The sequence below is a fragment of the Balaenoptera musculus genome, chromosome 8, assembly GCF_009873245.2.
Source record: "Balaenoptera musculus isolate JJ_BM4_2016_0621 chromosome 8, mBalMus1.pri.v3, whole genome shotgun sequence".
NCBI lineage: Eukaryota > Metazoa > Chordata > Mammalia > Artiodactyla > Balaenopteridae > Balaenoptera > Balaenoptera musculus.
In genome coordinates, this window is record NC_045792.1 from 110,022,574 (window position 1) to 110,158,043 (window position 135,470).

Consider the following 135,470-nt stretch of genomic DNA (forward strand, 5'->3'; position numbering starts at 1 on the left):
AGGTCAGCAGAGACACAGCCACACTCTGGGCCAAGGCGGGCGTGGGGCCTCCCAGCTTCGGGCCCGTGGAGTCCCCCCGGTAGAGGCATCTCGTCGTGAGAGGAGTGTGGGAGGTCCAGGGTGACCACTCGGGCAGCACAGCCCACGCCTGCCTTGATGCTCCCAGCGCCATCTTGGCCAGACCCCTCTTCTCTCCGGGGTCAGGGCTCTGAAGAGCATCTCTTGGTCCAGAGTGAGCTTGATCTGTTGGCTATTCACGTGCGCCCCGAACCTGTCACGGCAGAACCTGCTCTCCTGCCCACCCACAAGGTCTCCCCGGCCGGCAGGGTCTTTGCCCCATACCCAGTTACCCAGATTGGAACAGGTTGTTCAGAAAGCAGTGAGGCGTTGGGAGACCCGATACTAGGGCTCCCATTAGGGCTGGATATTAGGAGATTACAGTAAATGCTTCAGGTGTAGCAACAGGGTCAAGGTCACGCATAAGAAAAGAATCCCTGTGTCGTCGTGTCCCGTCCCCCCCCACCCCCAAGATCCCGCTCGGCTTTGGGATCTTAGTTCCCCAACCAGGGATCAAACCCTGGTGCTCGGCAGTGAAAGTGCCGAGTCCTAACCACTGGACCGCCAGGGAGTTCCCAAGAATCCCTCTTTTTAATTAATTAATTTATTTATTTTTGGCTGTGTTGGGTCTTCGTTTCTGTGCGAGGGCTTTCTCTAGTTGCGGCGAGCGGGGGCCACTCTTCATCGCGGTGCGCGGGCCTCTCACTATCGCGGCCTCTCTTGTTGCGGAGCACAGGCTCCAGACGCCCAGGCTCAGTAGTTGTGGCTCACGGGCCTAGTTGCTCCGCGGCATGTGAGATCTTCCCAGACCAGGGCTCGAACCCGTGTCCCCTGCATTGGCAGGCAGATTCTCAACCACTGCGCCACCAGGGAAGCCCAAGAATCCCTGTTTTTAAAATGCATACTGAGAACCTAGGGACGGGGTGAGGCCAGACATCTTGGGTTCTCTGTAAAACACCTGTGCTGGTCAAGTGTGTGGTGAACGCAGGACACAGGACAGGACAGTGTCGCTAGTGTTGGACCTGGGTGATGGAATTTGGGGGTTCGTCACACTTTTAAAAAATAAATGATGGAAATTGTCTAAAAGAGCAGAAATATATAACTAAAAAACATCAAGATGGGGCGTCATTTCGACCCCGCCGACCCGCATTCGTTCCATCTGGGCTCGGGTCCAGCCTGGTCTCTGCTGCCTGGAGCCCCTCCCCTCCCGCGGGGCCCTCTGGGGCCTGTTGAGCCAGTCCAGACCGGTCCCCACTCTCCCCTCGTGCCCCCCGCCCCCGTGCCCCACACCGCCGCCCTCGCTCCTCACGTGCCCACTCGCGCCCCCTCGAGGCTCAGCCGGCACCGCCAGGCCGGGGGTCGGGCACCCGCCATCCCAGCTTCAGACCCAGGTCCACGGCCTCCCCCCGCGGGGCCCCGGGGACCCACTTGATGCCGTAGCGCTCCCGGAACATGATGTGGTTTCGGAAGGCGCGGTTCCCATCCAGGTCGGATCTGCCTTATGTCCTGGGAGTACAGACGGGCCTGCTGCTTCGGGCTCTGTGGGCGGGGCCAAGGGGCGGGGCGGGCGTCAGGCGGAACCTGGACCCACGGCCACCACCGCCGGACAGAGCGGGCGCTGCGAGGCCAGCGGGAACTGAGCTGTTTCTGCAGAAGCCTCATTGTGCGCGTTTCTGAAGCCAGGGCGGGTCACGAGTGACCCCTGTCAGGATGAAGGTGACCTGACGATTGCCTGTGCTCCTAGCCTGGCAGTCTGCTCCAACAGAAGATAATATCGTCAGTGTGTCATCCAATCATCAAGTTCTTTATAATTTCTTAAATATAAAATGTGCAACACTCAATCAAAAGTAACCAGGCATTATCAGGAAATAAGATGTGATGAAAAAGAACAGGCAATAGAAACAGACCCAACAGAGGTGCAGATAATGGAGCTATTAGACAAGGGCTTTAAACGAAATACACTTGGACTTCCCTGGTGGTGCAGTGGTTAAGAATCCTCCTGACAATGCAGGGGACACGGGTTCGAGCCCTGGTCTGGGAAGATTCCACATGCCGCGGAGCAACTAAGCCCATGCGCCAAAACTACTGAGCCTGCGAGCCACAACTACTGAGGCTGCATGCCACAACTACTGAAGCTTGTGTGCCTAGAGCCTGTGCTTTGCAACAAGAGAAGCCACCTCAATGAAGAGTAGCCCTCGCTCGCCGCAACTAGAGAAAAGCCCGCACACAGCAACAAAGACCCAACGCAGCCAAAAATAAATAAATAAATTTATTAAAAAAAAAAAAAAGAAATACACTTAATGTACTCATGGAGCGAAAGGCAAGATTAACAGATGTGGGGAGGGGGAGACCTGGAAACAAAAACAAACAAATGAAAATTCTAAAAGAAATAAATAGAATAACTAAATTTAAGGACTGAATGGATAGTTTTGACACCAGATCTAAAGATAAAGAGAGAATCGGTGAACCAGAAGGCAGGTCAAAAGAAATTATGTAGACCGAAACAGAGTCAAAGGATATAAAATCTAATAAAAAGAATAAGAGACATGTGGGTACAGTGGAAAGATCAAGCATATTTATTTATTTATTTTCAGCTGCGTTGGGTCTTCGTTGCTGCGCGTGGGCTTTCTGTAGTTGCGGTGAGTGGGGGCTACTCTTTGTTGCGGTGTGCGGGCTTCTCATTGCGGTGGCTTCTCTTGTTGCGGAGCACGGGCTCTAGGTGCACGGGCTTCAGTAGTTGTGACATATGGGCTCAGTAGTTGTGGCTTGCGGGCTCTAGAGCGCAGGCTCAGTAGTTGTGGCGCACGGGCTTAGTTGCTCCACTGCTTGTGGGATCTTCCCGGACCAGGGCTTGAACCCGTGTCCTCTGCATTGGCAGGTGGATTCTTAACCACTGTGCCACCGGGGAAATCCCAAGCATATTTTTTTAAAATAAATAAATTTATGTATTTATTTATTTATTTATTTATTTATTTATTTTTGGCTGCACTGGGTCCTCGTTGCTGTAGGCGGGCTTTCTCTAGTTGCGGTGAGCGGAGACTACTCTTCATTGCGGTGCGTGGGCTTCTCATCGTGGTGGCTTCTCTTGTTGTGGAGCACAGGCTCTAGGCGCATGGGCTTCAGTAGTTGTGACATATGGGCTCAGTAGTTGTGGCTCGCGGGCTCTAGAGTGCAGGCTCAGTAGTTGTGGCACACGGGCTTAGTTGCTCCGCAGCATGTGGGATCGTCCCGGACCAGGGCTTGAACCCGTGTCCCCTGCATTGGCAGGCGGATTCTTAACCACTGTGCCACCAGGGAAACCCTCAAGCATATTTTTAATTGATTCTAGATGAAGAGCAGAGAGTGAGGCATCCAAAATATCTGAAGAAATAAGAGCTGAGACGTTCCCGAAACTGATGAAAGATATCAAGCTACAGATTCTAGAAGCACAGTGAGCAACAAAAAGGATAAATACAGGGAAAAACACATCCAGGCACAGTATAGTAAACCTGCTGACTGAGAATAAAGAGGAAAGCTTCAAAGTACCCAGGAAGACATGTCATCTTCAAAGGAGTGACAATAAGAGTGACAGAAAGTATGGAAATCAGAAGACAATGGAATAACATCCCCAGAATGCTAACAGAAATAAATGCCAACCTACACATCTATACCCAGTGAAAATGTCCCTGAAAAATGAAGAATGCACAGAAAAATTTTCAGAGAAACAAAACCTGGCAGAATCCAGTTTCCTGGTTTCACCAGGAAACCCACATCAAATGAAATACTAGAAGGTGTTCTCCATGGAGAAAAAAAAAAAAAGTGACCCCAGATAGAAGTTTGAAAATGCTAGGATTGAAGAGGGCCCGAGTTTGATCCCTGGTTGGAGAACTAAGATCCCGCAGCCATGCAGGAAAGAAAGAAAGGAACGAAGGAACGAAGGAAGGAAGGAAGGAAGAAAAGGACTCAACCAGGTGAATCAGGTAAGTTCAAAAATAACAAGAATGACATAACTTCCAGTGAATCCCAAAGGGCCCCCCACTGTGGCCAGCACATGTATGGTGGTAACCTGCATCCTCAACTTTGTGGAGTGTCTCAAAATTGACAAGTACGGGTGAGAAAATGAGGGGAAAGGCACTTCCAGACCTTCCTTCCCCTCCTCAGGAGTTTTACTCAGCTTTCAATTTTATGTCCTTCGGCTGGGCACCACTTGTTTCATTCAGTCTGTGGACACCTGGCCACACCCCTCACCAGCTCCAGTCCCCGCAGGTAACCCTCTCAGGCCTGGCCTTCCCCTCCCGAGTTTCCCTCCATCAGGGACTTCTGTTTGTTCTACTCAATGTTGAATCCTCACCACCTAGAACACAGCCAGGCACACAGGAGTTAATAAATATTTACGAAGAAATGCATTTAGGTGAGGCACGAATTGTTAACATTCATTGACAATATTAGATGAATGAAACATCACCCATAGATTACAAACGTTGCCTTAATTAACAAAGTTGCCACTTTGTTCCGAAACCAACTGTCTATCTGTGTCTGACTCTCCAGCTCTAGTTGTCGGTGCTCGCAGAATCCCGACACCCAGACTTTGCTCCAAGTCAGAGAACCGACCCGCTGCCCGCCACGTTAATGTCACGGCCCGGGTCCTGCGAGGCCTCATCCTCACCGGGTCCGACTTTCGAAGCCAACCTACGGCACGCGCGGGTCCGCCCATCAGTTCCAGCCGGGCTGGAAGCGGTGAGGGGGCCTTGGGTACCACCGCCGGCTCCGCCCCACCCGCAGGCCCCGCCCCCTCCGCCAGCAGGCCCACCCTAAACCCCGCCCCTGTCCGCCCGCCCACAGGCCCCACCCCTAGAGGCCCCGCCCACCGCCTGTTGCCGCGCCGCAGCGAGGCCCCGCCCCACCGCTGGTCCTGACACCGCCCCCCGGTCGGAAGTAGGCCGTCTCCCTCCCGGTCAACAGGCCAGGGACAGTTCGTTGTCGTGTCTAGGTCAGTCACTCCCTAGGTCCGTCAGTGGGTGGGCCAAACAGACGGCCGACCGGTCCAGCGTCAGTCCTTACCGGCGCCGGTCTTGGTCGGGCCGCGCGTGGACGCACGCCGGACGCCACTGAGGCCACGCAGCCCGGGGATACGCGCGCTCGCCAGCGTGGGGCGAGGGGTCCTCTGGGCCGGGGTCACCCCCGCTCCGCGGACCTGGGGGGCGGGTCCTGTCGGGGGCGGGTTCGGTGAGGCGGGGCCGCGCGGGCCGAGGCCGCGGCACCGCCCAGGGAACGTCGGCGCGCTCCGATGACGTCAGGTCGCCCGAGTTCGCCTCTGCGCGTGCGCGCCGCCGCCGGTCGTCCTCCCGGGGCACGCTGGGACCTCCGGCGCGGGGCGCTGGGTCTGCGCCTGCGTGATCTGCGTCTTGGTGGTCCGCCCTTTGGCTCCCAGTAATCTACACCAGCAAGGGCTGGCTCGGCCAGACTTTCCTTCCCAAATTGAGTAACCCCCGACCTTATTCCCCCAAAGAACCGATCCCCAGGAAGGACAGACAGCCCTGGCAGAGAGCACTCGCCCGGGTGGCGCCCTCAGGGTGTTGGGCCTTGGGATGGCCATGTGTCCGCCCTGCAGTTCTGTCCCGTTAGGTCACCCGAGTGCCCCGGGGGAGCTGGGTGGGCAGCTCCTGTGGGAAAGAGAAAGACATAAGTGGGACAGCACCTCGGGGGCCGCGAGGTTGGGTTGTCACAAGGTCTGGCTGAGACAGTCTAAATGTCAGCTTGTGGAGGTTGGTTGAGTAGATTGAATACACTCGAACAGAGACACACAGTGTGCCCACTAAAAGTTAGCTTCCATACGTATCTATTCACGTACGTGTATATTCGTCTATACATTGTATACATATCTATTCTTAGGTGAGAAATATAGCAGCTCCCTAATGCATTAGTTTCTTACTGCTACTGTAGTGAGTTGCTACAGACTAGATATTTTACAATTCTGGAGGTCAGAAGTCACAAATGGGCCTTAGGGGGTTAAAAATCAAGGTATCCACAGAATGGTTCCTTCCAGAGGCTCCAGGGGAGAATCTAGTTCTTGGCCTTTTCTAGCTTCTAGAGGCTGCCTGTCTCCATCTTCAAAGCGCAGCCACTCCAACCTCTGCTTCCATTGTCACTTTTCCTCTCTGATTTTGACCCTTTTGCCTCTCTTTTAAGGACCCTCAGGATTACATTGGGCCTATCCAATTAATCAAGGACAGTACCCCCATCTCAAGATTCTTGACTTTGTCATATCTGCAGAGACCCCTTTGCCATCTATGGTAACTATTGACAGGTTTGGGGATTAGGATGTGATCATCTTCGGGGGCCATTATTCTGCCTACTATTGCTTATATCTCATTTTTATTTTTAAAACTGTATTGTGTGTACAGGAGGAGTAGGAGCAGATACACAGATGTCAGATCATTTGTCTCTGGAAGATGGGCATTCTTGGGCCTTTCATTTTTTTTAATCTCTTCTGGTTTTTCTACAAAAAGCACATACTGCTCCTGTGATAAAAATCATGTTAAAGTTGGTTGGCGTGCCAGTGCACCCAGAGGCCTCTTTCTGCCCCCTCCCCTCTCCCTGCTCCATCCTCACCCACCCCAGCCTGCAGGAGCTTCTGCCAGAAACCCAGCACCACGCTCATTTTCCTGCATCAGGGTGAGAGAGAGCTGCTCACTGTCTTCACTTGACAACTTGTCAACTTGCACTTGCTGTGGGGGAGCTCATGGCGTGGGGCGGGGGTGGGTGTCTGTGCCTTGGGGGCCCAAACCTGCGAAGCCACTAGGCTCTCCAGGACCCCTGGCCCCACATTGGTGGCCCTGACCCCCTTACAAACTACACAAGCAAGGACTGGCCCCCACCGGATATTCTCCCCAAGTTGAGTAACCCTTCCTTTATTCCCACAACAAACCAACCCCCAGGCAACTGGTCAGCTCCCTGAGGCTCCTTTGTTAAATTTAGAGATCTTGGTTGGTTTCAATAACTGACCATCTGGGCCACATGTGCTTTTCTCTTCTCCTACTGTAAATTCCCGCTCTGATGTTTTAAATTTACCAATAGTGAGCCTGTGAAACCCTAGGCCGCCAACCTTGACCCCAGTAAAAGCAGAACCCTAGCCGCCTGCCCCCAACCCCCCACCCCATCCCCACCTCGCTCTGTGGCCCCAGGTATGCCATGTGCATTCCAACACATGTGAGTAATAGACCTTTTTTTTTCCCCCCAAAGTTTCCTAATGGTCTTTGTTGAAGGCCGCCTTGCAATCACAAGGGCAAGTCCAGCCACGACACTGGTTATGGCTAGGCCAAGAGGGGTGCAAAACAGGTGTGTTATGAAGCCTTTAACCATCTTCCTACTGGTAGACATTTAGATTGTTTCCAGGTTTGGACAGTTGCAAAATGCTGCAAAAAGATATTTTGAACATGTCTCCTAAGCTCATGCATGAATATTCCTCTTGATCGATACACAGAAATGCAGGGGTGTGTAGTGTTTTTACATAAGCCAAATGCCACGCTTGTTACCCGAAAAACGTTTTGCCTTGTGGTGCGTGTTGAGTCAAAAGACACAGCCAAGCCAAAGATCCGGAGAAGGAAGGATTTATTACCTGCTGCAAGTAAGGGGAACACTGGGGATCTTCTCCAAAGCAGTGTCTCCCCGCAGAGTCCAGGGTTTATTTGATTGTAGTCAGGAGGGTCAGAAAAGGTCATCTTCACCCCTTAGATTCCGGTAGGTCTGGTGGTTGCGGCTTCAGGCTAATCGTCACCATTGAAACAGAACCGGGAGTCTTTACAACTGGTACATTATTTTTGCTGTTGTTACTTCTCTTGTCTGATTACAGTCGTTTGTTTCTGCGTTCTTTTGTTCCCTTAAGACCATCAATTACTGAGACCTGTTCAAGGGCAAGCATTGTGGCCCACCTTAGATCACAAAACGGCTTAGGCCAAAAAATGGCTTCTCTTCTGTTAAGAAAACCATGCCTGGTTCTCTCTCCCAGGAAACCTACCGTATCTGCTTACACACTGACGCATTTCATCACAGCCAGGACAGATAATTTCCATCTTTTCCTGTGTGGCAGCAAAAAGAAGTGTCTCAGATATTCGATTTCTGTGCTTTGGCAAACTCCCACGTTCTGCCTGCTGGTGGGAGAGCGCAGAGGAAGTCCCGACGGCCTCTGTCTCCTTGGGGGTGGTCGGGGCTCCCTGCGCCTGCGCCGCATCTCCGCCTGGCGCCCCCTCCTCGCGAGGTGGCCTGCCCCCGTTCTGGGTGACAAAGTGGAAAATCAGACAGGGACGTCAAGTTTTACCCCAGAGTTCAGCGGAAAGCGGCAAAGGTTTAACTGGGGGCGCAGGCTCGGCGCGCGTCTCAGAAAAAGACCCGGGGCCAAGCCGGGGAGGGATGGCGGGCGGGCCCGTCCCGGGGTCTAATGTCCTCCCGCCGGGGTTCGGTGGGCGAGGGCGAGCTGGCGCGGGACCCTGGGCCCGCCCGGCCCCCACTCTCCAAGGCCCCGCCCCAGGACGTGACCCCACCCCCTGCCCGGGCGGAAGACGCAGCTCGGTCCTCTGGTCAGCGGTGGAGGCCCCGGAGGTGAGGTCCGGGGTCCGGGGCAGAGCGGGAGCGGGAGCGGGCCGGGGAGGGGGGCGCGGCGACCCCGCGGCGTTTTTGGGGTCCCCCAGCCGGTGACCGCGTGGCGGACGGTTCCTGGGCCCGAGAAAGCACGGGGGCCGGGGGCGCGGGGAGCCCTCTCCGCGCGGCATCTGAGCGGCCCGTCTCTCCCTGGAGAGGCCCCGGCCCGACCCCGCGCTGACCTCCGACCCCCGACCCCCGGACACATGCGGATCCTCGGGCGGGCGTGGGGGGCGGCGGCGGCCCCGCGCGGACTCCGGCGCGCCCCTGCTCCCTTCCGCCTCCGCGCCTCGCAGAGGTAACCAAGCTGCGCCGGGGGCGGGGGGCGGGCCGCGGGCGCCGCTCCAGGGAAGGCCCGGGCCGGACCCTGAGGCGGAGAAGACGCACCTCCTGTCTTCCGGCACGGTCTTGCGCAGCGGCCTGTCCCCGCACTTGGAAGCATTAATTAGGGGCGGTTGTTGAGATCCTGGACCCGCGACTTGGGGCCTGGGGAGCAGCCCAGCTGGTGGGGGTCCTGATTGCCAGGGAGGCCGTGGGCCGGACACGTGCTTGTTCCTGTCCAGATCAGGCACCCTGACTGGGGGCTTGTGAGGAAGGCTGTACACGCGGCGTCTTTGCGGGATGTTAACACTTTTTCATGGGTTCTCAAAGGGATCCGTGTTCTCTGGAGGCTAAGACGCCCACAGGCCAACCAAAGGGATACTCTGGGTCTAGTCAAGTCTGGGGGCTTGGGGGGCGCAGCTGCTGGGTATCAGTTTCCTACTCTGGAGAGGCGAGTCCCCTAATGTCACACTGGATTCAGGGAGGGAGCAGCCGGGGGAGCAGTGTTGGGGCTAGAGCTCCTCAGTGGCCCCTCCCATCCTGAACCCCGAGCCCCTCCTCCTCATCCCTCTCCCGCGATGACTGAGGATTCTGAGTCAGGGTTTGGGTGGCCACACCCTGGGCTGGGGGTGGGTGGCAGGTCTGGTTTTGCTCACGGGCTCTGGCCAGTGGGCTGGGCGGCCTCTTCCTGGTATGGTCCCTCCCTGTGATGGTACGTGAAGTGGCCAGTTACCCATGCCCTCGCCTCAGTTTCTTAGCAGGCCCCCCTGCTGGGACGTGCACACGTGAATCTGAATCTTACCTGATCATTGGCACCAGGGGCCTCCCAGGAAGAATGTAACTAGAGCCTTTGCCTGGGCTGGCCCTCTTCCCTGCTGTGGGCTCGAACCAGCCGGGGCCGGCAGGGGGCATGCCCTCTTCAGCAAGGCCGGGGCTGTGCCAGGCACGGACACAACACGAGTGAAGCATTGTTCTCAGGAATCTGGGGGTTTCGGGGAACCGGGAACCTCACGTGGGTCTGAGTCATCCTGCCTCGAGACCTGGAAAGGCATGGCTTCCAGGTGCGGGTGTTTACTGAACTTCCTGTGGCTCTTGACTGAAAGCCCGCTCCCTGCCCTCCTCCCGGGCACCCCCCAGCTCATGGCTGCCGCTGGGTTCCTCTCCTGCTGGCTCCCCCTTCAGGGCCACAGTCGGCACCCGCCCCGGGCTCTGGTTCCTCATTTGTTCAGGCTCTGTGTGTGGCCCTGGTGAGGTTTCAGGGCCTGTGACCTCCCATCCCAGACCTGCTGGCCAGAGGCCTCCCTCTTTTCTCAGCCTGCTTGGTGAGCTGGCTTCTTTGTGGGCTGGTCCCTGGGCTGAGCCAGGGTCGGGCAGAGGACGTGCCCTCTCCAGAGTCCCAGCTTCCAGAAGGGGCTCATGGAAGCAGGCACCCCGGGTGGCCACCCATGAATGCACCATCCAGAGCGTAGGTCACTGGACCTGGGGTCCCCACCCCACCTGCTCTGTCCTGGCCAGGGCACTTGTGGCTGGCGCCCCTCAGGAACCGTCAGCTGACCACCTGACGGCTGCTTCAGGGCAGTGAGGCCTCAGGTGCTGGCATCCTGGGCGGGTCTGGCTTTGTGGATGCCGGCCAGGTGGGGCTGTGCGCTGCCTTCCTGTTCTCGGAGGGGAGAAGGAGGCTGAGTCGGCAGGGGCAGTTACCGCAGCACGTCACAGATTGGGGCCCCTGCGCTCCCCTGGCTGGGGTCTGCACACCGTCCGGGCCCACAGGCCACCTCCTCCCCACCTGTCCTTGCTGGCAAGGCAGAGGCAGGGCTTTGGGCGGTGAGCGCTGCTCTCCCCTTCCTCGGCCGGGAGGTGCCTGGGGGGCTGGGGGACGAGAGCAGCCTCTGTCCCCGCGGCCACGTCCCCCAGCTCTGCGGTCCGTGGCGGTCTTTGCCCGGGAGCCCTCTCCCATTTCTGCTCCTGGAGGCTGAGGTGGATAAAGGTGTTGAAGAAGGGAAACGAAGCAGGCGGGGAGGCTGTGGCTTCTCCTGGAATGTCCCCTGGGGTCCTGTTTGGACGTCTTCCGTCCACTGGATCTCTGGCCTGTCAGACCTTGAGAGTTTGGCTGAAATCCTCTCCTTCTCCCCTGCCTGTGTCTAGGCAACACCTCGCCTCCCACCATGAAGCTCGACATCCAGTGTGAGCAGCTGAGTGATGCCCGGTGGACGGAGCTCCTGCCTCTGATCCAGCAGTACGAGGTGATCAGGTAGGACCGGCCGTGCCTGCGTGCCCGGGGCCACCACCCTGCAGGGGGTGAGGGGTGCTCCCAGCTCGCTTCACTTACAGAAGCGTGATGTAAATTTTGTATGATTTTCACGTGGCATAAAATGTGACTCTTTGTATTTTTTTCCAACCATTCGAATGTAAACCCATTCTGGCCTAGGCCTGGTGGGCAGAGCAACCTGGCCCAGGGTCTCGTCTGCTCGTCCCCTTCCCCTGGGCATGCAGTCGCCGCAGCCGGCTCGTGTGGGCACTGCCTGTCCTGTGCCCCTGCCGGGCTGCGGGCTGGGAATCCAAGTCCAGGCTGACTCCTGCTGTCGAGGCCCTCAAACCCGCAGGTTCCTCAGGGCTCACGAGCAAGAGATGAGTGCCTGCCTGCTTATCTTTTTTTTTTTTTGTATTTAAAAATATTTTATTTTATTTTTTTTAATTTTTATTTTTTATAAATTTATTTATTTTATTTATTTATTTTTGGCTGCGTTGGGTCTTTGTTGTGGCACGCGGGCTTTTCGTTGCGGTGTCTTCTCTTGTTGCAGAGTACGTGCTCTAGGCACGCGGGCTTCAGTAGTTGTGGCTCGTGGGCTATAGAGCGCAAGCTCAGTGGTTGTGGCGCACGGGCTTAGTTGCTCCGCGGCATGTGGGATCTTCCCGGACTAGGGCTCAAACCTGTGTCCCCTGCATTGGCAGTCGGATTCTTAACCACTGCACCACCAGGGAAGTCCCAAAAATATTTTATTTTTGAATAGGTAAGACATATGGCACAAAATTCAAAAAGACACAAAAGGGAATACAGTGAAAAGCCTCTCAGTCCTGTGCCCGTCCACTCTGTTGCCCTCCGCACCAACTACCCTTGTTTCTAAGAATTTAGCCCACAGGTGTAATTCCGTAGATATAATGTGAAATAACATATGCACAAGAATGTTCATTACAGCATTATTTTTAATAGCAAAAGATAGGAAACAGTGAAAATGTCCATTAATAGGGGACTGATTAAATAAGTTATGATTTATCCGTTCAATGGAGAAGTATACAGTTATAAAATAGAATGAGACAGCCCTTTATGTGCAAGTATGTATTAAGTAAAAAAAGTGCAGAACAGCATGCACAGGATGCCATTTGTGTTTCTAATACAAGGAAGTATGTGTATATGCATGAGGTATCTTGGGCAGGGCGAACAGGAAGGTGAGGGGTGGGAGGAGGGGCAGTGGGAACGGCATTTAAGAAAGTGCGGTGCCCGAAGGGTGTACTGAGGAGTGGTGAGTCCTTTGAAACATGGCGTGTGAGTTGGAGTGGCAAGGATGAGGTTAGCAGATATCCAATTCTTTTCCCCCCGTTTTAGACAAATAGCAATAGCAGCGTAGGCTTCACTTAGTTGTATAACCTTCCTTTTTCCCTTAATCTATTTCGGAAATCTTACCCAGGCATTTAGAGCCACTTTTTTTTTCTTATTAGGGCTCCATAGCAATTAATTGCTTCTAACCTTTTGCTGTTACAAACAATGCTATAATAAATAACCTCTTACATGTGTCATTTTACTTTTTTTTTTTAACATCTTCATTGGAGTATAATTGCTTTACAATGGTGTGTTAGTTTCTGCTTTATAACAAAGTGAATCAGTTATACATATATGTATGTCCCCATATCTCTTCCCTCTTGCGTCTCCCTCACTCCCACCCTCCTTATCCCACCCCTCTAGGTGGTCACAAAGCACCGAGCTGATCTCCCTGTGCTATGCAGCTGCTTCCCACTAGCTATCTATTTTACGTTTGGTAGTGTATATATGTCCATGCCACTCTCTTACTTTGTCCCAGCTTACCCTTCCCCGTATCCTCAAGTCCCTGCTTATCTTTCTTCTTTTGAACTTATTTGAAATAGTTTTATGGAAGGTTTACGGAAGAGTCACAAAGACGGTGCAGGGTCCCCTGTGCCCTGTCGCCTGGGGCGCTGGTCAAAGCGAAGAGCCCGACACGGCCACCTTGACTCACGTCACTGGCTTTTCCGTGCGTGTCCTCTCCTGTTCCCGGGTCGTGCAGGACCCCTCACGGCATCATCGCCACGTCTCCACGGCCCCTCCTGTCTGTGATGGTCCCTCTGTCCCTCCTTGTCCTTGGCCGCCTGACTCTGGCGTCTGCTCACTCGGGCTCAGGTGAAAGTGCCTCTGACGTCTTCTCAGGGTTGAGTCACATGTTTTGGCCAGACAACACAGAAATGACATTGTGTCCTGCCTGGCGTATCGTATCGTGGGAGGTGTTGTCACAGCGGTGCCACGTAGTCACCCCTAATGGTCGCTGTGACCACCTGATGCAGGGTGCCTGCCACCTCTCGGGGTGACACCCCTTCAGACTCTGCTCATGTCCTGTTTCTGCTCGGACTTTTGCCTGTTGATCTTCGCAGCTGTTGGTGGGTTTTGCCTGAAGTGTTCCTGGGACTCTGCCTCACTGGGGTTTTTAATTTTTCATTCCTTCCACACTTATCACTTGTCATTCTCTGAGGAAGAGCTGGCTTTCCTTCCACCTGTATTGACTCAATGGTTCACTTAATCGGTGGACGTGATCCTGGGTCAGGGTCTGGCACGTTCCACGCTGGCCTCTCCAAGCCTCTTCAGCCGGGCTCTGCCCTCGAGCTGCCACCTCCAGGTTTGGTTTCTCTCCTGGGGGTGGACGGGCACTTGTGCCCGCTGACCGTGTCCCGGGAAAGATGCGGAGATACGCGTCCGTATAGGTGCCAGTATCTTAACAGTTTTCACAAGACGATCCACGCGTTTTCTTTCATTTTAAGATGCGTTGGTTGTGACCCACCTCGTCGAGTTCTTGGCCCAAGAACGGGTCACAACCTGCTGTGTGAAGTGACTGAGTGTCCGTCTGCAGGCTGGACGACTGTGGCCTCACGGAGGTGCGGTGCAAGGACATCGGGTCCGCGCTCCGGGCCAACCCCTCCCTGACAGAGCTTAGCCTCCGCACCAATGAGCTGGGCGACGGCGGCGTGCACCTGGTGCTCCAGGGCCTGCAGAGCCCCACCTGCAAGATCCAGAAGCTCAGGTGAGCCCTGCCGGTCACTCCTGGGCTCTGGGCCCTGAGGCACACCTGAGCCCTCTCGCGGCCCCCGCCCCACGTCCCCTCCTGCAAGGCCGGCTGCCTGGCCTCCCCGTGGGTGCGTGTGTGGTGGCGGCGGTTCTGTGTCCGCCTTGCTTGGGCTTCGGCAGACGGAGGGGTGGCTCGTCTTGCACGGGAGCCGCACTTGGCTCGTGGGGCCCGCTGACGGCCACGTGTCTCCAGCCTCCAGAACTGCTGCCTGACAGAGGCCGGCTGTGGGGTCCTGCCCGGCGTGCTGCACTCCCTGCCCACCCTGCGGGAGCTGCACCTCAGCGACAACCCGCTGGGCGACGCCGGCCTGCAGCTGCTCTGCGAGGGGCTCCTGGACCCGCAGTGCCGCCTGGAGAAGCTGCAGTGAGTGTGCACCCCACGCGGGGCCCCGAGGTGCCCGCGCCCACCCGTCCCCTGGGTTTCGGCTGTCTGCCCTGGGCAAGCCCCCTCCCCAGCTCATCAGCTACAGGGAGCTTCGAGGAGGGGCTCGTCCCTGAGGCTGGGGCTGTGGCCTCTGAAAGCAGCTGGCAGCTGGCCTGTGACCCCGAGTGAGCACACAGATGGCGTCAGCCGCAGAGGGAGGAAGCCGAGCCCGAAAGCCCCAGCTCGGGCCAGGTGTCTTTCTCCTGGGTCTCTGGGCACCCGCCACCCAGGGAGATGGCCCCTCGGCCACTGCCGTGCTCTCACCGCCTGGCAGCCCTCCGGTCTCTGCAGGCCTCACGGCCGGGGTGGGAAAGGAGACCCAGACGGGTGCCCCCTGGGCCAGGCCACGTTCCTGCGGCCGAGGGGCTGACTGCCCGCCCGCCCCCAGGCTGGAGTACTGCAACCTGACGGCCGCGGCCTGCGAGCCCCTGGCCGCGGTGCTCAGGGCCACACAGTACCTGAAGGAGCTCATGGTGAGCAACAACGACATGGGTGAGGCCGGCATCCGGGCGCTGTGCCGGGGCCTGGCAGATTCCGCCTGCCAGCTGGAGACACTCAAGTAAGCTCCGGGCTGGGGCTGGGGGGCGGGGCAGGGCGGGGGCTAGGGGGGGCGCCCCAGCTCGCAGCGCCTCTCGTGCCCCCAGGCTGGAGAACTGCGGCCTCACGCCGGCCAACTGTAAGGACCTGTGTGGGATCGTGGCCTCCCAGGCCTCGCTGCACGAGCTGGACCTGGGCAGCAACCCGCTGGGCGACGCAGGCATCGCAGAGTTGTGCCCTGGGCTGCTGAGCCCCGGCTCCCAGCTCAAGACCCTGTGGTGAGTCGGCCTCCGGCCGGGCAGACAAAAACCTGGGGGCGGCAGGACGCGTTGGGAGCCTCTCTGTGCTGACGGGGGGCTCACCTCCGCAGGCTCTGGGAGTGTGACATCACCGCCCGTGGCTGCAGAGACCTCTGCCGCGTCCTCCAGGCCAAGGAGACCCTGAAGGAGCTGAGTCTGGCGGGCAACAATCTGGGTGACGAGAGCGCCCGGCTGCTGTGCGAGAGCCTGCAGCAGCCGGGCTGCCAGCTGGAGTCGCTGTGGTGAGGGGGCCGCGCAGAGGACCCCGGGTGGCCCGGCGGGGGGGACGGCGCCGGGGGCTGGCGAGGTGCGGGTGCCCTCGGGGGGTGGGGGTGGGGGTGCCGAGGTGGAGCCACCGAAGATGGGCAGAGACTCGGCGGGGGCTGGCGCTCAGATCCCCAGGGGCCTCCCGGGGCACCCCAGAGGCGTGGGCCGCGGTGGCCCCAGCTCCCGTCTGCCGCCCGCAGGGTGAAGTCCTGCAGCCTCACGGCCGCCTGCTGCCACCACTTCGGCTCGATGCTCACCCAGAACAAGCATCTCCTGGAGCTGCAGCTGAGCAGCAACCAGCTGGGCAACTCGGGCGTCCAGGCACTGTGCCAGGCCCTGGGCCAGCCCGGCACCACGCTGAGCGTGCTCTGGTGAGCCTGCTGGGGGGCGCCCCGTCCGCCGGGGCCGAGGGCGGGGACAGCTGAGACTCGGACCCGCCCCCTCGCGCTCCGCGATCTGGCGGCGGCCTGGGCCCTGGTTGCACAGCCACCTGGGGGCGCAGCCTCCGCCTGACCTCGGCCCTGCCCCCCGCCCAGGCTGGGGGACTGTGACGTCACGGACGGCGCCTGCGGAGGCCTGGCCTCGCTCCTGCTGACCAATCGCAGCCTGCGCGAGCTGGACCTCAGCAACAACGGCCTGGGTGACCCCGGCATCCTGCAGCTGCTGGGCAGCCTGGAGCAGTCCGGCTGCGCCCTGGAACAGCTGGTGTGAGTGGCCCTGGGGTGCGGGGGGCAGGCGAGGCACACGGGGTGGGGCTGGGGGGCGTGGCCGCTATCTCACCCCCTTCCTCCCTGCAGCCTGTACGACATCTACTGGACGGAGGCGGTGGAGGAGCGCCTGCGGGCCCTGGAGGGGAGCAAGCCCGGCCTGCGGATCGTCTCCTGACGCCCCTCCCCGGACGGCCCTCCTCCCCCGAGGAGTCCTGGCTTTAACCGAGAGAAGAGCTTAAATCAGCTCATTTTTGGGAGAGCATTTTAGGCACTTTATTAAAACGCTTTTCTGGCAGGAGGGTCTTTGTCTGTCCTCGTGGTCCTCACGAGGCTCTGGTGTCGGGGGGGGATGTTTTCATGAGCACCCGGCTGCCCAGCGAGCACCACGGACGTAGCCGCTTTGGGCAAGTCAGGGGTCCGGGCCTGGTGGCGGGTGTGCCCAGCGGGGCCCTCCGTGGGGGTCCGGTCTGAGCGCCCCAGGTGCTGGCGGGGTCCTGCTCCGTGCGGCCTCGGAAGCCACCCATCCTACAGGCCTTCACTGCCTCAGGTCTGCGAGGACGGCGTCTCGCCTGCACTACGGGGCACCAGAACGTGGCCGCTGCCCTCGGGGCCTGGCTCACCTTGGCCAGCAGCGTCGGTCATTGGTTGGCAGCGCGCTCGGACCTCCTGCGTGTGGGCCGGAAACCCCGGCTGGGAGCTGCTCCCAGGGCCGGGCCGGGCCGAGCCTGCCGACGGCTGGCTCCCGAGTGCTCTCCTGGTGGAGGCCGGAGCCCTGTGGACATAAGGGCAGGGTCCACCCCGTCTAGCTGGCCTCGTCTGGCCGTGGGTGGACAGCGTAGGGGTGACCTGCCCTGAGCAGCACAGTCAAGGTGTAGACACTGGGCAGCTTTCAAAGGGTCTGGCGCCTGGGCAGTAACTTCCTGCCATCACTACAAAGCCCTTCAAGGTACCCAGGACCCTGGCTTTGTAACACCTTCCCCGGGAAGGGAGCAGGATCTGTGGAGAAGTGGGTGGACCCACCCAGGTCTGGGTGGGAGACGCTCCAGGGGAACCTGCACCCACCTTGGGCCAGAAACCGCTCCCGGGGGCCACGCCTGGGACTGGTGAGCAACACGGGCCTCCAGCCCTGCAGGGAGAGCACAGGCCACAGGAGGGAGGTAGTCTGGGAGCAGAGCGACTGTGAACCCCGCGACGCCGAGAACCCCGGGTGGAGGTGGGCGGACAGGACGCTTGGTGCCTCCGCACTGGTGGGACGGGCGTCGGCCCTAAACCCAGATCAAAGGTGACACTGGGACGGCAGCAGGTGGGGTGGGGCACACTGAGGAAGCCCATGGAAACCAGAGGCTGAGAAACTCAGCTCAACAGCACAACGCAAGAGCAGCGGGTGGGGCGGGGGGCACAGGCGCGCCGCCGTCTGTCCTCACAACCGCCCTAGGTTTGAAATTCTCCCCAGAAATAGTTACGGGAAAATAAACTAAGGAAACGAGTCCACCGAGGCCCTGGCGCTCTGAGGAGCCCTGCCCTTGGGGAGGTCGGGAGTGTCACCCTCGCCCGGAAGTCAGGGCGCTTCCCTTCACCCGTGCGTGTGAAGCCTGAGGACGGCGCGCCGTCCCCCGTCCCCCGCCCAGAACTAGCTCCCTCAGGCCAGCCCGAGGGGCAGAGGCAGCAGGAGGCGCCCGGGAGGCCGGCGACCCTCGCGCCCGCTGGTCGTCCGCCGGGACAGGCGTCCAGCCCGAGTGGCTCCCAGCTGCCCTCTGGGCAGCACCCGAGGTGGCACAGGGTAGGGCGGGGGTGAGGGGCAGCGAGGAGCCGCGGAGCCGCAGGCCTTCACCGTGGCTTTTATTTGTTCTGTTTGCTCGTGGGGGTGACCTCAACCCTGGGCCACAGAGACCCTCCCTCACGACCCGCCCTCCTGACGGCGGGCACCAGGCCTTGGAGTCTCCGACTCGATGTGCGGGCAGCCCCGTCCACGCACCCTCCAGGTTGGAGGGTCAGATGGAGGCTCCCGAGGAAGCGGATCTGCCCTTTCCAGCCACGTCAGGGCGTCCCCGGACGCCTGTCCTTCACACGTGCCGCCAGAAGGTCGTGGGGGACCGGTGGGGCCCAGGGAGCGGACGGGCACCGAGACGCTGCTGCCTGGGCCGGGCCGTGCGGGCACCAAGGCTCGGGGTGGCCAAGGCGGCGGGCTGACCGCGCAGAGGGGGCACCAGCCGGCCCAGGGCGAGCCCCAGAGCCTCAGGAGCACACGCGCACACACACACAGGCACCCACACGTGTGCACACGCCACACACACACGCGCCCCACCCCACTGTGCACGCGGGAGAAGAGGGAGATAGAACCTTGAGGGCTGAGGCCCGCTGGAAGGCTCCTGGCCGGAATCCCAGAGGGTGGAGGGCGCCAGGCCTGGGCTCTGCAGGCCCAGCCGCAGCGTCAGTGCGGTGCTGGCACCCCCTCCCTCTCGGCCTCCTCGGGCCCCGAGGGGTCGTCGGGCCCTGGTGGGCGCCCGTCCACGCTGCCGTCCGCCCTGCCCTGGTCGTCCCTGCCCTGCTGCTTCTGCCGCCGCGTCTCCTTGTACCTCAGGGTGATGTCCCTGGGGACAGCGGGGGCTGCGTCACCACCGGCCGGCCCACGGAGGTCCCTGGACGCTGCCCCGCAGGGGAGCTCAGAGCCCGGGGTGGGCAGGCAGGACCGCCGGGGCCACGGCGCTCACCGCAGGAAGAAGCGCCAGACGGTCCAGGTGAGGGCGAGCACGGAGCCGAGCGTCCAGCACTGGGCGATGTAGAAGGGCAGGGACAGCGTGAGCGTGTGCGGGTCGTACTTCACCACGATGAGCAGCTCCGTGACGGTGATGGCCGCCACCAGCCAGGCCTGCTGGCCCAGCTTCTTGTGGAGCTTCCTGCAGAGGGAGGCGGGTGCAGGGGTGAGGCCCGAGAGCGCCCGCGCCCGCCCCTCCGCGGCCCAGGCCCCGCCCCGGCCCTCACGGGTCGTCCATGAAGTCGTAGATCTCCCGCATGGCCACGCCGCCCACGTTGACGAAGAAGACCAGCCGCAGGAGGACCAGGTAGTGCTCGGGGGGCAGCCACAGCACGAACTTCAGGTAGAAGGTGTTCAGCTCTGCCAACAGAAACTGGGGCAGAGGAGGGAGGGTGGAGGGCGCCGGGGGCGGGGGCGGGGGGCGGGGCGGGGCGGGGCGGCGGGGGGCGGGGCGGCAGGCGGGCCGGGGGCGGGGCGGCAGGCGGCCGCGGGCCTTACCACCAGGATGATGCCGCACACGGCCAGCCAGCGGCGCAGGCTGGAGGCCGGCTTCCACTCGAAGCGGACCCAGCTGTAGGGCGTGAACTGGAAGACGATCCTCTGCATCTTGCCCCTGGAACCGCGGCCGTCAGCCCAGGGCAACGCCCGCGGGGCACACCCCGCGCCGCCCCCCCCCCCCCCCCCGGCCCCCCAGGTCTCTTCCGGGACCGTTTCTCTACTTCTCCACAGAGGGAGGCGGCTGGGAAGGGATGACCCCGAGAAGGGCCAGCAGGGAGGAAGAGGAGCCGGCTGGATGGGGACGGGCTGACGTCCCGGCCGCCACGAGGGCAGCACCCAGGGTCACATCCTGGGTGGGGTTTACAGAGGCGAGATCCTCGCCTGTAGCACCTCACGAAAGGACCTCGGGGGGCGGCGGGGGCCCTGCAGGCCCCACACTGGGGTCAAGGCCTGCGCGGAGCAGGGCGGCTCTCCAGACGTACTTGTAGGTCGGAATGTTCCAGAGGCCCTGCCACTTGTAGGTCTTCAGGGACAGCCACTCGAGGGTCTTCATGCCGCAGTAGATGCCCAGCCCGTTGCAGACGAGCACGTCCATGATCCACTGGGGGTGGGAGCCAGGCGGGAGGGAGGTGGGTGCCACGGATCCCCAGGTCGAACGGCCCTGGCTGAGGGGACCCCGTGCCGCCCGCTGCCCCCACGTGGTGGCCGGCCGGGACGCAGAGGGCGGCACTTACGTGGTCCCACCAGCACTCGCTGAAGTTGGGCAGCTGATGCTCCAGGCTGTATTCCAGGAACTCAAACATCACACTCACGATTGTGCACATCCACCAGTCACGGATCATCAGGGTCTGCGGGCCGCCAGGGCGTCAGCCCCCTGCGCGGGATCCCCCAAGGACAGCCCGTCCCCTACCCCCGCCCCACTGCCCTCCGGTGAGGCGCGGCGGCAGGGCAGCTGTGGCTCGGGCTGCCCCAAGTTAAGACTTTGAGGGTTTCCCTGGTGGCGCAGTGGTTAAGAATCTGCCTGCCAACGCAGGGGACACGGGTTTGAGCCCTGGTCCTGGAAGATCCCACATGCCGCGGAGCAACTAAGCCCATGCGCCACAGCTACTGAGCCTGCGCTCTAGAGCCCGCTCGCCACAACTACTGAGCCCGCTCGCCACAACTACTGAAGCCTGCGTGCCTAGAACCCGTGCTCTGCAACAAGAGAAGCCACCGCAACAAGAAGCCCGCGCACGCAACGAAGAGTAGCCCCCGCTCGCCACAACTAGAGAAAGCCCGCGTGCAGCAACGAAGACCCAACGCAGCCAAAAATAAATAAATAAAATAAATAAATTTATTAAAAAAAAAACGACTTTGAGGCAACTTGCAGGTATGTCGACGACGCGTGTGCCCAGGCCTGAGGGTGCCCAGGGCTGGGTGGGGTGGGGGCCGGGGGCCCCCCGTGGGTCTCTCCCTTTTGCTCTCCGGCGGCCACCGCAACGCCCAGGACACGCAAGGTCGGGTCAGGCCCCCCAGCTCGGCAGCCTGCCTGTCCCACACCGCGGCCGCAACCCACCGCACGGCTGGAAAACGGCCCAGAGTTCAGGGCGGCTCCGAAACCAGGTGCCCCGCCCAAGGAGGAGGTGCCTACCTTCAGGTACCAGCCGATGAAGTGTGCGGGCACGAAGCCGTCCAGCTTGTCCTGTGGGGCACAGAGGCAGGCCTCGCGCTCGGTCTACGTCGTGAGCTGGGAAGGGGCCCCGCCGCGGCCAGAGGCATCCCCGCGTGTGGGTGGCACGGCCCCTGGTACCCTCACCCCCTCCAGTCCAGAGTGACTCGGGTCCCAGAAACATCCACGCCTGGGGCTGCGCCGAGCTTCACGCGTGGGAGGTGGCGCGGCCCCGCCGGGAGGGGCCCCCACGTCATGAGGCCAGCCGTCCCCCTCCGGGCGCCTACCCAGACGTTGTGGAAGGGGTCGGTCTTGTTGTCTGCATCATAGATGAGGCAGTTTCCCCCGTAGTCCCTCTCCGGCAGCGGGACCCCCAACCTGGGGTCGACGTACTTCAGAAACTGGCGGCCGTCCTGGACGGTCTGCAAGGGCGGCGGCATGTCAGTGGGGCGGGGTTTGGGGTGCGCAGACAGCACCCACCAACCGCGAGGGGAAGCACTGTCTGAGCATCGCCCCCACTTCGGGCCGGGCAGAGCGGGGCTGTCCCAAGTCTGAGGACGTCCTCACGCCCCCATGGGACCCTAGGACCACACCACGTGGCGTCGCAGGGGCACTTCCCGTGGGAGGGCGCTCCGATCACCAGTCTCCCCACCTCTCCTCCCTACGTCCAGTTCGGGGTCCAGACCCCACACCGAGGAACAGCGCTGTGGGACACGCTTCTTCACGCGGCGCCCGGACAGCCTCTCCCAGACGCCAACGTTGGCCAAACAGGCCTCCAGCTTTGGCACAAAGTAGGCTTTTGGGGGCGCACTCTGGCAGAAGAGGGCCCCCTCATTCCTCCCTCCAGGCCCCCGCTGGCCGCCAGCTGGGGCCTGTGGTCCACAGGAGGCACCCTGGGATACCCGTCATGAGGACCCTGTCCCCTCGCTCCTGCCCCGAGTACCAGCGAAAGGGCACAGCGGGGAAGAGGCTCCAGGCTGGGGCGACGAGACGCGGTCCGTGGTGTGTGTGGACAGATGACACTCAGACCTGCATCTTGTCACATGACTGAGGTGACACCATGAACAACTGAAACCCCCCCCCCACCATGTGTGCCCTGGTAACACAGGATCTGAGGGCCAGACAGCAGGACAGCACCCGACACCGCTGTGTTCCTGAGTCAGGGTGGCCCCACGGGCTCTGCTCCGGAGCCAGGTCATTAGGGGCTCAGATCCCTGGACACTCAACCCTCAGAGAAGTGAAACACAGCACTGTGTCTTCGTCTCAGGGCATCTGAGGGCTGACGGGACCCAAGGAAGTCAGCTCCGGTCCCAGCTGAGAGCTTGTCACCCAAGCCCAGAGGGCCAGACCATGAACCTCCACTCCAGCAAAGGCCAGGGAGGCCGACTGACCCCTCGTGACACGGCTCTGGGGGAGGACAGCAGCCTGGGCAGGAGGGCCTCCCAGAACCAGCCACTTATAAATCTGCAGACTCACTAGTCAGGACCCACAGGGCTCCGCGCTGCTGGCCGAGAGAGCCCAGATCTTGGTTCCTAAGAGCATTCGTTCTCCAATAAAGGAACCAGGCTCCCTGGAGAAATGACAGATTCCAGGGCTGGGCAGGGAACCCCCAAGATGGGCCTGGAATGTCTTCTAGCACCAGAAAGGAGGGAGGTGCTCAGAAACCCAAAACAAAACACCAAGAACCCACCACGTACGTGGGGTATGGGAAAGCTCCCAGCAGCCAACTGGAACAATTTGAGCAACGAATCAAGTATTGAATTGTAACCCAAAGTATAACGTAGATACCTACCCACGAGTCTGCACTGATTTAAGAAATGACCGGACACATTAGTGAGTCAGGGAGAAGAGACAAACCTCCCACACAGAAGGTTTCCCATCGGATTATGGAGCTGCTCTCCGCCCGCTGCGCAGGGGGGCCTCCCTCCTGAGGGCGAGGCGTGGAGGGGACCCGACAGACACACCTCTGCCAGGGGGTCGGGGTCAGCACCGACGGTCAGAATCATGTGTCAAATCACGACAGAAACACCAGACAAACCCCCAGCAACCCTGATACCAAAATCAGAAAAAGACATTCCAGGCAAACCACAGAGAATGTCTCTTATGAATATGGATGCAACAATCCTCAACAGAATACGAGCAAAGTGAATCCAGCAGTATATACAAAAGGTCATACACCACGACCAAGTGGGCTTTATCCCAGGAACGCTAAGCTGGTTCAAAATGAGAAAATGAATCAACACAAAACATCATGTTAATAAAGGGAAAAAACCACATGATCATCTCATTTGATGCAGAAAAAGCATCCAACCAACAAAATCTAATACCCTCTCATGAAAAAAACACTCAACAAATTAGGAAGAGTGGAACTTCCTCCATTGACAAGGGGCATCTGGTGAGGGCTGAGGGCTCCCTGCTAAGAAGTGGGGGACAGTGTGAGGCCAGAGACGGACGGACAGACAGACACTCAGGTTGGAAAGGAAGAAGTGAACTCCCCCTATTCCTGCACAGAGACCCCCTCAGGAACCCCCCGAACAGCAGCAGAGCTGTGGGAACCAATGAGCAGGTACAGAGGGCCCAGACCGACAGAGCAAGCGGGCTGCACTTCCAGACGCCAGGGACCAGCAGACCAACACGACATCAAGACAGTCCCACTCAGGAAAGCACCGGAAAGAGTGAGATACTTAGGAATACATTTAACAAAGGAAGTGCAAAACATATACTCCGAAAACCACAAAATGTTGCTGAGAGAAATGAAAGACCCACGTAAGGGGAGGGTCCTGTGCTGCAGAGGAGGGGAAAATCTGAAAGAAAGTGTGGGTTTTAGTTAATAATGATTAATTGTAACAAACGCGTCATATTAGTGTAAGATGTTCATAACAGGAAAAACTGGGTGAAGAAACTCTCTGCACTAACTTCACAATCCTGTAAATCTGTCTTAAAATAAAAAGTTTATTTTAAATAAATAAAACAAAACATGAACCATTAAAAAAAATCAATCAGAACAAAAGCTGGTCTCCCAAAAAGACATACAAACAAGCACATGAAACGATGTTCAGCATCACTAGCAATCAGGGAAATGCAAATCAAAACCACATGAGAGGACCTCCCTGGTGGTGCAGCGGTTAAGAATCCGCCTGCCAACGCAGGGGACACGGGTTTGAGCCCTGGTCCGGCAAGATACCACATGCCGCGGAACAACTAAGCCCGTGTGCCACAACTACTGAGCCTGTGCTCTAGAGCCCGCGAGCCACAACTACTGAGCCCGTGTGTCACAACTACTGAGCCTGCGTGCCTACAGCCCGTGCTCCGCAGCAAGAGAAGCCGCCGCGATGAGAAGCCTGCGCACCGCCAACGAAGAGTAGCCCCCGCTCGCAACAACAAAGACCCAACGCAGCCAAAAATAAATAAATAAATTTATTTAAAAAAAAAAGAAAAAAAAGAAAAACCACGAGATATTTTACCACTTCACCACCCCGCCCCCCCCAAAAAAAGGAAAATAACAAGTGTTGGTGAGAATACGGAGCAACTGGAAGCCTGTGCGCTGTTGGAGGGACTGTAAAATGAGCACAGCCGCTGTGGAGTCTGGCAGCTCCTCTAAAGGTTAAACAGAATTACTCAGCAATCCCACTTGTAGGCGTGTCCTCAAAGGAATGGAAAGCAGCGACTGGAACAGGTACTCGCACGCCCACGTTCACAGTCACCAAAGGGTGGAGGCAACCCGAGTGTCCGTCCATTTGAGTGGATACACAAAATGTGGTTTAAACACACAACGGAACACTACTCAGCCTTAAAAAGGAAGGAAACTGTGACACAGGCTACACAGGGTGAACCTTGAGGACGTTACACTCAGTGAAATAATCCAGTCACAGGAGGACAAATGCTGTCTGATTCCACTCCCAGGAGGTCCCTGGAGGAGTCAGATCCATAGAGACAGGAAGTAGACGGTGGGGCCCGGGCTGGGGGAGGGGAGGGGAGTGAGTGTTCATGGGGACAGAGCGTCCGTTTGGGAAGACGGAATGTTCCGGGGATGATGGTGGGGAAGGTAACACGACCATGTGCATGTGCTTCGTGCCCCGCCTTGTGCACCTAGAAGTGGCTGAGACGGTAAATTTTATGTTACGTGTTTTTTACTGTAGTTAAAAAATACTTTTAATTAAATACACTGCAATAAAACCAAAACAATTGCACAGAATTCTACATACACACGTGTGTGTGCACACATGCGTGTAAAACTGAACTGTGACAAACTCTGTGGAGTGCATTGATATCAATTTCCTGGTTTGATCCTGTCTTATATATACATATATATATATATTTTAAAATTAAAGTATAGTTGACTTACAATATTGTGTTAGTTTCAGGTACACATACTGTCCTACATTTGTGCAAAATATTGAGGACCTGGGTGAAGGAACACAGGACCTACCTGTACAATTTGTTCACAATTTCCTGTGAATCTACAATCATTCCAAAACAAAATGTAAAAAGAAATTCAACATGAATAAGCAATCTCAGTGTAAAATATAAAACCAGGTAGGTTTTAAAAGAAAGTACAGGAGAAAATCTTAACAAATTGGTGTTGGACAAAGAAGTCTTAGACATGACATCAAAAACACAAAAAGAAAAGACACAAGGACCGCCACTGTTAAAGAACGAAGGCCCAGCACATCCAGCAAAGGACCCTGTAACCAGGACTACATAAAAAGCTGTCATAACTCAACACTACAAAAACAAACCACCCGATTTTTAAAAAGGGCAAAAAATAAACACTTCACCGAGGAGGATGTGTGTTTCACGGCTCATGAAGGCAGGAGAAGTTGGTCGAACATCATCAGCCACTCTAGCAATGCAGTGAAATCCATAAGACACTGGCTAAAATAAAAGATCCTGGTGATGGCCAGTACTGCCAAGGTGAGAGAGGGTGCTGGCGGGACACAGCTGCCCTGGGACTAAGACACCTATAACCTGTGACGCAGGAGTCCCTCCCGAGTGTTCACCCTCAAGAAATGAAAGCTCAGGTCCACACAAGAGCCTGTACCTGAGGCTCAGAGCAGCTCCACGCACGTCTGCCCCAAACCAGACACAACCCCAGTGACTGGACAGATGGCGGTCCCTCCACCAGGAGCCCCATCCACGATAAAGAGGACCGGCTGTAGGTGCGCACGGCTTGGGTGAGTTTCAGAGGCAGTGAAGGCCACGCTCTGCACAACTCCACTCACACGAGACTTTCCAAGAGACAAATGGCGGGGATGCAGGGACAGATGGTGCCTGCGAGGCCACTGCGAGGCCAGGGTCACAGAGGTGGCACCCGAGGGGGCCTGGGGCTCTGTGCCTAACTGTGGTGTCCACACAAACACAAACAGGTGTTACAGCTCCCAGCCCTGCACACCTACCCGAAATGCAAACCTTCCCACGTGATGATTAATTACTCAGCTATCGCTGACTGCTTTGAGATTGTGAATACTGGAGACCACCCTCAAAGGCGAGCTCGATAAGTCCAGCAGAACAGGAGTATTAGTCAGACAGACGTTAGCGGCAACAAATCCTGATCCAAGATTTACTGAGGAGCTAAGTTTCCAACCTCCAACCCAACCCCCTTGCAGAACGTGTGCCAGAAGGGAGAAGAGCACACAAAGCCACAGCTGGTCACCCGCAAAACCAGAAACGAGGCCCATGGCGACTGGCCCTGGGCCCACTGCCCACACTCAGAGCGCCTGTGCGGCGGGGTCAGGTGTGCCCCCTGCGAGGGCTCAGCCCTGCTCAGATCTGGAGCGCCCGCCAGGCGTCCACATCTGAACCCATCGTCCCCCGGCCACGCGGCAGCTGCGCCCAGAGGTCCAGGCCCGCTGAGAACGGAGACTCTGCCGCAGGCGATGGCTGGCGCCTTCCCACCCCTACGGCCCCTGCCCCCTTCGGGTGGGGTCCAGCCTCCTACCAGAGCCCTGGGGGCCAATGTGCAGAGCGTTCTGTGCCACCTCCACTTTCACAGCTCACCCAACCAAGAGACCCGCTTACCTGGAAGAGTATAAAGATGAGAACCAGCTCGTAGACCACACTGACGCAGAGCCAAAACCTCCAGTAGGCTGTACAGACACGGAGAACACAGAGGCATCAGGGGGCGCCGCCCTGCGGCCCGCGGCCCCGCCCCACACAGCTCCCGCACGCGCGGCCTCTGCTCGGGGCCCTCAGGTCCCTGGTAGAGACTTCAGAAGCAAGATCTAACTCAGGGCTGGGCACGGTTTCCCTCTGACTGTTCTTCCTCCTCCTCTTCCGTTCCCGTCCCTAATCTTTCCCGCAGCACAGAAGGCCCGCAAACCACCAGATACGAGCAGTGACAGCAAACATCCTTGTCTTGTGTTCCCTAGGGATGCTTCTAACCTTCGTCATTAAGTAAGTTTGCAGGGTTTTGGTGGATACCTTTCGTCACAGTAAGAGAACCTTTTAATTCCAGTATGCTGTGTTTCTATCATGAATGAGTACAAAACTTTATTCTTCTGCATTTACGAGGATCAATTTTTTTCTTTAGTGTTAATGTGATGAATGAAATTAACACATTTCCCAACATTAAACCATCTCTGAATTCCTGGGACGACGATTTGTTTCAGGAAACTGTCTTAAGTTTCAGTCAGCACTTTTGCCCCTCCGGTGACTACATGTGGCGGTTCTATATTATATACTTTAAAGTTGCTGAGCGAGTTGATCTTAAATGTTCTCGCCATAAAAAAAAAAAAGTTGAGATTACATGAGATGACAGAGAGGTTAACTAACCATACTGGAGTACGCAATACACATGTATCAAATCATCACACAGTACACCTTAAGCTTATGTTACGTGTCAATCCTATCTCAATAAAGCTGGAAAAAAGAACGAACGTGTCCCTCAGAACCCCTTTCACTGGCCGGGACTCCTCTCTCCCACCATCTGCTATCCATACTCTCAAGTCCCTGGGGGATGAGATGACAGGAAGGGGAAGGTCTAGAACTGTCCTAAAAGCCAACGGTAATGTCTATCTTCCAAGAATCTTCAGAATCCTGTTTAATAAATGCCTAAGGGGACTTCCCTGGTGGCGCAGTGGTAAAGAATCTGCCTGTCAATGCAGGGGACATGGGTTCAATCCCTGGTCCGGAAAGATCCCACATGCCGCGGAGCAACTAAGCCCGTGCGCCACAACTACTGAGCCTGCGCTCTAGAGCCCGCGAGCCACAACTACCGAAGCCTGTCCGCCCCAGAGCCCACGCACCGCAAATACTGAGCCCACGTGCCGCAACTACTGAAGCCCGCGGACCACAACTACTAAAGCCCGCGTGCCTAGAGCCCGTGCTCTGCAACGAGAAGCCCGCGCGCCGCAATGAAGAGTAGGCCCCGCTCGCCGCAACTAGAGAAAGCCCGTGCGCAGCAACGAAGACCCAACGCAGCTAAAAAACAAATAAATAATAAATAAAATAATAAAATAAACAAATAATAAGATATCTGCTTCCCCTATGCTTATGTCTGTAAAGAAAAAAAAACCCACCAGCCTACTTTTAAAAGCTAATTCACCTTGAATTAAAAAAATAAGCCGTGCTCACAAACTGGAGACACAAGGTTTGGCCACGGCTATTCCACAGCTATTCCAGGTCATCTGTGACAGCGCCACGCGCCCTCCCGCCCCCGCTTCGGTGGGGACCCAGGGTACAGGCAGCCGGGCAGGTGAGAGGGAGGGGTGCGGGGCCTGTTGTGCCGGAAGAGCGTGAGAAGTGTGCAGACGTCCGGCTCTGGGGCCGCCTGGCACCCTCAGGGCTGGGGCCTAGCCCACTCGCCCGGGGAAAACCGCCCCGGAGACTGACGAGAATCCAACCTCGCACGGGCAGGAAATACAAACGTGGTGAATTCTTGGGCAGGTGGGCTAACGTGTTCTGAGACAACGGACGTAAACAGCTGAGGTGACAGACTTATTCTTCGTGCCCTTGAAGATAGGAGAAACCTGGAAAACTCTCCCTGGTTCGAGGCTGCAGCAGCAGGTCGAGGGCTGTGGAGCAGGGACTTGGGGCGGCTGAGTGTAGCTGCCCGGCTGCCGGGACGGCCGCCTCCTCCCATGAAGGCTGCACTGTCCCTCCCCCGGCCGCCCCCACTCGGCTCAGACAGGCAGCCAGCTCAGACTCCCCACCACGAGCACCCCGTAGCGCTCACCAGGACCCAGGCCTGCCCCCCGCCAGTGGCCAGCGGGCCCTCGTCCCTCCCCACGGCCCGGGTCCCCACACCCCAGCCCGGCTCCGGCTCTCCGCGAGCCACCCCAGAGGCTCCTGATTACAGGCTGCCCCGCTCCCAGACCCACGCTCGGAGCTCCTTCCTGAGCGTCAGCTCCGGGCAGCTCAGCAGCACCTGCAACGTCCTCGTCTACTCCAGCGTTCTGCAGGGAGCCACGCACGAAGGCAAGGGGGCCTCTTTAGTGGCAGCCCCAGTCGGAGCTGCAGCCAACTCGTTTCCAAATAAAGCAACGCCCCACACAGGTCGGCTGTCTGCTCCCCGAGTGGCTGCCTGAGCCAGGCCCAGAGGAGGGCGGGAGGCACGCGGAGACCCCAGGGCGCCTCCTCTGTGGAGTCCGTTCCTGCCAGCGTGCACACGTAACCTGATTTGAGAGGCTGAGGACTTGCTGCCAACTACCAGGTGAACAAGCCGTCTGGACGGTGCTCCTGGGCAGGTCTCCACGTGAACTAAGCCAAGACTGGCAGGGAAACAGGGTGTGCGCACAGCAGGTAAACTAAGGAGAAAGGCAGAGCCGCGCTCAGCACATCAACTCAGAAACCAGGGCACCGCCCTCTGCAGCGGGGGAGCCGGCCTAACGCTCACACCGCGCAGAGCCGCAGAGGGAGCTTTCCTGAAGCTGAAGCCCCGGGATGACGCGGGCAGGGCCCCGTCCAGTGCCGGGTGCGCACGAGAACTTGGCTGCGCCCTCACCCACCGACAGCCTCTGGGGAGTTTCTGGCAGCTCCTGTTCTCCCTTCCAAGTCTGCCTGACGAGCACTGAACACACCTGGTTTCTCACTGTGATTCCGACACTTCAGCTCACTTTTCCGTTGCTCTGGTTAAGAGTCCACACCCTTCTGAGGCAAGACTGGACGGGCCCACACCAGTGGAGACGGTGGAGAAGGTCCTGCAACCCCTCCCCAACCCCCAGTGGGGGCCGTGCCCTGCGGCTCAGGAAGCTCACGCTGCCCTGGGGGCGGGGACCACACGGGCTTCACCCAGCACCAACGTCCCCACCAGGCATTGAGGGGGCAGAGCCCCCGGGGGCCTCGCTCACAACCCCCGGGTCGCTGGCCCCTGGGCAGATACGCCCCTTCTAGGGGGCAACTGAGTAGCACCCATCAGGAGCCCCAAATGCTCATGCCCTGCTACCTCCCCTGGACCTTTGGTCCCATGGATAATCAGACAGGTACACAAAGGTGTACAAGTGGAAATTCACTACAGCCTGGTTATTGCCACGAAATTGGAAACCCCCAAGTATACAATCATATAGGACTGGTTGAGTAAACTGTAGTACATTCAGATGATGACTAAACCAGGAGCCATCAAAACTCCAGTTCTCAAAGGAAAAATTAACAAGGATACGCATGCGTTAAGCCTGAGGTGAATACTGCATGATACAAAACCACACATACAGTTTGATGCCAACTTCTTGTTTTTACAGCTGGGTACGTATACACGTATACACACGCATTAAAACTTAACGGTGGTTATTTTCGTGAGTGGTTTTTATTTTTATTTAAAAATACTTTTTGTATTTTCCAAATTTTCTACGATAAATACACACCCTTACTGAGACAGAAACTCGTTACTAAACTGAGACCCTTCAGGAAAACTGACCACCCCTGCCCTGGAGCCGGCCCCTAGGGGAGGCTGGAGTCCGGACAGGCTGGGGCCACTCCAGCTGTGAGGGGACGTCCCAGGGGTTGCCAGAAGGCCCCATGACTCCGGGGGGGGGCTGCGGATGGCGCCCTGTGAGCCCCCCAACAGCGGCGAGGCACAACCACCAGCTCGAGGCCACGCCAAGCGCACTGCACAGCCCCGGACGCCTCCGCCTGCAGGAAGACCCCCCTGACTAGCACAAAGAGGGCAGGGATGGGGGAGGAGCGGGGGCGGGGGAGGGTCCCCGGGGGCTAGCGCCCAAAGAGGAGGGGCTTCGAGGTGGCAGTGAAGCCGGCCAGCCAGGAGGGGCCCAAGGGGGGACGGGACACTCACACGCAGCAGCACAGACACAGAGCGACCCTCAGAACAGCACAGCTACGCGGGCACACACGGAGAAAGAAATGGCAAGTTACCTGGATGAGGTCTGGAAAATGGCCCGTCTTTAGCTTGTGTGACTCCAAAACATAAGAAAACCAAAATACTGGCCACAATACCTCTGCAAATAAAGAACAAACAGCCCTCAGTGTGCAGAAGCGCCAAGCTCCGGGTCGGCTCCTCCCTGGCGGGAGGTGGGAGGGACCCCTGGGCGCCCACCATGGGGACGGCCCCGACCCCGGGCTGGGGCAGAGCCGAGGCTCGGCCGCAGGGAGGCTGGCGGCCCAGCACTGCCGCCCTGGCCCCAGAGGCAGCACCACCCCGGGGAGAAGGCCCTGCCACTGGGCTGGGTCATGTGTACCGTCAAGAGCCACGCCACTAAGACGTGTGGCACGTTAAAAACACACAAACAAAAACCCCCTAAAATTCCATACAGGACGATCCAGAGCTCACTAAAGCCCTAAGAAGGAAAGGTATTATTAGGATCAAACGGCTTCCCGCTCCAACAAGGCTGGGGCCCTGCTGGTAGCTCTTTCGTCCTGTGGGGCCACCGTATCCAGTCCCAGCAGGAACCCACCAGGAGACAGAGTGAAAGCCACACAGACGCACACGGCACCCCTGCCCACGACGGAGGAGCAAGGTGGGCCCAGCTCACCCCGTCCATGGGGGACTGTCATGCCACAAGGGTTCACAGGCTCGCGTTCGCAGGCCTGGGTGACTGCACGTGAAGCTGCTGTGCACGGACGCACTTCTCACGGGACACCCGAGGCCGCTGTCCCCAGGAGCAGGTCTGAGGACGCAAAGCCCTGTCCCTGGCACTCAGCGGCGGGGTGGGGTGCAGGCGAGGCTGCCCTGGGGGCGACGGCCACCCTTCCAGGGTCTGGTGAAAGGGCCGCTAGATATCCTCCCGCCCCAAAGAGATGATGTGGGAAAATCTGTCGCCCAGAAGGACTTTTAGAGGAAAGCAAATAAATTACACTTTAAAATAATCTTTTAATTTTAGAACAGAAAAGTTACAAAGATAGTACAGAATTTCCCACACTCCGTGAGCGTGGGACAGCTGTCACAGTCAGTGAACCAACACTGATACAGTAACTGAAGTCCACAGTTTTTTTTTTTCAGATTTCTTTACTTTCTACCTAAAGTCCTTTTCCTATTCCAGGACCCCATCTGGGGCCCCACATGACAGTCCTCAGGTCTCCTTAGGCTCCTCTGGCCTGTGACAGGTTCTCAGACTGGCCCTGTTTTGATGACCTGGACAGTTTTGAGGAACACTGGCCACGTATTTTGTGGAATGCCCCTTAATGAAGGCTGTCTTTTTTTATTAGATCAGGGCTGTTTATGATTAGATCAGGGCTATAGGATTTTTGCAAGTGAGATCACAGATGTTAAGGACCATCTTCACCTCATATCAAGGGTACACGCCATTGACACGATTCCGATTGTCGGTGCTGACCCCGAGCCCCTGGCAGAGGCGTGTCTGTCGGGTCCCCTCCACGCCTCGCCTTCGGGAGGGAGGCCCCCCTGCACAGCTGGCAGGGAGCAGCTCCGCAACCTGATGGGAAACCTTCTGTGCAGGAGGTTTGTCTCTGCTCCCCGATGCACTAATGTGTTCGGTCATTTCTTACATCAGCCCAGATCTGTGGGTACCTACGTTACACGCTGGGTTATAATTCAATACTTGATTGATTTTGTTGCTCAAATCGTTCCAGCTTTGGCCGCAAGGAGCTTTCATTTGGCTCCTGTACTGCTTTGACACACCCCATCTTTGTGGAGGTTTGTATTGTTGTTTCTGAGCACCTCCCTACTTTCTGGTGCTAGAAGATGCTCCAGGCCCATCTTGGGGGTTCCCTGTCCCAGGCCTGCAATTGGCCATTTGTCCAGGGAGCCTGGTTCCTTTACTGGAGAACGAATGCTCTTAGGAACCAAGATTTGGGGGCCCGTGTGCTCCTTGCCTCTGGGCCCTCTCGGCTGACAGAGCAACATGATACGTGTGTGCCAACCTTGCATACACACACGTTACAAATATTCCTGTGTGTAACCACCTGTCTCTACATTAAACGAACGTGAGTTCTCACTGACGTCTCCAATCAGCATCTGTTATCCACGGATCATTCTCCCCTTGGTCGCCTGTAACCTCCCGCTCCTCCGGGGTGAGACTCCCGGCCCCCACCATCCGTGTACTTTCCTGTTCAATCCCAGCGCACGTGTACAGCAGGGACACGGTTGTTAACCCATGCCCCATGGGAAACAACTTCACCACTAGAGCCCAGTGCTGTGTGCACGTCCCCCTGCCTTCAGGCCTACAGACCCCACTCGTTTCCAAAGTGACTCAGGTCAGCACCTTTCGTATGTTCTCCTGTCACAGTCTGCAATCCTTCCTGGGGTCCTCTACCTCTTAAATGACTTTTTTTAAAAAATTTATTTATTTTTGGCTGCGTTGGGTCTTCGTTGCTGCACGAACGCTTTCTCTAGTTGCGGCGAGCGGGGGCTACTCTTCATTGTGGTGCGCAGGCTTCTCACTGCAGTGGCTTCTCTTGCTGCAGGGCACGAGTTCTAGGCGCGCGGGCTTCAGTAGTTGTGGCTTGCGGGCTCTAGAGCGCAGGCTCAGAAGTTGTGGCACACGGGCTTAGTTGTTCTGCGGCATGTGGGATCTTCCCGGACCAGGGCTCAAACCCGTGTCCCCGGCATCGGCAGGAGGATTCTTAACCACTGTACCACCAGGGAAGCCCCTAAACAATTTTTAAAATTTGCATACTTAGGCTTACTCTTTGTGTTGTTTAGTCCTATGGGTTTTGACAAACACACAGGGTCATGCATTCACCATTACAATATCAACAGAACAGTTTCAAGACCCTAAAAAAATCTCACACTCCACCTATTCATCCTCCCCCTGCCCCGAGAAACCACTGATCTTTCTACCATCACATAGTTCTGCCTTTTCCAGAACGTCACAGCTGGACTCACACAGCACGGAGCCCTTTCAGGCTGGCTTCTTTCCCTCAACAATATGCATTTAAGCTTCGCCTCTGTCGCCATGGCTTGAAAGCTCATTTCTGTTTATTACTTAATGATATTCCATTGCATGAAGGTACCAGTTTGTTCACCCATTCACCCACTAAGGACATTTTGGTGGCTTCCAAGTTTTGGTGATTGTGAACAAAGCTGCTACAAATGTCCACGTTTTGGTGTGGACTTAAGTTTTCTGCTCCTCTGGGTAAATACCAAGGTGCACAGCTGCTGGATTATGTTTAGTTCTCTGAGAGAGTCTCCAACCGTCTTCCAAAGCGCCTGCCCTGTTCACGTTCCTGCCGGCGAGGGATAAGAGTTCCTGTTCCTCAGATCGTCGCCAGCGCCCGGTGTTTCCGTGTTTTCAACCCTGGCCACTCGAGTAGGTGTGTAGCGGCGTCTCCAAGCTGATGCATGGTGCTGAGCGTCCTTTCACGCACTTGTGTCCTCTGTGGTGTCCGTCCAGACCTTCTGCCCGGTTTGTGACTGTGCTGCTGGTTTTCCTACCGCTGAGCTTCAGGAGTTCTTTGAACAGTGAATACAGATACTTCATCACATGTGTATTTGGCAAATATTTCCCACCAGCCTGTGGCTTGTCTTTTCTTTGTCTCAGCAGTGTGTTTTGCAGAGCAGAAGTTTTTAATTTTAATCAAGTCCGACTTATCAGTTTTTTCTTCTGTAGATCATGCTTTTGGTGTTCTACCTAAAAAGTCACTGGGACTTCCCTGGCGGTCCAGTGGTTAAGACTCCACACTTCCACTGCAGGGAGTGCGGGTTCGATCCCTGGTCAGGGAACTAAGCTCCCACATGCCTCATGGCGAGGCCAAAAAAAAAAGGCATCATCAAACTCAAGGTCACCAGATTTTCTCCCATGTTTTCTTCAAGAAGTTTTATAGTTTTCTATTTTATATTTAGGTCTATAATCCATTTCAAATTCATTATTGTGAAAAGCGTAAGGTCTGTATCTAGGTTATTTTGTTGAAAATTCTCCTTTCTCCACTGACTTGTCTTTGCTCCTCTCTGTGTGGGGCTACTTCTGGGCTCTCTACTTGTCCAGCCTTCTGCCAGCACCACTGTCCTGACCACCACTGCACAGCTTTATGGTCAGGCCTGAAGCCAGGCAGCGGCAGTCCTCTGCCTCTGTTCTTCAGTACTGTGAATACATTATATTTCTACACATTACAAATATGCAAAATATGTTTATACTGTACATGTATTGATTTATTTACACATTTACACATGCACATGTGTATATATACGTAAACATCCCAACGTCACCAACAGATAATGGATCAAGGAACTGTGGCGTGTCCACACGGTGGACCACCCCTTGGCAATGGACCAGGATGACCGCTGACAGACACGGCAACGTGGGTGTCACAAAACCATCATGCCGAGTGGGAGGGGCCAGACACAAGGGCGCATGCTGGATGAGACTGTGCAACAGGCAAGAAGGGCCTGTGGGGACAGATCGGTGGTGGCCTGTGGCCAGCAGTGCAGACTGACCGCGGCCCTCAGAGGAAACTCAGCGTGTACCTCCACCTAGTTGTGGCATGTAGATGAGCCGTACGTTTTAATTACGTGCATGTTATATTAAATGACACAACAATAAAGTTGGCCTAGGAAGAAAAATCTACTCCCTTAAAGTGACAGAACTTGTTAGATCCACAATGACACACAAGGTGAAACTGAAAGCTTTAGGGAAACAAACCAATTTCCTAGATTTTTAACAATGTAAATATTAATTAAAAAAAAAATAACCGTAACCTTTGGGAAGTATTTTACATATACAAAACCTTCCCCTGACAGCATCAAAAGCTCTGACATAATAAAAATCAGCAGCCCCAGCGGCCTCCAGAGACCGGGGGGAGACCTCATCACAGCCCAGGCAGACGTGCTGACGTGGGGGGCAGGCTGTGGGCCCCTCCGGGGTCCACGGGGGTGAGAGTGGACTCAGCAGAAATGAATGAACCCACACGCGCATGTGACTGTCCCTGGAAGAAGCCGCAGAGCCTCAGACAGGTGAGGGCGGGGCTCCAGGCGCCACCAGCAGCCGTACAGGGCCAGGAAAGCAGCTCCTCTGTGCCCCTGAAGTGGGCCGAGAGGGCCAGGGACTGTGGCTACAATGTCCTGTGTCCCCAGAGCACAGAACTTCAGGGCAGAGCAGTGCCTGGGGCCCTCGAATTCCCACCCACCTGCCTTCGCCCGGCCCCGCCTTCAATGAAATCACACAGGGGACCAGGGAGAGGACCCAGGTGTCCCTCTTGGTGGCACCTTCTGGGCTCACTGTGCCAACCTCTCTCGGGCAGGAACAGCTCGGGAGAAAGGCCAGTGCAGGAAGAAGAGGTGGGGAAGCACCCACCCGGGTCCACAGCTGCTGTCCCGGACGAGGCCAACAAGCCCCCTCGACGCTGGGGGTCTGAGCCCCTGGACCCCCGGGCGCGGGGCAGGGCCCAGGGCAGCAGGCTTTGTGACTCGCCTGGCAGGCGTCTGGCGAGTGAAACCCCGCCCCTGCCTCGGGAGGCGTCCCGGGACACACTGCGTGGGCCACTCGCCCTTGTGACTGGTCTTGCCCTGTGACGTCATGACTGCTCATCTCCAGCCCAACTTCACAGCCACATGGGGACACCTCTTCAGTGTGACCAAGCTCTACTTTTTGGTCCTCCCTGCCTGGCTGTGCCCAGCAGACGCTGCAAACCCTCCATAACGACGTGCTGGCAAACAAATGCACAGGAAAGGCCAAGTTCCAGCGGGAAGCCCCCTCGAGGCAGACGTGGGGCTCCGTCTCCAGGTCCACGGGCCCGGCGTCCCCCTCACAGACCCACCCAGAGGGGCCCAAAGAGCAGCCCAGCTCCCTCCTCTGCTCTGGGCTCTGCGACCCCGGCTGCCAGGCCTGCGGTGTGATCACATGGGGCTGGGGAGGGCTGGGGAGGGCTGGGGAGCCCGGGCGGGAGGCCTGCGCCTTACAGGGGAGGGTGACACACACCTCCTGGGGTCCTGGACCCTGGCGTCTACACCACAGTCCAGGCAGAGGGTTAGACCCCAAGGGTGAAGGTGCACGAGCCCAGCCCCCACCCAAAGCTGACCAACGGTCTCCTGCCACCTCTGGGCTCTGGATGCCGCCCTCCACCTCTGTCCCTGCCTGGTCTCCTCTAGCTGTCCCACCAGAGCAGGAGCCTGGGCCCCAGGATGAGAACAGCAACGGGGGCTTCATGGCACCAGAGAGGGAGGGGTGAGTCCGTCCAGCGTAGACAATGCACAGAAACGAGTTCTGAAACCAGCTCATCTTCCCCACGCACTTCTGAGACTGGCCCCAGAATCTATGGGGTTCAGGCAAAGGACACAAACCTACCAGCTAGTCTGTTTCTGGAGATAATGCTGGAAAGACAGACTACCCCCTTCCTGCCCTGCAGGACGAGATGGACCACCAGACTCCTAAAGCCAGTTTAAAACTTTCAAAAAGTCTTCTTATCAACAGAGTGTAGAAGAATGGTGGTAGCTGATGGGAACCACCCCTGGCCTCACAAAAAGCCCAGACACCCAAATTCACGGTCACTGTGATATTGTGCTTTACAGCAAGAAATACGTCATTTGGTCTTCATCTGTTTCTGGCCAGAGCTCCTAAAACCTCTGGTATTGCCCAAGTGCTGAGGGCTACAAAGGTATCTTTTGTTATGTTAATGAGGTGACTTTTGGAGCCCACCTCCTGATGAGAGCTGGTTGCAAGGGGAACCAACCAGACGATTGGAGGGCTCTCCGTCCTACCCCCAGACCTCTGGGGAGGAGTAAAGATTAAGTCAATCGCCAGTGGCCAGTGATTTAATCCATCACGCTGTGTGAGGAAGCCTCCCTAAACCCCAGAGGCACTGGGGTTCAGAGCCTCCAGGCTGGTGGCCGTGTGGCCGCTCTGCGTCCCATCCCCACACCTCGCCCTGTGCGTCTCTCCCATCTGGCTGTTCCTCCATCTTTCTATGATAAACCTCTGATCATAAATAAGTAAAATGCTTCTCTGAGTTCTGTGAGCCGCCCTAGCAAATTAATTGCACCCAAGGAGGAGGCGGTGGGAACCTATGGTTTACAGCCCGTCAGGTGATGACCTCTCTTGCAACTGGGGTCTAAGTGGGGAGGCGATGCAGTCTGGCCGGACCGAGCCTGGGACCATGGGGCCTGGCGCTGCCTGGGACGGTGTCAGAACTGAGCTGACCAGCAGGACAATCAGGTGGGGCCTGGGGTGCTGAGGGTGGGATGTGTGGGGAAGCCGCCCCATCGGAACTGACCTGAACCCCTTTAGACCCCTCCCTGGAGCTGCCGCAGCACCTTCCGGTTTCTCGCGCGCAAATGCAGCGTGAGCAGCGGGTCCCAGGGATGGGGACGGGCAGAAGAGGGGCGGAAAGTGCCACACAGCACCCAGAGCCCCCGCCAGCCGCGTGGAGCGAGGCTGGGCCGGGCCGGGCCGGTACCTCTTGGTGTTGTAGGCCGTGTCCCGCGGTGTCTCTTCCAGCAGCGTCACGTAGCCCAGCACGCAGGTGAGGATGAAGAGCACGCTCAGGGTGTGGGCCCGCCTGCAACGCAAAGAGCCCGCGTCGGTGCACGCAAAGCACGCGTGGGACCGCGGCGCGACGTGCCGCCAGAGGAGCGAGCTCAGCCCTCGACCTCCAGCTCAGAATCCCCCGAGCGCCAGCTACGGCTGCGTGACTCCCAGACGGTCCCGCGCCGGCGCGGCGGCCCGTTCGGGCGGGGAGAGTGGACGGCACGTTGGCTCAAGGCGTCCCGGGCAGGCGGCTCTGGTTCAGAGGGACCAGGCAGCCGGTAGAGTGGGCTCCGGGCACCGAGCAAGATCGCCCCGAGACCAACCTCGTGATTCACGCAGTGACCACGGCTGAGAGGTTCGCCGGGATGACAGCGGAGCACTGGCGGCGGACAGAGGCCCCAGGGCCGGAGCGAGAAGGGCGCGGGGCCGGCCACGGCCGCCTGCCCAGAGGACCGGGCAGAGGGACGGCTGCCCGGGGGGAGGGGGGGTGAGACGTGGGCTCCCCGCTTCCGCCTGCCCACCCTGGCTGGGCCTCCAGAGCCCCGATGTGGGCCAGGGGCGGCGCTCGGCAGGCAGCGGGCAGCCTCTCCTGGAACCAGGCGCACAGCAAGTCCGGCACCAGCCCGCACGCCGCTCAGTCACATACGCGCCCGGGCCCCTCTGCCCTGAACGACTGCCTGCAGAGGGGCAGAGGCCCAGCTCCCGTGTCCGTGGAGAGGCGATGCGGCCCTCCATTTCTAGACGAGGGCACCTCCAGCCTTGAAGGGCACCCTGAAGACGAGTGAACAAACACACGAAAAGCATCGAGCCCAGTACTGGCCTCTCGTCCAAACTCCGTGAAACACACAGTGAAGAAACGAAAAAGCCAGCCACCAGCCAGGAGAAAACACTGATGACACGTACACCCGACAAAGGCCTTCGTACCCAGAACACATAAAGAGCTCTTACAACTCAACGATAAAGACAATCTCCTGAAACACGAACAGAAGATTGAACACACACGTCAAAGAAAAAGATCAACAAATGGCCAACACCACACGAAAAGATGTGCAGCGTCACTGGTCGCCGTGGGAGCAGACATGCAGCATGGCAGGCAGCAGCGCCCGCCCCCTGGGACGGGACCACTGACGGCGCGAGTGCCTCCGAGGAAGGGTCCTCGCGAGGACGCGGAGCCACCAACACTCACACGTTCCAGGTGGGGCTGCAAAAGGGTGCAGCCGCTTTGAAAAAGCTTCCCAGTTTCTTACAAAGTTAAACAGAGTCTACCACCCAAGCCAGCCATTCCTTCTGAGTGTTTACTTGAGAAAAATGAAAGCACGTGTCCATTCAAAGACTTGTATGTGGACGTTAACCCCATGCTGACAGCCAGGCACGAAAGCAACCTGCTGTCTGTTTCCACCGACAAGACTCACAAGAGGCGGTGACAGAGCATGGACGGCAGATTGGCGGGGGAGGTGCTAGGGCAGCAGCTTCCAAGACGATGGAATGTCCTGCATCCCGACCCCGGTGGTGGGCACCATGTATGAGGCGCTGGAGTGTGGGTACAGACCCTCAGGTGGGTGTGTGTCATGGAAAGCAATCGCACCTTGATTCAAGTAATCTTCTAAAACGCAAGAGTGGGGCTGCATGAGATCAGGCTGGCGCTAGAGGCCTGGGCCACAGCTAGACCCCATCCTGACGTCCGGCAGGCCAGCCCTCTTCCCCATCCTGATTATTCTTGCATATTTACTCTCCCATCTTAACTTTGACATCAGCCTGACAGCTGCCACAAATAATTCTATTAGGATTCTAACTGGAACAGCACTGAATTTATAAATTAGCCCAGGAAGAATTGATGAGTAACAACTAGTTGAGAGTCCCCCATCCACAAGACAAGGAGTATCTCTCCATCTATTCAGGTGTTACGCCCTTCACTTAAATTTTATTTTCTTTGTGAAAACAAAAACAAAAACAGTCATGTTCAGATAAGTTGGCTCCAAGTAAAGAAAGCAGAGAGCACATTCTTTTGCCATATTTCACAATACTGGCGTTTAAAACTATTAGAAGTGAGCAAATCTCCTATTTTAACTATTTTCATATAATTCAATATTAATATATTCACATTTGAGTCCTAGGCCATGAGGGAACTTCAGGAAAATCTCAGCCTTTCAGCTGAACTCTGTATAGTAAACATTTCAGTGCCTGAGAGATCTGCGGAATAATTACAGCACAGAGACTACATTATAAGGTCCTACTTTAGACCTTCACTCCTAAGGTTCTCTGGATGTGGTGACCCAGAAACTGATCCTCTGCTGGACATTAGCCAACACCTACACACAGAGGGACTCAGCTGCCTCTCCTGGGTCTAGGACATGGCCCACCCTTCCCGACCCAGAGGAGACATCAGATTCTAGCAGGGAGAACAAGAGTCACTGAGAACCCACCAGGGACCGAGGGCATCTGGATTACGAGGGTGACGACGATAAGGCATGGGCCTCTCCGTCACCTTGGCCCCTGAGGCCGGTCAGAGCTGTAAACGGCAGTGTCAGGGTCACGCAGCTCGGTGGTGAGGGTCTGGGGTCTGAGCCCTGCTCAGGATGCCTCTAGCACACCTGTATCACCTCATAAACCCTCGCCGTGAGGTGATGAGACCCAGGGCCAGTGGGCCTAAGTGACACAGACACTAAGCGGCGCAGAGCAGCTACCAGATGCCAACAAACCCCAACCCTGTCTCCCCGAGCTGTCGTTCCAACACAGCAAGACACACAGAAGGCTGGGTATGGGGACAACGAAACGGGGTGGGGTGGGGTGCAGAATTAGGGAGGGCCTCACGCAGGACACCCGGGGGTGCAGGTCCAGGCCAGCAACGCGAGGGCAAAGGGCTGAGGGGCCACCGTGGCTGGAGGAGGGGGTCCTGCCCTGGGGGGCCCGGACTCACGTCGGTGGAGCAGGAGCCGCTGCAGAGCCGAGAGCAGACGCGGCCGCCTCGCGACCCTCCAGGGCGGGCAGGAGATGCCGGGAGGGGCTGGTCTGGATCTGCCCAGAAGGCGCAGCTGACACGCTGGACGGGACGTGGAGCCCAAGCCGGCCGAGCGTGACTGAGCAGAACCGCTCAGGGCCGGCGGGGTTCAGCTCCAGGCCTGTGTAGACGTGTCTGCTGGGCCGGGGGCGGAGCCACGGGACAGCACCCTCGGCAGGCAGGCAGGCAGGCAGGCCCGGTCCCCGCGGAGTCAGCGGCCTGCACCGCGAGGGGCGGCACCGGACGGGCCCTGAGCTCCAGAATGCCCACTGCCTGCCCCAAGAGGCAGGGTCACGCCTACCCTGGTGAGCGTTTTCAGAGGAAAAAAGCAAAAAACAGGAATAAAGTCAGAAATCAAGATGTTAGAATTGGTCCCAAAGGTCCCTGCTTTTCAGCCACCGCAGCACAGACTCCGCACCAGGCTTCTTTTCAGCTCAAACACCAAGTCTGAGCTCAGATTTCTCCTCAGAAACCATGGAGGCCAGAGGAAGTGGGACAAAATTTGTAAAGCAGTGAAAGAAAAGAAATGTTGAACCAGGATTCCATGTCCAGCGAAAACATCCCTGAGGAACGAAGGTGAACTAAACATTCGCGGATGGAGGAAGAAGTAGAGAATCCGGTGCCGGCAGACCTGCTCTAAACGAATCACTCACCCCAGGAAGGTCTCCAGACAGAAGGGAAGTGAGACCAGAAGGAAACTAGGTGGCCAGGAAGGAAGACGGAGCCGCTGAGACGGGAAGGCTGGGCAGATCAGGTACTGTCTTCACGAACACTGTTGACGGGCGCCACCAAAGCCCAAGGGGAGAGGCCAGACGGGTTGAGATGGACTTGACGTGGCAAAGCGAGGGTGCTGGGGCTGGAAAAGCTCTGCATGTTCACTGTGGCCACAGAGACGTGATAAAAACAACACGTCAGTGGCGCAGGACAGCACGGAAGACTCCGTGTCCCTCTCGGATGCCAGAGCTGGGCAACGACCTCTTGCTCCTGGTTCCCGGTGCCCAGGAAGACGAATGCACCGTTTGGTTGAGTGACTAATAGATGACGTGGGGGATCCAGGCACAGGGAGAGATCGGCCGTAAATCCTGTGACTCCGGCCACTGGGCCAGGGTGAGGGCATGAAGACAGCAGGCTCCCTGCCACGGCGAGCGGAAAATACCCAGCTGTCAGCCCCTGTCTAGAGATGACCATGCTCATCCGCCGAGCGGGCAGGGAGGCCGCCTGCCAGACCAATCAGAGGAGGTGTGAAGATGCGGCTGTGAGACTGAGTGCGCAGCGGCGGCTTGGCCAGGGAACGTCAAGACCAGAAGGCCTGTCCCAGGCCTGCGAGAGGCACCTGGGGCCACCGACCCTCCTGGCCTGCCGACCAGCAGGACCAAAAAGGCACCAGCTGGCAAGTCATGCTGCCCTGATGTGGGCGAAGCTGGCAAACCCCAACCCACACTGACTGAGGAACGTGGGGCGTCTAAGATCTGCCCCACAGATTCTCACAGCTACTGTGAGACGCGTTGCTGACAGCAGAGCCCGCGCTCACCGAACGCTCAATGTTGTAAGATGTGAGCATGCAGTGAGCATTTCCAAAATGTCACAACCATCCATCTTGTCCCTGACTCGAAGCGCGGTGACCCAACGGCGAGTCACCTATCTTCCACCTACAGGTGGCTACGTTCAGAAGCACCCGTCGGGGCACTGGGTCTCCAAGAGCGTCCAGAACAATTTTCAGAGAAATCGAGCTGCCGTATCTTTGCACTGTGTCTACTGTCCTGAACGTTTCCACCAGGTGTTCCCCAATGAAGACAACCACGACTGGCAGAAGAGGTGGTGTCTGTGCCACCGCAGACCCCAGCGGTCCTCTTGCCCCTTCCCCGAGGTCCAGTTTGGGGCAGCCCAGCCTCAGGCTCCACGGCTGAATCTTAATTCCATACTCTGTGGCTGACAAGTAATAACAAAGAAACTCACAATCCTCATACATGGCCCCCAAGAAGCCCAAGCTCCTTTGGAAACGAAAACTGTAAAAACAAGGTTTTGAACATGCAAGAGTTCTTCCGAGTAATTTTGGAACATGTAGTCGTTTCCACAAATACATACTTTTTAGTCTTTATGTTAATTTTTTGGTAACATCCATTAATAAAATTCCCTAAAACTCAAAATAAAGAGTTTTTTAAATCCCAGCACAGCAAGTCAATGACGAGAGACTCAGAAGAAGGTACGCGGCTGGGCCCTGCAGGTAAAACTAAGTCATTCTCGCCAGGTGAGCATCTGGTTACCTGCCTTGAGGAAACGTGAAGCTTCTTCCCTTGCACAGCTGAGGGCAGAGGCCCGGGACGCAGCAACAACCCCACACACCTGCGGTGCGGAGGCTGCAGACACCCGCCCAGGAGGCCCAGGAGGCCGGTACCCGGGAACTGGCAGCCCCGCGGCGCGCCCTCCTCGGAGCCTTCCTGGCTCTATCAGGCCTCCCCGCAGGTGAGCGCAGCTACGGCAGGCCTTTCTGTGTCCCCGTGGGCAGGGACCCGCGGGCCGCTGCTCTGTGCTTCTGAAGAAGCCCGCACGTGCCCTCGTAACCCTCTGGCTTCTGTGAGCACCCGCTCGGCCAGCATGCTGAGCCTTCTGACGCTCCAGTCTTGCGCCAGAACCTAAGTTTCCTGTTTAGTTCTCTGCTGTATCTCCTAGAACAGCAACTGGCACCCCCAAAATATGCGCCGAGTGAACGGGAAAGGAAAGCAAGCCCGGCACCACTCCAGAACCTCAGTCTCCCCCCTGTGGTCACCAGCCGGGCTGTCGGAGGACGGTGCCCTCCGTCCTGAAGTCTGAAGGGGCCCTGTCCCCCGAGCAGAGGCGCCTGGTCCACTCACAGAATGTCTCTAGCTCTGGGGCCACACCCTCGCCGAGGAGGGCACCCCACCCCTCTCCCCCTCCCCCTGGCTCCAGGCCACTGGAGCACAGTATCTCCCCAGAACAGGGCTGGGTGGCCACCCCCAGCAGCAGCTGCCCACACCCACAGGGAAGATCCCGACCTCGTCAGATGCAGGGACGCCTCCCCCACCACATCTGCTTCCCTGTCTCTCCCGAGTCAGACACAAGCAAGACACCGGTGGCCCCACGTGCACCTCCCCTGAGGTTTCCAGCTGTGTGGCACCTCGCCGACTGTCCAGTGGCTCTGTCAGGCTCTCCTCCTTTCCTGATGGCATCTTCTCTGCGGTCCCAGGCTCCCTCTCTGAGGAGCTGCTTCCACACGGCACCCTTGCTGCCTACACGTCTGTCTCTCCCATGAGCCCTCTTGGCACCAAAGCCACAAATGTCCCCCGGGCCTACCACGGGATACAACTTCAGGTGGCCGTGAACGGAGCAGCATAGAACGGCCACAGCCCTCCTCTCAAGAAGCACACTTTCTAGCGTATGGGGTTTGTGTCTCTAAGAAGCAAGGAAAGAGAAGCTCAGACTGGCGAAGGGTAGCCCAAGGTCACTGAGCCGTCAGGTGCACGAGCCACACCTGGGACCTGTTGGTCCAAGACTGCTTTCCTGGACCCTCAAACGCAAAAGTGCCCAACTCGGCCTAAAGCAACATCATGAACTCTTCCAACTCTGCTCCTGGCGGCCTCTCCCTCCCTGACCCCCGCGAAGGTAGACTAGAGGACAGCCTGACCCCGAGGCTTGGCCGGGACCGAGCTGCACAGGGGTCAAAGGGCTGGCCTGGCGAGGGGCCACTAAAGAGAGGAAGAGCCTTCCTCCACACTCGTTCGCTCAGCTGCCGGCGCGGAGTAAGGTGTCGATATTACCGCCACGTGCCGGGGGAGGAGACGATCATTTCACACGGCATCAGCACCGTCAGCGAAAGGGATCACGACGGAGGGCAGCGGGGGACTGCCGCCAGGGAGGGCAGGAAAAGCCTTTCTGAGGTGACTTCGGAGCCAAGTCCTCCCAGGATAGGGCGCAGGGGTCAGAGATGAGGGGCTGGACCACCGGGGAGGCCGGGTCGGGGTTGCAGCAGCAAGGGGCCGGTCCCGGGGTCCTGCGGGCACCCCCAACCCGCACGACGTGGCCACGCCCCTCGCGACCCCAGCCGGCACTGAAGCGAACCACCGTCCCTCACCAGAAGAAGGTGTTGGTGCCGTCGTCGTAGACCTCTGACTCGGTGCTGCGGCGGCCAGCGGCCGGCCCGCTCGCTCGGCCCGCGGCCGCGCCGTCCAGCGGCTCCTCCAGCGAGGCCTTGCCCACGGGCACAGGGGACCCCGGCCGCGGCCCCTCGGCGCCCTTGCGCTCACCCCTCCGCATGACGCCCCGACCCCGGCAGCTCTGCCCCGCGCCTTGACCCCACGCACCAGAGTCCACGAGACCGCGCGAAGAGCGCCGGGAAGGGGTCGCGGCGCTCGCTCCGCAGGGTCTCCGGAGAGTAGAGGCGGGGGGCGGCAAGAAAAGGGCGGGCGGTGCATTGTGGGACTTGTAGTCCGAGCGCCTGGGCGCGAGGCATACTGGGATTCGTAGTCCCCAATGTCGTGCTTTAGAAGCAGTGCTTGCTGGGAGGGATGCCGCCTGGTTGCTAGGTAACCAGCGCGGCAAAGTTGTGGGAAGAGCGGGGGTCTCCCTATAATGCTGGGGCGCCCGGGCTGCCCCAGACCCTCCTCCCCCGCGGTCTGCCCCGAGCTCCGCCCCAGACCCTCCTCCCCAGGCGGCCTGCCCTCCCCCACTCCCCCCCCCCCCCCCCCCCCCCCCGGTGCGCCACCAGCACTCCCCCTTTCCCAACACCCTGGGCCCAGGCGTGTTCTCCCCAGTCTCCATTGGGAGCTCTAGACTCTAGCCTGTAGAGTCCTCTTCATGGCCGGAGAGTAGGTCTTAAGAAAGTAGTAGACATGCTGATCTTGGTTGACTCAAATTATTAATGTAGACAGAGCCCCCTGCAAAAACATTTAGCTCTGACCCATTTGAAAAAGTCCAGCAGGACTTCCCTGGTGGCACAGTGGTTAAGAATCCGCCTGCCAATGCAGGGGACACGTGTTCAAGCCCTGGTCTGGGAAGATCCCACATGCCGCAGAGCAACTAAGCCCATGTGCCACAACTACTGAGGCTGCGCTCTAGAGCCCGCGAGCTACAACTACTGAAGCCCGCGCGCCTAGAGCTTGTGCTCCGCAACAAGAGAAGCCACCACAAGGCCTGCTCACCGCAATGAAGAGTAGCCACCACTTGCCGCTACTAGAGAAAGCCTGCGCGCAGCAACGAAGACCCAACGCAGCCAAAAATAAAAAATAAATAAATTAAAAAAAGAAAAAGTCCGGCAGCTGCTCAAAGGGTGAAACATAGTTACCATGTGACCCAGCAATTCGTATATACTCAAGAAATGAAAACATTGTCCATGCAGAACTGTACATGGATATTGTCACCTTTAATAATAAAATAGCCAGTTATTTCACCAGCAAAGGCAGGCTTATTCAGGAATAGCAAAGGAATTGCAGCTCAGCGTCTCTGAACCATGGTGGACCACTGGCAAATCCAGAGAACAAGGAGGGGCAACGTGCTATTATAGGGAAAAAAGGGAGCTGGGTGGGGCTGTGATAACCAGAGCCCATTGGAGGAGCTGGGGGGTCCAAAGTAAGGAGGCTTCCCATGGGCTGGGCCACTGCAGTCTCTGATTGGCTGGGCTGCCGTGGGAGGAGAGAAGTTTCCTTCCTCCGGCTGGGTGGTCCGTAGAGATGCCTTCCTGTCGGAGGTGTAAGGGGAGGTCTTTTTCTGTTTGCATTACCAATGACAATAAATATACCATTCGTTTTGTTTAATTTTAGAACTTCAGTCCTCCAATTTAATTTTAAGAAAAACGAGTTTGGGGAGATCAAAAGTTTCCCATAATGGCCATTGTAATTCTGGATTACTTTGGCCCACTTAGTTAAAAAATAGTCATGTAGAGCGGTCCCTAGATTTTAAACATGAAACTAGCTGGAGTCCCCAAAGGAGAGCTGCCCCCAGAGCATTTAGATGGCCAGGATCCCATTTCCCTAAGTTCTCCTGAATACCCAAGAAAGTTGCTAGAGTCCTAACCCAGATTCCAAAGGGAATAAAACAAAACTCTTAGATCCCAATTTGCTCAGTCCCCAAAAGAGAACCTTGCTACTGTGCACTTCAGAAAACAGCTGAGTACTCACCAAGGATGAAACCACACCCCTGAAAGGACAAAGCCTTCTGTCCTGAATAAAGTTGGAGAGCTCAAAACGCAAAAAGAGCAGAGCTCAGAATCCGAGAGGAGACTCACCAAACCAAAAGCTGGTGGCGACTCCCAGAGGCAATAAGCACAAAGGGCTTGGTGCAATGCCTCAGTCAATTTCATCCCTTGGGGTTTGCCTCCAGACCCCACTACTGACACCACATGTGTCCACTTCAATAATATAAATAGCTAGTTATTTTACCGGCAAAAGTGAGATTATTCAGGAATAGCAGAGAAATTACAATTCGAGATACATGAACCATGGTGGACCACAGGCAAATACAGAGAACAAGGAGAGGGAACTTGCTTTCATAGGGAAAAGGGGGATTGGAAGGGGCTTTGATAGAGTCCACTGGAGGAGCTGGGGGTCCAAAGTAAGGAGGCTTCCCATAGGTTGGGCCACTGCAGTCTCTGATTGGCTGCAATCAGAGTGAAGCAGAGAGAAGTTTTTTCTTTCTGCTAGATAGTTAACAGAGATGCCTTCCTGTCAGAGGTGTAGGGGGACATCTCTTACTGTTTGGGGGTCATTGACGATGCGTTGAGGGCATGAGAGCTTCCCCTACAGGCCTATCCCAACTCCAGCTTTAGCTGGTTTCTTTAATTAATTCCACAATGTTCATAGCCGCATAACTCATAATAACCAAAGGGGAAGTGACTTAATGTCCACCAACTGATGAAGGCATGCAAAAAAATGTGGTATATCCATACAATGGAAAATTATTCAACTGTAAAAAGGAAAGAAGTTTTGACACATGCTACAACATGGGTTGTACATTATGCTTGAAAACTTTGTGCTAAGTGAAAGAAGTCAGTGACAAAAGACTATATACTATATGGTCCACTTATATGAGATGTCAATAGGCCAGAAGAGGCAAATCATGGACACAGAATAGTGGTCACCACAGGCTGGGAAGGGAATGTGGAGTGACTGCTCAAGGGTACTGGGTTTCTTTTCAGGGACATGAAAATATTCTAAAATTGACTGTGGTGATGGTTGCATGTATCTGTAAGTATACTAAAAACTACTGAACTGTTCACTCTAAATGCAGAGCGTTCCCAACAGCTTCACAAATGGTACCTGTTGTGATCTTTACACCCCAGGTTCTATTTTTATCTCTGGTTTAAAGAGGAGAAACTGAGGCACAGAAAGGTTCGTAATCCACTGGCCCAGCCTCTTCTTCCCCCTGGAGCCTCTCCCCTGAACCCCTGCACTCTGCAGAGACCCCTGCACCTGCAGCTTTGCTCCTGGGGCCTGACATCTGGGTCTCACCTCCACCTAGTCTCTGACCTAACCATGATGCTTCACCCTGGACACCTTGCAGCCCCCTCACCCCTCCCACTGCAAGACTTGGAGACAGGCCAGAGGGGGAGGGGCGGGGCATCTGCAAGGCCCACCACACTTTGTGGCCCAGGTGGCCAGGTGGCAGGTGTGAAAATTAACAAAGGGAAACCTCATTTCAAATGGAGTTGGGAAACCCTGAAGGGGGAGCTCTCACTCACGTACCTTACTTTACATTCCTGGGCAGGAAGAAGCTTGCTTTACTACCCAGCAGAAGGAAGGAAGTTTTTCTCCTTGCCCAGCAATAGCCAGCCAGAGAGAAGCTACCACCACCCAGCACACGAGAACCCATCACCACCCTGCGCTTTTCTCCATGGACTTCCGGTTCAAAGCAGCCCCTCCCAATAAAGTAACAGTTCCTCTCCTTTGTTCTCCAGACTTGCCTGTGGTTGGCCATAGTCTGTGTTTCCTGAACAGCAGTTCCTCTGCCATTCCCAAATAAACTCATTTTGCTAGTGAAATAACTGGCTATTTCGTTTTAAGGTTGACACAGGTGTGAGGAGTTAGCAGAACAGCTTTGAGGACTTGGCCTGCTGCGGTTCTGAGCCTGCAGAACCATTGAGGGGCTGCCCCTGGGACCCCATGTGGGGAGGGTGCAGAGGCCGTGACCTTCCTCAGCCATGGCGGTGACTGTGGGAAGCCCCAGCGCACTGGAGCAATTCAGGGGCTTTAACGGTGGCCGATTCTGGCCTTGCTGAGGGATTGCTGGTGTCCCGAGACCACACCTCAAAGAACCAGGTCAAAGGTTACATGGGAGTGGCCTGGTCTCAGATCCCAAGGTTTCCTTAGGCCTGCAGGACACATTTGTGGTGGTAAATGGTGAAAATATTGGCAGAAATGCTTTCCGAAAACATTCTTGCAAGGAAGGCAGAGAAAAAGTTGCGAATCTGTAGAAGAACCATGACTATTATTTTCCACTGGAGTGGTAAACCTGCAAAGGTGAAGGGTTGCATAGAACTCTGCCCGCCACTCGCACACCTGCCGCCTGGGAGTTTTCTCAGGGTTGATGGAAGGATTTGGGACAGCAGGGCTGTAAAGTCAGCCAAGAACGGCTCTCTGCTCCCTGAGAAAGAAAACAGGGCACTTCCCTGGTGGCGCAGTGGTTAAGACTCCGCGCTCCCAATGCAGGGGGCCCGGGTTGGATCCCTGGTCAGGGAACTAGATCCCACATGCATGCCGCAACTAAGGAGCCCGCGAGCCTCAACTAAGGAGCCTGCAAGGCGCAACTAAGGAGCATGCCTGCCGCAACCAAGACCCGGTGTAACCAAATAAAAATAAATGAATAAATAAATAAATAAATGGCATTCACTATTTTTTTAAAAAAAGAAAGAAAACAGGAACTGCTGAAATTTAAGGCCCAGAGGCATTGGTGGGGAGCAGCAGGGAGTCAGAAGTGTTCCTGGGGTGAGGACATCAGGGGCCTGGGTCCCCACCCCAATGCCATCCTGGTGTGACAGGCACGGGCCAGCTTCCCGCAGACCGGAGGAGCAGAGGCCCAGCCTGGGGGAGGGGTCTCTCCTGCAGGTGCCTGAGCCCAGCGAGGTCTATGGCCCAGGAGAGGCTCCGTCAGCCAGAGAAGCCAGAGGGGGGTGGGGTGCCTGGGACCAGCCTGGAGAGGACTCGGGAGACCCCAACCTCAGCCGCCCTGCCTGTGCTGCCTCGAGGAGCACCCTCAGAGAGACCCCAGAGGGTCTTCGGCCACATCCAGGCCACTGGGGTTGGGAGGACAGATTCCCCCCTGAGGAGGAGCCTGGGGCACTCTTGGTAGACTTGTCATTCTGACCTCTTCCTGGGGGGGCGCCCTAGAGACAGAGGGAATGGGGGGCCTGCGTCCTGCTGCACTTTGGCCCTCAGAGGGAGACGACAGCTGTGCAGGGTTCTCTGGAGGTGGAGGAGGAAGGAAAGGAGAGCAGGGTCCAGGGTTCACAGGGGAGGAGCCGGAGGCCCATGTGCACCTCGACTGGAGTTCTCCGCCCAAAACAGGGCAGGGTCAGCCTGCCAATAGCCGGGGTGGCCAGGCCACACTGCCTGAAGGGGTGCGGCTTCTTCACAAGATGTACTCAAAACCAAGGCAGAGAGTGAGGCTGAGTCTGAACAAAGTTCCTAATAATAGACTTTAATATGACAACAAAGTGCATTTAATAACATAAAGTTTATAAAAGTGATGTGTGTCAAAGAAAGCAAACTATAGGAAGAAAAGCACAATTCCACCATCCACACGCAAATATAAATATCAAATATAAAAACTACTCTCCTGGTATTTTTTTTTTTTTTTTTTTTTTTTATTTATTTATGGCTGTGTTGGGTCGTCGTTTCTGTGCGAGGGCTTTCTCTAGTTGCGGTAAGCGGGGGCCACTCTTCATCGCGGTGCGCGGGCCTCTCACCATCGCGGCCTCTGCCGTTGCGGAGCACAGGCTCCAGACGCGCAGGCTCAGCAGTTGTGGCTCACGGGCCTAGCCGCTCCGCGGCATGTGGGATCTTCCCAGACCAGGGCTCGAACCCGTGTCCCCTGCATCAGCAGGCAGATTCTCAACCACTGCGCCACCAGGGAAGCCCTCTCCTGGTATTTTAATGCATTTTAACTTAGTTGAGATAAAAAAATGTATATATGTTTACAATCTATGTTTTTTTCACTTAACAGTATAACATAAGCATTTTCCTATGCTGTCATAAACTCTTTGAAAGCATCATTTTTAATGGCTGCTTAATCAGCATATGAGTATACCGTGTTTGCTCAGACATTTCCCTATTATTGATAATCTAGGTGGTTTATAATTTTTGCCTCAAAGGACATAGTAATACATATTTTCAATATTTTGGAGTTTTTCTTAGGATAGTTTAGAAAAAGTTAATTAATGGACCAAAGTATAAACAATTTTTAAGGCTTTAGATTCTTATTGCTGGACTGCTTTCCGAAAGGGCCGCACCCATTTCCTCTCCAGATAGGACTAGATGAGATCTGCCCTTTCCATCCTTCATTGAGAGTAGGGGAGCTTCCACTGTGGGGCGAGGCCGGGGCTCCTCTTCCTGCGCCCCCCCGCCCCCAGGCTGGAGATGCTATGCTGCCTTTGCCCAAGGGGCCACAGGTGCAGGCTCTTGAGCAGCAAGGCTGCTGGATATAATTTAGGTTCCCTCAGACCCTCGGAAGGGGGGAAAGAGAAGAAGCAGTGATTCTGTGGCATTAAAATTGGGAACGTCAAATAAAGACATTGAAAAAGGGAGCAGCTGTGTAGACACTTGGGGGGAACTCGTGGACTCTTTTAACAGAATGAAAGTGTAAATGCAGACTGTTCTGAGCAGGTTGAGCTGGAGACTGGGGGGAGATGGAGAGTCCAGGAGATGGCTGGTAATAGGGGTCTTGAGTTTGGATTACTCATGCTCAAAGTCTCTTGCTGACTCTGTTTCCTGAGCTCTAACACAGCATTTGAGGCCCTCTCACCTGTGGCAGAGGCTGCTGGGTGCCCCCAGGGTCCATCTACCTTCTCCCTTAGGAAAAATGATCATACTTCCCATGCTTCCTTGCAGTAAGGTGTGGCCAGGTGACTGGCCAGGTGACTAACCACATGCAGGATGGAATACCCCTCCTTCATCCTTTGCTCTTCCTGCTGTCTGGAATGTGGATGTGACGCCTGGAGCTTGAGCAGCCATTTTGAACCATGTGATGGGTCCATGTGCTTTCGGTGACAGAGCAACAAGTTAATAACCAGGCGTCTGGTAGGACCGCCTCCAGACATCATTTATGGGAGGGAGAAGTAAGCAGGCTTGTTTAAGCTGCTACTGTTTGGGGTTTTCCGTCACACCAACCTCCATGCATTTGTCCAGATTTGCTCCGTCAGAGTTGCACAGGTTCTGTGCTGCCAGTTCACTCTCTTGTCTTTGCCACTTCATAGTTCAGTCCCCGCTGCTGTCACAGCCTGCCATGGAGTCCCGCAAACAGAAATGTGGGTGGGGCCATGTTATCCCTGGGGGAACCTAGAGCAAACATGTCAACCATGGGTCTACACTGCAGGGTTGCCTGGGCTGCACAACGCTGTATCGTGACATCGTGGGTGCCCCCTGTGACACTATGGGTGCTCCACCTGTCTTCCCTCCTGAGCTCCTGCCCTGTGTCCTCAGCTTCCCAGCAGCTGTCAGAGCCTGGATACCCCACCCCCCTATCCCACGGGACAGTCTCTCTCAGGTGGCTCAGAGCCTCCTCCAGCTGCTGCCCCCCTGGACCACAGGATGTGGTAGAGCTGCCCTCTCAGTCCTTCATTCCCCACCCAGCCCAGCCAGCCACCTGTCCTCAGGGCCCCAAGGGCTCCCCCTCCCCCAGCTGGGGTCCAAAGAGCAGGGGCTCAGGGAGCTGATTGTTTCTTGCTGGGGTCTGTCTCATCTTCAGTCCTCTGGGCCCCAGTTTCTCCTCTAAGGGAATCAACACTAGACTTGAAAGGGTCGGAGGTTGGGCGCTCTGGAAGGGCCTGGGGTCAGGAAGAGTGAAGGCGAGCAGGGAGCTGCGGTCATCGGAGAGGGCTCCCCTCCGCCTACCGGATGCCAGTCTAACCCCGCAGCGCAGGGGACACGCCCCTCTGCAGGTGAGGCCGAGAGCCGCAGGGCGGGGCGGGGGCGGCGTCCCCAGGAAGGTGTCCCAGGCCCGGGGGACTGGGGGGAGGGGTGTGCCTTCTGGCCCGCGGGCCACTAGCTCCTCCCCGACGGCGCCGGGCGGCACAGGGACCTGAGGAGGAGGACGAGGAGGGAGCGGAGGAGGGAGGGGTGAGTCCCGCACGGAAGTCGGGTAAGAGCGCCGGGCGGCTTCGCAGCCACACTCGGGTTCCCACCGGCGCTGGGGCTGCCGGTCCCTCCGACCCCTCCGAGCCCGGCGCCCAGCACCGCCACCGGCATGCGGGTGAGTCTGCTCCGAGGCCACGCCCACCCGGACGGGGTCCGAGCCGAGGCCCCTCCGGCCGGCCCTGCCCCTCACCTGGTGAGTGCCTGGCGCGGCCGCGGGGAGGCTGGCCGGGCTGGGATTGCGGCGGGACAGAGGAGGGCGGCCCCTCGAGAGTGAAGGGCTTACACGGGGAGGGCAAGTCCACCCCCTGGGCCCCGAGGCGGGGTTCTTGGGTCCCTCCGGCCCGGCTCTCAGAGTGTGCGGGGAAGGCATATCCACCCCTGGGCCCTGAGCCAGGAGGAAGACCCCAGACCAGCCGCTCTGCCCTGAGGGGAGGGGGCTGTGGTCTCTAGGGTGGGCTGACCTGGGGTTGGGGAGGCCCAGGGTGGCCAGCTGGGCCCTTGGCTCCCTGGGGGTTCTGCCTAGGCGGGGGTGGGAGCCCGCCGAGGGCTACTGGATTCTGATTCTTGGGGCAGAGCAGGAGGCTGTGGGGGCCCTGGGGAGGTAGGCGGGAGAACATCCTGGAAAGACTTCCTTTCCTCCCTCCGCCAGGGAAGAGGTCGGTCTCTGGGGCTGGGGCCAGCCCTTGGGCAGCTGGGGGGGAGACCCATGCTGAAGTGGAGAACGAAACCAGCCTCCCACTCAGCCTCCTCAGGGCGCTCCCAGGTGCGGGCCAAGCAGGAGGCCTCTCACTCTGCCCCTGCCCTTCCAGAGCCAGCTCTGGAGTCCCGGCTGCTAAGGCTGGCATGTGGGCATACGCTGGCCTGACCCCGAGCTCCCCTGGCTGCCCCTTCCTCCCATGCCAGCCCTGTGCTGGGGTGGAAGGGAGGCGGGGCTGGCAAGGGTGGGTGGGGAGGAAGCCCCTGGTTGACTGAGGCAAGAGAATCAACCCTTGGACAAAGACTGATGCACACAGCAGAGAACTCTGTGGCCCCAGCTGGATCTGAGCACACCCTTCCCCTGCTCCAGTCCCTTCCATGGCTCCCTGCTGCCAACAGCTGAAGTCCAGGCTCCCCAGCTGCTGAGAGGCCCTCTGTGGTCTGGCTTCTGCTAACCCCCAGTCTCACCTCCCGGCAGCTCCCTTCTTGCCCTTTATGCTTCTGCAGAGCTGAAGTGCTGAGTACTGAGTCCCTGGGAGGTAGCACCGAGCCCCTGGACACCAGTTGCCCGCTGCCCCTCAGGGCCTGTCCACACCACAAGGGCAAGCTCCCCTGCCAAGTAGGCACCTGCTCTCCGGGCCCGTGTCCACTTACACTATGCACTCCCCGCGAGGGCTGCACACAGAGCAAGCTGTGCCTGGGGGTGGATGACCGGACACATGAGACAGAGGGATGGCAGAAGGGAGGGGGGTGGCAGATGACAGGACTCAGAAGATGAGGAAGAGGAGGAAGCAGGGGCTTCCCCGGCGGCGTCCAGTGGCTAGGACTCCTCGCTTCCGCTGCAGGGGGTGCGGGTTCGATCCCTGGTTGGGGAACTAAGATCCCACGTGCGAGGGGGCACGGCCAGGGGAAGGGGGCTGGGAGGGGAAGATGAGGAAGCAGAGCCAGCAGGTGGGGCATCCGCTGGGGGGGTGGGGTCAGAGGCTGGGCGAGCGAGGGCGGGCCTCTCCTTGTTCCTGCTCGGCAGGGGGGCAGGAGGGTGCGGAGGGCCGGCAGGGCTGTGGTGTGACCCTTGGCGTGAGACAGGCCGTGGAGAGTGAGGGAGGCCCACGTGTGCCGCATGCAGCTGGGGTGATGTCACACGGGTGCTCCCCGTAGCCCGCAGGGCCAGAGCTGGGTGGCAGTCGCATTCGCCCCTCCGGTGATCTGGAGGCTGGCCTGGGAAGGGACAGACAGGGACAGGACTCGCCCAGCTCTGGCTCCCAAGGCTGCGAAGGTCTCCCGGGAGCTGCAGCGTCTTAAGAAGTTTCCTCTTGCGGAGCCAGCCGGTGAGCCCGCAGGGACTCCAGTCTGTACCAAGCCCTGGGTGCACAGCCTGCAGGGGTGGGGGCTGGAAGGCCGAAGGGAGGACCACAGAGAGCCGGGTGCCCAGAGCCTGCCCCCCGTCCAAGTGCAGGGATGCGCCGGGGGTCTGCACATGGCAGGGCTGGGGTCCCCGAGGCCAAGAGTGCCAGGGTATCCCCTGTAGGAACCCTGCGGGAGCAGGGGAGTTGAGAGTGGGAGCCTGATGGGCACACGTGGCTTCCTGGAGGTGGGGTCTCATAGACAGGGACGCAGGGGCCCCAGACACCTCGCTTCGGGTGCACCAAGCAGTCTGGTTGGCTGGAGGTGGGGGTGACTTCAGGTGAACCTGGTTCCCATCCGTGAAGGCCTCTTTCCCTGGAGGACAGGTGGACAGATGGACAGCCTGATGCTGGAGGCTGTGGCTGTGGCCACGGCCCAGTGAGGCGCCTTGCACGTGGCAGGTGGCCTGGGGGTGGGGCTGGTGAGCCCAGAGTGTACCGGAAGCTGATGCTCAGGACCTGGTCCCTTTGCGGATGAGGGGTGTGGGGTGTGGGGTGGCTAGACCAGGGCTGGGAGGGGGCACCAGACCTGGCCGCCCCTGTGACTGCTCGCCCATTGCCCAGGGGGGACCAGGGCAACCCTGAGGGGTGCATGTACCTTTGCCCTCGGTGGGGGGTGTCTCCCTGTCTAGTGGCCCGAATCAATGGTGGGGGTCAGTGTCTGTAGGACACCTCTGGTCCAGATCACACACCATCCTCCAGGGAAGGTTGAGTTCCCCTTTTCCAAGAGGCTCTGGGTAATGTCCCAAAGCTGTGTGATGTCTCTGGGGAGGGAGGGGTGTCTGGGACCCCAGAGCTGCACCAAGTCCAGCAGCCTCATTTCTGGGGCCGCCTGGGGGCCAGCCTCCCGCTGCCGTCTTGGCGGGTCCCTCACAGGCAGTCTTCCCCGGGCTCCCTCCTGCTGCCTGGATCCCGAAGTCCCGCCAGTCCCACCGGTGTGGCTTCCCTGTGCGTCCCTCCCCGCCCTGGGTCCCGTCTTCCCGCTGCTTGTCCTGCCCGTTCCTCAGCCTCAGGCCGGTGCCCACGTGAGGGAGTCTCTCCTTTCAGCCTTTGTGGGACTGTCCACCAGGGACCCTCGAAGGGTCCTCCTGCGGGAGGTTCCGGGCCTGGGGAGAGATGGGGCGAGCACTCCTCTTGGGTCTGAAGTCAAGCACGTGAGGATCTGTTTCACTTACGAATTTGTCCAACGTGACACTTAGCCCCTAAGGTGGGCAAGTCACAGAACCGGCTACTGGTGACACAAATGTCCCTGGTCCCCATCTACTTGAGACTTTCCTCTCTTCCCCGAGACAGAGGCTCCTCAGCCCAGGGCAACCCCCTCCCTGCAAATCTGTCTGAGAACTGAGAATGGCAGCTTTCTCCTCCGGCCCCAAGCCTGAGTACCGATCTGAGGGCTGAGGGTAGCGGGGGTTAGGAGGAGGCGGGGCTGCCAGAGGAGGGGTGACCACTCTCCAGGAAAGTGGGGGCAGTGGGCCTGGCGAGCCCCGCGACCGACAGCGGCAGAATCTCAGTGCCCAGCGTGGGGCTGCACCGTGGCATTGGGCCACGAAGACGATGTCTACACTAGCCCCGTCTCACTGTGACCTTAGCGTCTGATGCCCTAGAGCCTGCTGTTCTGTGGTTGCATTTGATGCATTTCTTTTTGATTGAGACAATCAAAAGCTTTTGTGATTGAGACAGAGGGCAGAGAGAGGGGGCAGACCCAGGCCTGGTCCTGGACCCAGCAGTTCCTGGTGTGTATGCGGGTGGGGGGTTGGAGTCGAGTTCCGGATTTAGCAAAACAAAATAAAAAACAGGCACCTAGTAAATTGAATTTCACATAAACAGCAATTTTTTTTTTTTTTAGTATAAGTATGTCCCATGCAATAATTGGGACGTACTTATACTAAAAAGTATCTGTTGTTTTTCTGAGATTCAAATGTGACTGTGTGGCCTATATTTTAGCTGGCGGCCTTCAAGTGCAGCCTGGCTGGAGCAAACCAGTGAGGCTTTCCTGAGGAGGCAGGAATGCAGCTGGGGAAGAGGAGGGGGAGCCGGTGGGCGGAGAAGCAGGGGCAAAGACCTGGCAGTGCACAGGACGGAGAAAACCCAGGTCGGGTGAGGTGCAGTGGGAGACTGAAGGCTTGTGAGCCGGTAGAGGGGCTGGGCCACCCTGGGGCGGTAGTGAGTGGGTGGTGTGCTGGCAGTGAGGGCCATGGTGGGGTGGGTGGCACCCGAACCATTCAGGGCAAGGCAGGTGCGCCAATGGACACAGGTCTCAGAGTGCTCCCCACACCCTTATCCCGGGGATGATGCAGGGTCCCTGTACCTCTGGGGTCCCTGTGCTCCCTGGGGAGCTGCCAGCTGGGACACCGGCTGGAGTCCGTCTCACCGAGCACACAGGCTGGCCAGCCCTGTGCTGGGGCTACAGGGTGCTTCCTGCATGGCGTCAAGCCCCCCGAGGCTGGGGGATGTGGGATCTTGCCTGAGGTCACGCAGCCTTGGTACCTGCTGGGCGCTCGGCTCCAAAGCCAGCGTCTTCCTCCTCACGTCGGCCGCAGGGCTCCCCCTGCATGACCTGCGTTGACTGTCGGCCCTGGGCCCCCACCTCCTGCATCTCCCACCCGCTTCAGCCCAGTGGCTCTTCCAGAGAAGGGGCCCTGGGTCACTTTGTCTCAAGCCCTCAGAGCCTGCTGTTTGCTCACTGGGAGTAAATGAAGCCTAAAGACCCCCCTCCACTCCCCGCCCCCCCGTCGCCAACCTGGATGCCAATCCCAGCACCCTCCACTCCACTTGTGCAGTTTTTACAGGTCTGTGAGTTTCCCTAAAGAGTCACAAAGACAGTGCAGGGTCCCCCGTGCCCCGTCGCCTGGGGCGCTGGTCAGAGCAAAGAGCCCGACACGGCCGCCTCGACTCACGTCACCGGCTTTTCCGTGCGTGTCCTCTCCTGTTCCCGGCTCGTTCGGGACCCCCCACGGCATCATCGCCATGTCTCCACGGCCCCTCCTGTCTGTGATGGTCCCTCGGTCCCTCCTTGTCCTTGGCCGCCTGACTCTGGGGTCCGCTCACTCGGGCTCAGGTGAAAGTGCCTCTGACGACTTCTGCTGAGATGGGACTAGGGCCTTTAGGGTGGGGATCACGTACTATCGCATCACATCCTGTCAGGGGGTCCCCGACATCTCAGTGACATCACCGTGACCTTGACCTTCATCACCTGTGTGTGGGGCGTCTGCCAGGTTTCTCCTCTGTGGGGTGACTCTTTTTCCCTTTCACGCTTTCTTCATTAGTCACTGAGTCCAGCCCACCCTCAACAGGGAGGATTCTGCACCCCCCCCCAACGGCGGCAGGAGCATAGAAGGATGCGTGAGGGTTGTTAATGCTGCTGCAACAGTTAACAAAGAATCGGGGAGACTCAGGGGCTCGGCACCATCCGCTTCCTCCTTTAGGTTCTGCCCGCTGGTTTTAGTGTCCGTCCGTCTGTCCAGGACGTGCCTGCAGCAGTCGCTCCTGCACGGCTCTCACTGGACTTACTTTTAGGAAACTCAGTACCGTGTCACATTGGTCCCCAGCGCTCTGCGTGCAGTGGCGGCCCTCATGCTCCTGTTGCGTGTGGTCGTAGCACAGTGTTTTCATCGATCTGCCTACCGATGGGAATTTGGGTTATTTCCACAATTCTGATGTGAAATATGCTACTGTGAGCACCCTTGTCAGTCTCCAAAGGTGGCTGGCCCGGGGTGTAGTGTCTGGGATGGTCAACGTAGTTTCCCAAGTTCCTGCACCAGTATGTGAGCCACAGGAACACGTGGGGATTCTGCTGAGTCACCCAGGCTTTTTTTTTTTTTGACGTATAGTTGATTTACAACATTATATTAGTTTCAGGTGATTTACAATATCATATTACATTCAATATTTTTATAGATCACCCGGGCTTTTTTTAAAAAATATTTATTTATTTATTATTTATTTTGGCTGCGCCGGGTCTTAGTTGCAGCAGATGGGATCTTCATTGCGGCACGTGGGATTTAGTTGCGGCATGCATGTGGCATCTAGTTCCTGGAGCAGGGATCGGACCCAGGCCCCCTGCACTGGGAGCGTGGAGTCTTAGCCACTGGACCACCAGGGAAGTCCCACCCAGGCTTTTTTTTTCTGGGGGGCTGCACCAAGCGGCATTCGGGATCTCAGTTCCCCGACCAGGGATTGAACCTGGGCCACGGCTGTGAAAGCACTGCATCCTAAACACTAGACGGCCAGGGAACTCCCACACCTGTGTTTTTAGAGCTGTCTGACCGTAAAATGTTTGCTACCACATGGTGGAAGGTGGTGCCTCCTTGGTCACCTGGCCTGCACTTTCCAGATGGTTCCCTAGCTCCATGTTTTCACCTTCTGAGTGCCCCTCTTTTGTGAAGTGTGCATGTGCATCTCTGGCCCATTTTAAACTGGGCTGTCTGCCTTTTCTTATGAATTCTGGGAGCTCTTTGTATATGTTTCCCAGCAAACCTCTGCTGGCCATTTGTGCTGTAGCCTCAGTGCATGCACTTAGCCCCACCCGGAACTACCCCCTTGGTGCCAGAGCACCCAGCCCAGGAGGTGCTTGTCTGCTGCAATGAGCCCCGTCCTCTGTCTGCCCTTCACCCCCAGGGAGAAGAGAGCCTCCGGATCCTGGTGGGGACCGAAGGGGACAGCCTCCTGCTGACGGACATCAATACCACTGAGGTGAGTCTCTGCTCGAATCTCTCCTGGGCTTGGTCCCACCTACTGCCCCATGCCCCGCACCTGGCCCGCCCTGGTCCCCAGCCCCAGTCCCCACACCTCCTTCTTCTAGACCGAGGCCTCTGAGCCATGGGACTATGTCCTTGTGGCTGATCGTTGCACCCAGAGAAACCCCAGGCAGGTCCAGCGGCAGCAGCAGTTCCTGGAAGAGCTCGAGAGGAAGGGCTTCTGCTACAAGGTGGGCGGGCTGAGGGCCTCGCCCTGGCGCAGGGGTCGCGGGGGACTGGGCGGATCCCGGGGAGGTGTCTGGGGAGGTGGGCTGGGGCCTCGTGCAGGACTTGGAGGGGATAGGCCATTGGCTTTGGATGAAGGGGGAGGGTCCCAATGTGGAGCAGAGGGTCCCATGCTGCCCACCCCCCTCAGGCGAGGGAGGACCAGGAGAAGGTGTTCTTTGGGATCCGAGCTGACAACCGGGTCTTTGACCGCTACCGCAGACTTCTCATGGAGCCCGAGGCTACCACCCCCAGAGGGGAGCTGGCCGGGCCAACTTCCATCCCAGCCACCACCAGGTGAGAGGCTGGCCCAGAGTGGGGCCAGGAGGACCCCTGCCCCCCACATGCCGGTCCAGACAGGCAGCAAGGCTCCCAGGAGTGGTCCCAGGGTGGAGGGCCCAGGGGGCAAGGGTCTGGGAGTCAGTTTCCAGGTCTGTAATACGGGAAGATGACAGTTCTCACCTCTTGGAGTGTTTGAAGGTTACATGTGACTGTGTCCCCCCGATGCAGAATAGAAACCAGCCTTAAAGGGTGGGCAGAATTTGGAGAGGCTGAGAGGATCCTCCCGGCTGTCCCTCCTAGGCTCTGAGGTCATCTCCCTGGATTCACGTCCTGACTTCTTTGCTCCAGACCAAATGCCCCTCCCTGGACATCTATCCCCTGCTTCCCAGGCACCCAACACCTCCTCTCTCTCTAAGCACCTGCTTCTCCCCACGCCGATCCTCTAGGCCTCCAATCCAGCCCACCTGCCCTCCCCACAGCCCTCCTCCATCATCTTCCTGGCCCCAGCCCCGGCCCCCTGAACTCATCTGGGGCCCGATCAGGGAGACTAGCGAAGAACACTCCTGGAATTTGGATACGAGGCAGTGGAGGGGGGCTTCCTGTGAACACAGGACTGGCCGGTCTTGGGAGGACACACGAATAGAGGCATCTTGATGGGGCCTGAGAGGAGCAGGCTGTGGGGAGTGCCCTGGGACGCTCAGGGGGCCGTGTCTCAGGAGGATGTTCCAGAGGAGCAGGACTGTATAGTCAGATGCCCGAATGTGCCACTTTCTGGCTGTGTGGCCTTGACCAAATTACTCACCCTCTCTGAGCTTCAGTCACCCCATAGGCAAAATGGCTCACAGGGGTGCAAAGAGGATTCGTGCACATAAAGAGTGTGCTCTCGACGTGTGGGGGCTCCAGGTGGGACGGGTGATTGGAGGTGGGAGGTCTGGGAGTGATCTGGGAGAGACTATTGCAGGGCTGAGCATCGGGGCCCTGGGAAGAGAGAGACCACCCTGAGGGAGGCCCACCTTGGAACCATGGCACAGCTAGACCCTGGGAGGATTTAAGGAGGTGGGCTCCCAGATGAGTCCTGGATTCTGGGCTCTGGTCAGGTGGTCAGGGCTGGTGGTCTGGGGGCTCTGCTAGGACACAGAGGGGCCTGGGACCTGGCCAGATAGAGGGCCTTCCTGAGCCAGCTCTTGTGTTCCAGAATCCGAATTGTCAACTTTGTGCTGAACAGCAAGATGGCAGCTGGTGGTAAGGAGTGGATGGGCAGGTGGCCTGTGCAGCAGCCCACCAGGAGGGGCAGTCACACGGGGAGAACGGGACAGGGTCCTCCCTCACCCCTCACTCCCTTCTGACCTGAGAATCCCTGTGACCACCAGACACGCTCCAGGATTTGGTGAAGGATGGGGTCTTTGAGGCCGGGTTTCCCCTACACAAGGTGAGGGGTGGGCCGGCTGGGAGAGGACCTGAGGGCAGGACCTGAGGCAAGAAGCTCTCACTGTCTGTCGCCTGTGCTCAGGGGGAGGAAGACCTAAAGAAGAAATGGGCCCGGTGGAGAAACATGTTCCAGCAGCAGCCAATTGGTGACATCAGGTACTACTGCCCCTCCGCGGACACACCCGCGCCCCCGCAGGCAGGCTGCGCCCCCCGCGGTTACACCCCCGCCTCCAGCAAACTGCTGTGCGGGCTCCCATTTAGACACACATTTAGATGCCCTCAGTACAGACGCTCATTGCCCGCCCCCGCATGTGGCATGCCCCACCCCGGCGTTGGCGCTGGACGGTCACCCCTGGTGGGAGTGGCCCTGACGGGGCGGCTGTGCCCCTAGGAACTACTTCGGTGAGAAGGTGGCCCTGTACTTCGCCTGGCTCGGCTGGTACACCTACATGCTGGTGCCCGCCGCGGTGGTGGGCCTCATCATCTTCCTGAGCGGGTTTGCCCATTTCGAAGCCAGCCAGATCAGGTGGGGCGGAGTCAGGCAAGGGACGGGACTTGGGGGGGTCAGGGAAGGGGCGGGGTCAGGGAAGGGGCAGGACCGGGGTGGGGAGGTCACGGAAGGGGCGGGGTTAGGGCGGGGTCGTGAAAGGGAGGGACTGAGGGTGGGAGGAGTCAGGGAATGAGCGGGACTGGGGTGTGTAGGGTCATGGAGGGGGCGGGGTTGGGGCGGAGTCAGGGAGGGGGTGGGACTGAGGGGCTGGGTGGAGTCAGAAAAGGGCGTGGCTGGGGTGGGGTCGTGGAGGGGCGGGGTCGTGAAAGGGCGGGACTGGGGTGTGGTGGGTCACGGAAGGGGCGGGACTGGGGTGTGTAGCGTCACGGAAGGGGCAGGGTTGGGGCGGGATCGTGAAGGGGGTGGGACTGAGGGTGGGTGGAGTCAGGGAAGGGGCGGGACTGGGGTGGGGTCATGGAGGGGCGGCGGGGTTGGGGCGGGATCGTGAAGGGGCGGGACTGAGGGTGGGTGGAGTCAGGGAAGGGGAGGCCTGGGGCGGGGTCCCCCAGGGGCCACAGGAGGGGCCACAGGAAAGCGCCGCCGACAACCCGGTCCCTGCACCGCCAGCAGGGAGATCTGCGAGGCCCACGACGTCTACATGTGCCCTCGCGGCGACCACAACCCCAGGTACCAGCGACTCTCAGAAACCTGCGCCTTCGCCAAGGTTTGCGCCTGGGGGGCACTGCGACCGCTCGCCCGCGGGGAGGGGGGCCCAGGGGGTCCTCCCAGGGAAGGGAAGGCCGCCCCAGTCCCACGCGCCGCTCTCCCCAGCTCACCCACCTCTTCGACAACGAGGGCACCGTGCTGTTCGCCATGTTCATGGCGCTGTGGGGTGAGTCGCCGCGGCACCTGGGGGGCAGCCGAGCTCCACACGCAGCGGGGACACACCGTGAGGCCTCTGCTTTCTCCCGGCTGCAGCCACCGTGTTCCTGGAGTTGTGGAAGCGGGAGCGAGCCCGTGTGGTCCTGCAGTGGGACCTGTACGGGTGGGACGAGGACCAGGTGAGGCTGAGCCAGGTGACCAGGTCCAGGGTCCACACGAGTCTGCTGTGTCTGAGGGGGTCCCCATGTATGAGGCGCGGTTCCCGTGGGTGAGGGATCCCGTGTCTCAGGCGTGTCCGGTGCCGTCCACAGGAGGAAATGGCGCTGGGGCTCATTGCCTGCCCTGACTACCAGCCCCGGCTGCACCAGCACTCCTACATGCGGAGTACCGTCATCCTGCTGCTGTCTCTGTTGATGGTACTCCTGGGGCGCCCCCGGTGGGGCTGGAGAGCAGGTGGGGCAGCCCCCTGAGGCCTACCCATCCTGGCCTCCCCGACCCCCGCCAGATCTGCCTGATGATAGGCATGGCCCACGTCCTGGTGATCTACCGCGTCCTGGCCGCTGCCCTTTTCAGCTCCGCCTTCCCCTTCCTGGGGGAGCAGGTGACCACGGCCGTGGTGGTGACCGGGGCCCTGGTTCACTACGTGAGCATCCTCGTCATGACCAAGGTAGGGGTCGGCGCAGGGCGAGGGCGCCGGTGGGGGTGAGGGTCTGCTGAGGTCCGAGGTGAGCCCTCCGTCTCCCCTCCCACAGATCAACAAATACGTGGCACTGAAGCTTTGCGACTTTGGTGAGAGGAGGGCCCCCCTGAGCCCCTCTCTGGCTACTGGAGGGAGGATTCAGGGTGGGGATCTTGGAGCCCTGGGGTGGGGGAAGGGGGCCCATGAGAGGGCAGGGGCTCGCACCTGGGAGACAGGTGGGGGCCGCAGGTGTCCCTGAATTGTCAGGATAGGGACAGGCTGGGCGTGGGCTGTCATCGGGGTGAAGGATGGGGGAGGGACGGCCCCACATCTCATTCCAGAGAAGCCCAGGACCTTCTCAGAGCGAGAGAGCAAGTTCACCATCAAGTTCTTCACTCTACAGTTCTTTGCTCACTTCTCCTCCCTTATCTACATTGCCTTCATCCTGGGCAGGTAAGGGGCACCTGCTCCCACATGCCTCCCTCTAACTCCTTTCTCTCCACCTTGAAAATGGAAATACCTCTCCTTTTTCATTTTTAAAATAAATCATGCTCAGAACACGTGGAAACCCAGTATAGAAATATGTGAAGGAAGCCCACAGCAAACCCGCAACTGTCCAATCGTTGTCCTCAGAGATGACACTGTAACTGCTTGTTGGGTCTTCCCAAACTTTTTTTTTTTTTTTTTTTTTTAATTTTTATTTATTAATTTATTTATTTTTGGCTGTGTTGGGTCTTCGTTTCTGTGCGAGGGCTTTCTCTAGTTGCGGCAAGTGGCGGGGGTCACTCTTCATCGCGGTGCGCGGGCCTCTCACTATCGCGGCCCCTCTTGTTGCGGAGCACAGGCTCCAGATGCGCAGGCTCAGTAGTTGTGGCTCACGGGCCTAGTTGCTCCGTGGCATGTGGGATCTTCCCAGACCAGGGCCCGAACCCGTGTCCCCTGCATTGGCAGGCGGATTCTCAACCACTGCGCTACCAGGGAAGCCCATTCCCAAACTTTTTTACACATTTAAGTCCACACACACGCACCTATTGACATGCACGATTTTGTCGTGTAAATAACTGTATCTGCCTTACCCTGAAAACATACTGTGGGCATCTTCCATGTCTGCATGGGTGGTGAGGCTTTGTTTTTAAAACCATACTATGAGCATTCTTTTGTGGGATGTCCTTGAATTTATTTAACCACTTCAGCTGGTGGATATTCGGGTTAATTCCAGTTTTGAGGTTTATAAATAAAGCTGCAGTGGGCATCCCATGTAACACACATGCGCACACTTGCCCTCACCTTCCTAATTAATGAACATTTTTCGTTCAATCAACATATCTTTTCTTGTCTTTTCTGAAGAAAATAATTCCTCTATGTGTTCTCTGTGTTTGTTCAAATGTTGTAAGTTACACACATACTGCCAATTAATCCCAAACTCTCTAGCAGAACTTCATTTATTTATTTATTTATTTGCAAAATTTATTTATTCATTTATTTATTTATTTTTGGCTGCGTTGGGTCTTCAATGCTGCGTGCGGGCTTTCTCCAGTTGTGGCGAGTGGGGGCTACTCTTCGTTGAGGTGCGCGGGCTTCTCATTTCTCATTGCGGCGGCTTCTCTTGTTGCTGAGCACGGGCTCTAGGCGCGCGGGCTTCAGTAGTTGCGGCACACGGGCTCGGTAGTTGTGGCTCGCGGGCTCTAGAGCGTAAGCTCAGTAGTTGTGGCGCATGGGCTTAGTTGCTCCACGGCAAGTGGGATCTTCCCGGACCAGGGCTCGAACCCGTGTCCCCGGCACTGGCAGGCCGATTTTTAACCACTGTGCTACCAGGGAAGTCCCTCTAGAAGAACTTTAGAAGAAACCAACTCCTGCCAGTATGTTCAAAGACATCATGAGGTCCTTGGACATGCCCTCGTGGCATCTGTCCCCTTCTCTTGGGGCTGTGCTTGGCCCTTGCATCCTGGGAAGGCCCTTACTCTCTGCCGTGTAGGATCCCAAGTTTTCCAGCGGCTTCCTGTGAAAGGGCACATGGGAAATCATATGTGCTGAGTTTCCTCTTTATTGGGGGCCTGACTGAGCGTCTACTGGGGAAAGAATTCTAAGTTGGATATGGTTTTCCTCAGACTTCCGGAGGATATTTTGGTTTCCGGCTTCCAGTGTTCTGTCCACAAGTCTGGCGTTGATGTTCTTCCGACTCTCTGTGCGTCTTCTCACTGTCCCCCATCTTCTGAAATTTCTCAGCCGTGTGACTTGGTGGGTCTTTTTCATTCGACATGCTTTGGGAATTCACATCTCTCTCCTCCACACGCCAACTTTCCTCTCTCTGCTGGATGCTTTCCACCATCACGCAAACATGCTGTCACAGTTCTTTCCGCAAGTCTTCTCACCGGCGTATCCGGTTTCTGGTTCTCCCGCCTCGCGCCTCTCCCTCCCTGGTACTCTCGCTGCCTCCTGGCGCTGACCTTTGCTCTCCTGCTGACCTCGGAACGTCGCCTGGCCCAGAGCCCTGGTCCCTCAGACTCCGCTCTTCCCTTGCTCCCCCTGCATAGCCGTCGCCACCCAGGACGTGCCGCACATTTATTTGTTCACTGTCTCTCTCAGAAATGGCAGCTCCCCAGGGCGGAGAGTAGGGCGCTTGTCCTTTGCTGAATGCTCAGCTCCTGCAGCCGGCCAGGCAGAATCAATGCTGGTCAAATGGAAAGAGATTACCGGGTACTCACTGGGCCTGGAGCCTCAGGGCCTTCGGTTCTGAGAGATTTTCTCATGTATCTGAAAGCCTCCTGCTTCGGCTCCCTCTCCTCCCTTCTGAGGAATTCTTTTTGTTTGGAAATTGGACCTTCTGAATTGATCATCTACTTTTCTTCGCTTTTTTTTCTCCCATTCTTGTTCCAGTTTCTTGGAGTTTTTCTCAGCTGTTTTCCAGCCCTTCTACTGAACGTTCTGCTTCCGCTTATGTTCTTAATCTCAGAGCACTCCTGTTGACATTTGCAGATTCTTCACAGCCTCCTCTTCATGTCACCTGGACACCAGGGCTTTTCTTGTCTGAGGATGTGGCCTCTTTTTTTCCCTTCTACTCTGGCATTTCTTCTGTTCCTTTCGAGTTTCTTTTATGCTCTTTCTTTGATTGGTCTCTGATTCTGATGTTAGAGACACCCCCCGCTTAGATGTCTTTTATTCTTGGCCACCTGTCTGTAATTGAGGAAGGCATGTGCCAGTGGCTTTGCTCTGGGCCACGTGTCTCCTGTCGGGACCTCTTGCTGTGTCCGTTCCTGAAGGGGAATCCCTGGTCTCCTGCCTGGAGGCAGAAGGATGACCGTCAGTATGCTGGGAGCCCAGCTGGGGAAGGGACAGTGTGGGGTCTCAGTGTCCACTGGCCCAACCCTGCGATCTGAATCTTTGGTTGTTCAGCCCCCTAGAAATGTCTTTGTCTTCTTGTGTGTGTGTGTGTTGTGGGGGGGGGAGGATTAGGGGTTGGATAGGAGACCCAGGGGTGCAGCCGGGCCTGCATCCCATCCAGTGGGTGCCCCCAAGCTACCAGAGGTGCCCAAGCCCTGAGGTGTTCCAGGCTCTTGGGCAGGGTTGCGTTGCTGTTCAGACGTCCGCCCTGCAGGCTTAGATCCAGCTTGATGTCTCGAGTGGGCTGCAGGCCTCTCCAGTTCCCTTCCGTCTCCGAGGTGATGCCTGGCAGGGGGTGTGAGCAGTTAGCCATTTTATCTGGGAGTCGGCAGTGCACATTTAAACTGAGAGACATTGCTAAAGCACCCTCCAAAAACACTGTGCTGACGCACAAAGCCACGCACTGTGTACGTGACTGCACACTCCATGTTGGTCTGATGAACAAAGACTTTTCATCCTTAAAGTTGCGTTATTAAAACCTATTAGTGAGAATCCAGCATCTTTCCAGATATTTTTTGGCCATTAAATTTCTTTTCCTATAAGTTGTTCACATCATCTGAGCATTTTTATAACATCAAGGTTAAGTGGATTCTCTTCTGACTCTATCAGTTTCTTAAAATCATGTCATATTTTACTTTGCTTCTTATTTGACCATTTCTTTGTTGTACAGCTCTTTATTTTTCCTGTTGTTTTTAATTGCCTTTTTTTTCCCCCTTGCATGTCTTTATCTTGTCAAGGTTACCCAGCCTCTCCATGTCAAACTGTCTATTGCATGGAGTCTCTTTTCTCCCAGAGACCCTCTATTCTCCCCACACTGGGCTGCTGGCTGCCCGTGCCTCCTGCATACCTGTCTTCCTGGGACTTCAATCTGCTGCTTTCCTGGGTTAGGACCATCATTTCCTGGACTCCCAAGCCTCCTTCTTTCTTGATTTTTGCTTTCATTTATTCTGAGAAGGTATATCAGAGAGGTAAACTCTCTGAATTCATGTATGTCTAAAGGTGTCATGTTCTACTGTTGCACAAGATAGACATGGCTGGGTATAGAAATCTAACTTCAAAACAATTTTCCCTTCTAGAACTTTAAAGACATTGCTCCGTTGTCTTTGAACATGCAAAATGGATGATAAGAAGTGTGCAGAAAATCTGATTTTTGTTTCTTCCCAGTTGACCTAGAAGCTTTAGGATCTTCTCTTTAAACAGGGGAACAATCTAGGGTGGGTCTTTTCTTCATGCACCGTGCTGGGTAATTGTTGGCACCTTCCAGTGAAAAAACCCACGTCCTACTTAGGCTCACTACATCTTCTTTTTTTCCTTAGGTTGTTTTTTTTTTTTTTTAATTGTTATTGGAGTGTGGTTGCTTTACAATGTTGTGTTAGCCTCCACTGCACAACAGAATGAATCAGCCGTACACATACAGATACCCCTCCCTTTTGGACTTCCCTCACATTTAGGTCACCACAGTGCATTAGGTAGAGTTCCCTGTGCTATACAGTATGTTCCCATCAGCTGTCTATTTTATACATAGTGTCAATAATGTATATGTGTCAGTCCAAGTCGCCCAATTCCTCCCACCCCACCCCTTTCCCTCTTGATATCCACACATTTGTTCTCTACGTGTGTGTCTCTGTTTCTGCTTTGCATATAAGATCATCTATACCATTTTTCTAGATTCCACATATATGCATTATTATATGATATTTTTCTCTTTCTGACTTACTTCACTCTGTATGCCACTCTCTAGGTCCATCCACGTCTCCACAAATGACCGCATTTCATTCCTTTTTATGGCTGAGTACTTTTCCATTGTATATATGTACCACATCTTCTTTATCCATTCCTCTGTTGATGGACATTTAGGTTGCTTCCATGTCCTGGCTATTGTAAATAGTGCTGCTGTGAACATTGGGGTTCATGTGTTTTTTTGAATTATGGTTTTCTCTGGGTGTATGCCCAGTAGTGGGATTGTTGGTTCAGGTGGTAGTTCTATTTTTAGTTTTTTGGGTTTTTTTTCCTTAGGTTTTTAAAAATATTTTTTTCCCCTCTGCTCTCTATGGAACGCCTGGTCCTCTTGGGTTTCTTATCTTTTTCTCTCATACATTCCATCTCTGTGTCTTTACATTCCACATCTGGAGAGATTTCCTTCACTTTGTCTTTTTGCCTTTTTTTTTTTTAATGTTTATTTATTTATTTATTTGGCTGCACCGGGTCTTAGTTGTGGCACGTGGGATCTTTAGTTGTGGCATGTGAACTCTTAGTTGTGGCATGTGGGATCTAGTTCCCTGACCAGGGATCTAACCCAGGCCCCCTGCATCGGGAATGCGGAGTCTTAGCCACTGGACCAACAGGGAAGTCCCTGTTTTCTTTTTTTAAGTTTAACAGTTAAAGTCTTAATTTCCAAGAGGGTTTTTATTTGCTTTATCCTTTTTTTTTTTTATAGTGTCCTTTTCTTGTTTCCATAGATACAGTACTTTCTTGAGGATATCAATGTTCTTTTTTCCCCTTAAGTTCTCATCTGTTTCCTCATTATCTCATTTCCTAAAGGGTCCATCTTCCTGTTCCTTTATCATAGTCCTTCTCTTTTGTACAGCTGGTTTTCCTCTTGACTGAAGATTTGTAGCTGTCCGTTCATACTGAATAACGAAGGACTGAGTTGGTTTTCCCTGGCAGGATGGGATATGTCTTTATAATAACTCACGTCTACTGACATTCACCCATTCTGTCCTAAGGGCCTCACATTCATCAGCTCTAATCTGCACAACAGCCCTATGGGGTAGGGACTCTCTAAACCCCATTTCACAGATGAGTAGACTGAGGCACAGAAAGGTTAAGAAACTAGCTCAGGGTCGTACAGTCAGCAGGTGGTGGGGCAGATAGAAGCCTGAGTCTGGCGCCTTCTGTGTACTGCCCCTGCATGTGGCATCCCTGGGAAAAGAAGGCAAAAGCCTATGCAGTCACTCGTGTTTCTCTGGAGGTGGTTTCTTTTTTGTCACGAAGGTTATCAGTGTGTCTCTTTATAGTTCCTGTTTTTCATGCCGTGCTCAAAAAGGCCTCCCCTCCTCAACATTAAAAACATGTTCAGCTGTGATTTCCCTTAGATGCTTATGGTTTCAACATTTTAAACATTTAAATCTTTGATTCACAAGGAATTTGTTTTGCTGCAGGCAGCAAAGGAGGGAAGCCTGTTTTGTTGTTTTCCAAATGACAGCCAGTTGTCCCCAAACCATTTGTTGACTGTTCCATCACCACCACCACCCTTCTGTCACACACCAAGTTCCATCATTCACTTGAATATTTTGGTGTTTCGTGGATTCTGATAATTTTAGTCTAGTACCTTTCTGTGTAATTATTACTGTTATGCTTTCCTGTCAGATAGGTCTAGCATTAATTTTCTCTTCTTTTTCACTTTTCCTTTTTTGTAGTTATTTACATGTTTATTCTTCTAGGTGAACTTTAAAATAATGTTTGCCAAACTCCATCAAAATTCTGTGGGATTTAGCTTAGGATTGCAGTGAAATTATACATTCTTTTAGGGAGAATTGACATAGATACTGTATTAATTTTCTATTGCTGACCACAACTTAGTGGCTTTAAACAACACACATTATATACAGTTCTCGAGGCCAGGAGTCCAAAACGGGTCTCACTGGGCTAAAATCAAGGGGTCAGCAGGGCTGTGTTCTGTCTGCAGGCCCTCGGGGAGAGTCCATACTCTTGCTTTTTTCAGCTTCTAGAGGTTGCCTGGCCCCCTTCCTCCTGTGTCTGCAAAGCCAGTGGTGTCAGGCTGAGTCCTTCTCATCCTGCCATCTTTCTGGCTCTCCCTCTCACTCATTTAAGGACTCTGGTGATTACAATGGGCACACCCAGATAATCCAGGATTATCTCATTTTAAGGTCAGCTGATTAGCAACCTTAATACCAGCTGCCATGTCAGATAGCATATTCACAGGTTCCAGGAAGTAGGATGTGGTATCCTTGGGGGCCTGTCATTCCGTCTGTCACAAAAATACAAGCCTAAGTTTTTCTATCGAAGAACAAGCTCTCTCTATTCCAGTCTTGTTTTAATGTTCTTTAGCTGTGTTATAGTTTTCTTCTTATGGGTCCCCCAGATTTCCTGTGAATTTCACTCTATTTTATAGTTTTTGCTGCTATGTGCGACAGATATTTCCTCCTGCTACATTTCTCAGTGGTTTTGTTGCATCTAGGAAAGCAAAAGGGAGTTGAGCTTGATATCAATTTTATATCCACTCTGAGCATTTTTCAGTAGATTTATCTGCCCAATCGTTCAGTTGATTTATTTTGGCTTCCCAGATATATCATCGTGTTTTCTACGACAAGTTTTTCCTTTGCAGCGTTACACTATGCTGGAATAGCAGCTGTCATGAACCGTAACAGGAGCGCTTGCAGGATTTCAGCATTGAGCATTAGCCCAACATTTGGTTTAATATACCTTTTTAATCATGGAAATCAGGCGATTTAAGCACAAAGTAGCCCTGTGTGCACAGTTACCATGGGGAGAACAGCTGAGAGGTCCCCTGCCGTCCTGCGCGCCCGCAGGCCTGTCTGGGTGCAAACGGTGCGTCCAGCACCCAGCCTCTGCTCACCTGCGGGGCGGGTCTCCTTCCTTCCCCTCCAGGCCCCACTGCTCCCCGACTCCCACTCCTGTCCTGCCCCCTCTCTCAGCCTCGCTGCCCTTCCCAGGATCAACGGTAACCCCGGGAAGTCCGTGCGCCTGGCAGGGCTGTGGAAGCTGGAGGAGGTCAGTCTGTCCGGAGGCCTTACTGCCCTCTTCCTGAACTGCCCCAACCCCCTGGTCAGCCCCAGGCCCCGTGCCTGACCTCCCGCCCTTGCCCCCGCAGTGCCATCTCAGCGGCTGCATGATGGACCTGTTCGTGCAGATGGCCATCATCATGGGTCTGAAACAAACGCTCAGCAACTGCATGGAGTACCTGGGCCCGTGAGCACCACCCTCCCTCCCGGGGCGCCACCCTCACCGCAGGACCCCACCTCCCAGAGCCAGCGGTCCCGAGGGGCCCTCAGCCCCCCTCCCCGTGCCCCACCCGCTCCTCCTCGCCCGCAGGTGGCTGGCCCACAAGTGTCGCTCGATGCGAGCCACGTCCCAGGACCCCGAGCTGAGGCACTGGCAGCGCAACTACCGCCTGAACCCGGTCAACACCTTCAGCCTGTTCGGCGAGTTCATGGAGATGAGTACGCGGGGCGGGGCCGGGGGCCGCTGGGCGGAGGGGCGGCGCCGCGCGGGGGCCCACGGTGACGACCCGCACCCCCAGTGATCCAGTACGGCTTCACCACCGTCTTCGTGGCCGCCTTCCCGCTCGCCCCGCTGCTGGCGCTCTTCAGCAACCTCGCGGAGATCCGCCTGGACGCCATCAAGATGGTCCGGCTGCAGCGGCGCCTGGTGCCCCGCAAGGCCAAGGACATCGGTCAGGGGCCCGACGGGGCGGCCGGAGGGCGGGCGCTCCAGCCAGGGGACGGGAGCGGCGAGGCGCGCTGGGGCCACGCCAGTCCCCTTGAAACCACCGCTCTAAGCCATGGGGGCAGGGCTCAGGCCCCAGGAAGAGGCGGGGCTGGCAGGCACCTCGCCGGCCGCTCCGCCCCCAGGGGTCCCACTGAAGGGCCAGCAGCCGCCCTGCGGGGGCCGTGCGCAACGGCTTGACTCTCAGGGAGCTGAGGGAGAGGGGTCCGGCAGCTGGGGGCAGGCACTGAGAGCCGGCGGCCTTAGTCACCTAGACTGGCCTTGCTGAGGTGCACGGGGGTCAGGGATGCAGCGAGGAGATGCGGTGTTGGACACAGGCAGTGGGAGAGAGAAGTGTGAGGGAGGCCTCAGTCTTGGGACCAGGTTAAGGGGGTCTGCCCTGCGGAGGGGACCCAGGAGGTGGAGCAGGCCTGGGGGCAGCTGAAAGGTTCAGGCATAAGATGGGGGGGCGGAGACCTGAGCCCCTCCCTGTCCATGTCAAGAAGAGGGGTGCAGGAGAGCGGAGGCCGCTGTCTGTTGGCCTTGGCCCAGGTCTTCCTCATCAGGGACCTGGCCCTGCGGCTGCCACGAGCAGAGGCATGATGAGGCCCTTGACCATCCAGGCTCCCAGCTTCGGGGGATCAACAGAGGCGGGGGGTGGGGGGTGGGGCGGGGAGACAGTGTAGGCCTCACCCCCTGCCGTGGCCCAGGGACCTGGCTGCAGGTGCTGGAGATAATCGGTGTGCTGGCGGTCATTGCCAACGGGATGGTCATCGCCTTCACATCTGAGTTCATCCCCCGAGTGGTGTACAAGTACCGCTATGGCCCGTGCCGACAGGGGGCCCACCCTGCAGTCGAGTAAGGGGACACCGCCACACAGCCCCTGGGGGAGCCTCAAACTGTCCAGAGACCCTTGGGAAACTGGCCCAACTATGGCCCAGCCCCAGGGGACCCCAGGGAAGGGCATGATGCTAACAGTATTGCCTGGGGTGGGCTGCCCTCCCGCAGCAACCTGCAGACCTTGGGTGGACCCCGGGAGTGCTGACTGGGACCCCAGTAGGGGATTAACGTCCCAGAACCAGCTGTTTTCTGAGCAAGTGATACTGGAATGGCTCCCCTTCCAAAGGCAGACCCTTAGTGGTCTGCATGCTGTCCTCATCCACTTCCTCCAGCCCTGCAGGGGGGGTAGGTCTCCAGGGGTCTCCCCCAGGAAGGCTGGCAAGGAAGCCTCGGCCCCTGGCAAGGAAGGCAGGTGGTGGCACCTGCAAGTCCCTTCAGCCTCCCCCAGGGGCCCCTCTCCCATGTACAGAGATGAAGGAGGGGGTCTGCACTGTGGCCCACCCTGATGGCCCCCACCAGGCAGGGGTCGGTTCCAAGCCAGCACCCCAGAAGCCTGAAGGGACCACACCAAACTCCTCTCCCCCTCCCCCCAGCTGCCTCACGGGCTACGTCAACCACAGCCTGTCCGTGTTCTACACCAAGGACTTCCAGAATCCTGTCGAAATAGAGGGCTCAGAGAATGTGACCGAGTGCAGGTTTGGACCCCCATCCCCTGTGAGCACCCTCTGAACTCCTGACCCCTGACCTCAGATGCTCCCCACCCCAGGTACCGGGACTATGGCGCCGCTCAGAACTCCAACTTCACTGAGCAGTCTTGGTTCCTCCTGGCCATCCGCCTGGCCTTCCTCATCCTCTTCGAGGTGAGCCAACACTGGGCACAGGCCCCAGGGCGGGGCAGCTCTCTCCAGCCCTCCCTGGGCCCCTGCCCCCTAAAGTCCCTGCTCAGCGCACCTTCATCTCCCCACTCCGCCCCTCCTCCCAGCACGTGGCCTTATGCGTCAAGCTCATTGCTGCCTGGTTTGTGCCTGATGTGCCTCAGTCGGTGAAGAATGAAGTCCTGAAGAAGAAGCACCAGAGACTTGGGGAGGCGGGGCTGCCGGGGCCTGGGGTGGGGCCTGGCCCTGAGTCCCGAAGTACCAGAGACTCCGGCCCGAGAGCACAGACGTGGAGCGGGCCCAGAGCCGGTCAAGAGGCCAAGACGCAGAGCTGCTGCCACCACCACCCACCCCAGCCCTGGCTGTGTGTGTGTGTGGGCGGGCTTTAAGAAGACCCGCGTATATGTGGGGGTCCTGGGAGCCCCTGTATGTTTGGGGTGTCTGTGAGCTGCACACCTGCCCATGGTCTGTGACGCCTGTTCCACCTGTGACGGCTCAGGCTTGGTACTGCCTGACTTGAACTCTGAGTGACCCCTGCCACCCAGAGAACTGGGGCGGGGGTGGGGGGGGAGGGGGTCTTCTCATGCCGTCTCGACAGGAAAACTGGCCCAGTTTCCTGGGCCCCAGATCCTGCCCCACCCCACTGGCTCCCCTCAACCAGCAGAGTTTTCTCTAATAAAACTGCTTTGTGTTAATTTCTGGGCTTCTGGCCGATTACGTCTGCCCTCAGGGCTGGCTGGGAAACTGAGGCCGTGATGGGGAAACGCCCGGAATGTGGTAGCCTCCGCCCTCCTCTGGTTTTCCGTGGGCTTCCAAGTGCGGGGTGCCTTACAGAGGTCTTACCCTCCCTGCACCTATAGGGTTTAGGAGCGGGAGTCAAGGCAGGCTTCCTAGAGGAAGACAAAGAGCTTGGGAGGAGGGGCAGAACCGCACCAGGTGCTCCTGGGGACGGTGGAATTTCCGAGGAGTTCCTGGGGCACCGAGACTCTCCGGGCTGGTCGGGCCGGTTTGGCCTCTGCCCCCAGGCGCGGCGGCCGCGGCTCCAGGGGGCCGAGCGCAGGACCGTCTTGAACACCAGCCTGAGGCTCGAAGCAGGACAGTTGGGTCCGCCCTCGCCCCGGCTGCTGGGCGGGGCTGCACCTGCCACCGTCGCTGGGGCTGTCGCCGCTGCGCACCTGGCCCAGGTGAGCCGCTCCACCCTCGCGGCCGCGCAAGCCCCGGGTCTTGGCAGCAGGTGAGTGGCCATCGCGGCTCCTACCTGCGGAGGTGAGTGGAGGTCACCGGCTCCCGGGAGCCAGAACCGGGCCTGGAGCTTGGGGGGCCGAGGCGCCCTTTGCCCCGGGGAGCCTCTGGGCCGTGGCGGGTGCGGCTCCGCAGGAAGCGCCTCGGAGCCGAGCCCACTGCCCGCGTCGCCCGAGCTCACCCTCGTTCCGGCCCCTCCGGCCTTGCGGGGGCAAGGGCCGCTCTTCCCGCTCCGCCCGACTTGGCCCTCGGCCAGGAGAGGGAAGAGGCGCGCCCAGGCGCGGAGGGATCCCGCCTCCGCCCCAAAGTCGGAGCCCAGGCCCGAGGCCTCCCAGGGCGCCGGAGGCGGACGGAGAAACCTGCTGCAGCCACTGCGCACCTGTGTCCGGGCGGAGCTACAGCCGTTCGCGCGTCCCGCCCTTCCGTGCGCGCCCCCGCGCCCCCCAAACGTGCGCGCCCTGCCCGGCTCACCCCACCCGGAGGGCGGGGGTACTAACGCCCCTCCGGGAAGGCGGAGCGCTGGTGTGGGGTGTGTGGCGGGCCCGGGGGTGCAGGAGGGGGCCTCTCGGCTCGCGGGGCCACAGCGCTTTGTGCAAGTTCTTTCCTTCGGGACAGACGTCCGGGGATGAAGCACGCGCCAGGCGCAGAGGGGCCGCCGGTCCCAGATGAGGGGGAGTCGCTCAGAGACGGGTGCTGAGCAGCAAATCAGACGGCTGGGCGCCTGGGGACAAGGCCGACGCCGAGGCTCCGGGGAGGCGGAGGGCCCGCGTGAGGCCGGAGGGGGGGCGGGGCTCGGGCTCTCCAGGAACCGCGCGGGTGCGGCCGAGCGCGGTGGGCGGTGCGGGGGGCGGGCTCGGATTCGGAAGGGCTGTTCTCAAGAGTGCCTGAGGCGACGTGGGGTTTTCTGCTCACTTTGGGGAGTGGGCCTGGGGGACGAGGGAGGGTGAGGGTGGACGTCAGCAAAGGGGCGGGGCGCCTAGCCGCGGCTGTGAGGTGGTGGTGCGGGTGGGCTTGTAGAGCGGCAGGCAGTCTGGCAGGAGCTTTGAGAGGCAGCAAAGCAGCTGGGGACACCAGGGAGAACTGGCTCTTTGCCTCCTGCCTGGGCGCTCCCGGGCAGGCCACTGAGTGCTGGCGGCCACTCGCCTGTCCCGCAGGTGCTTTTGCTGCTCACTCAGCCTCACGGCCCACTGGGGCGCCTCGGAGGAGCTGCGGCTCGGTGGGGAAGCGGTGCAGTCAGGACTTCTTCCAGTTCTGTTGGACCCTGAGCCCAAGATGCACCATCGTCCAAGGGTCTTGGAGGCCACGGGTGGGGGGGGGGCGTTGAGCAGGGGGCTTGGACAGGGTCAGATTAAGGATGTAGGAAAGCTGACGCTGCAGTGAGGGTGCTCTGCCCCTGGCGGGTGAGGGCAGGGACAGGGACCACAGGGGACGCTGCCTGATTGCTGTGGGCAGCGCCATGAGCCGCCAGTGCTGGGCCCCGAGTTCCAGGTCAGTCCGGGATGGGCGTGCGGGGCAGTCTGTTGTGAGCACAGGAGATGTCGGTTCTCCCCCACCTGGGCTCAGAGCTGGGAGCCTTGCGGAGGCCTCCTGTTTGCTTCCTTATCTAGAAGAGGGGGCTTAAGGTCCGTGTGATACCCCAGCGCCCTGGTAACTGCTCACCATTTGGGGGCTACACCTGGGAGGTGGACAGGGAGGGGGCCAGAGAGCCCTGCTCAAGGGCCCGTTATTGGTGAGAGTTTCCACAGGAGCCCCACCCATCACCCTGGCAGGTCAGAGGTCAGAGATACATCGGGGCTGCTCACTGGGGCCAGGGGAGCTACGTGGAGACCACCCCCCTTCTCCTGGTTGTTGGGACCGTAGGGAGTGTCCGGGAAGCAGGCGGTACTGCCCAGCTCCTCATGCGTGTGCAGGACGGCCCTGACTGGGGGTCCGCTGGCCAGGACCCCCACATATCACCGTGGCCCCCAGCCCTTCTGCCACCTCCCCGCTCGCCCAGGCCTAGCCTTGGGAAGGGAAGGACGGTGCCGGTGCTGGTGCCGGGGTGGGCTGGGGCGGGCCCTAGAGGAAGGAGCCGCTTGACTCAGAGTTACAGGAAGAGTGGGGCAGGCGGGGCTGGCGGGGAGAACCACCAACTGCCCGCCAGCCCGCTGGGGAGGAGGGTGGGTGTCTGGGTGGGGTTTAGGTTGAGGAGAGGATGTGACTGCAAAGCCAGGAAGCTACGGGGAAAGTTCTTATTAAAACGCACAAACAAAAGCCAGGGCCTCGCCGTGCTTGGCGATGCGTCTGGGGCAGCCGTGGTGATTTGGACTGGGCCGGGGGCCCAGCCGAGCAAAGAGTTTGCTCTCAAGCACACGTGAATGACCTCAGTGACGGACATCCCCTCCTCAGGAGGAAAGAGCTGGAACCAGGTGACTCCGTGTCCTCGCTGCTCAGCGTGAGCCTGTGTTCTCGTCCTCGGATGCCTTTTCCGGCCTGAGCCCTGCCCTCGAGATCAGGCCTGGCTGAGGGGAGGCCCGCAAAGCACGTGGCTTGTGTGAGCACGTGTGTGCGTGGTGCGTGTGTGCCAGTGAGAGAGCGAGGGGTGATGGGAGGCTGAGGGTGGGTGTGAGGTGCGGGGTGTGGGGTGTGCACAGATGCTCGTGGTTGTGTGCCAGGTGTGTGGACTGCCAGAGTGTCGGAGGTGTGGGGAGTGTGCACGTGTGCACGGGGACCAAGAGCTTAGTGCAGGCCTGTGTGGGACGTGCAGGGGGCGGGTGTACAGCACAGAGACCATACAGAGCACAGGGAGGGTTGCAGCGGAGGGTGTGCAGGGGGACACCTGTCACCTGGCCATGTGGTTTGGCCTGAATTTCCAGGAGGGTCCGAGGTTGCCTTTCCAGGGGTAGGAGGTCTTCCGAGGTTACAGAGGCCAAGGGGCCACTGCAGGAGTTGCCCTGGGAGCCGCTGGGCTGGGGGAAGGGGTGTGAGCCGTCCAGCCTCCCATAGCCCTCAGTGGGCTTGTCCTCCTGCTTCAAGGGCCTTCCCAGGACTGCCCTCCACTCCAGACGACTTCTGGAAGGACCCTCTGCACCAGGCCCCCGGGAACGAGCCTGATGCTCCACCGATTTCCGAGGAAATTCCAGCCCAGCCAAACTAGGGGCTTCCAGCTGATCACGGGTCCACATCGGGTCACCCGTGCCGAAGGAATGGGGGGCAGGCTAAGACTCGTCCCTGCAAAGCCTCAGGGGCCCCACGGGTGGGGGGAGGGCCTGATGGAGCCGGGGCCCTGGTGTGTGCACCTAGCAGGGAGGAGGGGGAGGACTAGATACCCAGTAAATACCCGCTGGGCGCCAGGGAGGAGATGCCCAAGGCCCGGCTGCCAAGGAGTCTTCCTCGAAGGCTCTGACGCTGGGGCTTCACGCCCCGCCTTTCAGCCCAGGTCACTGGAGAGCTTTTGGGTCAAGAGGCATGTGGCTGCTGCCAGTCTGGCGGGGAGTGGTCCCGGACCCCGCGCAGGAGAAAAAGGTCACCTGTGGGCGGGTGGGGGCTTCCCCTGGAGAACTAGATGGGCAGTGTGGACGAAAGTGCCTGGGTCTGAAGATGACAAACGGGTGGCGGCGCCAGCACAGGACCCAGAAGGAGGGCTGCCCCGTGAGACCAGCCTGACCCCCCCCGCTCGCCCCTCCTGCCTCGACACCTCGGCCCAGTGCAGCCTCAAGTGCTGGGTTCACGCGTGCGTGGTGCACCCAGGACGGCGTCCAGAACAAAACCCCATGGCTGGGAGTGAGGCTCGGTCAGGCAGCCCAGCACTCGAGAACCCCGAGCCCCCCGGAGCCTCGGTGCAGGCTGAGTGCGGCTGTGCTGCAGCCCCCCTGCCTGTATGTGGCAGCCCTGCCCCAGGGGACCTGGGAACGAGGCCAACTCCCGGGCTCACGAGGGGTGCCGGGAGTGCTGTCCCACCCTGGGCTGTCACGGTGTCCCCGGGGCAGATGACGTGCAGTCTAGGCTGTGCCTGGTGCTCTGCGGCCTCCACGCGGCAGCTGGGGCAGAGGCAGTGCTTCGGTGGCCAGAGTTACACGTTAACTTATCCTGTTCTTGTTTAACTTGCTCCCGGGGATGGCGGCAGCCTCTGACCCGTCCCGGTGCCCTGACTGACTGGCCACAAGGACAGAGATTGAATCCTGCCCAGCCCTTGAGGGATCAGTCTGCTCGGCCAAGGAGCCCCGGGGAGCCGTGGGTGGCACCAGTGTCCAGCCTGCCTCGAGGAGGCCCCGGCCAGACCATGGCAGGTAGACGGTCAGAGACGGATGGGCACGGGCTCCACTCCCACCTCCTGCCCCTCAGGCTGGCTCCACGCTGCAGTGTGGCCTGGCCTCTCTGCTTGGCCTCAAGCCAGGGGTACAAAGACCTCTGTTTGCCCCTCCCCTATGGCCCGGGGTCCTGACCCCATGGTTAGGATGGGCCCTCACCCTCTCCTGCCCAAGGCCTCTAGACCAGGCTCGTGGGGGTCAGTAAAGCCCAGGGATACTGGGAGTGGGCGCTGGTGGGGGGCCATGGGGGGCGGGCTGCTGGGAGACCACACTACCAAGATGATGGTGGTCTTCTATGCCTACCGGCTCCGGCTCATCACCCCAATTTAAAGATGAGAAAGTTCAGATCTTGGGGAGGTGAGAAGGCTTGCCTGTGGCCAGGAGTAGAGGGTCCTGGAACCCCCAGCTCCCATACCAGGTGGAAGGTGCTGACACGCAACCCCTGACTCCCCCACACCACCGGTGTCCAGCAGAGGGGCCGGGGCCTGGCATCAGAGCAGTGGGCGACAGGTGCACACAGGAAATGTGTGCTGGCTCACGTCCTGGGTAGACAGGCAGCTAGGCGGGCCCTGCTGAGCTGGGGGGCGGTGCTGGGTCAGCTCAGCCATGACTCCATGCTAACATCTCTGAGGACTGGCGGCCACATCCAGAGCAGGCAGAACACAGAAGAACCAGCCGCTGCTGGGGTAAGACGTGCCAGATGCCAGGCCCTGTCCCCCAAGGGACTTGTGGACAGACATGGTGTGGTTACCAAGCAGCACATGCCACTGGCCACCTTGGTTTTTTCCTGGCCCACAGACCATCTGTGGACAGTGGGAGGCTGGCATCGTGGGCAGAGCTAACCCACTGGGTCCTCTCTCTGCAGGACCCTGCGAGAGGGCCCCTGACTTCCTCTCCCCATCTGGAAACCAGGTCCTGTGGCCTGCCCTGGGCAGTGTGGTCACTCTGAACTGCACGGCCTCGGTGGTCTCTGGGCCCCACTGCCCCTTGCCCTCGGTCCAGTGGCTGAAAGATGGGCTGCTGCTGGGCAATGGAAGCCACTATGACCTCCATGAGGACTCCTGGTAAGAGATGAGGGTGTCTGGGGTCAGGTGACCACGCTGGATATACCCACCCCCAGTGGCCTCTCTGACCTACACCCTGGTCTGTAATCACCTGGACATGGGCTGGGGAGTGACTGGCCAGACATGACACGGGCAGAGTGCCACTCTGGATGCACACTAAGAGTCAGTGACTGCAGGGACAGATGGCCCCTCTAGACACTCACCTTGTAGGCCGCCCAGGGCCATGGGTGCCAGCAGAGTCCTACAGCCTGAATTACTCATTGACCGTCGGGCCAAGCCTAGGATCTGAGGACCCCCAGGACCCAGACCCAGGATTAGGGTGACTGTCCCAAAAGGGATCCACACCCCCTTCATGTTCTGGCCATTTCTCTTAGCTTATGGCCCAAGGACTGCCCAGGAGGCCCAAATCTGCAGCCTCTCTGGGCGAGTCCCGGACAAGTGGGGCTCTGGGGCATCCAGTGATGCTGTCGGGCCCCAGGTGAGGGGGTGGGGCCTGGTCTCCCCAGGGTCAAGGCCAACTGGTCAGAGGTGCTTGTGTCCAGTGTCCTGCGGATCAACCTGACCAGTACTGAGGACTTCAGGACCTTCACCTGCTCCGTCCAGAACACCAGCTCCTCTTCCTTCACTCTTGGGAGAGCTGGTGAGTGGGGTCCAGTGGGGTAGAAGCTAGGAGGGAGGCCTGGGGAGCCTTTAGGCTTGGAGGGTGCTGGGGCGGCTCAGTCAGTGGCTCTGTCCCCAGGCCTGGCTGGACATGTGGCCGCGGTGCTGGCCTCACTCCTGGTCCTGCTGGTCCTGCTCCTGGCAGCGCTGCTATACGTGAAGTGTCGACTCAATGTACTGCTCTGGTACCAAGACACGTATGGGGAGGTGGAGATGAACGGTGCGTGGGGCGCGGATGGATGGGGAGGCGGAGTCAGCCACGGGGCCTCCCTAGGCTCAGCTCTGGGTGGGGGGGATTGGCTCTGGAGGTGGGGGCGAGGAGGCATCCGTCCCTGGAGGGCACTGGCGAGATCCCAGTCCAGGGAAGGGGGGTGTCTCTGTGCGGCCCAGGAGGGCACAGGGCCGGCAGAAGGGGGCCACGGTAGCCTGGTTCCAGGGCTCCACTCGGAATCCTGTGCTGAGGAGGGGTCTAAGCGGGGTCCGGGGCCGAGATCTGCTGCGTCTGCGTCTGGGGGGCTGGCCTGGCCCCTGGGGCACAAGGGGGGAGGTTTAGGGGGCCCCGAGGGTGGCAGGCCTAGGCCTGGAAAGCGGCCGCGCTGACCCGCCGCCATCCGCAGACGGGAAGCTCTACGACGCCTACGTCTCCTACAGCGACAGCCCCGAGGACCGGAAGTTCGTGAACTTCATCCTGAAGCCGCAGCTGGAGCGGCGTCGGGGTTACAAGCTCTTTCTGGACGACCGCGACCTCCTGCCGCGCGCGGGTACCGCGGCGCCCTACCCCTTTCCGCTCGGGCCCAGCCCCGATCCGGGGCGCAGGCCCCACCCCTGTCCCGGCCCAGACCCCGCCTTTCCAGGGCCACGCCCCGCTTCTCCAGGGGCACGCCCCTCAAGCCCGCCTCCTCCCCGTCCAGGACCCAGCCCCATCTCTCGGGCCCCGCCCCTGTTCCGGCCCAGATCTCGCCTTCCCAGGGCCACGCCCCCTCGGGTCCTCCTCAGGCCCAGGCTAGGGCCCCGCCCCTTCTAGGGCCCCGTCCGCACCGCCCACGCCGATGCCCGGGTTCCCGCAGAGCCGTCGGCCGACCTCCTGGTGAACCTGAGCCGCTGCCGGCGCCTCGTCGTGGTGTTGTCCGACGCCTTCCTCGGCCGGGCCTGGTGCAGTCACAGCTTCCGGTGGGTCCCGCGCGGGGCTGGGTGGGCCCCAACTGCGCCCCTCCTGACGGTGCCGCCCTCGCAGGGAGGGCCTGTGCCGGCTGCTGGAGCTCACGCGCAGACCCATCTTCATCACTTTCGAGGGCCAGCGGCGCGACCCCGCACACCCTGCGCTCCGCCTGCTGCGCCAGCATCGCCACCTGGTGACCCTGCTGCTCTGGAGGCCCGGTTCCGTGGTGCGGAGGGGCAGGGGGCGGGGAGGGAGGGGGCTTGTGCATGGGAGCCCGTGGGTGGAGGCGCCATGGTCAGCCGCCCAGAGGAGTGGGCTCTTTGGGGCCAAGGGGACCAGGGTCTTTCCGTGTTGGCACCCCCCCCCCTCAATTGTTCACGCCTGCTAACTGCCCCACCTTGGTCTCCAGACACCTTCCTCCGATTTTTGGAAAGAGCTACAGTTGGCGTTGCCACGGAAGGTGCAGTACAGAGCGATGGAGGGAGACCCCCAGACCCGGCTGCAGGATGACAAGGACCCCATGCTGATTGTGCGAGGCCGGGTCCCAGAGGGTCGGACCCTGGACCCGGAGCTGGACCCTGACCCTGAGGGGGACCTGGGTATGCCCACCGGCCCCACCCCTGACCCTGAGAAGCTCAGCCTGAGTTGGAGGGGGGCTGCATAAGGTGGAGCCCCAAAAAGGGTCCAGGCGGTGGGGACTGCTCCCTGCAGCCCGTGGATGGGCTTAATTCCCAGCACCTCCCACTGCCTCTTTCCGTGAAGGTGGTCGGGCCCGGGGCCTGACTGGGAACCTCCAGGACCTCAAATGCCACCATGCAGGAGGGGCAGCAGGGAGTGACCCTGGCAGAAGGCAGGCTGTGGGCAGCCCAGCCTCAGGCCTGGCGGTACCCCTCCCCAGGTGTACGAGGGCCTGTCTTTGGGGAGCCAGCAGCTCCACCGCATGCAAGTGGGGTCTCGCTTGGAGAGGGCCAAGGCAGTGAAGTGGATGTGTCGGACCTTGGCTCCCGAAACTACAGTGCCCGCACGGACTTCTATTGCCTGGTGTCGGAGGATGACGTGTAGCCCCTGCCCCCTGGAGCAGCACGATCACCAGGGACGGCTGGGGGCAGGGCTGATTTTTTTCCCACTCAGCAGGACCACGAGCCCTGTCTACCTGCAGCCCTGGGACCTCGGGGAAAGAGAGTGGGCCCAGCGACCGTCCTTGTGCCAGAAATAAAGTCCTTTGGAATCCTGCCCAGGTCTCGGCCTCTCCTCTCCTGGGGCAGGAAGGGGGTATGCAGTGTCCTGAGCAGAACACCCCCCCCCCCACTCACTTCCGTCTCAGGCACTCCAGGGCCCTGGATCCCTCCCTCTTCTCACTCCATGGCCATCTGGTCACCACATCTGGGTGTCCACTCAAGCCCACCCTCTCCCCATCCTCCGTCCTGAGCCAGCTCAGGCACATCTCTTGCGGTGGCCTCCTCGGGTCTCCCTGCGTGGGGCCGTGACTGTTCCCAGGTCCACTCTCATCCAGACAGTCCTTGGGGGCAGGCCCCTCAGAGACTTCAGGTTCTGAGCTTTGCAGAAAAAGCCTGTTGTTGTACAAATATCAGTGGGAACTTTACAAGCAAAAGGCCTGGCTTGGTGAGATGGAGAGAGGTTCCAGAACCTACTGGACCCCAAACCTCAGACAGCATGAGTATCCCTGTCAGGGCACCTCCAGGCCCAGGAAGGCAGGGCGGGGAGAGGTGTTGGATGCATGTGGGACGTGAGCACAGCCCGGCAGGGCAGCACCGAGGCCAGTGGGAGTCACAGCTGCCCCAGAAGTGCTCGTTCCTCTGCACACAAGGTCCCCAGCTCTGCTGCTTCTGCACCTTACTTGGCTTGAGGCTGCCTCTGCTGTCTGCCCCATCTCCTCCGTTCTCTCCGCCAGCTCTCCCGCTGCCGGACACGCCCTCCTCCCTGTCCTGGGTCCCCTGACCTGGAGAGGCCTGTGTATGGCCCCAGGGGGGAGTGTCCTAAGGGGCAGGCATGGTTGCGCTTGGGGACACTGCTGAGTCCTTGGGTCCGACCCCCAGGTCTGACCAACCAGAGAAGCATGAGGGCCCGTGGCTGCTGAGTTCACGGCCACCTTTATTCCCACTGCTGGCTGTCCCGAGGCGCTGCTGGGCCGCAGCCAGTGCCACCTCTGCCAGCGTGACCTGGCCACCACCCCACGCATCAGAGCAGCCTCAAGCCCTGCCCCACCCCCTGCCCTGCAGAAGCCGATTCCCCAGCCGCAAGCCCCTGTCCCCTCCCCCGTGGCCCAGGCCTTCAGGTTGCACGTGGACGGGGCTCCAGTGAGAGCCCCTGGGCCGTGATCGACCCCGTCCTCCAGGCTGGCTGGTGAGCAGCCCTGAGCTGAGCCCTTCCCTCGGAGGTGGGTCACGTCGCACGCTCCTTCAAGGAAGGCTTCGCCTACGGGCCCAGGAAGTCTTCCTTTCGGTAGCCCTTCTGCGGTGGAGAGGGGCCTGGGGTCAGGGCGCTGCTGCTCCGCATCCCGCCCCCCCGGGTGTGCTTGGAGCGGGCCCCTGGCCTTATGGGTGCCCTGGGCCACATGGGTTTCCGTGTCCTTCCCTGCCGTCCTGGGCCCACGTCCCACACGCACAGCCCCGCCTGCCCTGGACCGCGGGAACATACCGCCCGGAAGTCTCGGTGGAGCTTGTTGTACTGCCACAGGTTGGCCAAGAGGCTGGAGGCTGCCCGGGAGGACGTCTCATTGTCAGGGCTGGGGGGGCAGGGGGCAGGGGTCAGTGGGGTGACAGGCTTGGCCAGAAGGCAGGGCGAGCTGGGGGGGGCAGGGTGGGCACGGGGCTCGGGCCCTGACCTGTCCCGCTTCTTCTTGATGAAGAACAGCTTGCGCAGCCCATCGAAGTAGAGCAGGTCTCGGGCGGCCACGGGACTGGCCACCACCAGGTTGTTGAGGACGGCTATGATGTTCACCAGCACGTCGGCCGGGGGCGAGTTCTCGCCCGGGCTGCCAGGCAGCTTCTCAATCAGGTGACTCACCACCTTGGTGGCTGCCAGGAGGTCGGGGCGGTCAGTCTCCGTTGCCCGCCCCCTGCCCCGCCCCCTTGGCACCGGCTATCCCCTGCTCCCCCAGGGAGCTGGTGCGCCTGTCTGCCCACCAGCTCTGGCTTCCCAGAAGCCGGCCGGAGGAGCAGTGCAGACGCGTCCCGGCGTGCGCCCAGCCCCGGGGAGGCAGAGCCCGGGCTTCGGGCGGCTGGACTCACACAGCTCGTCCTTGTTCCTGGCGTTCCGAGCCAGGTTTCGGATGAGGCCGGTCAGTGAGCGCAGCTGGTGGTGGTCAGCGGTCCGAACTCGGTCCAGCAGCGGGTTCAGGATGCGCTCCTGCTCCAGAGCCAGCCGGCTCAGCACGCCCGCCCACTGCCGGCGGGAGAGGGGTGGGTGAGAACGGGTGCTGGCGCCCCGTGGAGGCCCCGGGTCTGCTCCCTCCCGGCCCAACCCTCCCGGCACCTTCCTGAAACCCAGTGCAGCCCCGGGGGTCGGAGGTGGCCCCCTGCAGCCGCATCCTGCCTGCCTTCCCCTCTCGCTCCGGAGTTCTGGCCCCCGAGGCACCGTGAAGTCCGGGAGAGCAGGCTCCTGTCCCCCGTCCACCCCTTGCGTGCCCAGTGCCTCGCGTCCCCAGCGCGTGGCCAGGTGTGGTCCCAGGCCACCTCACCCTGCGGTCGCCTGCGGTGATGTTCTGCAGCGCCCCGGCAGCCGCTTCCGTCGTGTGCCGGTTGAGCTCACAGCGCTGCAGCAGCCGGTTGTACAGCGCCACCACCTGGGGGCTCCACAGCCACTCCAGGCCCTTGGGGTCCTTAGACACCTCGGCGAAGGTGAGCGCGTCGGCCATGAGGGGCAGCTGGGCAGGAGGGCGTGGAGGGTCAGCCGAGGTCACCCGGGATCCCTGCTTCCGCCCGCCCGCCTGCCCAGGCCCGCACCCACCTCTCGGAGCCGCCGGCTCTGCGGCGTGAAACAGCCCACTGCCTCGCCTGGCGGCGCCCCTGCCGCATCCCGGCGGCCTCGGCCCTCCAGCCGCTGCAGGGCCGACGGTGGCATCTCGTCGTACAGGCGGTAGGACAGGTTCCTGAGCACGCACACGGCGTTCTCCACGCTCTGTGGACAGAGGACGGACCTCGGTCAGAGCAGGCTGGAGCCCCTCGGGCCCCGGGGCACTGGCTGACCCTCACCTTGTCCTCGCACTTGCCCGCGTCCAGGGCGTGGTTGATATAGGTGACCAGGGAGTCCACCAGCCCGTGGCACTCACGCATCTTCTGGCGAGTGGCCTGGGAGGCCGAGCTGAGGTTCCTTTGGATGGAGGCAGATCAGAGACCCCCGTTGGGACCGCAGGCAGAGCCCACCCCACAGGGACCCACCCAAGGCTGAGGTCCTGAGCACCAATCCCCTCCTCCCCCGAGCTGGGCTCTGCCCCTCAGCACCTCCGCGTGCCTGCCCATCCCCCATCCACTTCTCAAAGTGTCCGGGGCTCCGGGGAGGTTATAAATATCAGATCAAATCCCTGATTTAAAGAAATCTGAGCCTGCAGCCCCCAGTCTGTTGACATCTGGGGGGGGGCCACACCTGGTGGCCCGTTCCACTCTTGCGTCAGCGCCTCTGCCTCGCCGTCCACTTCTCCCAGGGCCCCCCCCCCCCGTGGCCCCGCCTTGTCATTCAGACCTCAGATCCTAACGCCCCTTCCCTGGGCCTCCCCTGCCTGCTGCCCGTCGCACCTGAGGAAGCCCGTGGCATTGTAGAAGATCTCCGCTTCCGAGGCGTTCTGCTGGGTGAGGGGCGTTCCCCCGGCCCCTGAGAAGGGGCTCAGCACCAGGTCTGTGAGCTGCTCCAGCGTGTCTCGGGCCAGGCGGTCCTTCAGGTGGTCACTGGAGGACAGGTTCCACAGGATCCCTGGGGCAGGCGGGCCGAGGCCGTGGTCAGGGACGGCCCTCCAGCCCCTCCGCCTGTCCCGGGGATGGCAGGGCGGAGGCCCCTAACCTCTCCCACGGCCCCGCCTGGCACTTCGAGCCTCGCTGGGGAGAGCCTGAGTGTGACGTGTAGGGTCACGGGGCTGCAACGGCGCAGAGAGGAGGACGCTCGGGGCCGCGGGGCCTGGGGCTGGAGTCCAGCTCCAGAGACGTGCCCCAGGGATGGCCGTGGGGACCGAGGGAAGGGCGGCAGAGCAGCGGGCGGGGAGCAGGGCCACCTGTGACGTTCTTGCGCAGCTCGTCGTCCTGCTCGCGCAGCGTCCGCAGCAGCTCGAAGATGCCGTTCTCCTCCACCAGGGCCAGCTTGTTGTCCGCGTTGTCGTAGACAAGGTTGCGCATGGCGCCCGTGGCGTGGCGCTGCACCTCCTGGTTGGCGTGGTTGAAGAGCTTCACCAGCCTAGCCACCGCCTGCAGGCTGCGGGCCTGTGGGCATAGCCACACGGGTGTTAGCACGTGTGCACACGCTGCATAGGTATGTGCAAACGTATGCAGGTGTATACGGATGTGTGAGTACATATGCAGGTGTATGGAGATGTGTGCAGGTGTGTGCAGAGGTGTGCAGAAACATGCAAATGTGTGCAAGTGTGTGCAGGTATGTGCAGGTATATAGACGTGTGCATACACATACAGGTGTATGGAGATGTGCGCAGGTGTGCGCAGATGTGTGCACATGTGTGCAGAAGCGTGCAGGTGTATAGAGATGTGTGCATACTCATGCAGGTGTATGGAGATGTGTGCAGATGCATGCAAATGTGTGCAAAGGTGTGCAGGTGTGTGCAGGTATATAGAGACGTGTGCATCCACATGCAGGTGTATGGAGATGTACGCAGGTGTGTGCAGGGGTATTCAGATTTGTGCAAGTCAGTCCCTCCTGCCCCTCCTCTGCTGAGGAGGCTCTGGGCAGGTGGGGTCTGCCCAGGCAGCTTGGGGATCAGTGAGGGGTGGTCAGGGACCAGAGGACAGTGAGTGAAGGGGGGCCCATGAGGGTGGTAAGCAGGGGCGGTCACCTGCTTCTTGGCTGCTGTGTCACTGTAGCACTTGTGCTGAATGTAGGCTGCTCCCAGCACCTGCAGGTTGGGATCTGAGGCCATGAGGTACTTGACTGCCGAGGGCAGGTCAATGTCATCAAAGCTGCAGAGACAAGAGACGGGTCAGGCTGAGCCTGGGGCAGACCAGGGTCATGGCAGAAGCCCCCTCCCCGAGCCAGGCCCAGCTCACCCGCTGCTGAGCCTCTGCACAGTGCGGTGGCCACCGTAGCTGTCCAGCCCACGCGTGTCCGGCAGGTGGCCCGAGTCGCCCAGGCTGAGGCTGAGGCTGCGCACAGATGGCGCCCGGATAGCGGGCTCCAGGACGCCCCCTGGCACTCCCCCAGCCCCCACACGGCTGCGGTGGCCGCTCTGGAACCGCTGCAGGGTCCGCATGGCGGGGGCACGGATGGTCCGGCTGGGCGGCCCCTCGGCAGCCTCCGGCCAGTCCAGGCCCCCAGCCCGGCCACAGCTGGAGTCGGCCTGGCGCTCAGAGGCAAAGGCCCTGTAGGCGGAGGTGGCCGCCGGCTCCCGCGGCTCCTCCACCACTCTGTAGCATTCATCCGGGCCCCCGGCCCCCAGCCTGAGCGAGCGCAGGGACAAGGTGTCGTGATCCGCCCAGCTCCCCACCCTGCCACGCTCGTGGAAGGACGTGGGCCGGGTGGGCGGGGGCGCCGCGGGCCGGGCACCCCTATACCCTGCGGCCCCAAGGGCACTGCCTCCGCTCTGGGCTGAGCTCAGCCTTCGACCGGAGCTCACGTCCACGGCCGAGCGGGAGGACCAGGAGACAGGGTTGCAGGCGGGCCTGGCGATGGGCCGGAAGGTCTGTGGGGCAGGGAGGGGAGGGCAGTGAGGGGCGCTGGGCTTCCTGACGCTGGAGCCCCCAGAGCCCCCAGAACCTCCCTCACGGGGCTCCGGGCTGTCACTCACCGAGGTGTCCCCGCTCCGGCCCTGGGAGCGGGAGCTGAAACCGGCCTGCAAGGTGTGGTACTGAGCCCGGCACGCGCCTGTGGAAGGGACAGTGCAGCGTGGCTGGGCTGACGGCAAGGCACTGGCCTCCCGCCTGCCCTCCTGCCCTGAGCCCTGGTGGGGAGGCCAGTGGACTCTGGGGCAGGTGCCTTGGCTTCTGGTCCCTGCCGTTGCCTTGTCATCCCTCCCACAGCCCTCGTCCCTTCCAGCTGTGCCCCTCAGCGGGGGACGGATGTGCTCACCCTGCTGACCTCCCGGCTACCTGGGGAGTGTGCCAGGGCCTCCTTCCTCAGCTCCCCGATCCCTGCCAGGGCACAACGCCTGGCCACCGCCCCCAGGAAGCCACACTGACCTCCCGGGAGCCCATCCTGTGCTGTTGGTCACTCACCGCGGACACACAGTCTCCCTGGACCAGTGCCCTGAGGCGCAGTCCCCTGACCCACCTGGCCGAGCCACACCCACCCCTAGCCACACACAAACCGGGGGCACCGGCGCCAGTCCGCCTGCATGGCGAGTGGACAGACGGGCAGGTGGATGGAGGGCGGAGGGTGGAGAGATGGGGGGAGGGCGGGTTGGACCATCGGAAGGATGGGTGGTTGGATGAACAGATTGGTGTGTGAAGGGGTATCTAAGCCGGGAGGACGGAGGGACGGGTGGATGCTGAAGGGACAACTGAATGAATATGTGGATGACAGGTGGCGCGGGGTGGTTGGTCGGGTGTATAGGAAGAGCTGAGAACGCCCGGAGAAGAGTTGGGCAAAGGTCAAACCAAGGCAGAGCAGTGGGAACGGACTGGGGTGGCATCACCTGGGCAATGCCAGGGGCGGGGTCTTTGGATGGGGAGGGTGTTCCTGGGGTGGGCAGCCTCTGCTAGAGTCCCTGCTGTGGCCACACCTGGAGGGGGAAGAGTCCCATCCCCCAAAGGCCAGGGTAGAGTTCCTTGGGTGAAGGGATTCAGGGTGAGGGTGAAGGGAAGGGGGGGCCTTGGACCCTCCCCCAACCTCTGCCTCAGTGAGGTCTGGGGGGACTCCCCCGCCCAGCACGCTCCCCAGACGGGCCCTGGTTAATGAGGCTTCTGGGCAGGGGCTATTCACCCCTTGACTCTAGTGAGGCTCAGCCGTGGGGGGGCACGGCCCCGAGCCCGGGGGCCTTACCCCCACCCCCAAATTATAATCCTTTTTCCCCTAATTGCCAGGGTAGCCAGGGTGGTAATTAACCCCTCCCTGCTCCCTCCTCTACCCCATGACCCCTGGGCACACAACTTGGCCACCAGCAAGGCTGAGGCCCGGGTAGGGGAGGACGCAAGAATCCAGGCAGCCCTGGCGGCCCCTGTGCTGGCTGACCCGCTTATCCCCCGACCAGCAGCTGGCGGCCAGTACTGGGAAGGGCTCTCTGGAGATCACGCGAGCCACTGTGAAGCGGGGTCTTGGCCCCTGACATCCTGGAGGCTCCTCTTACTATCTAACCTTGGTCCCTGTTGCTGCAGCCTGGCAAGGGAGGAAATGGCATTTCTAGAAGCGCCCTGAACTTGCTGCACACACTGATGCACACGCACACACACATGTACACCCGTGCACGTGCCCCATGCACGAACCGGGGTTCCTACACAGGGGGCTGCCTGGCCCTGAGGGGCATTCCCCCACCCGCTGCTCTCATGGAGAGTATCCGGGTCACCCCAGCAGGGCCCCCCCCCCGCAATTCCGCAGGGAGACCCTGGCCCAGACAGGCCGTGGCTCTCCTCCAGGAGTCCCAGACCCCGCCCCTCACCTTTCTGTCTGCTCATTCCCGTGGGGCATGGGGGGTAGACGGTAGAGTCTGGGCGTCTGTGTCTCTGCGTTTGTGTCTCCAGGGGAGTGACGTGTGTGTCTGCGTGTCTGAGACCGTGTGTGAGCCCGTGGGATGTGGGACCGGACGCGTGTGTGTTCCGGGTTTGCCGACAGAGACGGACCCGGCCGGCCACATGCCACTTCTCCCGTGCCCCAGCTGGGGGGGGCGGGAGGCTCAGGGCCCAGTGGGCAGGTGAGGCCCAACCCGGCTCGCAGGGAGGACCCCCGGGGTCCCTGCCAGGAGGTGGAGGCCTCACCTTTGGCTTCTCCCACGCCTGGAGGCGTAGGGCGGTGACTCAAGGCGGGCCTGAGTGAGTCAGGGAGCTGAATCCGAAGTGGCCCCGCCGCGGCCTCTGGCCCTCGCACCACCACGCCCGCCGGGGCCACCCCCACCCGCCACCCACGTGGGCACCCGGCCAGCGTCTGCCTACCTCTGGCCGCCTCAGCCACCCCGTCGGGCTGGGCCGGCCCGTTCTGCCAAGGCTGCTGACCCAGCTGCAGGAGGCGAGCGCGGACCTGCTCCTGGACGCGAGCTGCACGCAGCCTCTCGGCCTCCGGCCCTTCGGTGCCCCGGCGGTCCAGCTGCAGGTCCGAGGGCAGCGCCAGGGAGTACACACCCATCTCGGGCTGCAGGGCCGACAGCAGGAAGTTACCGTCCTGCATGGCGGCGGGCGCGGGGGCCGGGTCTGCCTGGCCTGGGCCCGGTCGCCACCTCCAGCCCGATTTGTCTCCGCTGTCTCTTCCCGCGCGGCCCTGTCCCCGAAGTCCCCTCCCTGCCGGCCTCGCCCAGGGCTGGCCCGGAGACCGACGCCGCCCAGCCCTGAGCTCAGCTAGGGGCGGGGACACCTGGGCCAGGTGGGAGGGAGGGGCTACCACCCGCTTAAGGTGGAATTTGGGCGGAAGAACAGGCCATGCGCGTTCCCCCTCCTTCTGCCCATCCCAGGACAGGGCAGAAGGGGTCCGGGCCCTTCTTTGTTCCCAGCCTGTCTTTTGGGATAGGCCACAGCTGGTCCTTTGGGCCTACTGTTCTGAGCATTAGGGAAGGGCGGAGGGAGGCCACCTCGGGGAGTCTGAGGGCGGGGGCTCCCCCACCCTGGGGAGCTGGGGGCTCCAGGTCACTCCAGGGACCAGGCACCGCAGCAGTGAGGTTGGAGTGAGGCCTAGCAGGGGTCAAGTGCTAAGGGACAGAGTTGAGGATAAAAGGCTTGGAGTGGAGCTTTAGGGTGGATGGGGGCTCTATGGGGCCCTCGTCCTGGTCCTTGGTGCCCAAGAGACCCCAGAAGCAAGAGGTGAGACGGGCCCACCCCAGGCTCATGACCCCCCAGACCTCCATCCTGCAGACTCCGGAAGTGCCCCCAGCCCCCCGCCTCTGCACAGGCCTCCAAAGGGCTGGCTGGCCCTCCCGGGCTCCCGCCCCCCCAGGCTGTGGAGGTGGGAGGCCTCTCCCAACCCATGAGTCAAGGCTCAGCTCAGCAGGGGCAGGCGGGGCTGCCCCAGGGGGTTGACTCAGAGGGGCCCTCCTGCCCTGGCTGGGGGCGCAGGATCTGGCGTGCGCCGGGGAGAACCCAGGAGTCCAGGCGAGCAGGGACTTTGAGGGGTGGGAGTTGTGTGGGGAGGGGAGGCCCGGCAGTCAGAGGTGGGAGCGGGAGGGCCAGGCTTAGCAGCGCTCGCCCCAGGAAGGTCTCCCTGGAGCGGCACCGCCAGCTGGGCCAGCACGCTCCAAGGCCTCCCGTGTAGGCCCGGCTGGGATCCAGGACAGGCCCCTGGCGGACTGAGTTGGGGCTGAGCCCAGGGGGGCTGGAGGGGTGTGGGCTGAGTGGCCTCATGTACCTCCTGGGTTCCCCTGGGAAAGTCGCCCTGGGGCCACCCTCACAGGCCTTCCCTCCCATGGGAGGCCCTGACCCTGGGCCCTGGCCCCCTGAAGGCAGGGGACGGGACGTGAGCCCAGGTGGGAATGGTGGCTGGGGGCAGTGGCCTGGGGGCGAGGCGGGGTCGGGGTCAGAAGGCAGCCCTAGGGGTGAGGTCAGTGCTGGGGAAGGGACTGGGGGTGGGAGTCAGAGGTCAGCGTGGGGGGTGAGAGAGGGAGGGGAGGGTCCCCGGAAAGGACAAGGTGAACCCTGGGGTGGAGTCTCCCGGCTCAGGGGATGGGCACAGTGGGCGACCTACCCTGCTGGTGGTCCAGATACTGCCGGCCCCCGGGCTCATCCCAGAGGCCTCCGCTGCCGGCTGAGGAGTCCTGGGCTGCATCCCGGGCCCAGCACTGCCGTCGGGGCCTCAGTGTGGGACAGGACTGCCGGGGCACCGGGAGGGTGGGGTGGGAACGCCCGCACGCCCAGCGAGCTCATCAGACCGGTTGCTTCCCTGGGAGACGTGTTTTGTGTGGAAAAATCCCAGGATACAAGTTTGTACAGCGCTGAGTGCGCCTGGAGGCCCGCCCTTCACGCGAGTCCACCTGGGATCCCCCTGGCAGGGCAGCAGGCCTCGAGGGGCAGACTGCAGGTGGGGTCCAGAGGTCCTGGGTGGTGGGACAGGGCTGCAGAGGGATGGAAGGGGCTTTGGTGGGGTCGGAGCCACGGGATGGAGAGGAGGTGCCAGGCAGACACCCCCTAGGTCCGGTTTTCCACAGCTTGCGGGGGCCTCAGGGCCAGTTCTCTGAGGCTTCCCCCTCCTCTTGGCAGGGAGGGCTGCGGGTGCCCCCAGGCTGTGCCGAGCCTCCCTGAGGACCTGTGGACCCGTGGACCCCTCCACCTCCCCATCTCGGATCTCCTGCCTCTGTGGCTCAGGGTCCAGGGAAACCCTGGGGATCCCGGGCGAGGTTTCTCTAACCACTGCAGGGCCTGAGGGACTGGCTGTGGCTTGAAACCTGTTCCACCCGAAGCTCAGAGCCCGGTCCAAGCCCTGCGACCAGCCTCTTCTCCGTCCTCCCCGAGCACCCCCTCTTCCGGGAGCTGGTGTGCAGGGAGAGAGCAGGAGGAGGAGGACTCTGTGCCGGCTTGAGGGTGAACTTCCTGCGGGAGGGGACTCTGTGGCAGATGGGGGAAGATTCACCCAGGGAGCTTAGAAAACAGGCGGTAGGTCCTGGAGGTCTGCGTTGGTGCACTTTCGGGTTTGAGATCCCGGGACCTGAGGGCCTGCAAGGGTGTGGGATGCTCTTACTTGGGAGGTGGGGGGATGGGGGAGCCTGGACTCTGCCCTGGGGCGTGGGAAGGAAGGGCTATGGGAGCCCAAGAGGGGCAGGTTAGCATTTACAACCCCGACAGCTTAGAGGTCGGGCTGGGGTATTTACTGGAGGAGGGGGACCCCAGGCAGTTGTTACAAAAGTCTCTGGAGGAGGGCTAGGGGATGGGGGGCGATATGGGGTGGTTTTCAGGGACGAGGGCCAGAGTAGGAGGCGGGTGGAAGGACGGACGCCCCCCTAGTGCTGGCTTTGGTGACCTGGGAGGCACTCACTGTGAAGGGGCTAGGGGCTGCCCGGTCTGTGAGGGCGGAGCTGGAGGAGGGGTACAGAGGGCGCCCCACCCCACCTCGGTGCGGAGTCTGGAGGGGGGCTATTAGGGGGCAGGAATGGAGGAGAAAAGCTTGAAGATGTAGACAGCAAACTAATATTCAAAACAAGATTCGGGAGCGAGCTGGAGCACAAAGTTAGGTAGATCGCCCGGGGCCACAGAGCCTGCCGGGGTCGGGATGGATCAGCGCGAGGTGACGCACCAGGCGTGAGGGCGCGGCGCGCCGGCGGGGGCCGGAAAGATGCGGGTCTTGCTGCTCGGGCTCCAGCCGTGCGTGTCCCGGCGCTTCCTGTCAGCAAACTCGCGAACCTTCCAACATCCCGAGGGCGGGGCTCCCGCCACACCCAGCCCAGCCCAGCCCAGCCCGGGGTTAGGGTTAGGGTCCCTCCTCCATGAAGCCTACCTGGACTTGCACATCGGGCGCTGCCCCGGATCCCCCTGGGGCGGGGCATCCTCTGCGCCCCCTGGCGCCCCGCCCCTTTGGCGGGGAAGGTCGCCAAGGGTTACAGCCCCACCTCCACCCGTCCACCCCCTCCCTTCAGGTCGTCCGTCCACCCTGCCGGTTCTGCGCTCTTGCATGCGCTGGCGCTGCTCCGGGGCAGGTGTGTGACCAAGACAGACGCAGCTTCTCGCGGGAGCGCTCCTTCTGGGGTCCGGGGGGGACACAGACCCAGCGGTCCACACGCAATGATGCTGGTCTGGATGGCGGGGCAGCTGAGAGCCTCTGGGACAGAGGGGGCGCCTTGCAGAGGCCCCAGAGAGGACCCTAAAGGGAACGGGGTGGCCGGAGCCCATGGTTGGGGGGCGCTCCAGCAGGGGAGGAGGATGAATTGACTAAGGGGGACCGGGGAGGTGGTGGCGGGTCCCCGGGGTGGCCTGGACCAGGAGGGCCCCAGGGCAGGGAGGGTGGAGAGAATGTTGCGTCCCGTCCCTGGAGGGGTGCAAGCTGGTGCTTCCTCCCTCCGGAGGCCTGTCTCGGGTCCTGGAGAAACTCGTCACCACTCATGGGCACTGTTTGCGAGGGCTCGGCGGTGGAGGCTGGGTGGTGGGTGCTTTGTTCACATTCTGTCCTTAATCTTGACAGGGGCACCAGGAGGCGGAGCTGTGATGTGACTCCATTTTACAGACCGGGAAACAGGTTCCCCAGGCTAAATAAGTTTCCAGAAGTTACGAAGCAAGTGAGGGTGTGTAGGGAAAGGTCTCCCTGAGCGGTACAGGGCTGAGCTTGGGGACTGGCGCTGGCCGGTGGGTGGGCGTCTTGGTAGTCCCCCAGCTAGGTCTGGGCCGCTTTCTCCACTGAGGTCAAGAGGGGGATTTGTTTGCCTTCTCCCGGTGGCTTAGCTTCAGTCTTGTTCTCAAAGGGGTTCCCGCTCCCCTGGGCCCTTTCCCATCGCTGCCGCAGGAGCCCTTTGCTCTCACCATCTGCTCGGCTCCGAGACCTGCTGTTGCCTTTTTGGTTGAACAGCATCAGAGCTGGGTAACCCTTCAGGCTCCAGCTTCCTTTCCCGAAGGACCTCCGCCCCCTGGAGCTGTCAGAGCCGGCCCAACCCGAGGGCCGGGGGTGGGGTGGGGGGCGACCAGGGATTTTGTCAGTGTCTGGATTTTGGCCATTCTTATAGGTGTGTAGAAGTATCTCTTTGTTCTATCATATGCATTTCTCCGATGACATAGGACGTGGAGCATCTTTTCATGTGCTCATTTGCCATCTGTGTATCTTCTCTGGTGAGGGATCTATTAAGGTCACTTGACCATTTTTCAGTTGGGTTACTCATTTTATGGTTGAGTTTTAAGAGTTCTTTCTATATTTTGGATAACAGTCATTTCTCAGATGTGTCTTTTGCAAATATTTTCTCCTAGTCTGTGATTTATCTTCTCATTCTTTTGACATTGTCTTTTGCAGAGAAGTTTTTCATTTTAATGAAGTTCTGCTTATCAGTTCTTTCTGTCACGGATCAGCCTTTGGTGTTGTGTGCACCGACTCATCACCACACCCAAGGTCATCTAGGTTTTCTCCTGTGCTATCTTCTAGGAATTTTATAGTTTTGTGTTTTACATTTAGGTCTATGATTGATCTTGAGTTATTTTTTGTAAAGGGTGTAAGGTCTGGGTCTAGATTCATTTTTTGCATGTGGATGTCCAGTTGTACCAGCACCATTTGTTGAAAAGACCATCTTTGCTCCATTGTATTGCCTTTGCTTCTTTGTCAAAGATCAGTTGACTGCATTTATGTGGGTCTATTTCTGAGCTCTCTATTCTGCCCCACTGATCTATTTTGTCTAATCTTTTGCCTGTACCACACTGTCTTGATTGCTGTAGCTCTATAGTAAGCCTTGAAGTTGGATACTATCAGTCTTCCAAGTTTATTCTTCTTGAATATTATGTTGGCTATTCTGGGTCTTTTGCCTCTCCAGAAAAGAATCAGTTAGTTGATTGGTGGGGTTTTGATTAGGATTGCATTGAATCTATAGATCAAGTTGGGAAAAACTGACATCGTGACAATATTGAGTCTTCCCATCCATCAACATGGACTATGTCGCCATTGATTTAGGTCTTTGATTTCTTTCATCACAGTTTTGTAGTTTTCCTCATATAGATCTTATACATATTTTGTTAGATTTTTACCTAAGTATTTATTTATTTTGGTGCTAATGTAAATGGTATTGTGTTTTAAATTTCAAATTCCAATAGTTCATTGCTAGTGTATAGGAAAGCAATTGACTTCTGTATATTAACCTTGTATCCTGCAACCTTGCTATAACTGATTATTATTATTTTTAAATATTTATTTATTTTGGCTGCGCCAGGTCTTAGCTGCGGCATGCGGACTCTTAGTTGCAGCATGCGTGCGGGATCTAGTTCCCTGACCAGGGATCAAACCCGGGCCCCCTGCATTGGGAGCACAGAATCTTACCCACTGGACCACCAGGGAAGTCCTTATAATTGATTATTAGTTCCAGAAGTTTTTTTTTTCTTTTCTTTCCTTTTTTTTTTTTTGGCTAATTCTTTTGGATTTTCTCCATAGATGATTGTCATCTGCAAACTAAAACAATGTTATTTCTTCCTCCTCAATCTGTATACTTTTTATTTCCTTTTCTTGTCTTGTTGCGTTAACTAGTACTTCCAGTATAATATGGAAAAGAAGTGATGAGAAGGATTTATCATTGATTTCTAAAAATGTCTTCAAATGTCACCTCGGACCTCCTCCCCTTCCCCATCTGTGTCCTTGGCAGCCTCATCAGCACCTCAGGGCTTTGCTGGGATGTCACCTTCTCAGGTCAGGCTTTTTCTTTTTTTTTAATAAAAATTTTGCCCATATTTTCTTCTAGAATTTTTTTTTTTTTTTTAATTTTTGGCTGCGTTGGGTCTTCGTTGCTGCACGTGGGCTTTCTCTAGTTGTGGCGAGCAGGGGCTACTCTTTGTTGTGGTGCGCGGGCTTCTCATTGTGGTGGCTTCTCTTGTTGTGGAGCACGGGCTCTAGATGCACGGGCTTCAGTAGTTGGGGCATGCGGGCTCAGTAGTTGTGGCTCGCGGGCTCTAGAGCGCAGGCTCAGTAGTTGTGGCGCATGGGCTTAGTTGCTCCATGGCACGTGGGATCTTCCCGGACCAGGGCTCAAACCCGTGTCCCCTGCACTGGCAGGCGGATTCTTTAACCACCGCACCACCAGGGAAGCCTGGCCAGGCTTTTTCTGATCACTGTTTACAATGGCAGCCACACTCAGACTCACTATTCTCTTTCCAGCTTTATTTTTCTTGACAAGAGCTGCCACCAGCTAATATACTGGAGATGTCTTTACTGTGTCTGTTGTCTGCTCCTCCTCACCCTTCACTAGAATGTAAGTTCTACGAGGCAGGGATTCTTGTCTGTTTTGTTCACCACTTCTTCCACAGTGCCTGGCACATAGTGGGTACTCAATAGTTGTTAAAATGGATTAATAAATTATGGTATACGAATAGTCCAGATTAGATGAAATGTTGTCTGAAATTTTTTTCTGCTTCCAAAGGTAATTCTTTTTCTGATGTGCATGCTTCCCCTGTTACATTCCCCCCGCCCCACTTTCTTGGAGTATATATTCTTAATTCCAGGGCTGGTTCTTTTCTTGTCACTAACATCTACATCTGGGGATCATTTCTTCTGAACTAGATACTTCGGGAGGAGTGGGCAGTATGAGCTGGGGCATCTGGTAACTTCTGAGTAGGTGTGTGGCAGGTTTGCTGTGTCCTCCACCCTGTGGGCACCAGCAGGCCTCACGTCACAAGTGACTTAGTGTTCACAGACACCCGCTGGCTGCCCTGGTCAGCAGCCACAGAGCTGAATGCCCTGGGCCATCTCTAGGGTCTTCTCAGGGCCCGACTGGAGTGTCCATCTGGTTCCTCTTTCCCTGAAATCCTCCCTGCTGCCCTGTGTTCATGGCGAGGTAAATCTTGCGAGGACTGTTTGGAGTGCTGGGCGGACGTGCAGCCTTCCCACAGGATGAGGCAGTACAGAGTAACAGCCCCAAAGATGTCCATGCCCCAATCCGCAGAACCTGTGGCTGTCACCTCCATGGCAAGAGGGACTTCGCAGAGTAAGTAAAGGATGTTGCTTGGGATGGAGCGATTATCCTCGGTTATGTGGGTGGGTCCAGTGTCATTCCAGGGCTCCTTATAAGAGGGAGGCAGGAGGGTCAGAGCCAGAGAAGGAGGTGTGATGATGGTAGTAGAGGTGTGAGAGAGACAGGGAGAGTGATATGAAAATGGTAAGCTGCTGGCTTTGAGGATGGAGGGAGAGGCCACGAGCCAGGAAATCCAGGTGGCCTCTAGGAGCTGGGAAAGGAGGGAAGCGGATTCAGTCCTAAAGCCCCCAGAAGGGGTGCAGGCCTGTGGAAACCTCGATTTTAGGACTTCCGACCTCCAGAGCTGTAAGACAGGAAATTCCATTTTGTTTGTGGAAATCTGTTACAGCAGCTACAAGGAACTCATATGGGCAGGCACGCCCGGTGCCAGGCAGAGCACCCGCCTCCCTGCCACGACTGGGACCCCAGGGAAGGGCGGGCCCTCGACAGCATTATCCAGCCCGTCTGACTCTCCAGGGGACTCCTGACCCTGAACCTCCACGAGACAAGTCAAGCAAACCCCCCATTATGTTTAAACCAGTGTGCATTGGGTTTTCCATTTATGGCAACTGAGTCCTAACTATACCCCCAACCTGGTCGTAGGATGTCACCCGCCACCCCGGGGTGCCTAGTGCGCCCACCTCTTTGAGGAGGATGGGGCAGGACTGACATCCAAGGTCTGTTTTCACAACGAAGGGGACTAAGCAGACGGTCGAATATTCTTTGCTCGCAGGGGGAAAGGCCTTATGCCACGCCGGTGACTGGCGGCTCCACGCACAGGGTGCTGAGGGAGGGTCCAAAGCCCCTTTGCCTTCAGGGCCCAACACAGAAGCTCAGAGGGAACGTGCGGGCAGAGGTGAGTGGTCTCGAGGGTGGAGAAAGGTGCGGTCAGCATGGCGGCTGCAGCTCAAGTCAGGAAAGGGAGTCAGGAGCGGGCACAGTGCCCAGGGCCACCGTGGGTGCAGGGTCTCTTGCCGCCGCCCAGGCCCACCTCTGCCCTCCCAAGAGAACCAGACCCAGAGGATGAGTCAGAACTAAAAAAAATATTTCATTTCATTCTGAATAAAAAACGGAACAGACAGAACTCTTGGAAATCCTGAAACAATGTCATTGCTACGGCAAAATTTCACAGAAATCATCGCACAGGGCGTGGGGGCCAAGCCCAGGCCCCGCCGGCTACGACGGCCGCCTCTCTGGGGTGGGCACAGAGGGGGCAGCAGCCTGGGGGGCCAGAGAGGGGCAGGCACAGGTGGTGGCTGTGCCCCTGGATGAGCCCCGCTGGGTCCCCAGGGTCCAGGCTCAGAGCCTGGCCTCCAGCTGCCACGGCAGGACAGCAGCCGGGGCTGGGAGGGGTCGCTGGTCCTCAAGGGGCCTCCTTGCGGGCGGCCTTGCGGCTGCGCACGCCCCACATCCCCCGCTTAGAGTGGTAGTGGTGGTAGAAGTTCCGCACTCGGAGCCGCTCCACCTCCAGCCCTGCCTGCAGGACCCTGGGTGGGGAGGGGGAGTCAGGGCTGCCCCTCAGCCCAGAGGATCTTAGGGGGGTGATCAAGACTGGGGGTATGGGGGTGAATGGGGCTGCCCTGCTTCTTCAGGACCCTGCAGGGGGAGGGCATGCATGTCAGGGCTGCCCCTGAGCCTACAGAACCCTGGGGGTGGGATGGAATGGAAGAGGTCACGCCCCTGGTCCAGGGGCTGGGGTGTCAGGGCTTCCACTACTGTCCAAGCCCAGTAGGAGGAGAGGGACCCAGGAGAGGCCTGTAGGGTCTGCGGGCAGAACTGGTTCAAGGGCTTCCCTGAGTCTGCAGAATCCTGGAGCTAGGAAGGGGTTTTGGGGAGTGGGGTGGGGTCCAAGGATCTCTCTAGGCCTAGCTCTGGGGGTCGGAGGAGGAGGAAAGCAGAGTCCCGTCAGCATGTGAGGCCCCTCCCACCCAGGGGAGGAGGATGTGGGAGTCTCAGTCTCCGCTAGGGGGAGGGGGTCACCTGTCCAAAAGCTCCCAGTCCTCGCCGCCCCACTGGTCCCGGAACTCCTCAGTGTTCATGCCTCCAATGCGGTCGAAGTCGGACTTGTAGATCCCAAAGAGGCCGAAGCCGTTCACCTCCCAGTAACCTGGCGGGGACGGGGTGCCCTTCAGACACCAGGTCCGGCAAGCCCTTCCTCAGGAGGGCTCTCGGGATCACTCCAATGTGTCGGTCATAACCTGGGAGGCCTGTGCATGACTTGGGTGTTGGAGAAGGTTCTTAGGGGCCGAGCATGACCCTGGGGTTACTGGGGGGAGGACTTGGGGTCCTGGGCACTCTGGGGGTCCTAAAGGCCACAAGGAGTCCCAGGCGTTATAAGGGGCATTGATGGGGCCCTAGGCCCTGCCTTGCGGGTTGGGAGGCCCCCGGGGGCCTGGGTTTTGCCCTGGCACGGGTGGGACCCCTGACGTTACCGAGGGACATTCAGGGCGTTACCGTGAGGGTCCCCTGGCGAGCTCCCGCAGCCCAGCCGCATGACCACGGGCGCAAAGGCCAGCCTGCCCTCCACGCAGTGCTTGCGGATGCCATCCAGGATGCCGGGGGGGAAGTGGATGTGCAGGTCGCAGAGGAAAACGATGCTGCTGGCATCCTGGAGACGGCGGGCAGGTCTGAGCCTCGCCCTCTCCTCCGGAAGGGCACCCCCCGCCCCCAGCCCATCTCATTCTCTCCACCCGCACCATTCTGCCCACGCACCTCCACCGCGGCCACTCCAGCTTGCAACCCCGCGGAGCGCTCAAAGTTCCCGGTCCGCCTTAGGTATTGGTATCTGGGGGAGGAAGGGGATATGGGGTGGGAAATCACAGCCACCCATCTCTGGGGGCGGGGGCGGGGGCAGGAAAACCCATGCCGGGCCGGGAGGAGGGAAGATGTGCTTGGCCCTCCCCGGTAGGTGGGGGGCGCCGTTACCTGGGCAGTGGCGCCGCGCGGAGGGCCCGCTCCACGTCCATGTCCTCGCTCTCGAAGTCCACCAGGATGACACTGAAGCGAGAGTCCCCTGTACGGGCGTGCAGCGCAGCCATGTCTGCCAGGAACTGTACCACCCAGCGCGCCTGGTTCTTCACTGGAGGAGGATGGGGATACTGAACCCACCTGGACCCGACCTGGCGGTACCCTGCCCAGGACCAGTGGCACTGCCCCCCTCCCCATAAGGCCTGCTGGACAAGGCTCCCCCCCGCCCGCCACCCCGCAATCCCAGGTGGCTGGTCGGCCAGCCCCACTCCCGCGCACCTGGCACGATGAAGTGCACCATCACATCCTGGCGCCAGGCCAGGCGCAGTGGCCGGCACAGCTCCGGGCGGCCGTCGGGGCGCGCGGAGGCGGCTGGAGCGGGCTCGGGACTATCCCCGTCTCCATCTGTGTCGCCGGCACGCGCCCCGGGCAGGCGCAGGAAGACATACTCAGACAGGCGCAGCCGGCGCCCGCCGCGCTCCTGGAGCTCCAGCTCCAGGAGAAAACGGCTTCCCCGCGCGGAGTCCCGGCGCTTCTCCACGTTCACGATGCGCAGAAGAGCGTACCGCCTGCGGGGCAGGACCCAGTCAGCCCCCTCGGGCTCCGAAGCTGCGTCCACGACTCCAACCCCATTCTTCCCACAAGCCGCCCCCAGCCGCAGAAATGAGGTGGCCACTCAGGTGGGGTGCCGCACATCCCCCGTCCATCACACCTCAAGGCCTGCTGGGGAGCTCCTTTCTCAGAAGGCAGGCCCACATTCTGGGGCTCCCTCTCCGTGGGGCAGCCCATAAGGGAGGCGTCCCCAAGCCCAGGCCAGTCCTCTCCTCGGTGCCACCACTCCTGTCCACAGCTGCACGCTCAGAAACCTTTAGGGGCGCCCACTGCCCACAGGCCGAGGTTCAGACGTCTGAATTCTAAGCCGGTAAACGGTGTCTACCTTGTGGCCTCAATACGCCCTCAGGTTAGATGAGCAAGCTTCCTCTTCCCGTGGGGTCTTTGCCCTAGGTGTCCCCTGCCTGGATGCTCGCCCCATGCTCCCCGCCCTCCTCTCCAAGGTCCTGGGTGCCTCCTCTGAGAAGCCTCCTTTTTGCCCCCCCCAGCACCAGTGCAGGGGCTGCCCTGATCTCTGGGGAAGAAGCCTCTGGGCCTTCAGCTGCTGGCCCTTCCCCAGCCCTGGCCTGGGAAGATAGGGCCCCGCCCTTGACTAGGTCACTCTCCCTTCTATCGCACATCCCCCCCCCCCCCCCCCGGCCCTTTGCAGCCAGTATCCCTCACCCTCGGAGCCTACCGGTGTGACCTCCCAGGGGTCTAGATTCCTCCCTTCACCCCCTGCCCATCCCCACCACGCTCTCCTCAAGTACCAGGGACTTTCTGCCCCAAACGCTCTGGGTCTGTGCTCTTGCTCCTTGGGCCACCCACACCCTTGCACGGCTTAGGGAAGGTGGGGCTGCAGCCATGACCTTTCTGCTGGACAGACCCCCTCATGCCCATGGGACAAGGAGCTGCTCCCAGGAAGCTCAGAGCCAAGTGCAGGCTCGCTTTCTCAGAGCCAAGTGCAGGCTCACTTTCTCAGCCACCTAGAAATCAATCTACCCCAGCCCCTGCCAAGGGTCCAGGCCATCCCATCGCCGCCCTGGACCAAGCCCTGTCAGTCATGGGCTCCCCCTTCCACCCCCTCCTCTCCAACACAGCCACATGCTTGTCTATGATCCAGATGGGCCAAACCTGTGTCCTGCTCTAAACTGTGTATCGGAGGCAAGAAGAATGACTCCTGCACCTGGCCTTCAAGGACCATGAGGCCTGTCCTCTGCCCACCAGCCTCCTGGCCAGCCTTTGCCTGTCTCTGCAGGTCCTGCCCCTACTTAAGGGCTCAGCACAGCTCTGAGAACCCCTCAGGGCCTCCCCTCAGGTCAAATTGGGGCCCCCACTCTCCAACCCTCATACCTACTTGGGGTGGAGACAAGACTGGATTCCTGGGGCCTGGGGGAGACCAGAAGGGCCAGTCGGGCAGGAACCCTGAGCCCTCCCCCGAGGACCAAGACCCCAGCCAGCAAGGTGCCAGTGGGGAGAGGGATCCAGGGGTTCCTAGCCTGGCCTTCGTGTGTGTCTCTACCTGGAAGAGAGACCTGGGTGGCTCGGCTCCATCCTCAGGTCCAGGTCCAAGGTGATAGGTGTGGGGTTTGGAGGTGCAGGACAGGGGAGCCAGCCCTGGGTGTTGGGGGAAAGGTTCCTAACACAGGACAGGGGCCCTGGGCAGTAAGGGGCCCCAGAAGGGTGAGGAGACACTTCCGGGGGAGGGGGGGCGTGTACCATTCCCAGAGCAGCGCCCCGTTAAACCCTGGGGAAGTCTGAGGGTCCCACGGAGGCCAAGCGCGTCCCTTCCCACGCGCGCCCTGCCCTCGCACCCTCCGTGGCGCGCGTTGAGCCGCTCCATGTACTGGGCCACCACGTCCACGGCCTCGGCCTCCGGCAGCTGCAGGTTCCCCGACACGTTGCAGCGCAGGTCGTTCCAGTCCGAGCGCAGCATCTCGAAGTCCACATTGCCCACGCTGAACGTGCGCTGCCAGTTGATAGCGTCCTCGCGCCAGCGGCCGCGCCCCGGGCCGGCCTTCTCTTCGCTGTCCTCCGACGCAGCCTCTTCGCCCTGCGCCCCTTCCTCGTCGTCCCCTTCCTCCTCTTCCTCATTCTCCCCGGGCAGCTGTGGCCTGGACACCTGGGACAAGCTCAGGAAGGAGGTCACGGGCTGCGCTTCGGACGAAGAGTTCGAGTCCGCGGTGGGGGCCGTGAGTCCCGGCTCGCGTGCCTGGCCCTCTCGGCTCCCCTGGGTGGCCGGCGCCGGGGCCCGGGGCCTCAGCTTTGCGGCCTGGGGGCCGCCGGTCCTGCGGCCTCGAGCCCGGGGTGGGCGTGGACGCGCGCGCAGCTGCACCCGGGGTTGGGGTCTGGGGCGCAGGAAGACGCCAGGGAAAGGTGGCCGGGGAGGGCCGCGTGGGCTGAGCTGCGCCGGGGCCCGGGGCGGGGCCCGCAGTCCCGGCCGCACCCGGGTGACATACACCTTCGGGGGCCGCTCGGCCGCGGCTGCTGGGCGGGGCGGAGGGGCACGGCCCCAGAAGAGGGGAAGGGAGCGGGCGGCCCAGCGCAGCGCCCGCGAGCGCCGGGGGGTCGGCCGGCCCAGGGGGGCGGGAGGCGTTGGCAGGGCGGGAGTGGCCGGGGCCTCGGTGGGGGCCGCGGGGGCGGGGGGCCGGCGGCCGCCCGGCGTTCGGGGCGCCTCGGTGGGCTCCAGACCGTCGAGCAGCTCCCCGTCGTCCTCGTCGTCCAGGAAGTCTGTGGGCAGCGCGGGTGAGCTGCGGCGCCAGGGCGGGCCCAGCTGAGGGGGTGGGGGGCGCTGGGGGCACTCACCGTCTGGGTTGAGGAAGAGAAAGGCTCGGCGCTGCACCTCCTCCTCTTCGTCTTCCTCCCCCTCCTCCCGGTCCATCTTCATGTATTTGTAGAACCCAAACCTGGGGCCGGGGCGGGGCGTCAGAGACCAGGCTCGGCCGAGGCCCCGCCCATTCTTCCTTGGGCACCACCCACCCACCTTTCCAGATACAACGGCGACTCGCGGTAGAAGCACTTGTTGTCCGTCTCCATGTGAGTCAGGCGTGTGTAGTCATTGGGATAAACGAAGGACAGGTACACCTGGGGCGGGCAGAGGGCTCAGGTTGGGGCTTCTTCCAGAGGGTCTGGAGGAGGCTCCGGGAACCCTGGGAAGAGGGAGGCCTGGGTCTCAGGGAAGACCTTGGTGAGGGGCACTTACAAACTGCAGTCCCTGGTATCTTGCGATGGGAAAGTCCTTGACAACGTAGGTGGGGGCGTAGGCGCAGGGCTCCAGCACATTCTCCAGACTCCAGGGCTCCACCCGAGGCGCTACGGGAGGCGTGGTCACATTGCGACCTGAAACTCCTGCCCCGCCCCCCACCCCACCCCACCCCGGGGGGCCTCCTCTCACTGAGGAAGAAGGTGTCTCGGGGGTCGGGCCGCAGCATGTCGGCTCTGGGCTCCTCCTGCAGCAGGCGCCCCCCAACGTGGCTGGCTGGAGATTGGGGCACGTGGGCCACGTGGTCCATCTTCAGGGCTGACTCATCTAGGGGCAGAGGACGTGTGGGGACCCCAGGAGTTCCTAGAGACCCCTCCTCACCCATACCCAGACGCCACCCCAAAGAGGCCGCCCAGCCCTCCCGCTTCCCCATAGAGGCACTGGGCTCCGCACCTGTATACAGGGAGATGTGAGCAGAGCCTATGACCTCGAACTTCAGACCCGGCAGGAAGGCTCGCCACTGGGGGTTCGAGAGGGTGGTCAGGACCAAAGGATGGGGGTCAAGGTGGGAACACAGCTGGGTCAGGGAGGAGTGAATCTTCCCTGACGTGGGGCTGGGGAACTAGTAGGGGCAACCCCTTCACGGACGCAGGAAGCTTGGGGTGGGGGGGTGGATGGGAGAGCGGTCCTGAGAAGGTACAGCAGGGAAGCTGGAGAGGCCCAGAAGGCTGGGGTCCCTGGAGGCAGATGAGGATGCCTTTCCTGACATCCTGGGTGCTTCCTGACCTTCTGGTTATGGCCTCTGCCCCCACCTCCTCCCGGTTCTGCAGCCACTGCCCTTCTGGAGGTCAGAGCTGGCCCCCCAGCTCCCCGCTGGACCTCCCCATCCCCACTTACCCCACTTCTGTGGCTGGGCCTTCCCAGTCTCCCTTGCAGACTCTCCCTCCCCCACCACTCTCACGTTGGGGTTCCTGGGGGCTGTCCCAGGCCCTCTTCCCTTCCCAGCTCATCCTGGGCCCTTAGTCACCCCCTCGGCTTCCACAAGATCACCCCAAATCTGCATCTGCAGTCTGGACCCTCTGCTAAGCTGAGCTGGGGTGATGCCCACCACACACAAACCAGACACGTGCAACCTCCCACCACCCCCTAGCCCACCCTGGTCACCACCCCACACCCAGCCAGGCTCAGACTCTCAGACGCTGGGCATCTCCCTCCGCCCCCCCCCGCCCCCCACCCCGCCCTTCCACTTCTTCCATTCCCACCTCCCTGGTTCAGGGACCGATGGATGGCCACCCACGAAAATCCCTCCCAACAGGCAGCGGCCAGAGGGTTTTCCCTGAAACGCAAATCCAGTTGCCTCATCCTCAGGAGCAAGCCCTGCCGGATCTGGCCACCAGACTGCTTGGAGTTCCAGAAGACTCCAGGTGGTTCCATTCCTCTGCTGTCCTCGAGACCTGGAATTCATCTTTGCACCCCAGATTCTCTCCCCACTGGTCTCCCTGTGAATGTCTCTCATCTCTCAAGAATCTGCTCAAGGGCCACTTCCTCTGTGAGCACAAGCCCCGTCCCTGAGCATCTGCTTTGTCAGCTAGATGGGAAGCTTCTCTGGGGGGGGCGGGCGGGGTCCACACCGTTGTCCTGCGGGGAGTGGCCGGAAAGAGGAGGGCAGGGCAGGGAAGGTGGGGTCTCCAGAAGCCCTCAGAGGGCAGCCGCACTCACGCCCACTTCCACGTGGTCCGAGCCGCGGTCGTCCTGCTTGTGCAGTAGCTCAAAGTAGTACCTCCGGGAGGCCATGAGCCTGGGGACGGGAGGAGTGAGGGGGCGGGCCCGCCATGCCCCAGAAGCCCCAAACAGATGGGGAGCCCACAGGAGGTGGGGCTTGAGGGGGCAGCATAGCAGCGGCTTCACGCATGCACGTGTCACCCACTCCTCACACACACACATGGGTACACACTCATGCACACACTCCCACACTCACTCACCGCCTGGGCTTGGACACCTGGGAGCTGAACTTGGTGAATTCTCCGGGCGCTGTCCACTCCGAACCAGTCTGGAGGGTAACAGAGAAGGGGCAGGAGGCTCACGCTCTCCTTGGGGCACCAGCCCCATCCAGCCCCCCCTCCTGAGAAGCTGGAGGGGCCAAGTGACCAAGCCGCAGGAGGCCCACGAAGACAAGCGGTGTGGATGGAGGGCTGGGCTGCGCGTGGGGGTACCTTGCCCACAAAGGCCACCAGCTGGGCGCCCGCCGGGCTCTCGGTTGGGCTCAGCCAGAACTCCGAGTTGTCATCCGAAGCCACGGAGAACTGGACATCTCCTAGGCCACAGGACCACAGGACAGGGCTCAGGGGTCGGTGGGGGCTTCGTGACACCCTGCCCGCCACACCCCCGTCCCCGCACCATCTCTCGCCGGGTGGATGAAGCCGAAAATCCGGAGGCCGTAGTTCTTCCACTTGGGGGACACAGCCAGCTTCTTCACGGTGGTGCGAGTCTGGGGGGGCAGCGGCCTCTGACGTCAAGGTCCCTGCCCACCTGCGGGCCGGCCGCCCCCCACCCCAGCACTCACATGAGGGAAGAGCGGGAAGTGCAGGTTCCTCCTGAGATGGCCCACGGCGCCCCCGCACCAGTCTTCGAACACGTGCAGGTTCACCTGCCCCTTGTACTGGGGGTGGGAGGAGGGCTTACCTTCTGCACAGCTGCCCCCGGCCCTCCCCAAGCCCGAGCCGCTGGACAGAGCTCACCTCCTCCCGCCACGAGGGCGCCTGACGGGTGAGGTTGAGCGACAGTGGCCTTCCAGCCCCCCCGGGAAACAGCACGTCTGGGTCCCGACCTTCGGGCTACGGGAGAGAAAGGGCACCAGGGTCAAAGCTGAGAAATGTGAGGGCAGGAAGAAGTCACACAACCACACACACACACACACACACACACACACCAGGCTCAGACACAGTGCGTGACACAGCCCGCCACACACGCCGGTTCACTTCACAGACATCCCTTCCACATGTAGCCACGAAGCCCTGACTCCATCACGCCCCGCCGTGCACACCCACCCGAGCAGACCCTTGGCCACCCCACGTGCAGCAGCTGCGTCCACCCGGGCTGGGGCCACGCTCCGTGCTGGAGCGCTGTGTCCTCCCTGCACACGGCCCACAGGTCCTGAGGCCACCGGCGCAGGAGTGGCCTTGGGTCTCGTGTGTGCTGTGGGGTTCCTCCCCACAGCCCTGCTCACCACCCGCTCCTCCTCACGGCTCTCGCTGGAGTCCTCTGCCCTCTGTGTGGACGGTGCAGCCCGGATGCCCCGGCCATCTGTCACACCGCTCAGCTTCTCACCATCTGTGGGCGGCACATGAGGCGTGACTGGGGTCCAGGCTCTCCAAGGCCACAGCCCCTGCCGCTGGGGTCAGCTGGGGGCAGGATGGCCAGTGGTGTCTCCACTGAAGCCCTCCCTCCCCACGTCTGCCCCTTCACGCTACCCGATGCCCCACCCTACAGCTGGAAGTGCTCTCGGCTGGGCCCTTCTCCCACATCCCACCTCCGTGGGGACGGCCCTTGCCTGAGTCCCCCACCTGGCTTTTCCCAGCCCCCACTGGCATGAGGGAGCAGTTATGTGTATGCACATGCTAGCATATATGCATGCACACACACACCCGTGGGGCTGTTGTCATCAGTGACTCTGCCCCCAGGAAGGCCCCCAGGATTGCTCTGTGCCCTCAGCACTTTTCCTGTGTGCTGGAGTGTTTTGTGTCTGACTCCCTTACCAGAACTGAGAGCCAAGGGTTAGTGCTGGAGTTTGTTGTCAGGCGAGCTGGCACTGTGGTCTTGAGGCTACCCCAGCCCTGGCCCATGGCACGTGTGCCACCTGCTGCCCTTGAGGCCAGGGTTCAGGACCAAAGGAGCCCTGTTACCCACCTGGGCAGAGGAGGGATTGGCACACTGGTCCAGCTTCCAGAGGACATGGGGCCAAGGCGGCCCCGGAGGGAGACTGTCCCCCTGGGGATCCCTTCCGTGGACATCTCTAGAGCTTGGCACCCCCCTAACTCCCCACGCCTGGGGCAGACCACCTCCACACCCCTGCCACCCTCAACTTCCCAGACCTCCTCCCTAAGCTGTGGGCCTGGGGTTCCATACCCTGGGATCTGAGCCTCCGAAGGCGAGGCTTTGCTGTGCGCCATGTCTGCCTCTCCTGGTGCTCCCATCCGGGGACCCCCAGTCCGGGAACCCCTCTCCTCCAGGGCCAAGCCTGGGCTTCAAAGTCTATGCCCGTCCCTCGATCCAGACCCCAGGAGCTAGGTTCCCGGACTGACACAGTTGGCCTGGGCCCTTTCTCTGGGGGAGGGGGCTGCCCGTGGTCTTGTGCCTGCGAGACTCCGGTGGTGCCTGCCCACTTGCTTCTCCCCCCAGGTCACTGTCCTCCGTCCAGCTGGGAGGCGAGCCCCTAAGAGGCTCCCGGCCAAATCCCCACAGCCTGGCCCTGATGCTCCCTGCCCACAAGGTAACTCTGGGGGTATTGGGAACCTTCCACAGTGGGGTCCCAACCCAGGATGCCATCACTGTCCTGCAGGGGCTGAGCCCCAGCACAGCGAGATCCAGACGGGCCTCCTGCCTCCTGGCTGCCAGCACCTCTGCCTGCACAGGCTGCTGGACCCCGGGCAGGTAGCCTTTCTGGTGGGAGTGAACACAGTGCTGACAGGACAGTCAGAAAGGCCTCAGACATGTCCAGCTGCTCAGCTTCCCACAAGCCCTGCCCTGGTGGGAGCCCAGGTAGCGGGACAGGAGGCGGGGCTGCAGCCCCGGGGGCACCAGCTGGGTCTGCTCCTGGCAGGAGCTGCTTGAGGGTTTGATCTTCCATAACCTTGAACAGCTCCCGCCCACCCAGGAGCAGCAAGGACAGCTTCCTCGCTGGTCCAGCTGAGAGCAGAGGAGGTCCCAGAAGTGGGGTTCCCACACCTCCGCCCCCTCCCGGCTGCTGAGCTAGGCTCCCCGGCTGCTCGGGAAGCCAGGCTGGGGAGAAGTGTGGTTGCCCAGAAAACCACAAGGCAGCTGAGCGGGAGGCTGGTTATGCTCTGCGTCACTGGCTCTCGCTCCGGGGTCCTGCCTTATTTGATGGTAGCTGGGGGGCCTCTATGAGGGACTGAACAGTGCTGGGGGCCCCTAGAGGGTGTGGTAGCTGTGAGATGCGTGGACTCTGGGGGTGGGGTGGGTTGGGACAAGCCTCTGACCCCTGGCCTGGGGTGTCTGTGGTGCCAGCTGTGCGACTGAACAGGGAACTCTGGACCACTTGGTGGAGTGGCCCAGGACTTCATGGGTCAAGATCATTGTTCTGAGTCTTTGGGAAGCAAGATTCTCACCACCCATCCTAAGGACACCTCGCTTCCTTGAGAAGGGCCAGGAGCAGCTTGGCTGGGACCTCCCTGCCCTGAGGTGCTTCCTTCTCTCTCTCTCATCACCGCCCCCGCCCCCCCCCCCCCCCCCCCCGCCCCGCACTCTGCTCCTCCTCCTCCTCCAAGTGTGTGTCAAAAGTCACCACCTCCAAGAGGCCCTCTAGGATCCTCCTAGCTAAGGTGGCAGGACTCCTCCCCAACTCTTTCCCACATCGCTCACCAGGACCTGATTTGTGGGTTCACTGTCTGCCCCCACTGGAGCGTGAGCTCGAGGAGCCTGGGAGAGTTCACGCCAGGCAGTTCGGAGCTCCCCAGGCTGGATCCCTATCCCCATGCCTCACCCCGCCTCAACACACAAGCGTCTCAGTCCCTGATCACAGGTTTACCTAGGGCACCTCCTCCAGGAAGCGTTCCAACTGCAAGGGTCAGCTCCCTCCCGCCAGCCCCCTCTCTCTCCGTCCTGAGGTTGGGTCTCTGCCCCTCCCCAGCAGATGCGAAAACCGAGGCTCTGCTAAGCAGGCACGTGTCGGAGGCGCAGCCAGACTTGGCTTCTCGGAAATCTCAGCATGCAGGGCCCGGCGGCGGAGATCTCCCCAAGAGCCCACCGTTAACCCCGTCACTCACTACCCGCTCCAGGCCAGACCCCGGCGTCCGCCAGGGTTCGGGGACGCTCCCCAAGAGGGTCGCGCACGTCACTGCTGACGTCATCGGCGTTCTGGCCGGGCTGAGCCGAACCGCGCCCCCTGCCCCAATGTCGCCGAGCTGGGAAGGGCGGACGGGGTCTCCGGGCGGGCCTGACCCACGCCGAGGCCTGGGCGCGATGGGAGGGCCCGGGCCCGGCGCTGCTCGCGACCCTCCCCGCCCCCCGCCCCCAGGGCGCGCGCCCCCTCCCGTACCTCGCCCGTAGCCCAGCCGCTGGCGCAGCGCGCGGCCCTGGCGCACCAGGCTCAGGTGCACGTACGTGAGCCACGCGGCGCAGGTGAGCAGCACCAGCAGGAGCAGCAGCTTGATCTGTTTGCGTATCTTCTTCGCCGGGAACCACGGCATCGCGGCCGCCTCCGCCCCGGGCCGCGCTCAGCGGCGCCGCCGCGGCCCCCCGCTCCAGCGCGCCCCGCGCCGCGTCCCCCGGGCCCGCATGGCCCTTTGTCCGCCGCCCGCGGCCCCAGGGTGCGGCCGCGGCCCCGGGCTGCCCTTGGCCGAGGGCACGGGCTGGGCGGCGGAGCGGCTGCCGGCGGTGCCCCCGCCCGGCCCCGCCTGGCCGCTCGGGCTCCAAGCTCCTGGGGGCCTCGGCGGGACGGAGCAGCATCCACGCTGCGGTGCTACCCACCGTGAAACGGGCCCGGCCACCGCGCCGCGCGAACCAATCCGGGCCCGGCCAGCCTGCGGGGAGCCAATCCACGGTGCCGGGGGCGGGGCCGGCGTGTTAGGGTGTGCCCGCCGCTGGTCTCCACGCAACGCGCGCGCATCCACCTGGGCGCGTCGGCCCGCGCAGCGCGGGGCTGCGGGGTCCTGGGGATGCGGAGGACCCGGGATGCGGTGTATGGGGAGGTGTGAAGGACCGGGGACAGGGGTCAAGGGTCAGAGAATGCACGGGACAAGGAGTGGTGCATAGGACCGGGGGACATAGGGACCCGGGGTCACGGGGGGTAGTGATGGAGGCCGCGGGAGGAGCAGGCTATGGGTCGGGGGACAATGGGGACACGGGGAACAAGGGTGTAGGGACGCGTGATGGGGAGACACTAGGAGCTCGGGGAACGTGAGGGGGAGGATGCGGGCAGCCTGGGCTTGCAGTTGGAGTAAGCCTCTTGCTAACAATGCAGCCAGGAGGAATGGGGCTCAGACAACGTGGGGAGGAGAAAAAGGAAGTTTGGGGGAGAGACATAAGGGGGTAAGTGATGATGGTGGGTCAGCGGGGCTGGGGGCGCGTGGGTGCACAGGCTCCATGCAGGCAAGGCTGAGGAGGGTCTCAAAAAGCACCTGGCTTCACCCTGAGGGGCATGAGGAGCCACCAGAGGACTTAGCGTGGAGGGCCAGGGTCTGACCTGGCTGCCAGGTGGACAGGGGCAGCAGAGGTGCGTGCTGGCGACCTCCACTGAGGGCAGGGTGAAGAAGGAGAGGAGGTGCCCCGGCTGTCTGGAAGGGGGCAGGAGGGAACCTAGCCCTCCCATTTCTGACCTGAGCCTGGGGTCCGAGGTGTGGCTCTTGCTGAGCTGGAGGTGGGAGGGGAGTGTGGGCTGATGCTGAACTTTGCCCACTTGGTTCCCATTCCTGCCTGGGCCACCGCCACCCCTGCCTGCCCTGTCGTCTCCTCCAGCCCTCCCTCTGCCCAGCTGCCAGGCTGACTCCTCTCTCTGTCCCTTCCTCCATCCATTAGCGTTTTCTGTTATTGTGTAACGAGCCACCCAGCATCAGGGTTGTAAAGCAACTGTTAGTTAAGCTCCTGGAGTCTGTGGTTCGGGACTTCCGACGGGGCCCCGCAGGACAGCTCTCCTCTGCCCCGGGATGTCTTGGGCCTCAGGCGGGAAGATGTGACCAGCTGGGGGCGACTCCGGTGGCCGGGCTGGACTCATCTGGAGACTTCTGCACCCTCGTGTCAGGGCTTTGGCAGGGATGGTTGGGCTTGGCCAGGATGATTAACCAGAGCACCTGGGTACGGCCACTCCGGGGCAGTGGCCTCTGGGCTCCAACGAACAGGGCAAAGCACCTGGAGAGTCACGGCATGCCAATTCTGCCACACGCTGTCATAGGCCACCCAGCCTTGAGAGGAGGGGACGTGGACCCCACCTCATCTTGGCAAGATCATCCAGGAAGTTGCAGTCTTAACACTGCCGCACTATCCTTTTTTCCCTTTTATTTTGACCTCGGGGCATAGACTCAAGTTGGCCACTTTCCACCATCCTGTTGATCTGTCGTCTGTCCTGTGAGCGACCCCTACATCTCTTCAAACCTTCCCCTGCCCCATTCTTGTTCTTTCCCCTCCTCCAATCCACTTGCCATATCCATGTTGTCTGCACATTCATTAAGATATTCATCACATTGTGTGTATTTTAAACACTATATCAATAGTTTTGTGCTGTAAATCTCATTGTGTTTCTCCAAACCTCACATATACAAATGTATATCTCCATGTTGCCGTGTGTGCACTGCTTTCCCTGGTCCTCCACCATGTGCCCATTCGGCCAATAGATACCTGGGGTCCTCGGGAGCCAGAGACTTAAGGGGCACAGTAACTAACAAGGCAGATACAGTCCCTCCCTTCGTGGAGTTTCTGTTTCCCTAGGCAAAGGCACATGTGAACAAGCAATAGTTTCCAATGGTGATAAGTGCTGTGAAGACAATAAAGCGTGATGATGGCCTAGAGAGATGAGGGGGAGGGTTTCTTCTTCTTCATTTTTATTTTTTCAAATGTTGGGTTTTAAAATTTTTATTTTATTTAATTAATTTATTTATTTTGGCTGCGTTGGGTCTTCGTTGCTGCGTGCGGGCTTTCTCTAGTTGCAGCGAGTGGGGGGCTACTCTTCGTTGCGGTGCGCGGGCTTCTCATTGCGATGGCTTCTCTTGTTGTGGAGCATGGGCTCTAGGCACGCGGGCTTCAGTAGTTGCGGCATGTGAGCTCAGTAGTTGTGGCGCGCAGGCTTAGTTGCTCTGCGGCATGTGGGATCTTCCCGGACCGGGGATCAAACCCACGTCCCCTGCATTGACAGGCGGATTCTTAACCACTGCGCTACCAGGGAAGTCCCACACACTTCTACTTTAAACCATTCTTAACTTCCAAATTAAAACAAAGGCAAAATCATGCTTCTGCTTAATATGATGCAAGTATCCTGGCTAAAAAGAGGTTAATCTCTCCAGAAGAGACTGATGAACGTTTCACATCACTTTATCCATCTTTGGGTGGTACTGACTCTAAATGAATAATACGTTCTCTTTAAGAATGTTGAACACTTGAACACTCTCAGAGAGAGAGTGTGATCATTAATAACAAACACTGGGATGTGAGGTCAACTATTGTTAACATACGTTAGGCAGAAGGGGTGGGAGAGGAACAGGGAGGAAGGGGGGCGGGTGGAACTAGTACAGGTGTGCCTCGCGTGAAGGGTAGGGTGAGGCTCTCGTTACTACGGCAGCCACGTGGCGGTCTCTGGCGCCTTCGTCCCCTGCCCACTCCACGTTCCCTGCGTCCTCAGCCAGCACCTCAGCTGCTCATGGTTCTTTGTCTGATGGAGTGGCCCCAAGGGTCTGTGCCTGTTTTGGGTGGTTCTAGTTTTCTGTTGGTGTTTACTCCAGGACCAAGGGGCACTCAGAGACACCCTAAAGTGTCTCCTGCCTTCCAGACATCGCCTGCTTACCCAGCTCTGTCATGAAAACTCAGCCCCCCCTCTATGACCGTCATCCCCGCCGGGTGCAGTGAGCTTCTGTCGATTCCCTGGCGTGAGGAGCCCCCAGTGGCCAGGTGGCCGTCAGCTGCAGTCTGATGTGCCCCCTGGTGGATGCGCTCTAGGGCTTGCCCCGGGACTGAGGGGATCCCAGGATGTGGGACTTTCAGTTTTAAACCTAGGAAAGTCCTGGCAAACCAGAATAGCTAGTCACCCTAATGCACCCCTCCCTCGGAATCTGAGACCACTGGACAAGCAGAGCCCAGAGTTGCAGGGATGGGAAGCAAACATTTCACTGGTGGACCCTTTGGGATAGTAGAACACTGCCATTCCTATCTCTTGAGAGCTGATCCCGTGGATCTTGGCTGTGTGAGACCCCGTAGGTTGCTGATTGAGAGCATTACCCCACCTCCATAGTCAAGTCTCCCAAAGGCCATTCCACCCTCTGTCCACCGTTTTACCAGGCTGGCTGCTTCGGGGAGATGGGAACACGCAGGACCGGTGGACTCCATGAGCACGGGCCCACTGATGCAGTTCACTTGCCGTGAGGTGAGTGCCTGGTCGGGAGTCACGCCGCGTGGCGGATGGCGTGGGTGGATGCGGCTTCCTGTGAGCCCACGGGGAGCGGTTCTGGCAGAAGCACTGCCGGCAGGGAAGGTACATCCATACCGAGGACGTGTCTATTCTAGGACGAACGAGGTGCTGCCCCCAAGCCACTGCCCCTGGGACGGAGGAGGGGCTAGTGCTGGTCTCTGCTTTTGGCAGTTGGGCTCTCGGCAGTGACAGCAGCCGGATAAGCCCTGGTGGGTGGATGTCCAAGTTGTGACGCCGTGCGGAGCCTCCCTCCCCCCGCCTCGGCCACTTGGCTCATAAACCGGCTGGCCAAGGGTGAGAGGTGGCGGGGGAAGCGGCTGACGTGCCCTCAGAACGGGCCACTTTGTCCTCTTGATGGATAAGGTCCTCCTTACCTGAGGCAGCTCTCGTGCGACACAAATTCTTTATACTTTGTTCACACCCAGAGAAGTCCGTCTGCATACCTTGCCCCAGACGTCCTTGTCACCCGTTTTCCAATCACGTCCCTTCCTAGTGGCCGAGCATCCAGCCAGCTGGAGAGCTCGTGACTGCCCGTCCCCAGGGCAGGTCTCTGCCTCTTACCTCGTCCTGCAAGGCGGCATGAACAGCCAAGGCACTGCTTGTCCCTCTCTGAGGGCGCACCCTCATCTCTGTCCTGCAACCCCCTGACCGTCCCCGTCTGGGCCAGGCCCGCAGCCCCGTCTGTAACCAGGCCTGAGTCCCTTCCTTCTCAGGCACCTGGTCGTCGGGAAGCCCCACGAAGCCTTGCTGCGGGTTGAGAGGGTGGAGGCGATGCGACGGCTACCTGGTCGTGCTTGTTCATGACTTTCACGTGACTTCCTTGGGCCTCCGGGACCCGCTTGAGAGCAATCACATACACGCCGCTTCCACTGACAGGGCACCGCTGTGCGCCCGGCCGTTCGGCTCGGGGGGTCACACACCCGCCCGTGATGGCAGCTCAGGTGGCATAATAACCGCGGCTCACGGCCGAGTGCTCGGTACCCAGGCGGTTATCTTCAGAATGTGGCAGAGCTTTGTGACGCCACGGGGCCACACTCAGGCACCGCGGGCTCTGCTGGGTGGTGCGGCCCCTACGGCAGCGTGACGTGCTGCCGGGCTTCCTCGTCTCCGAGCCTCTCAGCTCCAGGGTCGGAGTGGTACAGCCACACGGGGTGAAAGTCGCCTGCCAGGAGCGAGACACGTCAGGCCTCATGCCTCTTTCTTCCTGGTCGGAGGGACTGGATACAGCCACTCGCCTGTGACTTGGGAAGGGATGTCTAGATGTGTACTGGCCTGCTGGAGCCCTAGGCATTTCAGAGGTGGCAAGCCTGGACTTTCTGTGGAGTTTATCTTCCACTCTGGTGTACGTTTGTCCTACTGAGGGTAGTTGCTACGTTCTGCTCATCGAGTTCGAACAACGTGGCATCACGCATGGAAGGACCAGTGTGGCAGCTGTGGGAGGGACCAGTGGGCCAGGTCCCCAGGGACTTGGTGTGCCGTGGGGTCGCTCTGTCTCTGAGGGAGGGCTGTGGAGCGGTGCTGTTGTCTCTCGAAAGCCAGCTCTTCTGACGGTCCCTGCTAGCCGGGATGGAAAGACCCATCGCTCAACGGCTGGGCTCCCGGCTAGGAGCCAGTGGGGCTTTGCTTCAGCAGCGAAACCACGTCAGGAGCAGCGGCTGCGGTTGGAGTTGCCACCTGACTAGCTTTGCGGTCACTGTCTGTCGTTCTGCAGGACCCCGTCTTCTGCACAGGCCCAGTAGAAGAGGGCCGTGCTGGGCGTCCCACTCCTGGGCCCTAGGTCCTTGCCGTGGCGCCGACCTCTGCACTCCCGTCGGGGAGGCCTCACTGCTTTGCTTCACTATCTTCCTCGGCCCAGGAGGTCCTGGTGGTTCCCCTCGGCCTTCCCCCCGTAACAGCCCTCCCTCTGCGGGACAGGACACCAGCACGGGTTCTGCCAGCTGCTGAGTATACCCACTCCGATGACTGCATTCTGGAACGGGGGGTGACCACACATGGGTCCAGGGACCCACTGGACCCACCGTTAGATAGACATGACCCAAACATTGTGGATCACCTGAGCGCCATAAGCCGCTGCTCTGACTGGTGGTCACAGGGGTGGCTTGGGTACCCTGAGAAGCCTGGGGTCTTTGCTTCCCCATCCTCAGACGCCTGGTAAGTGTCCCCGAGGGGCCTCAGGGGAACGCGGGGAGGAAGGTTCACAGTACCTTTCTGGTCGCGTGACAAGGTCCTTCCTCAAGGACACGGGCCTCACTCTCATCCAAGGAGTCTTTGGGTCTGTGGACCAGCTCAGCCTGGGAAATTGGTCGGGGGTCTGTGGCTTTCTGTCACGGTGATTTAAGTCAGGCTTCTTGTCATGGACTGAACGTTTGTGTCCCCCCTCCCCAAATTCACATGCTGTAACCCTAACCCCCAATGTGATGGCGTTTGGAGATGGGCTTTGGGGAGGTAATTAGGGTTAGATGAGGCCATGCGGGTGGGGCCCTGGTCTGATGGGGTTAATGCCCTTACAGGGAGACGCCAGAGACCTCGCGCTCTCTCCACGCACACCCCAAGGAAAGCCCGTGTGCACACGGAGGTGGCAGCCGCCTGCAGCCAGGAAGAGGGTCTCACCAGAAGCCGGCCACACTGGCTCCCTGATCTCGGACTTCCAGCCTCCAGGGCTGCGAGGAAACAAATGTTTGTTTACGAACGCGCTCTCGGAACGGGATTCTTTTGTGTGGAGCAGACTTATTGTGTGGGTGTGAAGGATGAAGACAATAGAGGTAAAAGGCCCTTTTCATCACACCATGTCCAGGGTACATACTATCAACGAAACTTATGACTGTTGACGCTGGCTGTGATCACCGGGCTGAGGCGTGCTTGTCAGGCTTCTCTGCTGTAAAATTACTCCCCCTCCCCCTTCCATCCTGTGCCTTTGGGGAGGAGGTCCCCATGCACAGCCTGCACTTAAGGGTGGGGGGAGTCCGGCTCTCCTTGCTGTGGGGTGGAGTGTTCACAGAATTTATTTGGAATTCTCAGCATGGGAGATTTGCCTCTTCTCCTCCATTTATTAATTTGTTCAATCATTTATGTCAGTGTGATCACATGGATACGTATTTTATGCTTTGGGTTATGGTACACTATTACTTTGTTGATTTTGTTTCTCAAATTGTTCCAGCTTTGGCTGCTGGGAACTCTGTCAGTTGGCTCCTGTGTCCCTTTGACACACCCTATCTTTGTGTTTTCTGTTTTGTTTTTTTGAGCACCTCCTTACCTTCCGGCTACAAGATGCTCCAGGCTCATCCTGTATATTTCTATTTCCAGTCCTAGGGTCAGCCATTTCTTCAAGGGATTCTGGATCCTTCCTTTTGTTAGAGAATGGTCTTAGAAACCCAGATCTGGGAGATAGATGTGTTCATTGCTGCTGGGGTCTTGTTTCTTTGTGCCCTCTCAGCAGACAAAGCAAAGAAATATATGTGCGTGCCAACCTTGCATATACACGCATGTTACAAATATTCCTGTGTGTAACCACCTGTCTCTACATTAAACGAACGTGAGTTCTCACTGACGTCTCCAATCAGCATCTGTTATCCACGGATCATTCTCCCCTTGGTCGCCTGTAACCTCCCACTCCTCCGGGGTGAGACTCCCGGCCCCCACCATCCGTGTACTTTCCTGTTCAATCCCAGCGCACGTGTACAGCAGGGACACGGTTGTTAACCCATGCCCCATGGGAAACAACTTCACCACTAGAGCCCAGTGCTGTGTGCACGTCCCCTGCCTTCAGGCCTACAGACCCCACTCGTTTCCAGAGTGACTCAGGTCAGCACCTTTTGTCCGGCCCCTCCTTGAGGGAGTTTCACACACTGTAAGGCAGGTATGTTCTCCTGTCACCGTCTGCATTCCTTCCTGGGTTTATTTGTTTTCTTATCACTGAGTTTTAAAAGTTCCTTGTTTATTTTGGACACAATCCTATATTGAATATATATTTTGGAAATATTTTCTCCTAATCTATGGCTTGTCTTTTCATTGTCTTTACAGTATATTTAGCAGAGCAGAATTTTAAAATTTTAATAAAGTCCAACTAATCAATTTTTTTCTTTCAGGGGCTGTGCTTATGTTGTTGTAGCTAAAAAATCATCACCAAATCCAAGCTCACCTAGATTTTCTCTTATGTTATCTTCTGGAAGATTTATAGTTTTGGTCTATGATAAATTTTTAGTTAGTTCTTGTGGAAAGTATAAGATCTGTGTCTAGAGTCATTTTTTTGCTTGTAGATATCCACTTGTTCCAGGAAGTTTGTTGAGAAGACTGTCTTTCTCCATTGTATTGCCTTTGCTCATTTACCAAAGATCTGTTGACTATATTTGTATGGATCTATTTCTGGACTCTCTGTTCTGTTCCGTTGATCTATTTATCTCGTCTTTTGCCAAAACCAGGCTGTCTTAATTACTGTAGCTTTGTAATAAGTCACATAGTATCAGTCCTCCAACTTTGTCATTCCTTTCAGTATGATGTTGGCTATTCTGGATTTTTGCCTTTTCATATAATCTTTAGAATCAGTTTGTCAATATCAACAAAATAACTTGCTGGGATTTTGACTGGGATTGCGTTGAATCTATAGGTCAAGTTGGGAAGAAATGACATCTTAACAATATTGAGTTCCTGTCAGTGAACATGGAATATCTCTCCCCTTATTTAAATCTTTGATTTCATTCATCAAAGTTTTGTAGTTTTCCTTATGTGGATCCTGTACATATTTTTTTTTTTTTAGATTTATACCTAAGTATTTAATTTTCTAGGGTGCTAATGTAAATAGTACTGTGCTTTGAATGTCAAATTTCCATTGTTCAATGTAAAATAGATAGCCAGTGGGAAGCAGTCGCATAGCACAGGGAGATCAGCTCAGTGCTTTGTGACCAGCTAGAAGGGTGGGATAGGGAGGGTGGGAGGGAGGGAGATGCAAGAGGGAAGAGATATGGGGATATATGTATATGTATAACTGATTCACTTTGTTATAAAGCAGAAACTAACACACCATTGTAAAGCAATTATACTCCAATAAAAATGTTAAAAAATATTTCCATTGTTCATTGCTAGTATATAGGAAAGCGATGTACTTTTGTACATTAATAACCTTGTAATAATCGCTTATGCATTCCAGGTGTTTTTTTATTTTTTGTTTTGTTAATTCTTTGGTTTTCCTACATAGACACTATTGTCATCTGTGAACAAAGATAGTTTTATTTCTTCTTTCCCTATCTGTGTATATTTTATTTCTTGTCTTATTCCATTATCCTGGATTTCTAGTATGATGTTGAATGGAAGTAATGAGAGAGGACATCCTTGCCTTGTTCCTGATCTTAAGGGGAAAACATCTGGTTTCTCACAATTAAGTATGATGTTAGTGGTGCATTTTTTGGTAAATGATCTTGATCAAGTTGAGGAAATTCCCCTCTGTTCCCATTTTGTTGAGAATTTTATTTTTTTTAAATTAATTTATTTATTTTAAAATTTTATTATTTATTTATTTATGGCTGCGTTGGGTCTTCGTTGCTGTGCGTGGGCTTTCTCTGGTTGTGGCGAGCAGGGGCTTCTCTTGTTGAGGAGCACGAGCTCTAGGCATGTGGGCTTCAGCAGTTGTGGCACATGGGCTCAGTAGTTGTGGCTCACGGGCTTCTTAGTTGCTCTGCTGCATGTGGGATCTTCCTGGACCAGGGCTTGAACCTGTGTCCCCTGCACTGGCAGGCAGATTCTTAACCACCGTGCCACCAGGGAAGTCCCGAGAATTTTAATTATGAATTCGTGTTGGGTTTTGTCAAACGCTTTTCTGCATCAGTTGATAAGATCATATTATTTTTCTTTCTTAGCCTGTAGATGTGATAGGTTACATTAATTGATTTTAAAAATATTGAATCAGCTTTGCACACCTGGAATAAATCCCACTTGGTAGTAGTATGTAATTGTTTTGTGGTGTATAATTAATTGTTGGATTTAATTTGCTAATATTTTGTTGAGAATTTTTGCAGTTCTATTCATGAGAGATATTGATGTGTAGTTTTCCTTTCTTCTTATGTCTTTATCTGCTTTTGGTTTTATTAGGTTAATGCTGGCCTCAGAATGAGTTAGGAAGCATTCTCTCTGTTTCTATTTCCCGGAAAAGATTGTAGAGAATTGGTATCATTTCTTCCTTAAATGTTTGGTACAATTCACCAGTGGAACCATCTGGGCCTGGGGCTTTCTTGTTTGGAAGATTATTAACTATTGATTCAATTTCTTTAATAGATACAGGCCTATTTAGTTTATTTCTCCTTGTGTGAGTTTTGGTAGTCTGTGTCTTTCAAGGAATTTGTCCATTTCATCTACATTATCAAATTTGTGGGCATATTCCTTTATTAACCCCTTTATTAACCCCTTTATTAACCCCTTAATGTCTTCCTTTATTAACCCCTTAATGTCTGTGGAAACTGTAGTGATGGCCCCTCTTTCATTTCTCATTGTAGTAATCTCTGTTTTCTCTTTTTATTTCTGGTTAACCTTCCTAGAAGTTTATCAATCTTATTTACTTTTTTTCCCTCAAACAACCAGCTTTTGGTTCATTGTTTTGTTTTTTTTTAATTGATTTCCTATTCTCAATTTCCTTGATTTCTGTTCTGGTTTATATCATTTCTTTTATATTGTTTTCTTTTGGCTTATATTACCTTTCTTTCTCTAGTTTCCTAAATAAGAAGTTTACATTATTGATTTTAGGTCTTTTTTTCTAATATACGCATTTATACCATAGATTTCCTTCTAAGCGCTGCTTTCACTACATCCCACACATTTTGGTAAGCTGTGTTTTCATTTTAATTTAGTTCAAATTCTTTTTTAAAAATTCCTCTTGGAACTTATTTTTTGATTCATGCCCAAGTGGTCTTGGGTTAAGCTACATGCAGCAATTGAGGCTGCAAATGGTCAGTGACACTGCTCCCATGTTTAAGCAAACCCACGTGCCGGAGATCCAAGCCAGATTCAAGCTGGGCCACCTGGTCGGGTGTGGGGATGGTGGGCCTCAGATGCCTCTGCATGGGGGAATGGGGCTACCTTCCAGCCATCATCACCTCTGATTATTGCCACTTAACCCCCATCCCCAACCACGTGCTCTCATTGGACCCCCAGGTTGTCCTGGGTGGGGGACAGACCCCTGTCTTCATGCCCAAAGACAATGGTCAGAACCCCGTCTACCAGGCTGGTGAGACGGCCCAGCCCAAGTCAGCACCTGGGTGGGTCACGATGGCAACAGACGGCCAGCCTAAGCCTGCCTTGGCTGAGTGGGGAGGAGCACCTCCGGCCGTGTCTGGGTTGATACCACTGTCAGGCCCTCAGAAAAGAAGCTAAGGGTCATTGGAGATGCGACCTGCACCCCACCTGGGACTCGTGAGGGTTTGAGTCAGCATCCCGGGAGCATGGCAGCGGTCAGGTCTGTGGGTCGCCTCACCCCGCAGGTGGACTATCGAGCAAGTGTGGGACACACTGAGCAGGAGTGGCCCAGCCCGTCAGCTCCTCCGACCCGTGACAATTTGAGTTTGGCTGAGGGTAGGATTGTCGAGGGAAGCTATTGGCAGGGGGCCCCCGTGCACCCTGTGTGTCCTTGCTGAATGGCTGGATTGCAGGGCTGACTGTCTGAGGCCGAGTGCTTTCTGTCGCCATGACGACTGCCACTAGGCAAGTCAAGGGGACCCAGGGGGACCACCATCGCCTGCCCACTCCTGGGGGGAGGGACTTCTGTGTCTGCTGCTTGCCCCACGGCCCTAAGTCCCTCAACTATGATACGACCCACTCTGCATGCAGCCCATCACATCACCCTGGAACACAGGGCAGGGACCTGGTGCTGCTGTGTGAGGCCTGTGCGCTGTGATCCCGAGTCCCGCCGGCTCCTGTCAGCACCTGGGGAGTGGTGAGAGGTTTGTTCTTGGCATCCTCTATGAGCCTGCAGTTCTACCACCTTCCCTGCAGGGGCTGCTTAGCCCCTGCATGGGAGGCCAGACCACTCACCCAACACTGGACCAGCACAATGCAGGCCTCGCCACTGCCCCATGGCTGTCCTCCTGAGTCACCCCCCCCCCACACACACATCCAGATCTGGCCTCTGACCGCTTCTCTGGATTCGCATCACTGGAGGGACTACAGCCCTTCTGTGCCCCAGGGCCCTTGCACGGCTGTCTCCTCTGGCCAGAATGTTCCCCTAGGCTTGTCCCTTAGGGAATTTCCTCTTTGGCTCTCACTGATCTTGCCCTCACTCCCTCGCGTCTCATCACATTTTGTACGTCACACTGCTTCATGAGCTTCTTAGCCCTTACCAAATCCTGAAATTATCCTGCTTACTTTTTTTTTTTAATTTACAAAATTGAGGTAGAGGGAATTCCCTAGCGGTCCAGTGGTTAGGACTCCGCGCTTTCACTGCGGAGCGCCGGGGTTCAAGCCCCAGTTCGGCAACTAAGATCCCGCAAGCGCAAGCGGCGCGGTGGGTGGGAGTAGTGGGGGAAATTGAGATACAGTTGATGTATATCCTGCTTTAAGCTTCATGAGGGCAGGGCCTGGTCCCTCCTCCCGGTGGGTCCCCAGCGCATTGGCGGGGGAGGGCGTCCATCCTCCCTGGCCGACTCCCTGGGGGAAATCAGCAGTCCCCTCCCGCAGCCCCTGGCCCTGACCCACGGCGGCAGGGCTCGGCCAGCCACCGTTCCGCCGGCCGTGTCTGCCGGTCGGAATCCATCTGCGCTGGGCCAGCAGCCGCGGGCTGAGACCAGACCCCGCACCCGGGTCCCGCGAGTCCCCTCTGCCTCCTCTCCCGGCGGCCGCCCCCCCCCACCCCCCGCTGTCCCTGCAGCCGCGTTCTGTCCCCGCGGCCACCAGGTGGCGCCGCAGGCCCACGCACGGCCGGAGGGCAGGGCCGCCGGGCGCCTCTCTCCGGGAGCCGGTGGGGCCGGGGTAGGAGGTGAGGGTCTGCGCCCGGCCAGCGGCCGAGGCGGCCAGAGTCGTCCGGGCGGCTCGGGTGGTGTCCTCGGAGGGGGCGACACGTTTCCTGGTGCGCCTCGGGGGCCGCCGGCGGGGCTGTGGTTGTCGAGAGGGTCCCTCGGGGAGTCCCGTGACCCCCGACCGCTCCAGGCCCGGGTAAGGGGCGGAGAATCCAAGGGAGCGGGGCTGGGGTGGAGGGAGCTGGCTGCGGGGGCGGGGACTGCGGCGGAGGGGGAGACGGGGGGCGGGGGGAGGGGGAGACGGGGGCGGGGGGAGGGGGAGACGGGGGGCGGGGGGGAGGGGGAGACGGGGACCGGGGGGGAGGGGGAGACGGGGACCGGGGGTGGGGGCGCGGGGCGCAGGGACTGGGCGGGGACCCCGGGGCTGGCGGGGCGATGGCCAGGTTGCAGCCTCCGAGCCTCCCATTTCCCCGAAGTGACGGGGCGCGCGGGGGCGGGGGAGCGCGGGAGCCCTGGAGGCAGGGGCTGCGGCCGGAAGCGGGAGGGGCGCGGGCACTGGGGGCAGATGGACCCTGCGGGCGGCAGAGCTTTGTGTCCGAGAAATGGTGAAAGTAGAGAGACACGTGGGTGGGTTTGTGGGAGCACTCCGCTCTGCGCGGGGCCCTGCTGAGGAAGGGGGCGGCGGGGAGAGGGGACATCGCCTCTGCGGTAGCGTGTGACGCTGCTGGGACAGAGCGCAGATTAGAAAAGCGCCCACGGCTGGGGCCCTGACGTTTCCCCTCAGGTCTGAGCCTTGGGGGTGAGACCGCCCCAAGCTCCCCGGTGGGACGGCAGCTCCTCCAGCTTGTCCGGAACCTTAGATCCCGAGCCTGCGGGCCAGCCGCAGACCTGCCTGCGGAGTGAGAATTCGGGGGACCCCGACTCCCTAGACCAGGGGCCAGTGGTGAGGGGAGCGGGGAGATGGGGCGGGGGGGGGGGGATGTCGTCCCTGGGGCAAAGGTGGTGCCGGTGTGGTGTAGACGTGTCTGGTTCCCTCTGCCCAGGCCTTCTCTCCGGTCTCCAGACCCCCTGTGGGGGACACCTGGAAATTGTTATGAGAAGGGAAGTTCTTTCTCTCTGACCCAGGGGTCCATGTCTTCTAAAACTGTGGTGGGTTCACTTGTCAGCTTGCAAGGTGGGTGAAATCTCAGACCCTTCAATTCTTCACAGAAGAACCTTCCAACCCAGGGTTTTACTGCAATCCCCCCCCCCCCCAAGCCCCCCCCCCCCCCCCCCCCCCCCCGCCCCGGCCTTTGTTCTCTTAACCAGTTAGACCTGAGGCTAAGCCCACCACCAGGCTGCCCCTGCTCAGAAGCCTCATCCATCAGGGCGGGGCCAGGCCTCCCTGCAAACAGCAGCCCTGTGGGTACCCTCCTGGGGCTGCTGGTGGACGGGGGCTTTTGCCTCCTTAATACCCTGACATGGACGCGAACGGTCTGTACATCAGATTAACTCCACGTTGTATTCTGGCCCCAGTTCCCACTGGACCCTACTTTCCACCCCAGATTACCCTTATCCCCGTTCAGTGCAGCAGAAATTACACTTTCAGGTCAACGGCGGCATAGAGGCTCTGACGCTGTGACAGCGCAAATTTGAGTATAAATCTTTTCCCAATATCCAGTATCCCAGGAGAAATTACGGTACAAGAATTAACCCTTTCCCGAAGTAATAAGCCTCAAAGAAATTGAACTACAATTTTTAAGTTCAAGTCCAAACAAGCTCAAGTACTAGGAAGGAAAACAATCTCAAACAAATCAGTTCTGTGCTGCAGTTTCTGATAAACAGGTCACATGACTTCCCAACTCCTCTGGGCGAGTCTGTGGCCCCGGGGCTGGGGGCTGGCCGTCAGGAAGGCGGGATGGATTCCAGACACAGGAGCCAGCCTGAGTTTGCAGTTTCCTGGCAGCAGGAGCTCACAGTCTAGGCTTTGCTTTGACGGTCAAAAAAGGCTGCTTTGTTGTGTCAAGAGGGAAACTTTCCCCTTCTTCCCTTCTAGGGTTTTCGGCTTGTGTAATAATTAAATTGACATAAAACAAGTTAGCAGCAGAAAAACAAATTTTGTGCGTACAGGAGCCCCATAAAAACATGAGACCCAAAGGGCAGCCACATGATTGTGGCTTTGGTAACTTCCTGAGCCAAGGAGAGGGGTGGGGTCTCGGGGTACAGAGGAAGGCAGGCAGCAGGATGTTGGTGCAGAAAGGCTGCTCTGCAGTATATCTCTTAGCTAGCTTCCCGGTCTCCAGTGTAAATTAGGCAGTTGAGAGGGAGGTAACACACTTTTCCTGAACCTGCTGGACTTTGCATTTAAAGCTCTTCAGGAGACCACCCAAGGCCAGATTAAAGGAGTGCAGGCCCTGCACACACCCTGATGCTTATCAGCAACCCTGCCCTGGAACCCTTGCTATAAAACTCCTCACCAAATCCTCCCCGGCTGGAAAACAGTTTTGACGGCGTGAGCCCACTGTGTCCCTCTTTGCCTGGCAAAGCAATAAAGCTATTCTCTTCTACTTCACCCAAAACTCGGTCTCTGGGATTCAATTCGGCACTGGTGCACAGAGGCCGAGTTTTCAGCATCGATATTTTGGGGTGGCAAAACCTGCTCCCCTTCAGTTTAAAGAAGAAAGTCCTTCTGGGGGTCTTCCGTGGCTCTGCCTGTCCGAGGCCTGGAGTTGGCAGGGTGAGGGGCCAGGGTGTCCCCTGAGCACCTTCTGTCCCACCTTCCTCTCCCTGCCTGGGGTTTTGTCAGCCACCTAGGGTTAAATCAACACCCCCAGAGTCTCTCTCCTTTAAAAAGGCCCAAGAGTTACTAAGTCGAATATGATTTTCACATCACCAGATCTACAGCCACACAATTTAGAACACGGTTCTCTCCACTTCGCAGAGATTTTCCAGGAAAAACCCAAGACTCTCCAGCAGCAGAGACTGGGGGTGTTTGAGGGAGAAAGGAGAGACCGTGGAGGAGACTGTCTGGTCAGTTGTCACTTCAGGTGGCAAAACAGCACAGGCTGTTGCTTCCTGCCCCTCCTGCACTGAGAGAGGCTGGGCGCCAGGAATCATGCCCGTGCCTGGACCCCAGGCTTTGGGGAGGAGGAGGCCCAGCCGGGCAGAAGGGCTGGAGGACTGTCAGTCCCACACACTCCCGTCCCCAGGATCCCCAGGAAATGGGAGCAGCTCCCCCATAGCAAGAAGTGGAGACTTGAAAGAAAAACAGCCCGTTGACCAACATAGCCATCTGACTGAGTCATCACACCAGATGGACCCAGAACACTGAAAAATGTGGTAAACATAATTCCCCATAATCAGACCTGGGCGGTGCTGGGGCAGCAGAGACAGACCTCAGGAACGGAATAGGACTAAGCCCAGCACAGAGGGAAGCTAGTGCATGGGGTACAGATGAACTGAACTCGGAAACCACACAAACGCTGGAAGAAAACGGGTGAATCCCTCTTTGATCTCAGGGTAAAGGAAGTCCTTCTAACTGGTAAAGGGAAAAGCACAGGCCCAAAATGGGGTCATTTGTGCTAAAGTCCATGATACCAAACCTAGCCTTCTACCCGACTTAATTGCATTTCAGCCTTCCCCAGAAATGTGATCTTAATCAGCCAGCCTGGAATTTCCTGGTCGGCACCGAGGAGGTGATCTGCCCCGGGCGTGCTCTCCACACCCACAGGATGAAGGAGCAGCTTGCTGTACCCCTGCCCGCCCCCCAGGAGGAGATGTCCTGGCCCCACCCTCCTTCCTATAAGGCCTTCCGTTTTGTACTGCTCCTCTGAGCGCCCTGGTACTTGCTGGATGAGACGCTGCCAATTCATGAATCACCAAAGAAAGCCAGTTAGAGCTTCAGATTTGCTCAGTCAAACTTTGTTTTTTACAGAACCAGACAAGAACAAAAGGTGAATAAATTTGACTACATAAACAGTTTTTAAAGTGTGACAAAAATGCCATATACAAAGTACAAACAACTGACAAATTGGGAGAAAATATTCGGAACATACGCCCAGAAAAGGGGCGAATAACCCTAACATGTCAAGAAGTCTTAAAAAGCTGAATAGGGAAAATGGAGAAAATACGCGAGCAGAAAATTCATATTAAAAAAATAAACCCTCAACATATGAAAAAACATTGAAATCACTCATCATTAGAGAAATGCAATTAATATAAGACTGAGGTCCCACTTCTCACCTATCAAAGTGGCAAGAAATTTTAAATTATGACCCAATCTTTTGTTGAAGCTGCAGGGTAACCAGCACACTTGTATATCACTGGGGCGGGGTGGGGGGGGGAGCCACAAATGGTAAATCCTGAAGGGAAATTGGGTGAGACCTGACAAAAATATATATGCACTTAGCCTTGACCAAGCAACCCTTGTTTTCAGGAATCTACCCTGAAGATGCACTTCAAACAATGGGAAATAGATATGCAAAGGGGATTCACTGCAACATTGTTTAATCACAAAACATTAGGAGCAACTTAAATGTCCATACTTAAGAGAGTGGTAGGATAAACAGGTACATCCAGACTGGCGTGCAGGCCCTGAAGGACGAGAAGGAGGGTCACTCTAAATGGAGGGGGTGTGATTTCCAGCCCATACCATTAAGCGGAAAAGTACAGAAGATCACCTATAGAGCTTCCTTTCTTTTAAGAAGGAAGATGATATGCGTCTGCTCATTTGTGGAAAAAGACACAGGAAGCGTGAGCCAGAAACTGAAGAGACTGGTTACCTGCTAGGTGGGTGAGGAAGGGACAGACAAGGTGGTGTGGACCCCACTGAGTACATCTTTTTATGGAAATTCAACTGCTGGAACCAAAGTAATGCTTCACATACCCCAAAAGTAAACAGGCAGTTTGGACCAATAAGGACTGGGGAGCATCCAAAATGGGATCCGAGCCTCAGAAGTGAGTCTAGTGCAGATGAAGGAGCTCCACCAAGGAGGGCAGGGCAGGAAGAATTAGCCAAGTCGAGTGGTAACACGAACTTGACAGGAAGCCGAAAGGCTGACGACAAAAAGGGCTGCCGGTGAATACGTGGTAACAGGACTTCCCTCAGGGCTGTGGTCTAGGACTTCTGGAACTATTTTATCTGTACGTGAGAACTGGACAAATACGTAAATCTCTGTAGATGAGAACTGACCTTCTTGCTGTTGGAGAAAGAAGTTAGGAGAAGGGAAGGAGGAAGGCTTGACGTGAGCCCTGCAGGGTGGGGTGGGTGTCCCGCGGTCTGTGTAAACTAGTGGTCTGTAACCTACACACAGAAAGACACAGAGAAAAGGATGTGTGTGTGGTTAGTACACATACGTGTATTTCCCATCTCTGCTGAGAGGGCCCAGAGGCTATGACACCCAGAGGCAAGGAGCACACGGGCCCCCGGATCTTGGTTCCTAAGAGCAGTCATTCTCTGACAAAGGAACTCGGCTCCCTGGAGAAATGGCCGATTCCAGGGCTGGGGCAGGGAACCCCCAAGGTGGGCCTAGAGTGTCTTGTGGTGCTGGAACGTAAGGAAGTGCTCAAAAACACAAACAAAAGCAGATAAGGGCTGTTGACAGACAGTAGGAGCCCGTAGTAGTCAAAGCTGGGACAACATTGGCAATAGCACAGTGAGAGTCACTGGATTGTAGGCCAAGAATAAAACAAGTGTCCCTATGTCCTTGATGATCTAAACAAGCAATTGATTAAATAATAAATGGAGGATAAGGGGAAGTTCTTCTTTACAGTAGGGTTCTAATTAACAAATGGCGAAGGAGAGAGAGAAACAGAAAATCACTGTTACACAATATTATAGTAATAACTGTCATAGGCAAGATCTGCTGACGGATACTAAATTTGTGGGTGAAAGTTGGAGAAGGAGCATGCTTTGCACAGTCTTGAAGTATCCCCCCAATATACTAATTAACTACAAAGAAAACAGTGATTTTACATGGAGACACCTAGTAGATACCACTTTAGCCAGTGCCCAAGGTCAGCACCACTGATGCCAAAAACTCGGCCTCTGTGCACTGGTGTGGAATCAAATCTCGGAGACAGAGTTTTGGGTGAAGTAGAAGAGCTTTATTGCTTTGCCAGGTAAAGAGGGACACAGCAGGCTCATGCCCTCAAAACTGTGTGTCCCAACTCAGGTGGATTTGGTGAGGAGTTTTATAACAGTGATTCAAGGGCAGGGTTGCTGAGAAGGATCAGGGTGTGTGCAGGGCCTACACTCCTTTAATCTGGCCTCAGGCGGTCTCCTGAGGAGCTTCTCTGGTTCTCAAGGTTATCAAACTGTGACCTTCTCTGGAATGAAGAATGCTTCATCAAGCAGTTAACATCTTCCATTTCTTGGGGGTTTTAGTTCTGCAGAAGAGCTCAAAGGTATTGTTCTGTGCATCCCTTGAGGTGGGACCAGGACCTGCCCCGAGGCTGCACGAGTGTTTCTTGGCTGCTCCTCCCCTGTCTCTGCATCCCCTCCCTTCCCTGATTAGCAACTGTTTGAATCTGCCCTTTGGAACTCAGGGAAGGTAAAGAAATGGGGGACACAGAAAGGCTTTTGTGCCCAGGAACCCCACAGGATCCTGCTTGGTTTAACCACTGTCAGTAAGTATGATATGATATGTTTTATAACTATGTCAAAGAGCTCCGTGTTATGATAATACTGAGAAGGTCCCAACATCATTTCTGTAGTATTTCTGCCCAAAATTCATAACCTCTGTTAAAAAGGAGTCAACAAACCTAAAATGGAGGCACCTACGTTAGGCTACATGGCAGCAAACCAAGACTTAACATCTAACCTAATTGCCGTTTCAACCTTCCTCAGAAATGTGACATTTAACCAGCCAACCTGGAATTCCTGGCCAGCACTAGGAGGAAATTTGCTGATAGACCCTCTTCTGTTCTCCTAAGAGGGCAACCTTGCCTAAAAAATGCATTCTTTGCTAATAATTTCCTTTTTCTTGGGGCTTCCCAGGTGGCGCAGTGGTTGAGAATCCGCCTGCCAATGCAGGGGACACGGGTTCGAGCCCTGGTCTGGGAAGATCCCACATGCCGTGGAGCAACTAGGCCCGTGAGCCACAATTACTGAGCCTGCGCGTCTGGAGCCTGTGCTCCGCAGCAAGAGAGGCCACGATAGTGAGAGGCCCGCGCACCGCGATGAAGAGTGGCCCCCGCTTGCCACAACTAGAGAAAGCCCTCGCACAGAAACGAAGACCCAACACAGCCATAAATAAATAAATAAATAAAATTTAATAATTTCCTTTTTCTTGTTCCCTTTCTGCAGCTATAACGAAGTTCCTTTCTATTGCTGGATGGGATGTGGCCTGATTCATGAATCGCTTAATAAAGCCAATTAGATTCCCAAATTTAGCCAGCTGAATTTTTGTTATTTAACAGCTTTGGTGGCAGTGGTGGGATCAAAGGAAATTTCCAGCAGCCTTGGTGACAAGGAGAAAGGCAGTCACTGTACCGTGAACCCCTTTTTGAGTTCACTGTCTTCCAGGGGCCGTGGGTACATCCCCTCTCGGTTCTGAGCTCTGCTCTCTGTGTCAAGCCCCCGGTTTAATTGGCCTACGGGGCAGGACAGCTCATGCTGGCAGCCGGTTCTTTTTTTTTTTTTTTTTTTTAAGATTTTTTGGATGTGGACCATTTTTAAAGTCTTTACTGGATTTGTTACAACGTTGCTTCTGTTTTCTGTTTCGGTTTTTTGGTCCCGAGGCATGTGGGATCTTAGCTCCCAAACCGGAGATCGAACCTGCACCCCCTACATTGCAAGGTGAAGTCTTAACCACTGCACCACCAGGGAAGTCCCCTGGCAGCCAGTTCTGCCCGGAGCTAAGCCCCTGGGCTTTCAGACCCCATGTCCCAGGTTTTTGTGTGGAACACCCCCCGTGTGGAGCCCCCAGTCCGCAGGCCCCCTCACTGAGGTCTGCGGGTGCAGCCCTCTCCCCAGGCCAGGGTTCCCCGGGCAGTCGTGCGGGTGCACACAGGGCCTTCTCTTGGCCAGGACGCAGTCACAGCCCTCAGTTGCTGGTTGTGTGTTAAGGTGCAGACGCTTACTTGTCTTCTTTTGTGTAGATAAAAGCTACTGCTAATGGGGGTCTCAGAGGCCAAAAAGCTG

The 135,470-nt window shown here is 58.4% G+C and overlaps 6 protein-coding genes and 1 long non-coding RNA gene across 28 annotated transcripts; 3 read left to right on the forward strand and 4 right to left on the reverse strand.

Annotated features, from left to right (window-relative positions):
* Nucleotides 1-923: 923 nt before the first annotated feature.
* LOC118898818 lies at nt 924-5,472 on the reverse strand. Its single transcript, XR_005020827.1, has 3 exons — nt 5,098-5,472; nt 1,486-1,596; nt 924-1,079 (listed from the first exon to the last, which is right to left on the reverse strand). It is a non-coding gene; the product is annotated as an uncharacterized LOC118898818 (long non-coding RNA).
* RNH1 (ribonuclease/angiogenin inhibitor 1) lies at nt 4,916-16,877 on the forward strand. Of its 3 annotated transcripts, none has more exons than XM_036859414.1 (10): nt 4,916-5,026; nt 11,140-11,245; nt 14,127-14,297; nt 14,535-14,705; nt 15,154-15,324; nt 15,410-15,580; nt 15,673-15,843; nt 16,069-16,239; nt 16,405-16,575; nt 16,666-16,877. In XM_036859414.1, exons 2-10 carry the CDS (start codon nt 11,160-11,162, stop codon nt 16,751-16,753), a joined length of 1,371 nt encoding a protein of 456 aa, XP_036715309.1. In that variant the 5' UTR covers nt 4,916-5,026; nt 11,140-11,159; the 3' UTR covers nt 16,754-16,877. The 3 variants fall into 3 exon arrangements, with proteins under 3 accessions (XP_036715309.1, XP_036715308.1, XP_036715310.1); XM_036859413.1 differs by lacking the exon at nt 4,916-5,026 and adding an exon at nt 8,543-8,634; XM_036859415.1 differs by lacking the exon at nt 4,916-5,026 and adding an exon at nt 8,845-8,971.
* Nucleotides 16,878-17,208: 331 nt separating this feature from the next.
* Nucleotides 17,209-46,767, reverse strand: PTDSS2 (phosphatidylserine synthase 2). 8 transcript variants are annotated; one of them, XR_005020825.1, is made up of 13 exons: nt 46,375-46,592; nt 39,216-39,317; nt 31,785-31,867; nt 27,498-27,565; nt 21,767-21,901; nt 21,462-21,512; nt 20,566-20,679; nt 20,314-20,432; nt 19,832-19,946; nt 19,561-19,706; nt 19,290-19,475; nt 18,919-19,169; nt 17,209-17,704 (listed from the first exon to the last, which is right to left on the reverse strand). XR_005020825.1 is itself a non-coding variant. In XM_036859407.1 (12 exons), exons 1-12 carry the CDS (start codon nt 46,750-46,752, stop codon nt 19,010-19,012), a joined length of 1,428 nt encoding a protein of 475 aa, XP_036715302.1. In that variant the 5' UTR covers nt 46,753-46,767; the 3' UTR covers nt 18,403-19,009. The 8 variants fall into 8 exon arrangements, 6 of the variants coding, with proteins under 6 accessions (XP_036715302.1, XP_036715301.1, XP_036715303.1 ...); XR_005020826.1 differs by lacking the exon at nt 17,209-17,704 and adding an exon at nt 17,716-17,843; XM_036859407.1 differs by lacking the exons at nt 17,209-17,704; nt 46,375-46,592 and adding an exon at nt 46,604-46,767 and having other exon boundaries at nt 18,403-19,169.
* Nucleotides 46,768-54,289: 7,522 nt separating this feature from the next.
* Nucleotides 54,290-76,664, forward strand: ANO9 (anoctamin 9). 4 transcript variants are annotated; one of them, XM_036860651.1, is made up of 23 exons: nt 54,290-54,776; nt 61,300-61,374; nt 61,484-61,609; nt 61,795-61,940; nt 63,121-63,167; nt 63,296-63,354; nt 63,436-63,509; nt 63,745-63,879; nt 64,471-64,567; nt 64,675-64,735; nt 64,822-64,904; nt 65,037-65,141; nt 65,231-65,392; nt 65,478-65,568; nt 65,746-65,857; nt 73,483-73,540; nt 73,641-73,738; nt 73,862-73,989; nt 74,070-74,222; nt 74,965-75,112; nt 75,688-75,789; nt 75,861-75,954; nt 76,077-76,664. In XM_036860651.1, exons 1-23 carry the CDS (start codon nt 54,693-54,695, stop codon nt 76,356-76,358), a joined length of 2,520 nt encoding a protein of 839 aa, XP_036716546.1. In that variant the 5' UTR covers nt 54,290-54,692; the 3' UTR covers nt 76,359-76,664. The 4 variants fall into 4 exon arrangements, with proteins under 4 accessions (XP_036716546.1, XP_036716548.1, XP_036716550.1 ...); XM_036860653.1 differs by having other exon boundaries at nt 64,474-64,567; XM_036860655.1 differs by having other exon boundaries at nt 61,538-61,609.
* A 111-nt stretch (nt 76,665-76,775) lies between these two features.
* Nucleotides 76,776-85,616, forward strand: SIGIRR (single Ig and TIR domain containing). 6 transcript variants are annotated; one of them, XM_036860659.1, is made up of 10 exons: nt 76,776-77,203; nt 81,317-81,479; nt 82,366-82,564; nt 83,071-83,204; nt 83,304-83,444; nt 83,842-83,985; nt 84,292-84,394; nt 84,459-84,609; nt 84,793-84,982; nt 85,282-85,616. In XM_036860659.1, exons 2-10 carry the CDS (start codon nt 81,473-81,475, stop codon nt 85,443-85,445), a joined length of 1,233 nt encoding a protein of 410 aa, XP_036716554.1. In that variant the 5' UTR covers nt 76,776-77,203; nt 81,317-81,472; the 3' UTR covers nt 85,446-85,616. The 6 variants fall into 6 exon arrangements, with proteins under 6 accessions (XP_036716554.1, XP_036716556.1, XP_036716553.1 ...); XM_036860661.1 differs by having other exon boundaries at nt 76,831-77,153; XM_036860658.1 differs by lacking the exon at nt 76,776-77,203 and adding an exon at nt 78,062-79,619.
* An 859-nt stretch (nt 85,617-86,475) lies between these two features.
* Nucleotides 86,476-95,593, reverse strand: PKP3 (plakophilin 3). Its single transcript, XM_036861853.1, has 14 exons — nt 95,376-95,593; nt 93,641-93,836; nt 91,345-91,421; nt 90,608-91,239; nt 90,397-90,520; nt 89,608-89,812; nt 89,138-89,312; nt 88,598-88,715; nt 88,353-88,523; nt 88,084-88,269; nt 87,635-87,788; nt 87,229-87,421; nt 87,042-87,129; nt 86,476-86,855 (listed from the first exon to the last, which is right to left on the reverse strand). The coding sequence occupies exons 1-14, from the start codon at nt 95,454-95,456 to the stop codon at nt 86,820-86,822; spliced, it is 2,436 nt and encodes an 811-aa protein (XP_036717748.1). The 5' UTR covers nt 95,457-95,593; the 3' UTR covers nt 86,476-86,819.
* Nucleotides 95,594-102,161: 6,568 nt separating this feature from the next.
* B4GALNT4 (beta-1,4-N-acetyl-galactosaminyltransferase 4) lies at nt 102,162-114,585 on the reverse strand. 5 transcript variants are annotated; one of them, XM_036859114.1, is made up of 20 exons: nt 114,342-114,585; nt 111,294-111,397; nt 110,806-110,901; nt 110,631-110,726; nt 110,465-110,555; nt 110,281-110,381; nt 110,050-110,117; nt 109,787-109,865; nt 108,521-108,587; nt 108,260-108,394; nt 108,068-108,177; nt 107,849-107,949; nt 107,671-107,771; nt 106,680-107,595; nt 104,554-104,843; nt 104,233-104,386; nt 104,020-104,092; nt 103,762-103,915; nt 103,288-103,414; nt 102,360-102,784 (listed from the first exon to the last, which is right to left on the reverse strand). In XM_036859114.1, the coding sequence occupies exons 1-20, from the start codon at nt 114,490-114,492 to the stop codon at nt 102,607-102,609; spliced, it is 3,192 nt and encodes a 1,063-aa protein (XP_036715009.1). In that variant the 5' UTR covers nt 114,493-114,585; the 3' UTR covers nt 102,360-102,606. The 5 variants fall into 5 exon arrangements, 4 of the variants coding, with proteins under 4 accessions (XP_036715012.1, XP_036715009.1, XP_036715010.1 ...); XM_036859115.1 differs by having other exon boundaries at nt 102,362-102,794; nt 114,342-114,492; XM_036859116.1 differs by lacking the exon at nt 102,360-102,784 and adding an exon at nt 102,802-102,903.
* Between the last annotated feature and the right edge of the window lie 20,885 nt (nt 114,586-135,470).

Excerpts from the sequence above, each read along its gene's own strand:
- RNH1 (XM_036859414.1), top strand. The coding sequence starts at position 11,160 with ATGAAGCTCGACATCCAGTGTGAGCAGCTGAGTGATGCCCGGTGGACG. Across the intron at positions 16,240-16,404 it reads ACCACGCTGAGCGTGCTCTG|GCTGGGGGACTGTGACGTCA; the intron begins GTGAGCCTGCTG and ends CCCCCCGCCCAG. Across the intron at positions 16,576-16,665 it reads TGCGCCCTGGAACAGCTGGT|CCTGTACGACATCTACTGGA; the intron begins GTGAGTGGCCCT and ends TCCTCCCTGCAG.
- PTDSS2 (XM_036859406.1), bottom strand. The coding sequence starts at position 46,556 with ATGCGGAGGGGTGAGCGCAAGGGCGCCGAGGGGCCGCGGCCGGGGTCC. Across the intron at positions 27,566-31,784 it reads ATTTTCCAGACCTCATCCAG|CCTACTGGAGGTTTTGGCTC; the intron begins GTAACTTGCCAT and ends GTGTCTGTACAG. Across the intron at positions 19,707-19,831 it reads TGTGCGGCATCATCCTGGTG|TTTCTGTTGGCAGAGCTGAA; the intron begins GTAAGGCCCGCG and ends CCTCTGCCCCAG.
- ANO9 (XM_036860651.1), top strand. The coding sequence starts at position 54,693 with ATGCGGGTGAGTCTGCTCCGAGGCCACGCCCACCCGGACGGGGTCCGA. Across the intron at positions 61,941-63,120 it reads TCCATCCCAGCCACCACCAG|AATCCGAATTGTCAACTTTG; the intron begins GTGAGAGGCTGG and ends CTTGTGTTCCAG. Across the intron at positions 73,541-73,640 it reads GGCTGTGGAAGCTGGAGGAG|TGCCATCTCAGCGGCTGCAT; the intron begins GTCAGTCTGTCC and ends TTGCCCCCGCAG.
- SIGIRR (XM_036860656.1), top strand. The coding sequence starts at position 81,071 with ATGTGGCAGCCCTGCCCCAGGGGACCTGGGAACGAGGCCAACTCCCGG. Across the intron at positions 84,395-84,458 it reads TGGTGCAGTCACAGCTTCCG|GGAGGGCCTGTGCCGGCTGC; the intron begins GTGGGTCCCGCG and ends CCGCCCTCGCAG. Across the intron at positions 84,610-84,792 it reads TCTGGAGGCCCGGTTCCGTG|ACACCTTCCTCCGATTTTTG; the intron begins GTGCGGAGGGGC and ends CTTGGTCTCCAG.
- PKP3 (XM_036861853.1), bottom strand. The coding sequence starts at position 95,456 with ATGCAGCCCAGGACTCCTCAGCCGGCAGCGGAGGCCTCTGGGATGAGC. Across the intron at positions 93,837-95,375 it reads GTATCTGGACCACCAGCAGG|CCCGAGATGGGTGTGTACTC; the intron begins GTAGGTCGCCCA and ends TCGGCCCTGCAG. Across the intron at positions 90,521-90,607 it reads GTGCAGAGGCTCAGCAGCGG|CTTTGATGACATTGACCTGC; the intron begins GTGAGCTGGGCC and ends TTGTCTCTGCAG.
- B4GALNT4 (XM_036859114.1), bottom strand. The coding sequence starts at position 114,492 with ATGCCGTGGTTCCCGGCGAAGAAGATACGCAAACAGATCAAGCTGCTG. Across the intron at positions 107,596-107,670 it reads TCTCTTCCTCAACCCAGACG|ACTTCCTGGACGACGAGGAC; the intron begins GTGAGTGCCCCC and ends CGCTGCCCACAG. Across the intron at positions 102,785-103,287 it reads GACTGGGAGCTTTTGGACAG|GCAGGGCTGGAGGTGGAGCG; the intron begins GTGACCCCCTCC and ends AGGGTCCTGCAG.